The 144,179-nt window shown below is 39.5% G+C and overlaps 6 protein-coding genes across 8 annotated transcripts; 1 reads left to right on the top strand and 5 right to left on the bottom strand.

Moving 5' to 3' along the window:
• Positions 1 to 43,650: 43,650 nt before the first annotated feature.
• Positions 43,651 to 56,567, bottom strand: REEP2 (receptor accessory protein 2). 2 transcript variants are annotated; one of them, XM_053464988.1, is made up of 8 exons: positions 56,278 to 56,567; positions 55,113 to 55,185; positions 52,535 to 52,611; positions 50,032 to 50,152; positions 48,304 to 48,417; positions 47,777 to 47,924; positions 44,525 to 44,685; positions 43,651 to 44,294 (listed from the first exon to the last, which is right to left on the bottom strand). In XM_053464988.1, exons 1-8 carry the CDS (start codon positions 56,307 to 56,309, stop codon positions 44,220 to 44,222), a joined length of 801 nt encoding a protein of 266 aa, XP_053320963.1. In that variant the 5' UTR covers positions 56,310 to 56,567; the 3' UTR covers positions 43,651 to 44,219. The 2 variants fall into 2 exon arrangements, with proteins under 2 accessions (XP_053320963.1, XP_053320964.1); XM_053464989.1 differs by having other exon boundaries at positions 44,525 to 44,667; positions 56,278 to 56,557.
• Positions 56,568 to 61,875: 5,308 nt separating this feature from the next.
• KDM3B (lysine demethylase 3B) lies at positions 61,876 to 78,601 on the bottom strand. The gene is made up of 24 exons (XM_053462255.1): positions 78,266 to 78,601; positions 75,420 to 75,587; positions 74,672 to 74,785; positions 74,453 to 74,561; positions 73,367 to 73,491; positions 72,906 to 72,980; positions 71,870 to 72,415; positions 70,114 to 71,305; positions 69,365 to 69,566; positions 69,067 to 69,281; positions 68,604 to 68,756; positions 68,345 to 68,449; positions 68,135 to 68,262; positions 67,757 to 68,030; positions 66,400 to 66,650; positions 65,785 to 66,048; positions 65,493 to 65,664; positions 65,180 to 65,270; positions 64,791 to 64,921; positions 64,054 to 64,173; positions 63,815 to 63,954; positions 63,559 to 63,735; positions 63,141 to 63,275; positions 61,876 to 62,725 (listed from the first exon to the last, which is right to left on the bottom strand). The coding sequence occupies exons 1-24, from the start codon at positions 78,428 to 78,430 to the stop codon at positions 62,645 to 62,647; spliced, it is 5,133 nt and encodes a 1,710-aa protein (XP_053318230.1). The 5' UTR covers positions 78,431 to 78,601; the 3' UTR covers positions 61,876 to 62,644.
• A 9,672-nt stretch (positions 78,602 to 88,273) lies between these two features.
• LOC128491188 (C-terminal-binding protein 2) lies at positions 88,274 to 96,368 on the bottom strand. The gene is made up of 10 exons (XM_053463413.1): positions 96,290 to 96,368; positions 95,402 to 95,468; positions 94,641 to 94,795; positions 94,153 to 94,297; positions 91,986 to 92,192; positions 91,682 to 91,896; positions 90,937 to 91,067; positions 90,708 to 90,835; positions 90,500 to 90,620; positions 88,274 to 89,602 (listed from the first exon to the last, which is right to left on the bottom strand). Exons 2-10 carry the CDS (start codon positions 95,448 to 95,450, stop codon positions 89,440 to 89,442), a joined length of 1,314 nt encoding a protein of 437 aa, XP_053319388.1. The 5' UTR covers positions 95,451 to 95,468; positions 96,290 to 96,368; the 3' UTR covers positions 88,274 to 89,439.
• A 5,148-nt stretch (positions 96,369 to 101,516) lies between these two features.
• FAM53C (family with sequence similarity 53 member C) lies at positions 101,517 to 111,502 on the bottom strand. Its single transcript, XM_053463250.1, has 5 exons — positions 111,472 to 111,502; positions 110,304 to 110,506; positions 105,641 to 105,698; positions 103,904 to 104,664; positions 101,517 to 103,816 (listed from the first exon to the last, which is right to left on the bottom strand). The coding sequence occupies exons 2-5, from the start codon at positions 110,379 to 110,381 to the stop codon at positions 103,589 to 103,591; spliced, it is 1,125 nt and encodes a 374-aa protein (XP_053319225.1). The 5' UTR covers positions 110,382 to 110,506; positions 111,472 to 111,502; the 3' UTR covers positions 101,517 to 103,588.
• Positions 111,503 to 116,070: 4,568 nt separating this feature from the next.
• On the bottom strand, positions 116,071 to 122,600 carry LOC128491997 (oocyte-specific histone RNA stem-loop-binding protein 2-like). The gene is made up of 8 exons (XM_053464408.1): positions 122,502 to 122,600; positions 121,039 to 121,158; positions 119,947 to 120,030; positions 119,739 to 119,855; positions 118,739 to 118,870; positions 118,095 to 118,232; positions 116,736 to 116,835; positions 116,071 to 116,352 (listed from the first exon to the last, which is right to left on the bottom strand). The coding sequence occupies exons 1-8, from the start codon at positions 122,507 to 122,509 to the stop codon at positions 116,230 to 116,232; spliced, it is 822 nt and encodes a 273-aa protein (XP_053320383.1). The 5' UTR covers positions 122,510 to 122,600; the 3' UTR covers positions 116,071 to 116,229.
• Positions 122,601 to 122,920: 320 nt separating this feature from the next.
• Positions 122,921 to 139,381, top strand: CDC25C (cell division cycle 25C). 2 transcript variants are annotated; one of them, XM_053464405.1, is made up of 17 exons: positions 122,921 to 123,054; positions 127,112 to 127,324; positions 127,828 to 127,919; positions 128,544 to 128,589; positions 130,281 to 130,310; positions 133,018 to 133,051; positions 133,159 to 133,233; positions 133,323 to 133,412; positions 133,817 to 133,969; positions 134,839 to 134,928; positions 135,447 to 135,629; positions 135,841 to 135,942; positions 136,056 to 136,118; positions 136,209 to 136,307; positions 136,529 to 136,662; positions 137,518 to 137,629; positions 138,351 to 139,381. In XM_053464405.1, exons 2-17 carry the CDS (start codon positions 127,143 to 127,145, stop codon positions 138,489 to 138,491), a joined length of 1,626 nt encoding a protein of 541 aa, XP_053320380.1. In that variant the 5' UTR covers positions 122,921 to 123,054; positions 127,112 to 127,142; the 3' UTR covers positions 138,492 to 139,381. The 2 variants fall into 2 exon arrangements, with proteins under 2 accessions (XP_053320380.1, XP_053320379.1); XM_053464404.1 differs by lacking the exons at positions 122,921 to 123,054; positions 127,112 to 127,324; positions 127,828 to 127,919; positions 128,544 to 128,589; positions 130,281 to 130,310 and adding an exon at positions 131,938 to 132,085.
• The last annotated feature ends 4,798 nt before the right edge of the window (positions 139,382 to 144,179 follow it).

Here is a 144,179-nt window from a genome sequence, read left to right as displayed (position 1 = left end):
TTATAGTCCACAATTTGGCTGCTTTTTAGTATATTGCTCTGCATGGTACTGTAGAACATGCAAAGTTGTTTGAAATGATGGTTACTATTTTTGTCGAAACATTCTGTAAGGCGTTACATAATTAAGTACTGACAAAATTATTGACTTGCAAATAGTGAGCCTGTTGCTGAAATAGGGCACTTTGCACAGTTTTCCGTTCCTGCTATTAATAGAAGAAAGTTGATCTCAGCAGTTACAAAAACGCAGCAAACTCTAGAGTTAGGGAAACCTTTTATTAAGTTACACATTCGGCCTTTAAAATTCACCAGCGGAGTTACCACCCAACTGATTCTTTAATGGGAGTCCAGTAAAGAAAAAAAGCCAGTGGCCGATAGTAACACTATGGAAGCAATTATTTGGTATTTTGTTTCTTTTAAAGGTGAAACATGCATGCGTCACAAACATAATCAACCAAGCAAACACTATGTGCACATCATTATACCTGTGTCTAATGGGTTTTACGCCAATCTAAGGACCTGGGACTAATTGTCTGAAGGTCAGCTAGTTTATAAAGCTCCAATTTATGCAGAGACGGACTATCCTTAGATTATTCGGCATTATTCGGAGTCCCACACTGGGTTACCGGTATTAAATGGTTTGTATGGATTTGCGTTTACTTATCTAAAGAAAAAGAGATTCCCTGGGGAAAAAAGTAAAGAAGAATAAGTACAGGTTACTTGTGTTGAGGTGGATTACGGGGAATTTAATTGGAGGTGTGGTGGCATTAAAACCTGTTGGGGGGCACAAAAAATTACCTCATAAACAATAAAGGCAGCCCTACCTACAGACTCATTTGCAACCTCTCCCCCTCAAGACTCTGATGTATCTTTACACTATTTTAAATATATAGATTTTTTTTATTATTAATGCAGAATTTTCACCGCATGAAGGAAATATCCTTAAAATAGTTTGAGTACTTTATCCTTGTCTTTGCTTCTCAAAGGGGAATGTGGTATCTTTATGCTTATCCAAACAAGGCCTTGGTCTTTGGACAGGAAGATGTTATAATTAAAGAGGCAGTCTGTAGTCCCCATATTATGCATTGCAAAGGGCCAACCCCACCGAATGATGCCTGAGGAAGGCAAGGTGGCGCTACATGAACGCTGAGTTATCCCGACAACTTGGCCATTCTTATAGGGCTCATACAGACTGGTGCTTCAAATATGTATAAAGGAGTCTTTATGGTAAGCTATAACTCTCTTGGAAACTCACCTGCTAACACCCTCTTTAGTGAATAAAACCTCATTATGTAGCATATACATGTTTTATGACCTTAAGGCATCCATGATCTTGGCACGTGCCACTATAAGTGTTACTGTGAGTGTTCCACAGTACACCTTTTTTGGTTTGATATGCTGCGGTGGAGAAAATGTCTATTGTGCCCATGCAATGCACCTTGTTTTGTGACCAAGAACTTATGGCAACATGTTTACTGTATGTAGGTAAACACTATACTAATAGGTAAACATCTACACTGTCTCGTATTTCTGGCATTTTGCTTACAAAACAGCTGTTGTGATAATGTTGCACATAAAGTGATCTGTAAACTGGGAGATCATTCATATCATTGATATCACTTAGTTCCCAGTTTACAAGAAGTGTCAATCAATAAAGAATAATTGAATTGCTTGTAACTTGCAGTAACGCTGCTCAAGCGACATTAACTGGATTTTATTAACAAACAAGATGGCAGCCAAGTCATCAACTTAGAAATGATTTCTGCGTATTTAATAGTTAATAAGTATTTAATAGCAGTGTTACTAACAGTGTTGAAGTCGACGTTTTTTTAAATTAGTTAAAACAATGTTAACCACAAGCTTAATTGCTTACATGTTGTCTGTTGATTTTGTGTTACTTTTTCTATAAGAACATAAATAAAATAATAAAAAACATAATATTTAAGAAGCAATTTAAAGATACATTTTTTCATTAATTATTTTATAAAAAATAGCAGGTCCCCCAGATGATCTATCGAGTGCAGGGAATGTGATCAAGATCAGCATAAATAATGAATGAATATGAGTTTGCACAAGCATGTTTTTTGCCCCCAAACCCATGTTGTTTCTACCAACTTCAAGTGATTTTATGCTAATTTGGACAAATTACAGAGTACTTTGGATTCGGTGCTGACAGGTCAGCTCCTTTCTATTAAGGAAGGATCGGGGTTAACGAGTATGTTGCTGCCATCTCCTTATGACATTTCTGCCATCTCCTTATATACACAAAGCAGTATATCATGCAGCTTTGCACTCATCTGTGTCATTTGTCACGGGAGTTTTACACATACAGGTGACTGTTAAATCTGTTCTTCTCTGACAGCAGAGAGGCTACTATTAGTTCTGTTCATTATTGCAGGATATTGTATATCTTACAGCCAAGGACATTTGTATCAGACAGATATACAAATATACACTGGATCACTGCACCCACTGGATTTAAAAAAAAATAATTTTTATAATAAATAACATTGCATGTTCTTTCAGGTATAATTTAAGTACATTCATATTATTTTGTGTATAATTTAAGTGCAGTTCATAAATACATTTTATGAATTCATATATCTTTAAACATTTAACATTCAACATTCATTCGTTCATTCATTCTCATCCTATTATTACGATTTGTTAGTAGTTGCCGTAAGGGATGTTCATTGTTAACCTTTTTTTTTTTCTCTTGCTTTTTTTCCTAGTCCTTCTAGTTTTTATGGTGAGATCCCCTGTGTAAAACTGTGCTGGGTTTGTCTTATTTATGTTGTTAATATATGTAGCCAATGGTTCCCTAATTTTATTATAATTTAATATGTTTTTTTTTTCAAGATACAATCCAAATTCTAGATTATATTGTGCTTCTATTTGATTAATAATTTCCTGCCTAACTAATTGAACCTATTCTTTTTAAATTTTTAGCCATCAATATGCACGACCAACCCCTTCTTCAAGTCGCTTATTGATGGGAACCCAATGTAAAAAAGGAAAAGATGGACTGAGAGTATAATGTTCAAATGAAACATGTTATTGATCATCTGCACCCGCGGGATTTTAAAAATGTTCATTTGAACCAAATCAGGTCATCAATGTAAATATTAATAATAATAATACTATATAATAAAAATAATTAATAATAATAATCTCCACATACTGAAATTGGTAAACTAGCAAATGAGTTCAAGGGGAGAGTTAGACCAGTAACTTGATATAACTTGTCATAACTTTACAAATACCTGAATGTTCACTAAAACCTGAGTTGTGCTTGAGTTGCAGCAAATCAACATGCACTTGCAAGCCAAGTTCAAGTGAAAAGTATGGGGGTCACGGGAGTCCTTATTTATTATGGAGAGCCAATAGGAGCAGCTCCTTTTCCTTGTGCGGAATTAAGTAATCTGAGGTGTCCCTAATCTTTTTTCACCAACATCATGTGTATGGAGTATTAATATACCAGATTCCATGGCCTGGTGTGATGCAAAGGTTCGTCTTTCTTAAGTGAATTATGAATCTCACTTGAAATAATATAGAAATAGTTTTTTTCAACTTGAGTGCATCTGGTGCTATGTACCAATATGAATGTGAACATCCAAGTAAGGCTCAAGTTGAAGCTTCACTAAACTTTGTAGCGCATATATGTCAGATATAAAACTTGGGACGTAACTAGAATTTATGTGAATAGTCTACTTTGGCATTGCATTGAATGCCAAGGCATATAAAAAATCTTGATTAAACATACTTAATGAGAATGGGAAATGGAAAACACAATGATGTCAACAATTATTAATCTACGGAATATAATCTGGTAATTACTACAACTCTCTTAATCCCCTGACTGTCATGGGGTGGGTGTCATTGTTCTACCAACAACAATTTAGAACCCCTCGTTTAATGAAGGGAGTGTTCAGATGAGTGAAATGCATAACACTGATTATATTAAGTTATCTTAATTAAGACACAAATGGATATTAAATGAATCCCTCTGGAGTCTTAAAAATTATTTATATTCTTCATATGCCTTTGAGGGTAGGATCTCTTCACAAGTTTAGACTGAACAGATTTATATGCATGCATATAGTGTAACCAAAAACTAGTAAAATAATGGGGTTCTGTTTATGGTATATAATTCCCCAGCCTAAATGTAACTATTTTATTTGATTCTGATTATCAGGTTTACCTAGGATTCAATATTACTTGATTTTCTTATGTGCCATATGCTACATTGCTCAATACTTGTAACCATGGCAATGGACAATTCTAGATCACATTTATATCTCAAGTGAAATGTAACAGAATAACTAAAGGGCAACATATTTATATCCGCTGCATCTTAATAATAGATAGAACTAACGCGTTTACTATTTCCTTTATATATTCATTAATCAGGGTAATTTTTGTCACATGCAGAGGACTTCACTGGATGGCTACAATATGAATTAAATAAAAATAGACATAACATTAATTTTCTAGTTCAGTATTGACTAGTGTAGAAACCAACATGTCAAAGCTGTCATAATACCTCAGATGGCTGTGTCTATCCCAACAATGTACAGGTCCCAAATAAATAGTGAATAGTGTATCAGTCATTGTGTGTGGATACCATTTATAGCATTTCAATGTTAAAGTCTTCTGTCCAAGTTTTAAAGATGCTTATCTACTTGCCCAAACCCTTTCCAGAAATCACTCTTTGCCTTATTCATATTTTTTCAGGGAATATTTAATTGTCATGTGACATATTGACATAATGATTATCACAATAACTAGGATTGTGTATTAATACAAATGGTTTGAAAAGTTACACAAAAGAAAATAGGTGAAATGGTAGAAGAGATGGCAAAGGAAAGCGTAGGTATAGGTCGAAAGTAGACAGTAATCCAAGGAGGTACCAATGATGTGACACAGAGGCATCCCTGAATTTCTGCGAGGATACAACTCCTCTTTCTTTTTTTACACTGCGGTATATTCCAGGAGTTGTGTCAGTCTAATCTGATCTCTCTTCAGTTTTCATTCTCATACATTATAAATACTTGTCTAATTCTTCGCCCATGAAATGAGCTGTCAGACTATGAACAGGGATACAGTTAGAAAAGGACGTCCAAGGAAGGAATAGTTTTTATCCTCCTCTCCCGATGCTTTGGTAACACTGAAACCCTCCAAACCAAGGCCTGTTCCTTAACCCCATGATGTGCCAGTCATGTCAATTGTCGTCAAGGGGTTAAAGAGATTAGAAAAGTCTCACCAGTAGCACAGGAGGAACTATTGGATATCAACTCAATTAGCATGGGCCTGTCTAATGAAATCCCATGTTTTAAGCAAAATGGATTGCATTTCATTTTAATCTGCCCTATGTGATGGGAGTTGGTTTTATATCGCACCTTAGTAGTGATGCAGCTCGTCTTTCTCCTTGCTTTTTTGTTCTTTCTGATCTTTCTCCTTGCTCAAAACTAAGTACATGCTCTTTTGTTGTCTTTGATGCAATAAACTATTTCTGTGCTTTAAGAGTGTGTTTTGGTGCTTGTTATTTTGGCATCTGAACTGGTTTACTGACGCAAGTTATTCCTCAATCAGTTTACGTTATTACATAGCAAGATTTTATTATAATATATAACATTTACAGCAAGCGTATGAGTTAATTGTGTCATGTATACTTATGTCCCGCAGTCACAAATCCCCTGTTTGGAGATGCAGCTTAGTCTATTAAGAAAAATGACATTTCTACAGTTTATAGAAATCTAGCACCCAATTAAACATTTTTTCACAAAAAATATTATAAACAATGTTAGCTTGAAGGGAAATTGAGATTGCTGATCAGCTCTTGTACTACCCATGTGCTGTTTAGCTTCGTGCCAAATGATGTGAGCAACCAGAGGGTTTGCCATCATGCAGAAGTTAAATCAAGTTAATAAAGAGAGATAGGAAGATTATATGTTTGAATAAGGATGCTCCAATGCACCATTCAGCCTTATTAATTACCTGGTTACAAGATCATACCAGAGGACAGTAACCTGCATTCTTTTGATTAGTCCTATCAAGACTAACACTATTCTGGTTCTGGCTATATTTTCAAAAATTAGCTGTTTTTATTTGAGAAATGGCAGCGCTGGTGACATTTGTATGACTTTATTGATTTTTATGAACAAAAAATAACAGCGGCTTTGTTTTTTTTAAATGCTGGACTGTTGAAGTGTTAATTTGATATTAACGTTGAAATTACAATTTAAGATTTTATAGAGCACCAATAATAAAGAATAAGAAAAAAAAAAAAAAAAAAGAATCTGTACTTTGGTGTATATAGGAAGCCATCTAGATGTGTAAGCATGCAGACCCTGTAGCTAGCTTTAGGTAGGTTCCTTAAGGTACGGTTATAATTGGCTGGAACACACAATGAAAATAGGACACAAGATAATGAAGTCTTCACTCTCCCATTTCTAACTCCTGTTTGCATTCTGTTAAATATTCCAACATAATACCCAAGGGCCTTATAAATAAGCACCAGTTTGAAGCATTTGACACTTAGATTTGATATGTTACTTATATACTTGCCAGAGAAAATGAATTTGTAGTATATTATACAAAATATCCAATTTTAAGTGTAGACCCTTATTCAAACTAATTTCTCTGCTAACCTTGGTGGTGTATAGCTATTTTCGGAATGAAATGTATGTGGGACTTTATAGACATGTTACATATGAAATAATTAAGGTTATGGGTAGAATCTACAGACTCTCCCCTAATAATCAATACTTTAGAGCTCTGTCATGAAATAGATTGCTGTTGAGACTGTAAACCTTGGCAGCTCATAAGTGGTTAATGCAAAGTGCCCTCTACTTTTACATAAAATGAGTGTCGCCAGATTCAAAACAAATTGTCCTCAAAACAGAATATTAGTAACAGCACCCAAGCGCCCTGCATCGCAAGCATTTTGTCCGCACTCACCCATTGTTCACATTATGCCATCTCTCAAGTTCTGTATTACAGCAGTGAAGAGATTAAAAAAACATATAAATTGTGCACTCCAGCACAAAAAAAAGGAATCGCACACAAATATAAAAGTTGCACTTTGGCACTGAAGAGGTTAACTACAAACATTTTCAAGTTTTGCAAGTCACCAATGAAGAGGTTAAAAACACGCGCAGAAATTTTGCACTTCAGAGCTCACTTATTAAAGAGCTGAACTGCAAATACGGGTATATGCAAGTTTTCCACTCCAGCATTGAAGATGTTAACTACAAACATTTTGCACGATTTGCATTTCAGCCTCAATTTAATGTCCCTAACATCCCCACATAAGAAGGATGTATACGGGAGTACTTTAATATGCCTTCTTCAAAGAAACAAACAAAATGATAGTAAAACACCTTACAGCTGCCCTCCTCCTCTGTGGTTTGACGATTGATTGCCTGGTTGGCAATCAGTGGCAGGAGAGTACTCCTGTTGCCACACTATTTGATTATTATTTATTTGGTTATTTATTGCAAATATATTTCTTAAACAAATTGAAGTGAAGAAATGAATTTTTTTTTTGTCCTGACTGGGTGATAATTTATATAGCTCATATAGATCCAATAACATACATGTATCCTTTCAATAAAAGGTAATATTGAAAAAAGTCATAGCACCTGTATTTATCACCCAAATCTAATTATAGCATAAATCCTTTAACACTTTTATTTCTATTAAGCATTAAGTATAACTAAGATGTCATTGCTTAAAGCAGCTATTTTATTGTGCGTATAAGGCGTATAATGACCTTTTGGTCTAGAAAGGAGAATCCAGAACTACTCGCTCTTGTTATGCCATAAAAACTGCAGCTGCTAAAAACTCTAGATTTTGGCCTATGAAATAATTTTAGTGGAAAGTCTCTCTTTTTTGTATTTAATCTTCTGATACATTAGGGTGCTCCCCAGTGAGATCATCGCCCAGCCAAATCCTCCTCCTCTAGCTTGGGTGAGCTGTCATTGGCTTGAAGCCAAGCAGGGCCTCTTATTATTTACTATTTTAGTCTTCACGAGCATCCATACATTCTCAGTTTAAGACACAATAATGATAAAAGAGTAGTATATTATGTACTGTAGTTGATTCAGTGTTGCAATTACTTGATCTAACTTGGCCTACTTAGCTCAGGGTGCAACTTGGCTATTTGGGGGAATCAGAGCACAAGTTGGGGGAGGCCTCTCCCCCTCTCCTTTGTCCACCCTCTATGTGAAAGGCTGGGGTAATATAGTAGCTGAGTGGAGGTATTAAATTAAAATACCCGAGCTGAAATGCAGTTTCATCACTGGTGTAGTACTCAGCAGCAGCTCGGATATCTTCAAAGTCCTGAGTTGCTCTATTTTCACCTCGTTTGAGCTCAGCTTTCAACTGCCTGAGTGTTATGCTAGCTTGTAGAAGCCTTCCCTGAGTTGTCAATAAGTTGACCTTTGTGAATACCTGGATTGTGCCTTTTATGCCCAATGCTGGAGTTTGTTTGACATAAACATGAGAAAAGCAAGCACACTGCACTAAACAAACATGTGTGACGGTGATGAAGATGAGTAATCTTAACTTCTTCAGATCTGGATGGCTATTCCTCCCCATGCACCATATTGTTAAATTGTTGGTTCTCATTCATTGGTTCACTCAGCCTTTACAATGGTGGGGGAAAAGGGAAGAGAATTTCAGGAGAGGAAAAGTAATGATATTTGTGCCACATGTAACCACAGGTCTCAGCTTTAACGTCAGTTGACTTGGTGCAGATCTGCCATGTTTTCTGCATTTTTAAGGTTTTAGTCATGCATCTTTGTAGATAGCAGTGGAGGTGGTGGTTGCATCACCAAGAAGTTGGCAGTTCTTCACTGTGAATACTGGGGATGGGTTATCTCATTCCATGAATGCACAGTGCGGATTAACATAAATAACATGATTATCCTTAAATAATAAATACAATGTTTTATATATAAATCTCAACAAGAACACATATGGTGTTTATTGGAGGGGACACAAGATGCAACAGCAAATGAACAATCATGTTTATGTGATTGCTCTCATTTTGTTTATTTGCATAGATCCTCAGAATTAGGATCTCCAACTCATAAGTAAGCTTCAAAGTGATGATTCTTGGTATCCCAATGGCAAAGTACCTTTGCTCTAAGAGGTGACTCTTTACCATGATGAGCACTAAGCATGTGCCATGATGAGCAATAACCAGGTGCTGGATAGAAAACATTTCAAAAGATTATCTAAAGTCAGGCAAAATCTTAGCAAGTCTTCCAAAAGAATAGAGTCTATGGCTTTGTGAGCATCTGAGTGATACAACTCTTTCCACAACAGATGGCTACGCCTAACCAAAATGCACTGCAAAAGTTCCCCTGCATTGTCTTCAAATACCCATATGTTCTGTGATTTAAAGAACCTCCCCATCAAGCATGTAATATGTGTCTACTGGGACCTCAAACCAAGCCTTTTGGCTGAAGGTCAGCAGTGGGACAGTTCTTTAAAAATGAGTTTGTTAGACAAAAAAAGAGGAGAGTCTGTCCCTGGAGCTTAATATCTGGCTGCTTGACTCTCTCAACATTTAATTAATGACTGTTCATCCAAAAGTGGATTATTTTATCAACGGAAGTACATTTTCACAACTGTTTTGTCAAATCATCCAAGTCTCCTTGGTACTACTAATGCTGGCATGAGTGTACATGACAAGGAAAAAGGTATAGCACGTAGAACGTCCAGTGGAGAAGTCCAAGCAGACATCCATCAAGTTGGACGGAGATTCATGCAGATGCATACAAAAGCTTCCAATTGTATATAACATTCATTTTGTACCACTGTTGTCTAACTGGTGGCCATGAATCAGATGAAACCCCCAAGTGTCCACAGTACCCAATCCATTATAATAAAAGTGAAATCGAGTTGACCCCTACTTTCTAAATGCTTTGTGGCACCTGTGTGAACTGCTGTGTTTTTAGAGAAGAAAATTGACAGCTAAGTATGTATAGAAATATGTAATGTCATTCTACTGTACAACACATTCACGTAGGGGGGGTAACTTTACCTCCCACTCACTACAAGTGAAGTACAGAGCAAAATGCCAATAGTGACTCATTATTCATTCCCTTACACGCACCCAGATGTTTATAACCGCAGCTCCGAGAGCACTCGAACAAATGGGCTGGGTGTGTGGACGAGGTGTGTGTTTAGGCATGGGGATTTTGTTCTACTGTTTGTTTTATGTTTCACCTAATTTTATTCCTCCTGGCCAGCAGCTGTCACAATCCAAGCATTAAAACGGGCGGAATTTTGGGCTTTTCCACATACCTCCCTGTATTCATAGCCTTGTTCGATTGGCAAGGCACATTGGCAAGAAAGTAAGACGTAGCTATAAGTGCTATAGGGTCCCAGCCATTTTGGCAGTAGAGGCATCTCATTTCTCCTGCCATTAGCTTTTCTATTTACATTAAATATTAAACAATAATTCATTTACTTATACATTAATATTGTGACGACAATATTATTTAGTCATTACTTATATATATCACAGTAAAAGGCACCTTATATATGTATTTTGGGATCGCATTATCATTTTATTTATTATAATCTTTTATTTTATATTTTTTATTTATTTATGCAGCACTTCTTTGCCATCAGACCCAAGAGGGTTTCGGAGGAGATGTTAGAATACCTCCCAACGATGCCTCTTTAGAAGGGAATTCCTCATTCACTCTTTTCTACCGCGATGTTCCTCGATGTCTAGGAGCTCTGAATGTTGTATCACAGTGTTCTAGAGTGCTTTAAGTCATGTGTATATAAACAAAAGGGACTTTTCAGTCACCTAAAACCCAATCAATAGGTCACAAAGTCACATAAAGAGACTTGACTGAAGCCTCCATGCCTAGCCATGTCTCTAACCTCTAAAACAAAACGGTCCTAGCCGGTCGGAGTGGAGAACTAGAATGCAGCGTGGATTTGCTCTGGAACATTGCTAGCCTGGCGTCACCATCCAAGACATTTCAATGCCATGTCGACGGCCTCTTTTTTTTTTTTTTTTAAAGAATTACCCAAAAGAATATTTTTATTGGCTGGCGCTTCCTCCTCCATGCACCGTACATACGTATATACTGTATGTACAAGCATGCAATGTTATGTAAAGATTTACAATTCCAAACGGCATCATTTTAATGTTATACTTTCACGTGTTTTCGGAGTTTTTTTTCCTCCCTAAAGTGTTTAATATATGTACGTCTTTGCACACACTCACTAATTATCCTTGACTCCTCCGCAAAAAGAAACTAAAAATAGCAAAGAATGACATGGAAAGAACTGCAAATGTCAGGCACTAGTGAAAAGGTGCCATTTTCTAGCAGCTGGGAAGGAAAAATGTGTTGAATGGTAACAGTTTTAATTACTCACTGTTGATGTCATGCAGTTCTACATCTTTGAAATCCAACAGATCTAGCGCTTTCCTGTCAGTAACTTTATCTGGGGTGAAAGCTGTTGATTTTAATCTTATTGTTAGGCAATTCCCTTTTTTTATTTGCATTGAAAAGATATGTAGACGAGATACAAAGACAGTTTCTGTTGCTTTGCCACGGCGTTGCCAATTCTTGTGTGTTTGCAACCATACACACTGGATTTTCCGCCCCATTGATTCATTGCACTTACAATGGCCCCTATACAAAACTCTATGAAGCTAAAAATATCACCTTGAATAATATCAGTACCTAGAATTCTTGGCACAATATACATGCAAATTGTTTCCTCTACAAAGAAACGTCTGTATTGGGAGGACAATGAAATTTCAGATTTGAGGAATTATATGGCTTATCGAGCGGCAGCGGCATGAAAGCCTGATTACTAAAGTCTCTGGTATCCGGTAAATACGTGGAATAGCCTCTCAGCAGAAGTGGTAGAGGTTAACGCAGCGAAGGAATTTACCATGCATGCTAGAACCATAAGGGCTATCGTGAACATGAGACATTGATGAATTACTGCAGGTATAAAAATGGGATAAATACATGGGCTGAGCAGTTTTTATCAGCCGGCAAATGATGTTTAATATACGTGTGTATAAATTCCATTGTACTTTATTGACTGTTTTTATTTATTGGGTGATTTAACTGCAATTGCGGTAAACAGTGAAATAAATTTGAGGGAGCATTTCAAGAAGAGAAACTGCAGCGGTGCACGGGACGATCCATGAACTTGGAGGGTCTCACGTTCTGCGCATGCCCTAAACGAGCTTTGGAGAAGTCATGTTTTCTGGATGAGAGCACCCAGCCCTGTTATCATCATAAATTGCAAAAACGAGGAGAAAAAATAATTTATGCAGCAAAATAAAGCAGATGGGTATGTATCTGGCACATGGAGAAAATCACGCGTTTGGCCTTCTAGTGTTAATAGATTTGCTAAAAGGGGTAAAGTACCAATATGGTATATATATATATATATATATATATATATATATTGCCTTCGTATATATATTAAACGCTTGAGCCCCAGACAGTTATAATATCATATCTTGCAGCATGGAGGTTTCACACCCTATAAATATAGCACCGCAGCTTTCAGCTCTTCGGATTAAAACACGCACGTGAAAGATGATTCTATTTACAGGACTGGGCTAGGGGTATACAACCTGCGCCACACTCGCTGCTGCTCGATTGCATTAAATCCTTAGGGCTGAGGATGGTGGGAGCGGCAGTCTTTAGTATGGTGAGCAAATATACCATAGCTAATCTGTCATTTTATTATTACACCTATCAAAAAATAAATAAATATGAGGGCATTCAATATTTCAAGGAACGCTACTTCTAACGCTGGATTTATTAACAAAATTGTTAAATTCAGAGTTGGGTAAACACTGCCTGTAAGTAACAGTAAGTTACTTTCTGGTGACCAAGTAATGACAAAACTAAAGTAAAGTAACTGGATCTAAGCAACCAGTGTTCCTTTAGATGTTGGCTGAATGACTGTGACTAATTCAAGAATGAGGGGCTTAAGGGTACAGATCATGCAAGATCCTTGGAATACTTTTTCTGTACTGAGAGTTATTAATCTGGTTCTCTGAGGCTTGGATAGCTTTCGGGAATTAACCGGCCTCATAAAAGGTTAAAATAATGGGGCTTCTTAGAGATACCTGGGAAGGCTGTATGTGTTCTATAAAAACCCACCTAGATAAGCGAATCATTATTTCCCCATTAAGAAGGTGTTAAACAGTCATACATCAAAGCTCTTCTATAACTTGTGAAACTTCAACAGGTGTGATGGCAGCTCCTTTATTTGTTACACCATTTGGTTGCGCCATCTCAGCAAAATTCAGTGCTTTAACACGCAAGGAAGTCGATACCTGTATACCTCCCAAATGTAACTTATTTGGACCCAATGCCTCTGTCCCTTTTTCCTCCATTGACGTCCTTCTTTTCTGGGAACTCACAATGTTTGCTGTGCATGAGTTTATCACAGTGTTCTACAGCCCTAAAAGTCACAAGCATGTTAATAAACAGAATAATGTGGGGCTTTCTTTTGAAACCACAGAAACAAACATAATATATATGTAAAAAAATTATACTAAAATAGAAAGAAACTATTTTTTGCAATTTTACTTAGGATTTCTTCTACATAGTAGCAAACTTCCCTCCTAAGGAGGGACAGTCTCTAAATCGTCCTGTCCCTCTTTCCTCCCGTGATGTCCCTCTTTGCTATCATCTTCTATTTTTGGTGGGTATAAATGTACCCAAGTGTCCTAAATCCCTACAAGATACAAAAATGTGTATGGAAACGCAGAAAGTTATTCTTTTTCTCAATAACATAAATGGCCACACTGGAAAATCAAATAAAACCAAACACAAATAATAAGGAAAAAAAATAGAAATGGGCTGATGCCCGTCCTACATGGGCTGATGCCCTATCCATGTGGGGTATTTAATATTTATACAATCTGGAGGGACAGCTGAATACTTTTTGCTGATTTTTTGTGCGCTTGCACATGACCTCAAATGCTAACCAATGCGAAAAAAATGTTTTTAAAAAAGAAGTAAAAAAAATAATAATAATGGCCAAATTTGGCAAAGAATGGTGGCCAAATAAGCTGCATGTCAGGAGCCTAAATGCCCCCAGGTTGCCTGGGGTATTTCACTGTTGAAAAAGCAATGTATGCATTCTAATGTTTGCTACACATATATTGAAATCCTTGCATTTCCAAACTCAACTACTTTAGTGACAATTATCATACAAAACTCATATATAAATGTGGCTTTATTTTTTTATCATTACATAAATAAAAGATTTATTAAAACAATCAATGCAAAAAAATGTGTTTTCTATTTGCTAGAAGGCAAGGTGCAGGACTGAAGCAATCCGTTCAAGCCACAAATCTTTTAGCACTTCCCCACAAAGTACTTGAAACTCCCCTCTGAGGGATCAGTAACCGGAGCCCGGAGTGCTGAGGGGTATTTGTTACACTTTTCAGTGCAGAAGCGGTAAGACAGCATGATATGTCACGCTATGAGGGAGGCCATCACTGAGCACGTGGACCTTCACTGCGATTGCATAGCAGGACTGTGACATCTAATATCAATGGCAGTACTCTGAGGTTGGGTAGCTGAAAGACCGTGTATTTAATTCAGTGTTTTCATACAGTGGAACTTTAGTGTTGCTCTGTGGTGAGCAAGTTCAGCATTAAAAGGACAAAGGTTTAATAACGTGTATACCTGGGAGCTTCCTAGGTTTTACCCCGAGGCTCTCAGTTACTATTTTAGATCACCAGGCAGGTGTGCAGCATTTTTTTATTCCCACTCCCGCCTCTTCGTCCAATTTCCACCCCTTTATAGACTGACTGGGGCTAGCCGCACCGCTATACACGCTAGCCTCTGATATGGGCAGCTCCGGGAGGACAACCCTGGTTTGTTCCCATTTATGATAATGTGCCCTATAATCAGTCTCCACCGGATTGTCCAAAAGTATTTTTATAATTGTAGGGAGAAAAAAACTCCACTGGCAAATTTTAACAAACCCATCTATAAAGCCTGGACTCCAAAAGGGAGGGTATTTTCTCTCATTGTAAAATCCATCAACGACACAAAGAACTTTAGGATTCTCGTGGGTCTTGTAACGCCATTGGCTAGCCACATTCAGCAAGGGGTCCACATGCGGACTGTAAAGGAAAACACATATTACGGCATACTTATAAACTTTCAGGATACCCAAGGGCACAATGCTGACAAATCACAAAGCATTCTATCCAAAATACATTTTTTGCCTCTTTTTGCACATGCATTACTGGATTTGTTAACAACATATGATGGCCTGCTGACAGTGTCAATAGTCAGAACATGAGTCTCGCTGTTGGCATTACCTAAGTTGCACACCTTTGCACAAGGCAGTCACGATTTCGCCACTGTATCCCACTATCCCACCGAGCTCTTCCTCTGCCCTGCTTTTGTGATTTATCTATAAATATCAATATATGTTGATGTTAAAGAGAAACAGACATAGATGTATAAATATATTATTATATTTAAGGAATGTGTATGCACAGTATATATGCATAGCTGGGAACTTCTGGACTCCGGCTTCTGCGAGCCTTCCCTTGCGGGACGTGGCCAGAACTGCCCTCTGATGTCTGGGGACGTTCCCGCTGCCATCGGCATTTGAAGGGAAATGGGCGGGAAGCGGGGCGTGGCAAGACCCCGCGACCCAGAGGATTCGGGTCTTGACCTGGAGAACCGGAGAAGCAGTGCTTCACCCGGCAACCTCTGGGCAAACCCGGAGAGTTCCCAGGTATGGATATATGTTTTTAATCACATGACTGCGACTTTTACAGCTGTAGAACTTCACGACAGACTCATGTTATCAAACATCCTGATCTCCTAGAATAGAGGGATTATGGGCACAGAAAGTATTCATACTCAGACAGGAAATGTCCGTGGAACATACCACTTGTCGCAGGGGGAGGTAAATATTTTCCTCTCAGCTTTACCTATTTGTTTCAGTTCTGTTGCCTATTATCACAGGCTAACACACAGAGTTCTGCCGAGGCATTGAAAGACAGTGGGGAAAGGAGTAACCCTTACATAAAGCAATATTATTTTTCTTAATACAAAAAGTTGATTGATATAGTATTTCAGAAGAAAAAAGTTGATTGATATAGTATTTATAGGGATGGGGATAGGTGATAATCTGAAATATGACAAATTGCTTTTAAGGGAACTTTACAGCTTTAATTAGAACTAAACTAATTTACTAAAACTTTTTATATTGTGTGTTAGGAACTGAAGTTCACGTTACATATATATATATATATATATATATATATATATATATATATATATATATATGTTTGATGCATATTAGATTGCTTATTTTAATCTGTAATCACCATTACACAGGCTTATATCAATGCTATTATATATATTTTTATATTTCTATATATTTGTATTCTCAAGTTTGAAATTATATATACACAGACTTTGGTAGAGAACAAGCATTGCCTCAAACAGTGACACATAGATAAATTGGGACTTAACACTGTGTTATATGGTCAGAAAATCCGTACACAATGTTAGAGGATTTTTATCATAAGGGGTTAATAGCAAAACCCCAATGATCATTCGCTTCACCCGGCATTTTGTCCTTTCCCAATAATAACCATACGGATCTTCCCGACGCTTTAAACTTTGATTAAGATGCCCTTTAGGAGCGCTGTGAGAAAGAGGCTAGAGATGTTATGCTTCACAGAGTAGAAAATGTGATTTCTTCGTACCTCAGTGACTCCTAATGGGCTTGTGCAATGGAAAGGACATCTGTTTACATGGAAAACATAGCAATTTATTATGGGTGAGGATTTACCTGCAGGGAAGCAACCTGACCAGCAATTCCTTTATTCCATAGATGGGTAACTTCTAGACCTCGAGCTTCTCATAGACTGCAACTCCCATTAGCCTGAGGCTGGCTGAGCGTGATAACAGCTGTTTTATTTACTACAGGTGCGCCACAGGTGTAGATTTCTAATTAATCTAAAAGTACATAATTAAAAAATACTTCTGAAATATATCCTGTATCCAAATATTTCAAACAGCCATTATTGGTTACTATTAACCTGACTTCTATCCATTGCTGGACAGCCTCAGGCACCTTTATTAAGGCAATTATTTCCCAGTACTCAAACTGAACAAAAAAATATTGAAAACTGATTTGATGTCTGTACTACCCATCATATCATAAAATACTACAAATACCTCTCCTAGTTAAGGTACTGCTTTATGGAAACTTGTTAGCCTTAGATATTCAAATTTTAACTATTACTGGGCTGGTTAAAATAAAATGTTCTCATTTTCCTGCAGCGCATTGTCTTCTCGTGTTAATCTATTAGAATCATATCATCCTAAATAATTTTGTTTTAAAAAATCACATAATATGTAACTGAGGTATATAAATATGTTGAATGCAGCATTGTGCCTGGTTCCCATCATTTTATGTATATTGACTTCAATCAGGTACACAAACCAGTTCAAATGTGATTTAATTAACAAATAGCAAAGAAAAACATACCCTTAAAATAATACACCAAAATAATTTATATGTTTTTGAAAAAAAAACATGCATCATTGGAGCTTAGAGAAGTTAAAAAATTTGCTTTTTATTGTACATAATTAAGTGAAAGCTGAAAAAAAGGTTACATCAACAAAGCAGTCATATTGTTAATTAAGCATTGTGAATAGCACCACTAATGGGAACATGTTGCTTTGTATTTATTTTTATTGCACTGAAGACTACATGATCCTTTCATTTCCATAATGTGTTTGCTGTTCTCCTTACTTGTTCTCTGGTTTCTAACTAGCCTGTAGGGACACATAAGCCAGACAAACCTGATTAAAATGGGATTTCCAGTATGTGACGTCAAAGGGAATCCTAACACATCCATCACTGCAGTGTCTTCAGGAGCAGGCGCATTGAATGGCTGTTTTTCCGCATGAATAAACGAGGCAAATGCATCTGGTGAACGGTGTGATGGAGAGAGGACAGCGGGTACAGGTGAGGGGCTATGTGTACAATCAGTGACAGACACAGATTCTGAAAGGTAACCAAAGGGGCTTCGCATAGGGCATGTTCCACACTGCTGCTAACCTGACTATTCATATAACAAACAATAGAGTTTCATTGTGTCTAAAACAATAGTGCACTTTGTCATTTTCAACTCCTCTAGTTCAAGTAATGATCAGCATCTGACCATTTATTTTTATTAACCTGTTGTGTGATCTAAATCACAGTTATTATTACAATTGCAATAATAAATAGAAAAAATCTTAGCGATGCCTGTAAAATTGGTGCTCCCAGGTAGGGTGTTATACAATGTCACACATACACTATGAATGTTCATGGTGGGAGAAGGTTGGCGAGGGGGGTAGTTATTACCTGGATCTCTAAGATTTTGGACAGTTTTTAAATACTTTAGCAATTCCCTACATAGCCACTAGGGTGTATCCAGTAAATTCATATCCTAACTAGTTTTTTGAAGAGTTTTTCATTGCTTCTTACTATGCAATTGGACAGGCATGGACATTGTACATTGTGTGTGTTCTCTACCAGTCTTGCCCCTCAGGCTAGAAGTTGCCATCACTCCCCTACACAGTGTTCGTCAACCAGCCATAAGTCAGCACTGCATACAAAATTTAAACTAAGTGGCATCACTAGGGTTATTGTCACCCAGTGTGGTAGCCCATGGTGTCACTCCCATGATCTGGTCCCACCACTGTCTCTCTCTCTCACCCCTGTGAGAGCTTAAATCTCCAATTCCAGGACAGTGTCAAATACTATGAACAAACCAAGAAACCTGTGGGTTTTAACTTGACATCTTCTGACCCTTAAACTCAGTTGCAGACTAAAACAATTCACCTAGCAAGGCCTGGTGTGCCTGCCCATTCCTGCTTACATTGTGTATGAGAGAGAACTTTTCCTTCTGCTTCCTGTATCGTTTAAAACCAAGGATCTTACTGTTCCTACTGGGCAGATCTACGTCCTGACATAAAGAAAGTAGAGGTATCAGAGCTGTATTGAGCCTTACAGAGGCTAAGTATATGTTGTAGATAAGATGTTTATATAAATATTTTACATATAACTTAAACAATGATTGTATGCATTAAACTAAAAGTTGTCCTCATAAAAATTGACCTGTGAACTTAAATCTTATAAAAAGAAAAGTAGCTAGCATATCTACAGCTATACATATACAATATACAGTATGTACTATTATGTAAAACTATTTTTATCATCTTAATTGATTAACAAATACATTACAGGCTGATCTCAAACACCCACAGTTAGCTGCTTGACAACCTTTCTTTATAATTCTTATAGAGCAGTTAAAAGCATGATGCGGGAAAAAGTCCTGTTGTGCATTGTTGTGCATTACTGCTATATTTATATATTTCCAGGTACCCGAAATGGGTTGACACCAATGTGAGCAATGACAGAGATATAGAGCGCTAATGACTCCTGCCATTTTTACTAATAGAAAGAATCTTGACAACTTTGGAGCAACTGAAAAGCTCCTTATAAAAAGTACAAAATATTATAAAAACCCCAATGGTTTCTCATTGACCAAGAATTCCTTTCATTCTTTTCAACTATGTGTCTATTGAGAACTGTTTTATGGGCTTTCTAATTGCTAGATATCTGTTTTATGGGCTTTCCAATTGTTAGAGATCTAGGTATGGATATAGGGAATAATGGGTGGATCATTACATATAATGGGTGGATCATTACATATATGGTTCCACAAAATAACTTTCTATTAAGATACAAAACGTTTCATGTTGTAGGTAAAAAATTGCTCAGTAAATTAATTATTCTAAAGTGTGCTATATTTTTATTTGTAAATTATAAACCATAAAAAATGGTCGCTTCTACAGAGAAGCATAAGCACAGTATGCCAGTTATAATTATCTCTTTAACATGTAGACCATAAATTTTAAAAAAGCTGCAACGCTACTCCTACACTGAATCAGGAGTGCATTGAATCAGGAGTTGCATGGATTATTGCCATACTACATTCTGTGTATATATATACAGGGTAACAGGGCTCTGCATTTAGGTCAACCTTCAAGATCAGGTTGGATCCGGTGACAATTCAAACACATATATCCTTATGTACACACAAACACATAGCTGGTGCTTAACAAGATATCTACCTTTTCTACATTTTTTGCTGTGTCACAACATAATTCATAGTCCATCAGACAATTACATAGGTAGATGTATGCATATGCGTGCACACACACAAAACAGAGAAGAGACACAGCTACATGCATTCACGCAGAGACATCCCCGCATACATGCTTACAAATTGACTTCTATGTACAGTGATCCAAGCTTATACCTGCTCTCTGCTCCTGTGACTACAAGATGCTCGCTTCACAGAATCCGCACACAGCGGCTCTGATTCTTGCCTTTTTCTTACAAGCTGAGGGCCATGCATATTCCACTCTTACTATAACACAGGCCCAAACTGGCCATCTTCTATAATGCTAGACATCGCCCTCTATACAGGCAGCTGATCGGGTTCTGTAGTGTGTGACCACCAGCTGAACATGCCTGGCCACATGCAACATGAGCATAAAAACATAACGTCCAGCCTGTTATTAGTGCCAACGTTGCCTCGTTCTTCCCATTCTGGCCCTGCTGTAGCATGGGACTGCAAAATAAGCTACTCGCTGGCTCATCCAGATAGGAAAGCTCCCTGTCTTCACTAAGCCTACTCTAGGAGAGTATGTGTCTCTACAAATACCCCACAGGTGAGCAACACCACCAATTGGCATCCTACATCACCCAGCACAGCAAACACAGTGTTGGGTATTTGCTTTGACTAAATATCAAAATGTCTCTGTGATGAAAGTTAAGATGAAATCACAGCTTCTATGTATTTTATTTCTTAGACCAAATCAGTATACATACAGTGCGTATTGATTGCACAACAGATTGTAATAAGTGGAGCTATAGGCTCTATTATTGTTACTATTTATTGTTTTATAAAGTGCCATAATATTCCATAGCGCTGTACAGTGGGTATGTTCTTGCAAAGATAGAGGAGAAAAAATACCTTTTATACTGCTTTACATTATCATTTAGTTTATAGGTTCTACCATGTATGGGCAATATTTGACTACTTTGGGTCCTATTGGACCAGTCATGCAACATAATAGCATTCCAAAGAAGACCCTTTAACAGTTATCTCACATGATCATAAACAAATGTTCCTAGCGCTCATGTTTCCCTCAGGCGTAGTGTGAAAATAATAGAGAACAAGGAATGGATTTCTTACACACTGCAGCAACTGGGACCTCCTTGCCACCAAGTCCCATAGGGCAAATGCAGTTCTTGCACCCATACCTGAAAGTTAACTATTCTATGTTACTATTGGTTGAAAACATCTTCCAATCTAGAATAAACACGTTGATAAAAGTAGAAAAAAAGTTAGTTCAGATCATTTAATTCTTAAATAAACAGCTTGTGTCTCTTTGATTGGGTCAGAAGCCCAGAAGACAATGTGTTATTTACTTTGAGCATCTGCGGTATCTGTAGAACATGGGAAGGATTTGGTAACCATGACTATGACACAAGTATTTAATTTGCAATACGGAGTTTCATGTCTGTTCCATGTAAGAAACCTGCTGTCACTCAAAAGGCCAAACAGAGAAATAACCAGGCTGCAAAATAATTACACCTTTACTTTTGTTGTAACCAGCTGAGCCCTTAAATAAATAATATGCTTCTTTCTTGTTGATCTAATCCCTTTGTGAAATATTTATTGGCACTTTTAACACAGGGTTATAATATATTTATGTTTCAATTACAAGAACACAATTGTCTTTGTTACAGGTGAAGCCAAAGTGTTCCGTCCAAGAAACAATCAGAGAATAGAAAGCATCTTGGGGAAGGCTTCAAATAGCCTTTTTATAAATGCCTTAGACGCCACTCATGAACTAGTTATATTATTGTTTTAGCACACTATTGAAAGCTAATGCGCTACCGACTTTTGCAAAACATGGCCCAGAGCAGTCCATTCAATTTTATTTGTATTTTCCTTTAATCAGTGGAAAAAATGATGGTTAGATGTACTATTCATAATTTATCCCACCCCATCTCTTACTACTTCCACCATCATAGTTCCCACACCACCTGTACTGCTTTTCCTAACTTACATGGGAAGATTCAGGTTTGCCTACCTTGATCCTGGTAAAGATTATCCTTCTATGCATGCCCTTTGCAACAAAATATACTTTGGTGTATTACAGTAAATTACCAGAAATTAGGCCTGGTCAGTCATAGATGAAAACCATGCTACGTGGAAAAACACAAAACAGATTTTATTACACCATATATATATTAGTAAACAAGCAGTGGTAAGTAAAACCAAGTGCAAAAAAACAGCATATTGGGATACCAGCAGAGGTAACAAAAACTACCCAAAGACCAAAGGGACTTGTGGAACAACAGACCAGGCTGAACATATGCTATATCTTAATGAAATAAACTGCACCGTCTTTAAATAATATTAATGCAACTGGTCTTTGATGATCTATAATGGGGCCACTGTAATAAATAATGAAAAATAAGCAGTGTGGTTAATAAAGAACAGTTGAGCCTTCTTATGACTAGATTCCATTGTAATGGAAAATGCTCCCTTTATAGCATCTTCCGGACTTTTTCTTTCAGGCAAGTGAACCCTGAGCATAAATCACCATTAACTTGTGAAAAATCACAAGTGGCTCGAGGAAGAGTACATCTAGTCGTCTTCCAATAAAGAGATCCAATTAAATGTCTTTACTCAGAAAAAGAATACATGGCACCTGTTGTGCAGAAAGAAATCAGAATGCTTCCATAGTGATTGCTGGGGTCGTAGATAGTGAGGGTCCCAGGCCAGTTTCTCACATTAGTAAGTCCAACTTTGAAAACATTATACTGAGAACCCTGAGATAAAAAAAAATACATAGCCTTTAGTGAATACAACTCTATGTGCTATCTTGTGATATAATTTAATGTAAACTTACATCATTTACATTTTTTGATATAAAAACGAAGCATCCTGTGTGTAGTTTGCCGTATGTTTGTCCTCAGATCCTCCAATTATTTCAGCACAGGTGTGCAGTTATGTTCGTATGTATAGAAAAGCTGGCATATACCATGAGACCCATTTCTTCACATTAGAAATATTTCAATTTAATTCATTTACATTTGCTGATGTAAGAATGAAGCATCCCACGTGATGTGCCATGAGCCCCATTACGTTATATTAAAGTGTGCCATCAACTCTCTTCCCGGATAACATCTTCGTAGCATGTGCTAGAGCAATGTTGGCACGGGAGAGGTTAAATAATACAGAACAAAAATAGAGCTGAAACCTCGATTCAGCCATGTAATGGAAAATAACCATGACAACTACATACAATTCATGCGCAAAATAACCGAAATTATAACTACTATGATACCGAGCACAGGAATTACAGTAACATCCGGTGTGCAATAAATGCATTCATTTGTAAAGGCAGAGTGATCATTTTAAAGTGTTTTGGAACTAAGGGCAGAATAGAAATTATTACTTGAGATAAAACAATGTAGTTATTTTGAGCTTTGAATTCCAACAGCAGGAAGACTATTGTCCCATAAACCCCTCTGCTCCCCATTTGACACTGAGTTCTTGAGGCTCGGTAGTCATGGCAACCAACAGGAAAGTTGGAGGCTGCAGGGAGCTGTTCAACCATCATTGCTGTGATATGCTGCTGCTTCTTAATGTTTGCCGGTGCTGATTAAAAGGTCCTTTACCTGACGTTAGATGCTTAACTGCCCTTGTCAACCACAGGAAAACAGAGCTCGCTCCTTTTAACCTGCCATATTCTCAAACTGCCCCCTACGGCAGCGTACACAAAAGGTAGAACTCCTGGAGAAAATATTAACTTTCACAATAAAGAGATTATGAAATAAAGCTTTTTAATGTTGAATAGAGGTATTCATGAATAATACAGAGTAAAGTTGCGTTTTGTTTGTAATTTCAGGTTTGCGGCAAGAGGGGATTTTTTTTTTAGCAGCAAACAATATTTTGAAGCATGGCTTATTGAAAGAAGCCATAGTGATGTCATATGCAGCCGTTGTAACGCCGCAATCTCTCTCCCTGATTTCCTCTATTGTGAGGTCATTAGGAACAGGTCTGATATTGAACGTAAAAATGATTGCTTATGTTCAAATGAAGCTATATGTTAGGACAGTTATTATGACAACTTTTTGTGCTGATGCCGGGGCTGAAGTGACGTCATCACCTGGCATCAGAGAGGGCGCGCGAGAGAGCTGTGCAGGGGAAGATTGTGCAGCTCTAGGATTTATCGGCGTATAACTCATATTTTAGTTAAAAAAAGTGCGTGTGATATGACATTTCATATGGTATATACTTGTTCATGACAAAAAAAAAAGAAAATTCCTAAATGAAGAATTCCTTGTGACCTTCTGGTTTGATTTATATAACAGTAAATGGATTAATGCTTGCACCTTGCACTCACACTTAAATATGGGGGTGCAAAATAAGATACGCTATCCCCTGTAGTACACTATTTTCACTGACTAAGCCATGGAAACCCTTTACATTGCAAGATCAGTGTTATATTAAATGGTGATGCCCCATCTCTTTGCTATTGCCTCTGATTATCAGGTTATATATGATGGAAACAACTCCATAGCAACAGCACATATCCTGAACGCATGGCGGAAGCAGTGTTATAGTTGCTTGTAACATTGATTAGAAATTGAAACTATAACTATTTGAAATCATTTGCACAGGAATGTCCGGCTTTCATTAGCACAGTGTTCGGCTGTTAAATATTCAACCCCCGCTTTGATAGAAAGATTTCTGAAGAAACCTTCAATTGAACACTAATAATTACCTTTTATTAGCGCTCTATTGTACCTGAATACTATGGAGAGGGTATTTATAAAAGAAAGAACAATAGCAGTGTTTAAAAGGTCACAAAAAATATGTGGAGAAAAATGGGTACTGAGTTGATACACTAATAATGTCTTGTGCAAACTATACTGTTTTCATTCAAAGATCAAAGGACAAAATAGATTGTGTGGAACTTGTGTGGAAATCCTAAAACACAAAGTGTTTTTAGCTAATGTGTTGCCATGACAAGTAAAGACAAGATTGTGTAAATTAATTAACAGAATACATCAATTTAGATGTCCCAATTTTTGTGTATTTAAAATAGAAATTCCAACTATCACCGAAAATGTTTACCACAGGTTTTATGAAAATGTTATCACTGTTTTTTGTGCTACTGTAAAAAACACAAACCAGAACTCTCATTATTTTTTTCTGTTAGTGGTATAGTTATATAGTCAGTAGGGTACTTATTAATGTTTGATTTCTAGTAGAGGACTGCATTGGGAGGCGGGACCCACCAAAAAACTTGCGGGCGCGGGCAGCCTTGCTGGTGCTGCGGGCGGGAGCGGGTGGTCAGACATTGTACCTGTGGGTCCCGGTAATCCCGTGCAGTCCCGCAAGGCTGCCTTTGCGCTGCTCCCATACAGTGTCTCATCTCTTGCTCCGCCCATGAACAAAGCAGAATCACGTGATGTGACATCACTTCCCGTGACTCGGCTGTGTTCCTGGGCGGAGCAAGAGAAGAGACGCTGTGAGTAGCAACTCGAGGGCAGCCTTGCGGGACTGCGTAGGAAATCTGCAGTTCAGGTAAGGAGGTGGGCATGATTGGCCACATTTGTGGGGGGAGCTGGCGGGATTGGGCACACATGTTGTGGGAGCGGGCGGGAGTGGAACACCCACATTGCGGGAGAGGGCAGGATTGGACAAAAAATATGCGGGAGCGGGATTAAAAAAACAGTCCCGCACGGGGCTCTAATTTCTAGGTATGTGTTAGGTAAAGCTGGGGGCCTGAAGTTTGGAGCGGGTGCCCTTAGTTCCATGTTTCTCCCAACCAGACTTCGGACTAAAGTGGGGGACACTATCCTCAGCCAGCGTCAGACACCCAATGCGTGAAGCCACATATTGCCATAAATAAAACCATATTTTGCAGCCTTTTTTGCTGATACACAGATTCTGTATTGGACATTGGACACCATTTGCAGCATTAGTATACACACGATTAAGTTGCTGCAGTGTTCTAATGTTCTGTAGGTTTACAGGTCACAAGGTCAGAATTGGTGAGTATCTGTTAATCACGGGTAGGTGAGTATGCATGCGAAATATTAAGATAAGTTAAATAAAACAATTAAGAGAGCTTAACCTGTTCGTGCACCTTGGGATGTACTGGTACTTCCTTAAAGACTTTGCCAAGACGCCCCTTAGGTACATCCTGACGTTGTTATTGACAGTCTAGACTCACCCCTACTGGCTGAAGCCACCATTGCTGGCTTCCTGCCGAGCAATCGTGCGTAACACTAGTATACTATAATACAAGGAATGCCCGATCATGTGACCAGATTGTATGTTGGAAGGGCGGCCATGGGCAAAGAAGGCACAGACAAGTTGTTTGGGGCAATGATGGCACAGACAAGCTATAGGGCAAAGATGGCTCAGATAAGCCGTTTGGGGGCACTGATGACACAAATAGGCTGTTTGAGGGTTAGAATGGCACTAATAAGCTGCTTGGGGCAAAGGCACTCACAAGTTGTTTGGGGCCCTTGTCCTGGAGGCTGATCGCATGTGTGGTCAGCACAGACAGCTCTGAGAGCCTAGTGATGTCACTGTGACACTATATATTATAAAGATCTCAAAGGGATCTTGATCCATTCTGCACTGGGAACAGTGCTAAAAAATGTTCAGCTGTAGTAACTACAGTCTAGAAGAAATTGTATTATGTTATATGTATTAATATTATCACATATGAGATTATTGCCTTGTGAAATGAATGTATCGATTCATATAGGCTTTGTATTTTTATTGGAGATATGTTGGAGATATTAAATGTATTATGTTCAACTGAGGTGTATTTTGCCTCTGAAGAACTCCACTTGCCTGTGCCTTCTATTGCCTCTTAAATGCTGATTGATTTAACCTACCTGCCTTGTTATCAGTCTTCCTTCTCAAGCTGCCAAAACATAATCATATATCAAAGAGGTGCATCAATCACAAATGAGGTGTTGCGCATGAATTTTGTACTCCTTTGTTGTGATCCATGCACTATGCATCACTGTAGATGATATCATGGGTGTTTAAACAAGTTGAGGTTGGTCATTGTTTGTTAATTGTATTGCCCTTAATCTGGTCCACTTACCTGTCGGCACCGTTAATTGGAATGGCTTGCAAAAATATATCATTTGCAATAATTCATTAAAGAATTCTGTTGTATGAAAAAACTGCTACATCTGCCAGCCTTAGATACATAATAGATATCCACATATATCTTATTACAGTATCAGTAACTACATTTAAACATTCTACTGTTTTTTTTTCTCTTTAATTATTTTACATATTTGCAATGTTTCAATAAATACCGTATTTGCTCGATTATAAGACGACCCCGATTATAAGACGACCCCCCAAAATCTGAATATTAACTTAGGAAAAAAAGAAAAAGCCTGAATATAAGACGACCCTAAAGGAAAAAAGTTTTACCAGTAAATGTTAATTCATGTAAACTATTTTTTTTAATAAAAGCTATGATTGAGAAAAATATTTTTTTTTTTGTTTTTATTTCTTGTATTTTCCAACCTGTCCCCCAGTTACGCACATCTGCCCCCAGACTTGCCACACCAATATGGCACTGTGGCCCATGATATGCCTTTTAACCCTCTATATGCCACTGTGCCCCATGGTATGCCTTTTGACCCCCTATGTGCCACTCTGCCTCCAGAAATGCCTTATACCCCTATATCCCATTCTGGCATTTAGGGGGTTAAAATGCATATTATGGGGCAGAGTGGCATATAGGGAGGTATAAGGCATTCCAGGAGGCAGAGTGGCATTAAGGGAGTTAAAAGCCATTGTATAGAGCACTCTGCCTCCAGAAATGCCTTATACCCCTATATGCCACTCTGGCATTTAGGGGGTTAAAAGGCATATTATGGGGCAGAGTGGCATATAGGGAGGTATAAGGCATTTCAGGAGGCAGAGTGCACTATTAAATGCCCCCTTAACGCCACCTGAAATGCCTTATACCTCCCTATATGCCACTCTGCCCCATAATATGCCTTTTAACCCCCTAAGTGCCAGAGTGGCATATAGGGGTATAAGGCATTCCAGAAATGCCCTACACACACACACACACACACACACACACACACACTTACTTACCGGTGCTTCCAATTTCCTGCTGTATTGCCGGGGCAGCGGGTTGACGTCTCATTCCGCGGCAGCCGGAAGGAGGTGGAGTTGGCAGCGGGGGTGTGTATGCGTCCGTCGCAAATACCTTCCCCGGCTGTCAGAGATCAGAGTTCCCCGCACCGGTGCGGGGAACTCTGATCTCTGACAGTCGGGGAAGGTATTTGCGACGGACGCATACAAACCCCCGCTGCCAACTTCACCTCCGGAAGCACCGGTAAGTGTGTGTGTGGGGGGGGGCGTTAAATTGGGGGGGGGGGCGACGACAGGAGGATCCAGGTCCCCTGCAGCGGTGCGGGGGATCTGGATCTTAGTCTCATAATCAGACCTCTATTTGAGGTCTGATTAGAAGACGACCCCGATTATAAGACGAGGGGTATTTTTCAGAGCATTTGCTCTGAAAAAAACCTCGTCTTATAATCGAGCAAATACGGTATAAGTAAAGTACTTATGCAATATCCAACCTACCTTTTTTTGAAGAATGCATATTAAAGTACTCGTTGAGTTGATTAATAAGGATTCTTCTTTAGTGTGGGTGTCAATGACTGTAAGCTGTCCTTTTAATTTGATTAACTCCAGTATTTAGCTTATGCTAAAGTATGGGATAACTAGCTCTTCCTGCATAGACCCCTTTGTCACATGATGGTATCTTGATTATGAGATTTAGTGATCAATGCTGATACCAAAGAAAGGAAGGGCAGATAAAGGTCTGCAGCCGCCCAGGTGCTTTTTATATAGTAATGTGTCAGATATTAAGCCTTGTTACTTTATTTCATTGACAAACCCTGGAAAAAACACATTAATGCTGTAAATACTGACAAACAATTCTGTGCTATGACGGTATGTAGTTTTTGTGACACCCAGCAAATGTTTTTAACTACTGGAAAAGTGGAACGGGGGGTTCTGGACTGTCACTGCCATAAGCAACAATGGAGGAGGAGGTATGCATTTTCTTTGAACAAAATTACCAACTATTATATAGGGATTCTAACTGTACTACCATTGTAATTTGTGCATAGTAATGGCATAAAAACATATTGGAGAGAAAAGGGCACATAACATTTACAGCTACTGGTTACCTGAAGAGATTTGTTTAATCCCTTCACGACCATATGGAAGCACCTGTACCTCCTTAAAAGCTGTGCCGAAATGCCCATTGGGACGTACCAGTACGTACAGACTTTGTTGTTGTTGCAAGAACATCTCCCTACCACTACATGGGAGATCAGGCAGTCTATTGACAGCCTGGACTCCTCCCTTCAGCAGACCAATTGCCTGTAAAAGTGCTGGGCGCAAGTCCTAGTACGCCATTATACAAGGATCAGGCATTCCCTTCCATTAGGCGTCACTGCTGACACAGGACAGGGGAGATTCAACTGGGTCTGTCTAGACTTGAATCTCTCATTGCTCCCCCTGCTGGCTGATCACACACATAGTGAACAGCAATGCAAGGCTATTGATCAGTGCAGGGGAGATAAGAAGGAAGAGAGTGAGAAACAACGTTTTTCCCTCTGCCCACAAAGAAACAAATGTAAAAATATATTTTTATGAAATATAATAACATTGAAAAATAAAATAAAAAATGAACAATACAGTAAGCTCAGTGATGTCACAATGGCATAAATGGTCCTAAAGGGATGTCTATCCATTTTGCACTGATAACAATGCAATGTTGCTGAACATAAATTGGGTCATTGTTCATCAATGGTACCTACTGTGTAGATGAAGAATAGTTATTTGTTTACATACTAGCACACACAATTATTATTTTTTGCATGTTTCTATGGTTTCAAATGAAAGCTCTATTTTTTCTGGAAAAATGGATATATGAATTGCTTGAGTACCTCAAACAAAAGGGGAATGGTAAAAACATACAGTGCTAAAGGAGTACTAAAAAAACAGTAGTGAAGGGGTTAAAAATATAAGTGTAAATGCATGTTTTTTAATTAATGATAATAATACTACTAATAATAATATATCCTGTATAAAATATATTTTCAGCCTAAAGAATGATCAATACCTCTCCTCTTTCCCCATACCTTATGTTTTCCTCACCCCATTCCCCCTGGATTGTAAACTTGCAAGCAGGGCTCTCTCCACCTAATGTATCAGTTTGTCTTAGTCAATTCTAGTTTTATCGTACACCTTGAATATATGTATGGTAAGAAGTGTTACATAAATTGTTGGCGATATATAAATAAAAACTCATAAGAAAAATGAGCAATTTTGGTACAAAGTTTTAAATATAGCCTTATCACCATAGCAACCCATGAAAGAGTCCAAACAGGCAGGAATGTTCCCTTGGTTGCTGTGGTGAAACGACAATTTCCGAACTTTGCACCAGAATACCCTCAAATGTTTAATATCTTTAGAAATCATGAAATATCAACAGACATGCATTGTAACATCAGCTGTTTCTTTAAAATTAAAATACATATAACATGATTATATAATGTGTGTATATATATATATATATATATATATATATATATACACAATATATATATATATAACAATATAATTGTTCACTTGTTTAATAAAAATAATGACTGAAGCAGGAATAAATAGCCAACATTTTGTGTTGCCGGGCGAATCCCGAAGAGCGATATCTTTAATTTTGCATTACATAAGGCATTTATTGTAGTTTCCTAGTGAGATAAAGTTATCTAAAACCTAGAACAATAATTAAAAATAGTTTATTGCAAGACCCTTGTTTTGAGTCAGAATATCTAAAATTCTTTTTTTTTTATCATTGTTGTTTCCCATGATAAAGATTATCACATTACAATAAATATTGGATTTACCCTACACAATGGCTGATAATTACATTTGTCCTTTGGAACGACGTGGATTCCCGTATCAGCTTCTGGTAAAACAACCTTGATATACTGTTTTGGATTGCTTGGTGTGTTTTTTTTTCTTCTAGTTTTCTATTTTTCATTTAAATGTCTTCCTCCTTATCTTTTCTGACTCATCCTTCCTCCCACAAATCTAATTAAAATGCAGACAATCTCTAAAAATAATGTGAAATGTGCCCATATATGTACATATACGTACCAATTATGCAGTTAACCCTATCAAATCCAGTTGCTGCATGCAGCACATTTCACTTATTTTGTGTATTGGAATGTATTGTTGCTGCCCCCCTGGAGAAAGATGGGTGTGAATTGCTGTGTTCCCACGGATGCACACACGCACACACACACGCACACACACATACACACACAATGATGGGAGTCCTCCTACTACATCACCAATACTGATGGGGATCCTTGCTTTGCCTCTGCAGTGGTGATTCCGCCTCTTTCGCGAGATATTTGTGTGGGCGCAGGGATGGCACAGCTCTGACATTAATAACATCTCCTCTGGGCAGCCAGAGAGGTAGACTTCCACCTACGCAAGACATCCCAAGGGAAACCCACGCTAAAAAAGAAAGCCGGCTGCATTTCAAAGCCAAGGGATTCCAGCCCAATCGAAATTCAGAGAGGGGAAAAAAAAGAAAGATAGGATATTAGCCTGAGTAATTTCCATGTGTCTGTCAATGGCTCTGGCAAAATGAGGAAATCATTAGTTCTGGTCTCTGCACAGGGTATCCAGAGCACACTCGTTGACTCTTTCATTTCTACTGTAGAGCTTGGCTAATGGTTTGCGAGACCACACTCCGCCACTGTGGTATTTCCAAGATTTGACATCTGTTTCCTGCAGATGTGCAGACAGGGGTGTGGATGAGCTCCGGTTCCTTGTGTGTACACAGCCGAGACAGCTGTTGCAGTTCACACGTGTGTTAAGAATTAGAGATGACAATTGCCTTCAATAAGAGCAGCCTTATAGGGTTATATTATCAGTAGCCTAAGCAAATAGGTGGATGGTACTCAGATGTTATGCCGTGTAGTGGATGCCCTTCCTTCAATATATATCAGGCGTCTGGTTTTATTGCTGTAAGAGTGCAGCCAGGTCTCTATTTATAACAGAGAGTGTTTAACAGGGGCAGACATTTTGGAGAATAATACAGCGTGCACTCAGGTTTATGTATAAAGCGCAGTTGTGCAGGGATAACTGGTACAGTCAGTGGCATCATTAGGGGTTGCAGTGGGTGCAGACTCCACCGGGCGACACCTGACACCTACTTCCATTACATTCAGTGAAATACGGCATTATGATTTATGATTATGATGCGCGGGACTGTTTTTTTAATCCCGCTCCTGTACGCTGATTTTGTGACCATTACCGCCCGCTCCCGCAATGTGTGTGTTCCACTCCCATATGTGGTCAATCCCGCACTACGCAGCAGCTTTGCTCCAGGATTTTAAAGGTCCGTACGACTCTATTGGTCGCCAGCAGGGGGCTCGTCTGCCATCAACCAATAAAGCGCAGGTGAGAAACAGAATTGGTTGGCAGTCAAGAACTATTCAACTGCCCATTTGTTCAGATGTAAAGACTCAGACCATATACAGTCATTGTCTTATCTTAGATTCAGGATAGCTTTATGCCTATTCTCTCGGTCTTTAGCCTCTACCACTTCAACTGGGAGGCCCTTTCACTTATCTACCACCTTTTAGTAAAGTAAACCTTCCTTCCATTACATCTAAGATTCAGACCCTCTAGTTTTAGATTATGACCTCAAATCTTTTCTCCTCCTTCTAAACAAACCTCCACCCTGATCTTTATTAAATCCCTCTATATCATATCTCCCATCTTTTTTTGTCAAGCCATACATTTTGAGATCCTTTAGTCTTTCTTGATCATTTGTATCCTGCACACCACTGCCCATGTTAGCAGTCCTGCTCTGACCATTCCTCCATGCGTCGATATCCTTATGAGCCTGTACACATACTCTAAATGAGGTCTGATCGGAGATCTGTAAAGTGGAATAATCACCCCGTTCTTCTTGCTACTTATGCCTCTAGCACTAACCCAGCACCTTGCCTGCCTTTTCTGACATTTTATTGCATTACCTTCTTACCTTTAAGTCGTCAGAAATAATTACTCCCAAGTCCCTCTCTGTCGCTGACAGAACACTGCCCAGCTGCTGTATTTTGCTTTGGGGCTTTTATGTCCCAGGTACATTATTTTACATTTATCAGCTGCTCCTGTCAACAGTGACTGGTTAAGAATTCTGCTAGCGGATTTGCCAGAACACTCTGAAGTTCTTTTAATAACTTTGGGTGCATCCCATTGGATACACTTATGAGAAGGAAAAGTGAAATTTGCACGTTGGAATACCTGTTCCATTTTGCAATTTACAATTTTTTTTAAACAACTTGCTGCAGTCAAATTTAATGTGTGATTTCAGTTTCCCTCGGCTGGCATTCATTTGTCATTTAGTCAAACGACTGATTTGTGCACTTTCTGGTTCAATGGGACAAAAACCCTTTGCAACCAAATGTTGACGAACAGCAGAGTGGTCCTCAAGCAGATCTAATGCTTTCCTCCAAAGTTTTAATTACATTAAAACAAAACAATGGCAACTACCTATCACCTGTAGCTGATTTGTGTCACATGACAATGGAAAGTTCCTGGCAATCATTTTACAGTATGAAGAATGTTTTTTTTTATAATACTGAGCTTATTTTTAACAGATTCGCTCAATTCAGCAGAATAGGTAAACAGCATCTTCTTACATCCAAAAAGATCTGTCCAGATTAGGTCTAAGACAACAATAAAATAGTAAGAAAAAGAAAAGCCAAAGGATAAAAAAGACTGAAAATAAATATCACAACAAATTTTGTGTACAACCTGACAACAGTATCAACCAGTATGACACAAGGTGTCAAAAAATCAATATATAATCATTCTTGTGAAAAGCCGGTGAATGTTACAAAGAGGACCAAGAGCGGGGCAAGAGCATATCTGCAACCTTCCCAGGAATGGCTGCCATATTCCCCCCCGATCATGAGAATGTGGCCAAGATCCGGAGCAGGGCTGTCTGTGCATAGATCTACCTGAGTTGGCAGGCGCTGAAGCAGTTTACACCAGAGTGTACCTGAGTATAGAACAGTCTAAGAAGTACATTAATGGTATACTGATGAAACCTTCTACGTGGCGCTTTTGAGAGCTGTGATTATACCTTTGAGAAAACTAACCAAGATTAACAAAAACGACCCTTTAAAAATAAAGTAAAACAACAGAAGAATGTTTTTTATGGAAAAAATGTACAGAATTTAAAAACGTGAAATGAGGAGTCCTTCAAGGAGAAACATTAATTTGAGGAATAGACGTGGAAAATTGTGAAAGACAAATCCCTATTTTTAAAACAATATAATCTTAGAGAAAAAGCAAATAGCTTGATGATGAGGAGCTGAAAGCTTGAATGACAAACAGTGCTGTATAGCGCTCCCAGTGAGGAGACTTGTCTTCACAATACCAAAATCAGAAATATGATTGGAATTAATAGACTATTGCAGGCTTTATATAGCTTTTATACTAACTTTTAATTCTTGTATTGATATGGTGGGTGCATGAGTGTGAATCCAAAACAGCTTAGTGACAAAATGCCCATTGTTACAAGTTAACCTTTCACTGGTTATAGCAAGACTAGCCCCAAAAGATAATGCATTCTTCCCATCTGCCTTACTCCTTGCTGAGATGACCACATGATTAACAGCTTTTTAAATTAGTATCTTTCCTAAGGACCCCCAATGAGGCACAGACTCAGAACTGCCTATAATTATACTCAAGTTGCACTGAATCATCATCTTGGCTTCTTCAACATAATAGTTACTTCATAGGATGCCCTTCATGCCTTAATGTATTAAATCTACAAAATGAAGTGGAGAAAATTGCAGCCAAAACATCCATAATTTGTCTGCAACAGATTATCAAAGCAATTGCGAACACTAAAATATTACCTGTAATCTTAAATGATCTTCGTCATCTGTTGCCAAAAAGTTAATTTTGTACAGGGTCACTTTCTTATAAATTTCCCAGAAATTGTTGTTTTTTTTAAAAAACATCTAATGGGGCAACAATTTAAAATGAGGCAAACAAAAACATATCTACATAGATAGATATATCCTTGTAAGGTTGCATAGTACACACGCATAGTAAACTGTTGTATGTGATTATTATTACTTGCATTATTATTATATTCCCTTGTAAAGTTGTTTACAAGCTATGTGTATGTATATATATATATATATATATATATATATATATATATATATATATATAATGTATACATAACCTTTGCAACGTTGTTTACAAGAACACTTGTCACAAGCTCAGTGAAAAGTAATGGTAATTTAACTGCAGTAAGTGAATCAGTAATAATAAATATGTATCAACAGTTTACTATGCGTGTTACTTTTGCCATCTAGTGGACTGAACTGATATAGCACATTCATTGTACAGTTGTAAAACATCCATAGGATGTACGCTCATTGGCCATTATCTTTTTTTTATATAGCGACAACAATTTACGCAGCACTCCTTACAATACATATATTCAAGGCGTATGACAAGACGAGAATTGACAGACTAAGTCAAGACAGACCGATACATTAGGTGGAGAGAGCCCGGCTCGCAAGCTTACAATCTTGAGGGAATGGGGTGACAAACATAAGGCACGGAGAAAGGTGAGAGGTAGTTCAATAACAGGGAAGTTCTAGCAGCTAAGATGGTGTGGCTTCTCTGAAGAAGTGGGTTTTTAGATGTTTCTTGAATGTCGGGAGGGTGAATGCTGAAGGTTCGTTGGGAGTAGATTCCAGAGATATGGGACAGCCCGAGTGAAATCTTGTAGACGGGAAAAGGAAGAGGTGATAAGTGAGGAGGAGAGCCTTAGCCCATGGGAAGAACGTAAGAATTGAGAGTATTTTCTTATGAGGGCAGAAATGTATGGAGGAGCAGTGTTATGGAGGGTTGGGGTCATCTTATAGTGAGTAAAGCCTTCGCTGGATTTGGATTTTCTGAAGTAGCGTTCAGCCATGCGGCAGCATTTCTTAAGAAACCTTGTGATTTGGGTATGCCACGGTTGGCGTTTCAATTGTCGGGGGTAACATTTAGTAATTGGAGCTATGCTGTCTAGAGATGAGGCAAGTGCATTGTTATAAAAAGAGGCTGCTGCATCTGGGCAGGAAAGGGTTAAAATGGAAGGTAAGTGAGGTTAAGGGCTAGCACTGGAGAAAAGGTTAGAAGGCGGTGGTCAGACAGTGGGAAGGGAGAGATGGAGAAAATAATTCAGTTGTTGTTGGGAAGATGGAGGAGTGTATTGCAGGCTTCGAGGGCTGTAGTAGAGAGCGTTAAATACGGTTAAAGTGGACGGGGGCAGTAAGAGGGCAGATATAGGAGATAAGGGGTTAGTGGAAAAATGCTACATATCCCAGTATGGGTATTCCTAGGCTATCAAACACAGGTAGAGTAATAGGCAATTCTGGCACAGAAAACAATAAAAGATAATTATGGAGATCTCCTGGTCCACTCTGTATACCTTTTAGCAAAGGTTTGCAAGTTTGCTTGGGCTTCAGTTGTTGTTGGGAAGATGGAGGAGTGTATTGCAGGTACACCTGTTCAATTGCTTGTTAACACAAATCAGCCAATCACATGGCAGCAACTCAATGCATTTAGGCAAGTAGACGTGGTCAAGACAACTTGCTGAAGTTCAAACCAAGCATCAGAATGGGGAACAAAGGGGATTTAAGTGACTTTGAATGTGGCATGAATGTTGGTGCCAGACGGGCTGGTCTGAGAATTTCAGAAACTGTTGATCTACTGGGATTTTCACGCACAACCATCTCTAGGGTTTACAGAGAATGGTCCGAAAAAGAAAATATCCAGTGAGCGGCAATTGTGTGGACAAAAATGCTTTGTTGATGTCAGAGGTCAGAGGAGAATGAGCAGACAGGTAAGATGACAGATAGGCAACAGTAACTCATTACAACCAAAGAATACCATCTCTGAACGCACAACATGTTGAGCCTTGAAGCAGATGGGCTACAGCAGCAGAAGACCACATCGGGTGCCACTCCTGTCAGCTAAGAACAGGAAATTGAGGCTACAATTTGCAACGGCTCACCAAAATTGGACAATGGAAGACTGGAAAAACGTTGCCTGATTTGATGAGTCTCTATTCCAGCCGCGACATTAAGAGGGCAGGGTCGGACTTTGGTGTAAACAACATGAAAGCAGGATCCATCCTGCCTTGTATCAACTGTTCAGGCTGGTGGTGGTGGTGTAATGGTATCTGGGACATTTTGTTGGCACACTTTTGAGCATCATTTAAACACAACAGCCTGAGTATTGTTGCTGACCATGTCCACCCCTTTATGACCACAGTGTACCCATCTTCTGATGGTTTCTTCCAGCAGGATAATGCACAATGTTACAAAGCTCACGTGATCTCAAACTGGTTTCTTGAACATGACAGTGAGTTCACTGAACTCCAATGGCCCCCACAATTCACTCTTCTGTGCTGTATCTGTCTTGCTACATCTTGCAGTTTCTCCCAGAAATGTTGGTTTTAGGCCAAGGAGAACTCTACTGCATTGTTCCACCAATATGGCACCAAGGCAACCTTTATCATACAAATCTACGTATTTTAAGTGTGTGATATATAAACCACCAATAGTTACCAATTATGGTTTTCTTCATTATGAAAAAAATATGTGCCTGTCCATAATACCACAAAGTGACATTGCTGCTTGAGTACATATACTTTTCTAGAAAATAACTGAAAATGTTCACTGCACAACAGCAGAACATTTTAATTTATACAGGCCATGTATTTGAGTAATTATTTCTTCTTATGTTAGCTGCTAACTATTCTTTCTAAACATTATAACTCTCTGCTGGTAATTACCTCATTTCCACGTTTCTCCAGAGTAAATTTAACGTTCCTATTTCAACTGCAAGCTAACACTGCAGCTAACAAACATTTAAGAAGTCATTTAAAGAAGTTGTTGAAGTATTCTCAGATCAGGCTTGTCCCTAGAGCATTGAACTAGGCCATCTTTGAGACATTTTAACCTTTGTTTCAGCCTGCAGTTCGCAACATGTTGAAAAATATTTCCTATACCATTTCCCCACCCTGCTTCTCTAATATAATGTGCGAATACGCTGAAACATTTAATAGTATCTTCTGGCCACTATATTGTGGCCAATTGAGCAGGGTTTCACAGACAAACTTGCCTAAAGACTTGTGTGACATACTCGGCCACTATCTCATAAGACCAATTAGACTGACAGATTTGATCGAGTTCACCGCAGTCAAGCTGAACTTGACGTGTTGAGCGCATCTTCACAGTAGTCGAGTGAAGTCATTTGAGTTACCTCTGTGGTTTAACTGACAAACCTTAGTGAATTTATTGTTATTTTGTATTTATTAGGCGCCAGATTACACAGCACTGTACATATTAAATGGGGCAGTTAACACACATAACAAATATACGTTAATACATACAGACACATCAGAAGTTGAGGACCCTGCACGTAAGCTTGCCATCTAGCCTTATGGTACTTTATACAAAGTTCCTGGCAGGAATGGTGGGTTTACGAAGGCCCCACTTGTGAGTAGTAGCTCTCTTGTAGCATTAATTAGGGATAAATAGTTTCAGCATGCAAAAGAAAATGGATAAATAAAATGAACAAGCAGGCTGCTTGTGACGATGGTACAGGAAAGCTGTCTATATAGAATTTCACCAGAATTATGAATATAATGTCAATGTCAATTCACATCGGAAACTACCTATGTAGCAAAAGGCATATGCCTAATCTCCAGAGAAGTCACCATTGCAAAGAAGACTGGTGTTAGAGCTTGGGATCTTTAAGGAGATCATCGTCTCACTTACAGTGAAGGCTTGCAAGAGCAGCGCCATCAGCACCTTTAAGATTATGCCGTTTGCCAACCTCTGTATAAGCATGTGTTTGTCACTTTGTGATTCTGCTAACTTTTGTGCATAGTAATTGTAATATAGTGCTGTTGAAACTTGCCTATCAAGACAAAGATACACCCAACATTATCTGATGTATTTATGGATCTGGAAGTAAACATAGAAAAGGTTTTTATAATTAAATTATTTAATCTTTAAAAAAAGGAAAAATATATTTTAAATAAATGTGACCTTTTTTTAGCGCTGCTATAGGCAACTTCCATGCAATGTAGTGTTTGTGTGAACCAAACTGCTCTTTGTTAGAGGGAAGCTTTCTATTGGTTGTGGAAACATCAAAATAACCTTAGGAACAAATCGAGAGACGCAGGTCCCAACTGGAACACGCACATAGAACCATAAAGATACAAAGCCATGGTTCTTTTTCTAACATTCGTCTTGTAAAATGTGCATTTTGAGAAGATATCGGAAAAAGAGATCATCTTAAGAAATTAAGTGGTTTTTGTATTAAAAACTAACTACTTTAATTTAATTTTTTTGGTGGTAAATGTGAAATAATTATTCACACAGAAAGTCAATATTTCAACATTTTATTGTTTACATTCTTCATTATTCTCTTTATCATTGTTCATGTTGCATTCAGTATGTATACTTTCCTTAAGGTATCTATTGTATAGGATATATTGGAATCGCAATATAATTATCATTTTCACAGCAACATCAGTGCATTGACAGAGCTTAGACACTCCTAATAGCGCTATTCTCTGGAAATTAAATTGTGTTAGAACCATGACCAGGAAGATTTGAAAAAGCGTAATTTTTTAAAACTATTTTATCTCTCCTGAGCGTATAATGCCATATATCAATACTATATGAAATCCCATGGCAAACACTAGTGATTATCTCATTTAAAATACCTATGCAATAAACTTAATTTTATGGAAGAGAGAGCTCTGCAATGAAGCAGAAGAAAATTATTTAACTAATTAGAAAAAAGAAGACATGCACCGGCTTTGGTGAGTCGTACCAACATTATTTAATATTAAATAGTTATTTCTCGACTCAAAAAAGAACTAAATTGTAACATAACTGAAATGTTACAAAGATTGTTCAAATGCAGAGAGAGATTCTAGCCAAAATGCTTAATTCACATATGGTGAGAATTAAATCTGAATATATATATATATATATATATCTTGGTAATCTAACCCTATGATTCACAGCCCCTGTTAAATGAAAACAACATATTAATTAAAAAAAAAACTGATTCAAATAAATACATTTTTAAATAATTCAATACAATCAAAAGAAGTGCAAATGTTATTTGAAATCATCAGCGACATGTCCTGTATCCCTACTGTAATCTGTCAGGGATTTACTAAACTTGCAAATTAATTAAACCTGAATGTAAAACTTCCCTTTAATTCCAAAACACAAGTGCAGCCGATACCAGGTTCCCAAAGGAGAGAATACATTGCTGGTACGTCATTTTTAACAGGTGAATGGACTGCATCTCCCAGCATCTGCAATCAGTTCTTAGATTATGGAGTTTGCAGTCCAGCCACTTGTTGTTCACAAGCGATCTGTATGTTTGGCACAGAGAAACCTGGTGCACATCATAAAAATGCTTTCTAATTTTTTTGGAAAGCCATTGCTGCATGTCCTTTAAATAATACATAAAAATCAAATAAAACAATGATTGTGCATATTGTTTTATCTCCATGTCACTGAAGTCATTCTTTTTTTTTTTTTTACAATATCCAGTTGTGTTAACAGTACAAATTATATGACACATTATCACCAGTTTAGTGTATTATATGACACATTATCACCAGTTTAGAGATTGTTCCTTGGATTTGGTTAATTTACCCCTTTTTTAGTAGATGCAAGTATAAGCCCAGGGTTGCCTTTTTTACTGAGTTACAAGGAGCAGCTTCCTTGAGCCTGGCTACATTCTAGGGACTACATTTTTCCTTAATCTCCACCACATCAACAGTGGCTTCATTTAGTCAAGAAGCATTGCAAAACCAAATATAAAGAACAAAAAAAGAATCCTGGAGATTTACTTGCAAAGAACCTGGAAATTCATCGTTGGATGGTTGTAAACTATATGACATGAAAACCAGAAGTATTAAAGGCAGCTCTGTATACAGTATCCTCTAGGTATAATAAGTACAGTATATTAAGGCTGTTATTAAAGATGGATCCTAACATGCAGCCACACCCCATGGTAAAAACATTTATTGTCCTACAGCAAAGTCTGTAATTCAAGATATTTTCATACATATACAGACCATATCAACAATATTAATGTAACAATTTGTATAATCCTTGTTATACATTGTACCCAGAATTTGGTTTTGTTTAAAAACAAAAATTCAACCAAAGCTTCCAGGGTAGGCACAGCACATCACATCCTCTTCCCTTCATAATCTGAAACTTTCCCAAATCCTACACCTTACAGTTCAGTATACGTAATAAACTCAGGTAATAGTGTCTAAAATAGTATAACCACCAATATAAATTTATTTGAAATCCACTTTAAATTAATTTGTTAATGTGTGTTGGGCTCCATTTGTCAGTAGCATTCACATTGGAGTCAATGGAAGCAGAACACAGTGTTTGTAACAGCAGCCAATCGCATTTATGCTAGCAAAACAGTCTTTTTAGATAGTATACATTTGATTGGTTGATGCTACTCAGTTCCAATTGACGTGAATGAGAGTGCTACTGGGCCTGTTCCAGATGTGTACACACAAATGCTCCATGTTTTCAATAGAGTCAACTGGATAACGAGTTAAATGACACAGAAGTCTCATTTTCTAATTCCATTAACTAAAGAAACGCTTGCACCGACCTACATACAGTAAAATGCATAGGCGTCAATGTAAAATAAACTCAAATATGCATGAAAATAGGGATACAGTGCACTTTTAGCTTTATATCATTTAGAACAGGCATGTCATGTAATATACAATATTTGTATCGCATTTGGTGGAAACCATTTAGTTTCTGCAGAGTTTCCAAGTCATGAGAAGAACTGAGACAGGGATGAAGCCATTAATTAAGCAGTTTCTGCTCTACAAACCATTGCACTAAACTCTGCTATGTGCAGTTTAAATAAATACATTCAATAAGAGCCAGGTGACAGGTCAACTGTAACTTAAAGCGGCAGCTGTATGGGTATGTGGGTATGCTGAATTTGGTAGAGGTAACAGTGGGACTTGTATAGAAACTCATAGCCAAGAGCACTTGTAGTGTGTGGCCACATTCTGAACATCTCTTCCAATTTTCACGTACTTGTTCCAATTATCATTTCACAGGTTTGTGTTTTTTGCCAATACTAATATTCACTGATCGTATCTTATGAATACAATGAATACTAATGTGAGTGAATTACAGACAAGAAACTCACGTTTACTTTTAAGATAAATGTTTCCTTTCATTCACTTTACAAACAAGAGTTCCTGGTGCTATCCTAACGGCACGTCATTCTAATTCGGCGGGAATGCCATAACACAGAACTGTTATTGACATGTTTTTCATGGGAAGGAAAATTTCATTTATCAAGCATGACTTGCAATTTGCTTAACAAACAACTTGCCAAACAGACTACAGAAAGCAAGTGAAGAGTGAATGGTCTAGTAGACGTTTAACTTGCACAAGTAGGGAGTTCACAAAGACCTGGTAAACACAATGTCAGTTCCTTTATGCAGGCAGCTGTCTGATGCTCACACGGAAATGACACTCCTTTCAGAGATTACATGTCAAGGTTCCCATTCCCATAGTTCTGTGCAGTACTGCATACCGTGGGTGAACATGAATATGAACCTATGGATAATATGTCAATTATATATTTGTGTCACTGTCCACCAGTAGCACTTTTCAAGCAGATCAACCATAGAGAAAACCCTCATACCCTACATTTCTCAAATGTAACTTAATGCTTTAGATGTTCACTTGAAAACAGACGTATCTAGAATAATGATTCTAGACCTTAGGTTGCAAGTCTGGAGGCGGCAGCTTATTAGCCACATTACTGGGGAAAATATACTATAGGGCAATCAGTTCCCTGGAATGCCGCTGCTTAGTGGCCCAGTTGAGAAGGTCTTTGCATAGCCTCTGTAGTATCTCATACCTGGATCTGCAAGGCCTTCTGAGGCAGTGGACCTGCATACGATGTTATGTCCTGGTGTCTAGCCCAAGAGACAACATGACAAAGATGGCAGACAGATACTGAGGGGTGGTCACTGGTGCTTCTCTGGGTCAGGCCTAGGGTAACGTTCCACCTAAATACACCATGAATTCTAGAGCTTCAGATTGTTTAACAGAAAAATAGAGATTTGAAATAAATACTTCGCAAGACAGCAAGAAAAGAACATAATTACCCTATACTGGCTGACTTGCATCAAAATAACATGTTAATTGCAATATATATATATATATATATATATTGATATCAAGAACACCTGTACATACTATCTTAAAGTGCCAATATCTCTCGTAACGTATATTTTTTTTAATGTTGCTTCTTAACCGGCTTTTTTGGTTTTCACCCCAAGCATGAGGAGCGCCTGATGCCAAATTTCTCGAAGGATCCTGGTATATATTCAGGTAAGTAAAAACTGTAAAATAGAAGAATTTCTGTTGTGATTTTTTTCCTAAGTGTCCGATTTAAGATACATAACCAAACGCAGTGGGTTTCTGGCTCCTCTGCCTTTTTAAAATCATTGGTACAGTCGTATAAGGAAGCTCTGCTCCTCTGGTTCGTGAATTCTAACTATTTTAGCGCTTATAACAATTTGTGAATATTTAAGTCCATTAATAACGGTAAATTGTGTATATAACAAAGTCAGCTTCTCTGAAGTGGATTCCAGCACAGCATAATATAAGGTGTATAGCACATCTCAAATGTGGCTTTGTAAACTATTTCTAGTTTGTTAATAAACATTTTTCTTGCAGATACCGACCCATTGCATGTAGGATCCTAAGTACTTGCCGTTGCTTCTGAGGCACAAAGTCCTCAAACGGTTTAAAAGAGAAGAGTGAATATTAAATGCAGACAGACATGGTTAGCCATCTTCACGCAGACTCTCCAGACACACTGGATGCTGTGGCTTTCTTCTTAGGGCGCATTTTTAGGTTCTTGGCCTGTGGCTGGAGCAAATACAAACACATTGTGAATATTTACGCGCATAGCTAACAGTTTTAATGACCTATAATGATCTCTTGGCTGTTTCTTCGTTTATACATTCAGACTTCGAAGAGTATGTGTTCACCGCAGGAACTTGCATGATAAAATATACATAATACTAAAAAAAATAATAATTACAGAAGTGGCAGATATTTTTAAGTATGAAATACCTGCTACATAAGGTATACCTTACCTCTGCTTTTGTTACTTTTTTGACACTTTTAACACTAGCTGTGCGTTTGGGCACTTTCTCTATGGCATCTTCATCTGATTGTTCAGTCTTTGTGTCAGACAGCTCTCCGTCAGATTTCACACTCTGCCGCTGATCCTCGGGAGCTACACATATAGATGGTACTGTGGGGAAAAGGACTGAGGTGAGCAGCACAGAAGACACTGGAGATTGATGTGACACAACGCAAGACTTTTCTCGAAGAATGATTCTTCATAATGGTTAATAATGGCTGCTTTTATAATTTTAGAGATTTGGACATATCCTGTTGGACAGGGGCAGGCTGGGCCGGGGGGCAGGGGGGCAATTGCCCCCAGGCCGCCCGAAATCTAATCTAAACGGCCGCTGGGTGCTGATGCCGCCGGCCGGCACTACTTTAATACTTTTTTTTTAATTTAATATGGCAAGCCGGATCGGCTATTAAATGAAAAAAAAAAATAGTATTAAAGCAGCGCCGGCCGGCAGCATCAGCACCCAGCGGCCGTATGCGATGGCCGCCAAGTGATGGGAGCAGCGTGAGGGGTGAAAGCTCCGCCCCTTCGCACTCACCTTTCACCCCTCACGCTGATTGTTGGAAATCGAATCTAAACGGCCGCTGGGTGCTGATGCTGCCGGCCAGAGCTACTTTAATACTTTATTTATTTATTTTTAATATGGTAAGCCGATCCGGCATATTAAATAAATAAAAAAAAAGGATTAAAGTAGCTCCGGCCGGTGGCATCAGCACCCAGTGGGCGTTTAGATTTTCCAGCAGTCTGATGGCCGCATAGTGATGGGAGCAGCGTGAGGGGTGAAAGGTGAACGTGAGGGGGCGGAGCCACTTCACTTGACTTGCCCCCCAGGCCTTAGGCTGCCAGCCCTCCCTTGCTGTTGGAAATCAAACTAACTAACATAGCAAGTAAGTGCAGCATTAGAAACATCATTCCTCATACTGTTGAACACCAAACCCTAAAATAAGTCCTTCCTCAAGTAAAATAATTTCATAATTTCTGCTGGGAGCGCTTAATTGCCATGTGACACAAATGCAAGCACTGATAGGTTGTTGACATAGAACCTGAAAAGCCTCTTCTTTTCTGAGATGTGTTTGCATGATTACACTTTCAGATGAAACGATTAAATGACAGCAGTTATTTGATGTAGAAAAAGGCTCCAGGCACTCAAGGGTTCCACTCAGGCAGGTTTATTGAAGAAGAACAACAACGTTTCGACCTCACAATGAGGTCAAAACGTTGTTGTCCTTCTCCTTCAATAAACCTGCATGAGTGGAACCCTTGAGTGCCTGGAGCGTTTTTCTATTTTGATTTACTGGGGAGCTGGCCCTTCCTGGCACAGCTAAGCACCTGAGTTCCTGTGGTGTGTGTGCAGATTCCTGATTCTGCTGAGCAGTTATTTGCTGAACATACTAGAGAGTTCAATTAATGTTTTGTCTAAATGGAACCGCAACTTAATTAAATAATAATATTAAAAAGCAAACCATTATTTTATATGGTATAGACGACTAGCCACGACAACCTTATGTTAAAGAAATACATATCTGACCGGCACTCAAAAAGCTTAAGTTATATGAATTCACTTTTTTCACAAACATGTTTTTTTGTCTATAAAATCTTAATCATGACTACTAATTATGGGAAAGCACTTCTTCCCCAGGTCCCTGTGTCTGTTTGGCCACGCCCACTCACACCTACTACCCTCCCACTTCACTTCCACTCCCCACCCACTAAAGGCTCTCTGGGGCTAGACCAACCCCTTTGAGAAGTCACTCACTCAGAAGAGGGAGAGCTTCAGGTAACCTCCCTTCAGGTGTGATTCTTAGGTATGATCAATCTATCCCTGGTACTAATTCTAATCTGGGGCAGATGTACAGGATGCGCTTGGAAAATCTCACTACATTTATTTATCTGCTCAGAAACCCAATCATTTCCTATAATATAGTCATTCTCTGAAATGTGTAACAATGAATAGTGGCAAGTCAGGTCATTTTGGTGAACTTACACGGGATCCACCAAATGCAGCAAAGGGAATAAAGAAACAGTTTTATGTTATTTGTGCACATATGTACATCATACATTACAGAGAGCAGTTAACAATTCTTAGTGGAATTTTCCCAAGGAGTCAAAGATGTAGATTTATCCCTTTAGCCCAGAGTCAATGGAGTCCCAACCCCCACAAGTATACCACTTCCACACTGTGCCATTGTCTGAACCACCCAACCTCTTCATGGTGGGCTAGTGGTGGAAGCAGTCATCTTTGGCTGTCTGGGAAAGTGCTAGACTTTGTCCCTCGTGTTGATGTACAGTGCAGGTTAATAGGGCATTCCAGCGTCACAGACATGAATCTCACCAAGCAATGCATATTAAAGTACTTTTCAAGTATTTACTAAAGTAAAAAAATAAGTACATAAATTAGCATATGCAAAAGCTGCACCTCTACCCCTCCTGTGTGGTCGGATGTTTTGCTCCATTGATCAGCTGCTTGAAGAAAGCACTCCCACTGATATAAATAGGAGGACGTTGTCTCATTAGACCCGGCCAGAACGTTTGCCAAGCCAGAGCTGACTGGCAGTGAGTAAGTATATCATATCACATGTCAGGAGATGTCTTAAAGTGTCCCTTTACGACAGCATAGCCACATGAAGAAGCAAACAATGCTTTTTGTGTCAGGGGGCAGGTGGCCTACTGCTCCTCCCTGTGTTACAAGGCCTACATATGCATACAGCTGACTATAGGCCTATATACTCAATTATGCCTATAGCTCAAGGGCTCCTTTCTGCATTTCTGTCTCTGGTTATGTGCCTGTTCTGTGGTAGTTAAAATTGCCAGGCTGCCTACTGTTCGTCAGATGTACTAAGACAGATAACCTGTACATAGAGAATGGTTAGAGCTGTTCTTACCACAATCCTGCAGCAGTCACATCTCATTCACTATTAAATCTGGTCAATTTTTATAATTATCGGTTCCGTTACAAAAAAACATTTTCCATTTTTAACAGTGTCTATTTGAAATTTCCAAATCAATAACCTAGCCACTTGGTGTGTTTTCAATAAGAGCTTTCCATCGATGATCTAGTCCATTCTCATTGACCTTTGCCCCAATTTCCAGTACTTCAGGTCTTTCCAGTAATCTCACTACATTTTTTTTCACCTAAGCTTAACGTACTGTATGCCCAAGCAAGTCTACAATCTTTGTACTTGGGTCAGCCGTAGGAATAATGTACCTGAATCCACAACGGTTTCCACATGCCCACTGGAAGCACTGCGTATCCGTGGCTCTGGACTCTGTAAGTGGACAGCATCATCATCTTGAATCAAGGTCAAGTCCTGCATGCTGAAGCTACGCAACTTTTCTGATAACACACCTTGTCCCTTAAGAAAAGAAAATTATATTTAAAAAAATGAATGTTAGAAAACTAAAGTGTTCAATAAAAAAGAAGTCACTTAGGCTTTCAGGGCCTCCAAGGTCTCCTTTTCAGATGTAATCTCTTAAGAAAAGACCTCTGATATCCCAAAAGCTTATAAGACTTTGTAGACATCAATTAATGGCGATAATGCATGAACCTCTTCTATGTACTCAACGCCAATAAAAAAACATTTAAACAAAAACCTTGACGATGAGGGCAGTTGAACAAAGCATCTTAGAGGACATCACCGAGGGCATTAACTTTTTACAGTAATGATTACTTTGCTTTCTTTGTGAAATAGATCTGTATATGTGGGAGAATAAATGGTGTTAAATATACAGTACCTTAGTAGCAGCTGTTACGGCAGCATTTGCAGCAAGGTTCAAACCTCTTTTACCAACACGCATCATTGTCTCATAGCTCTTGTCCCGCGCCTGAGCTATATACTCATCAATTTCCTGAAAGACCAGTTACAAAGACACAATATTTGTGCAAAAAACATATGTTCAGTAAGCAGGAAAGCAATAATGCTATTGTTAGATCTACCTTTTCCACAAAGTAAATCAAGTCAAAAAGGCCCTAAATGATTAAAAGAATCATCGCATAAATAAATGACATTGTACTTCTGCGACAATGTAGGGCACTGAAATATAGCCCCATATTATAAAATAGATCAACGTTTCGGAAATCTAGATAGGTCACCAATCATTAGAACTCCTTCTGATGATGGTTAACTAGAGGGACAGCAGAATGGTCAGGGCTTGGATAAAACTGGGCTGGAGGTGCAGGCGTGCAATCAGAAGCTTGGTATCTTCCCAAGACACCAACATTCCTGGGTTTTGCCAGGCCTCTTTTTCGTGAACAATCACCAGCAGCAATGTGTTTACCTTCTGCCCTAGACCTGACCCAGAACAGCGCCCCCTAGCTGCTGCCTTTGTCCTCACTGCGGAACGCCAGGACATTATATCCCAGTTCTCTGTGTATTACCTTTTACTATATGTTATGGAGACTATGCCTGCTCTGTACTGTTCTGCCAGTGTGCAAATGGGCTGGCTGGAGAGATCAGAATTCTCCTTTCTAACCAGACCATTTGCCCTCCTATTTTGCAGCAGATGGACTGCCGCTCCAGGTCAGAACAGGTTGCTGTTCACCAGAACATACTAGAGCAGGGGTGTCCAACCTGCGGCCCTACAGCTGCTGCAGGACTACATCTCCCATAATGCTCTTTCAGCTAATGAGCTGGCTGAGGGTTATGGGAGATGTAGTCTTGCAGCAGCTGGAGGGTCACAGGTTGGACACCCCTGTACTAGAGTCTAAAACACAGTAAAACAGTATGCTGTATATATGTCAAATTTAAACATGACAGGTTTTTATAGGGTAGGGTGGCCTTGATCTAAAATGACATGCAAGACCTAAACCATGCTATTTAATTCCTGCTATCTGTCACTTTTCAATACAAGAAAAAAAGAAAAAGATCAATGGATGCTAATTATATAATCACTTATGGGACCTGCAGAATACGAAGGCTTACCCACAAGCGCCTTACTGCCTCTTGGCTGGTCCCATGATACATGAAGTGTTAGTGATTATATGCTTAGCAACAATAAACAAAACTACACCATACTAATTATTATACAGTAACACAGTGTTGCTGCAGATAATTTTATATATTACCCAACTGACTTGTATCATAACACTAATTGACACGTTAACCGTGTGGTGCTGATAAAAGCAATCTTAGCTTGTTGATAAGCAACTTCATTTTAGCTGAATTTCTTATAAGCATACTGAGCTCCTAGAAAAGAAAGACATCAGGGAAGGAAATAGGGTCACGTGTATTTGGGATCCAATAGGACAACCTGCCACCAGAAAAGTGATCAAGAAGCTCCCACCACAACAGGCAATCTCCCTGGGAAGAACACACCATTATATGGTACCCACTAATTCAGGCACCCCGGGGATAGGGGATAGTCATACTTTAGCATTGCTAGCCCTCAACAGAATTTAAAGGGGCTGGGTGTGAGACCCTTAAAAGACATAGATTTTGTATACAGTGTACCAAAAACACACACCTTTTCCTTACTGGAGAGCGTTGGGTGGACAAATTTTCTGTAGAGTACACTAGACCCTTTAGTGTACGGAGACAGCAGCCAAATCACAAAAGCAATTTTTAACTCAAAATAAAAAGGAAACCTAATAGGAAAATTACAAAAAAAAAAAACGAGTGAAGGGCACAGACAATGTTTGTTTGCAATAATGTTACAGCACAACAATAAAATCAGTTTCCAGAAATAAATCCAAAGCAGCAGTAAAAGCTTGTTACATAAAGCTAATAGCATTTCTTTATCCCGAGAGAATGTACTATTTTACACTCATCGATATAAGAGGTTACAGCAATCATGGTGCTGTGCAAGTAAAATTGAATGGGTTTTATAGGAAAAATAAAAACTCTACTCCTTACTATTAATGCACATTTGATTTAAAGGGCCTTTGTATCCATATCAGCCTATTTACCTGTAGTTTACCATAGGAGCATTAAGACCTGGGCTCTTTGCTACTAATGACATCTCTGATGACTCCATTAAAGCATGGAGCTGTATTTGATGTCATAACACATTGATTGATACACAGATCTCCCTGCCACCTATTACCTACTAATAACAAGCATGGGGCCCCTTCAAACATTTAAAAAATGGGGCCCAGCTACTATCGATTAATTAACCTAGATACCAAAACTAACAATTAGTTCAGCACAGAAAACAGAATCACCCCCAACCTCATACATTGACATAATGATTTGGCAAATTCTAGCTATGGAAAAGCTGGCTGCTTAAAAACACAAAACTACGCAAACTTAACTAGCCATTTGGCAACCATGGATTTTCGCTCATGCCCCCCCCACCCAACTTCTCCTAATGACACTGTGAGATATCTGATTCCACAGATCGCTTACGAATGGGGCTGGGGAGCAGCTGGACGAGATCCGCTTCTTGTCTAGAGGGATGTAAATGACTTTTAGGTTTCTCTCTTCTTCTTTTCTTACTCTCCTTTTGGGCTTCCTTCCTTCTTTCTGTATCCCCCTCCAGAAACTTGAACAAAAGCTACCCATGATTACTCCATTATTTTGCGTGTTATTAAATGCTCACCTGTGTTTCAGACGCCAGTAAAAGATTTATTCTTAGAGACCCTAAAACCCTAGAGCTGCACTAGCCTCTCCTAAAATAAGTTGCCCTAATCTCCATGACTGCCATTACAGCACTATGTTTTTTCTGTGCTCTTTGAAACCTACCTTTGCATTGCTGATAAAGATACATACAGAAAAATAGTGTGCAATTTGAACATTTTACATCAAAATGAATAAAACAATTAGTGTAACTTTTAATCTTTCACAGTAGTGGCATGGAGAGAAGACTGGCATTTATACAGTTAAAACCATATATATATAGATATATATTATTAACAGTTATTAGCAAGAGCTGCACCTGAACGCCTGTGTTTTATTTACAGTAACATCTATCACAGGCGTAGGAAGGCTGTTATCACCTTTTGTCCCGAAATGTGAGTTCACGCTTGCCTAGAGATTAATGCTGAAGAAACAGCTATATTTGGATTGTCAGAGAAAAAGTGACCTTGTTTCTCAACAAAATGTGTTCTAGCAGAGCTGCAGTCTGCAGTCAGGCCGTGTTTAACACGTAGACATACATTCTGAGAGCCGGTATGTTTCAACTTTCATTTCTAGATTCTAGACCTAGATTTATGTATTCCAGTGTCAGATTCCTGGGTCGCACATGTAGATTATGAATGCTATGCAGATAAGATTTATGTGTCTTTTCTCTTTCCACATTCAGTACACAGCTCTCTTATTTCAACTTGCACAAGGCTTTCGGGCATAAAGTTTTACAAGCAATTTTACCACCATAGCAACCAAAAGAATATTTCCATTGATAGGACCATTCCATTGGTTGCTATGGTGATAAGAACACTTTGCATCAGAATTGTTCTTTATAAATAGCCACCAACGTCTTGGCCAATTCAGGGCAGGGCTGACAAACCACATGGCCCAGCAATAAAGTGTTCCATGCATAGGAACAGACAAATAATCCCAGATCTTTAATCCTGAGTAGTCCAGGGGTAAACTGCAGCCCTACAGCCCCCAACCCCCTTGCCAGCCTTTTTCTTCCCATCATTGAAATCCTAAAAGTCATGTTATCTGTAATAATGCCCAGACATTCAACAATTCTCTTCTTTCTGGACATGATATGGCTCTGAAATGACTGTGCTCAGCCCCACACCATTTCCTCCATACTTTCCTCTGTATATAAGAAAGATTGGAATTTGGGTCCCGAATTGAGACTGACCCTCCAGATGAAGGACACTTGGCTGTTTTAGGGAATATTGTTACTTTTATTTGCAAATCAGGTATAAGTCACCTTGCCCATCTAACAAGTTAACTGAACTACCAAGATAACTTTAATTGACAGCCAAGCATTAATATAACCAGAATATTCAACTCATAAACAAAGTGGCAATCCATAAAAATTGATAACTTATCCGTGCAAACACTATGCTACTTACCAAGAGAGGATAATATCTGTGAGCGTTTCAGCAGTAGTGAAAAAGGCAAAGACAATCCAATACATCATCCATTTTACCTAAAAGAAATCTGAAATGAATCCAGCTTCCAGTTGCAACATAATTAATAATATGTTACTAAGAACGTTATAAGAATAATTAAGAACATTTAACAATATTATTCAATCGTTTCATGGTGTTAGGCGTGTCCTACAGAATACTGATGCTCCCAACAAGGTGAGAGGCTCCAATAAGAATATATTGAAATATTCAGCGAGGAAGGGTCAGTTTCCTATTGGCTGTTGTGAGGTCAGGAACACACTGCAGCCAATCGGAACTAAGAAGTTACCGACCGCTGGAAACCATGAGAACTAGAATCCCTGTATCGCTACCTATCCAATGGAACAAACGGCACCCTGTACAAAAAGACAAGAGAACTGACATTTCATTATTTCATTCTCAATCTTCTTCAGTTAATTCATGAAGATCCCCAAAAATGCAAAGCAACATAAAGTATGTGCATCTCCAAGCAAAGAGGTTAATACCATGCATTCCATGGCTAATGAGCCAGACAAAGGTTGGGATAATGTGTCAGGATTTGCTGAAAGTAAACTTGGTACTTGAATGCAATCACTTCAGTTTCAAGTTCCATGAAACTGTTATATGACAATAGATTCATCTTTGCTATAGAATATTAAACTTTATTCATCATGAGCCAGTCACAGAGAAACTTTTGAGCGTGATAATATATATAAATATAAAACCAGGAGATTTATTTACTGTAATTATATTACAGGCTGAATTATTTTCTTACTCTAAGATGCGGAATTCAATGGAATTTAAAGCAGTTTTGGCTGTTTCTGTTGCTAGCATAAAAGAAAAAAATAAGCATTTTTTCCAGCAGTAGCTGCCTTGAGCAAACGTTACCGAGAGAAACAAATCCAAAAATAGTTTACATGATATTTGCACTTAAATAAGTAATATTTTCCTATATCAAAAATGAACACCTGGTATTTAAAAACACATGATCTCCTTTAGTTTGTGTTTGTAGTATTGACAAAAAAGCATATATGTAAAAAAGTGAAATCATAACATTTTTTTTTTAGAACAAAAAAAAACAAATATGTTTAGGAACAGTTTTAAGAAACTCCACTGCACAGTGGATATCACCATAGCAACAGTTGTCAAGACAGCTACTTACCAGGTGATTGCTTCTGGAATTGTAACATCAACCAAAAAATATAAATTTAAAAAAGTGAAACCATTACATGTTTTTCTTTAACAAAAAATAATATATTTAGGAACAGGTTTAGGAAACTCAATTGCACAGTGGATATTGCCATAGCAACAGTTGTCAAGACAGCTACTTTCCAGGAGACTGTTTTTGTCCCTAATCTTTTTGCTTTACATATTATTTACAAGAGCCAAGTTTCAGACACTCCGTTGCTTGTCACAGCACTGCACAAAAGAATCTATGATGCAGCATTGTATACAATGTATATACAGGCATGATAATTGTATATTTTTAGAATACTTCAGAAAATTTGCAATGCTTTCTCACTGCTTAATATGTCTTAAAAGAACAGATCAGGGGAAAGCAGGAAGGAAATGTAGAAGGGTAGAACTTGACTGACTCTTTTTTGTAACCTTACTATGTTACTATCTGCAAGATGCCCCTTTACTGATTGTGTTTCAAAAACAGATTGCCTTTTATAATCTGGGTGATGACTGTGTGTGAGAGCATGAATACCTGGGGAGGTGATGTAAAACTGATTAGATTCCACCTCTGCTGGTCTCAAATGGTTGGTTCCACCGGCACTTCCTGGCTCGAGTAAGCACTAGATAGGTGGCCTACTTTATGGGATGTCCTTTTGTTTGTACCCATGGAGGCAGGTCAACGAGGGCAATTAACTCACCCTGTTATGAATGAGCTCAATATGTTTCCAAGTTGATATTGCTTATAGGTTCACAGCAAAGGGAAATATTTAATTGTATTGATCTGTAAATAACATATCCGCATCTATCTACCTATCATGTTTCTTTGGTACGGCCACCATCCTAGATGGCCACACAGGCCAAATGTCCATGTAGTCTCTTTCCATGAGAATATATGTTTACATGAATGTATTTGTGGCCACAGGAAAGAAAATGCTCTGAGAATCACTGATCTGCTGAAAATTGATTTCCCCTACTAATAAAATGAGAATATAGCCTGTCGACGTTAAAATACAAGTATATAATTGTCAGTAATTTAACAAGAAACGTAGCAGCATTAAATGCAACCTATGATACATTTGTAAATACTGAATTGGTTCTTATGTTTCTACAGTTATAGAAACTGAGATAAACCGCATCACAGATTCAGGGCCATGTTATTCAAGGAAAAACTGGAACAATTCCACAGCTAAGTGCATCAATATGGAGCAATAATTAAAGAAATTGAATGTTTCTACAAATTAGTATTAGGACTTCTGCTTAGATTTGCTCCTTGATAATTTTGTGTTTATAGTAACAAAACTGTATATGCAAGACAAAATATAACTTAAACTTTAACCCCATGTCCATATATTTGAAAACTTACATATTCTTTGACATTTTTAGTCTTTACTGCTTTGTATGATGAGTACGCTGGATACAACGTGCCAAATACCAACCTGCAGGGCAGCAAAAAAAAGGAATATCAATAAAATAAAAAAATATATTTTTATTAATTGCAATGCCTAAAAAATAATTAATATAATTAAAGTAAAATGTAAAAATAACAGGAAAAAAATTGACCAGCTAAATTGCAATATATATTTCTACAAATGTATATTGGCTGTTAATTCGTGATCACAAATATATAAAGAATGTGAATGCAGGAGAAGGAGATGTTTGCATTAATCTTTCTACTGTTGTTCTAATAATACACAGATTAGCTTTACTGATCTAGCAGAGGATTGTGCTAACTAGACTAAAACTGGCTACGGGGAAAACAAGCAAGTCAGAGCAGTCAGTTTAGCCTTCTATGATATACAAACACTGAATGTGTGTCCCACAGCTAAAGCCACCGCATTTACAAAAAGTTTAACAAACTTGACATCATTAAAAATGATTGCACAGATTTTCCAGCACTTAAGGGGTTAGTAGAACTGCCAATCAACCTATTTATTCGGCCCAGTCTTATATTTTATAAATACTGTCATTCTGGTGAAGAATCTTTATATTTTTTCCCCACTTCTATGGAGAAGGGTAATGACCAAACAAACAGCATATTAGCTAGCACATTAACAATACAAAATAAGTACAGCCTAGCATCTCATCATCATTAAACTGATAAAAGAATGTCTGTTTACAGAGTCTGTGTGCACCAAGCTGCTAAATTGCCAGATATCAAGATCTAAAGCCCTGAGCCCTTGCAGGTACATGTGATGATGGCCCAGGGCTTTCTGGTGCATGTTGGATCCAAATGCAAGATATCACTGACTGCTCACATTACATGAAAAAAAATGGTTACCACCATTGGAGTCAGAGCAGCAAACACTAGTCCACATCATCAGTAAGAGCATGGTGTGCACAGACCTGGCCCATATGTACATATACCTGCCTACAGCCTGCAGCACTGCATGCACCCATCCAATAATGACAGATATAAGGAGTGCATGTTCCATAAGCATCATTCCATGGACTGTCCTAATCATCATGTGAAAATCATGCAATATCTGCCCCACCAGGCGCAGCTACATACTTTTCTAAGCCATACTTACACCACCAGCCGGGAGATGATCCAGGACACCATCCTGACTGTCCAAGATGCCCCACCTGTATTGCCCTAAGGCTTGGGGAGATTGACAGCTCCGGTAAGCCGATGCAATGCAGAACGTGAGCGCCTTGCGACGGCCGGTGAATCAGAACCAGATGCCCTTTAACGAGAAGAAAGACGGTGCTGTTAAAATCCCGGACCCGGTCCTTAAAGGCAACGTCTCTGCAGCAATCCGGGAGGCGTGGCTGCGATTTAAAGCCTACCCTGCAATGAGCTACTTTTTATCGGAGGGCAAAAAAAGCGAGGATGCTGCCAACATCCAGCAGCAGGTTCAGGGCGAGGGACTGGGGTATCAGTGCAGCGCAAAGCATTGTGGGGGATGATGAGCTCACATGCACCTCTGTGTCTGACATTGGATTGGAGCAGTGCTGCAGTACAGTGGGATCAAGTGAATTGTACAATATGCTTCATATAATATGTCATAAAACATATCAGATAATCCCTCGCAGTAAAGCCATCTGCTGCTGTGGAAATATTATGTGAAACTTGTTCCAGTGATCATTCTCCAAATGTTAGAGGATGAAGGGTGTTATCCATAGAAGCTTGACACTAATTCTTTATAAAGTTATATCTACATGTATTTTTCTTAAAATATTTATGGCCACAAGTTTTGGGTTCCACAGTTTTTGTATAACTATATTTTTTATAGAGATGTCCCTGCATATAATAAATCTCAACTGTATTAAGGCAGGACCTTTGATCCTTGGTGGTCTTCTGGCAGCACTGTGATCTGTTCAGTATCCTAGAGTGTTGACAACTTGTAAGTGCATTTGGTGGGACCACTAATGTCTCTCAATCTGCCTTATTTATATATTTAATATTTAAGAGTGCTGTGGTGTGATTTTTTGTTCGGACAGAATTAGGGGGGTTTTTTTCCATTCAGAAACAAAATTTGCTGTCTCTCACTCTCTCAATGTCTCCCAACCTTCTCCCTCAACCGCTTCCATGTCCCTGTCAACTTCTTGTTCTTCTATCTTCTTTTTTTTGCCCGGGTTTCCCCACCATCCGTTGCAATATCCAGTCATCTCAGAGTGGTTCTGCAACAGGGCAAAGGTTTCGCATATACCCTCTCTTCCAATTGGAGGTATAGGGGAGAGGCTCCGCTCTTTTGTATAAGTACTACAAGTGGCCAAAATAACGCAAACACATCTGTGGAGAAAGAGAAGCGTTTCTGCACCTCTCTTTCTCTGTAAATCTGTCTGCATTATTCTGACCTCTTGGGGTACCTCCACAAAAGGGCAGAGTCTTGGCGCACAACAAGTGGACCACCTTTTCCTCGTTCCTCCAATCAGGGGTGATGTTGTCCCCGTGGTGTGCGCCAAGGGTCCACCCTGTTGTGAAAGTGCTCCAGGAGGCCAGGTTAATGGAGTGGGTATGTGGGAAGGAGCAGACCAAGAAAGAAGACCAAGAAGAGGCAAGACAAGAATCTTTACATTGTGTTACATGGCCAAGCTGCCACTTACGCCAGTGATTATGGAACAGCCCTGAACGGGTAATTGTCCCACTTCCCCCTGGGGTAGCGCACCACTGACATCACATGATTATAGTGACACAAATGCCCCAGAAAACAGTAGGTTCAGGGTGGTAAATGTCAGAAATAGACAGATGAATAAAATTATAATTTATTATAAAAACGACTGATTAAGGTCTAAGCCTTTATATCAGGAAAATTTGGCAGAATGGTTCTTATCCTTCTTATCCAATCCTATGTTTCGGTGTAGGTTTGCTATACTTAAATTTAGGTGACAGTCTTGTAAATAGTGTCAATACATAAAAAAGGGCTACCTTTCAGCATAATGGGTCCCAGGCCAAGATCCCTCAACCCAGCAGACCTCTTCACGAATTCTTCATCTAATTCAATTCAAGCTACAGAGAATTAAAAAATAGACGCGTGCAAAGAATTCAGTGTGATGGCTTAATTTTTGGTTTTCACTGAAAATTAGAAATGTGCAAATTAGTAGCATGGTATTTTGTGTACAGTTATTTATGGATACAAACACATTGCAAATGACTACAGAATGAAACAATACAGCATGGGATTAATCCCATTCAATAGACAGAAGTTACAACCCTGCATTAACAGGAATGGGAACACTGACTCATAACATCTGTAGCGACTCATATGTCAACGTCGCTAGACGCAAATGCAATAGGATGTTCTAACGGCACCACGGGGCAGTTATGAATTCTAGATTGTAGATAATTTGTTTTTCTTGATCAAATGTGTTGAAAAAAAGGATTTTTTTGGGTGGAAATAAATGCTGCCAAAAGATGGAGAATTTTCTAATTTTTTCCCTTAACGCTAGGTAAAGGTATGCAAGTTCTTCCACCTTGCAAATAAGATCCAGTGAAGCATTTTCTCTCTCTTCCTAAGATGTTGCCGCTAGTATAATGGGCTCTCAATCTTTAAAGGGATATCTTGCCATTGCCTGTTAGACCTCTTCATTAGTCTGGATCACTCCAGTGAGCAACAGTAGGCCTTGACACCTTTTCCCTTTTAAAGTCACCAGTCTATCATCCATAGTGCTGTGAACTGAGGATAAAGCAGGAGACATCTTCTAACATCCAATGTACGAAGGTTCTTTTCATTCTCCAACACTGAGATTGGACAAAATGTAGTAAGGTGTGATGCTTTGGGCAATGTTCTGCTGGAAAACCTTGGGTCCTGTCATTCATGTGGATGTTTATTTGACATGTCCCACCTACCTAAGCATTGCTGCAAACCATGTACACCTTTTCATGGCCTCGGTATTCCCTGATGCCATTGGCCTCTTTAAGCAGGAAAATGACATGACATATTACACCGTGTCATGATTTATTAAAAAAATAAATAAAGCCAAAATGGAGAATCCATGTGTGAAAAACTAAGCACATCTTATTATGCAATAGCTTGTAGAATCATCTTTAGCAGCAATAACTTAAATTAATCATTTTCTGTATGACTAACCGTTTCTCACATCGTTGTGGAGGAGCTGTGGTCCACCTTTCTTTACAACGTTGCTTCAGTTCATTGAGGTTTGTGGACATTTGTTGATGAACAGCTCTCTTAAGGACCTGCCACAGCATTTCAACCAGGTTGAGGTCTGGACTTTGCAACACCTTGATTCTTGTCTTTTTCAGCCATTGTGTTGTGGAGTTGCTGGTATTCTTGGGATCATTGTCCTGTTGCATTACCTAATTTTGGCCAAGCTTTAGCTGTCGTACAGAAGGCATCACATTTGACTCTAGAATACTTTGGTATACAGAGTTCATGGTCGATTCAATGACTGCAAGGCTTCCAAGTCCTGTGGCTGCAAAACAAGCCCAGATCACGACCCCTCCACCAACGTGCTCGACAGTTAGTATGAGGTGCTTGTACCGATATGCTGTGTTTGGTTTTTGCAGAAAGCGGAGCTGGGCATTATGGCTATACATCTCCACTTTGGTCTCGTCTGTCCAAAGGACATTATTTCAGACATCTTGCTGTTTGTTCAGATAGAGCTTTGCAAACCTTTGCAACTGTGCTGTCTCAAACATTTTAGAGAGAAGAGGTTTTCTCCTGGCAACCCTCATGTACCGTCATGAACATTAACATTTAACATGCTAAGTGAGGACTGTAGAGTCTGAGATGTGACTCTTGGTTTTTTTTTGCAATTTATCTGAGCGTTGGGGTGAATTTGCTGGGATGTCCACTCCCGGGAATGTTTTCCATCTTTGAATAATCTTTTTCATTGTAGAATAACCGACTTTAATTTATTAGGAAATAGATTTATAATACCCCCCGAGATTGATGGGCAGCAACAATTCTCTAAGAATATTGCTGATGTCTTTCCACCTTGGCATTGTTTTGACACACACCTGAATGCTCCAGACCAGCAAACTGCTCAAAGCTTTTATTGAGGTGGTCAAACTTGCTGATGATCAATTGATTAGCAGCAGTTGTCTTCTACTTAGCATTCCTATGGAAGCAGTAAGGTTGTAGTTTGTTTTTCACACACTGCTTCTTCATTTTGTCTTTATTTTTGTTGAATAAATCATGGCACTGTGTAATATGCCGTGATGTTTGTCTGAGGTTGTATTTACCTAATTTTTAGACCTGCTAAGGAACAGATGATTTCTATTAAGTCCTGATATATAAAACCATAGAATTCAAGAAGTTTTTTTCCCACGACTGTATAAGGATCCTGCGAAATGATGCAGAAATCTTTTTTTCTTGCAATAAACCTATACTTTACACCTTAAAGACTAAGCAATTAAGCTGAATGTTGCACATTTATCACTCGTCCTATTTTCAGGATAAGCACATGTTGGAGTACCTTACTGCATGCAAAATGGGGTATGCTTCTTTAGTTATTGGAGTTAGGATATTTGGCTTTTCATTTCACTCCCCCCCCAGACCCCCTACTAAAGGCAATAAGCATTCTAGTCATAAGCAGAGCTAAAATAGCATCAAATCCCATGCATGTTTTTTTTTTTATAACACACATAATTTGTAAGCATATATTTCATTTTGCTGCTGCTTCGTTAACTACAATGTGATTGTCACAAAAATGTATACATACGAATGCTACCTTGTTTTAGCAGGGGCTGCAGGTGGAGGAGATAAATGAGAAAGTAGTCCTATTTTGTCCAATAAATATATACAATATATGCTTCAACTTCAATGTGGTAAAAAGCATTGGACTCCATGAAAAACTGGTTCCAACATGCATTAAAAACGTTTGGGGACTATGGGATATTGAATCCCATCAGAGATCACAATGATCAGATTATATTTGATTTTCAGAGTGACAGTCGAGTGTTGGAAGTATAATTCAAAACTTACCATCAATATACAATGCAGGCAATATCCTGCTTTAAGAACATATGCAAGTAAGGACACAGGAGAATGGTTTTGCTATAACAGTTTACATACTCTTGCTTCGCTAGTAAGTACGGATAACAGTTTGTCTCTCAAGCATCTTTCGGAGAGTTTTGTTTGATTGTGGAAGTGACCTGACAATTTCAGTGTGGTACATTCATAAATTAGTGAAAAAGGCAGCTCTTCCAATTTAAGTGCACTTTCGTTTTACATACACGCTTTGGGCTCCATTGTGTACATTGATGTGGGGTATGGGGGGAAAAAAAAGCCTCCAGAATAAATTGAAAACACAGATTTATTGAACTGTAATAAGAACATGGAAACCATAGTCAGCCCTTCACAAAATTAAAGTACAGGAAGTAAATTAAACATATTCTACAGTAAATGACTTATAAAACTTGAGTAACTGAACATATAAACAGACCTGCAAGTGGCACAGTAGTACAGACAGGGGAATGGCAACTCTCCATATTACATTCTGGAAAGCATTCAACATTTTAAAATATGATAAGGGACTCAATTGGCTTTAGATAACATTAATCTAATGGATTTTTAACTTAGTTAAAATATCCCCCTTTCGGTTAAACCATAAAAAAAATATGGAAAACTTGTGCCAGACATACATTTTCCCAAGGTGATGCTGAAGCAACTGTGTATGTACAATTTAATATGTGTTCCAAATAAGATGCCAAATAATGGCTGTCAGCAAACAGTTGTTCTGTTTTGGGACTTAACTCATACTTGTTTTAGGGCTGAATCTAGTGATATTTGATTTGGAAGGAAGACTAAATGCACTGTGCCTTTCTTATAATGCAGGAAAAAAACAGCTGTGATATTCCAAAAGTACTAAAAATGTCTAATTCCATGAAAGAGTAACTGTTTTACTACAAACCTATTTTTTTTTAATAAATACACAATTTCATACACTATCTGCACCCCAAAGGAAAAAATCAATGTCCCTTGCCACTTCTTGCAACCTCCATGCCATTTAAAAGGAGCATATTGAACTATGCTGTTGTCATTACAGTTTTGGAAACTTAAACTGATCTGTGTTGCAAATAATCTTTCCCTGTATATTAGATGTTTGGGTGCACTACAACCTTTTCCACCCCTAACACATTATGTTAGTCCATCTCCAACTCATTTCTCAGAAGTCTTCGGAAAACTAAGTACAGAAAAAGCAAAACAGACATGGTCTTCTACATTTCTAGTCCTGATTCATACATGAAGTACACTTGCCCAGTGCTTGCGCGGTCAGATGTCAAAAAGGCCACGGGGGGGAAAAAGTGCCTTTTGTTCAAATGCATAAGTGGAAAATCTTCATAGTACTTCTGGTATGAAGCTGTATAGAAAACCGTGGCTTGAAGGGTCTCACGTGGTCACTCAGGAGGTTTGCTTCTAGTACAAGTCCAATTCATGAAAAAGGCTTGTGTGTTAACCCTTTGTTTGCAGCAAATAAAGCCCATGATTACTAGGACCTTGCCAATTTAGATTCATGAGCTTTCAGGGTTCCAACAGCATCTTTAACTGCATGGTAAATAATATTCTTCACCTACAAAAATTATTTGAAACATGAAAACAAGTCTTTTAGTTCAGTGGTGATAATATAACTTTTGTAAAATGGACATAAAGGCTAATAAACATCTTGTGCCCTTTTTGCATAGACCTGTTGGGCTAAATTCCACCCAACATATGTAGAGTGTGCTGCCTTGTCCATGTTCCTTGCACAATGGTTTTGTTATAGTTATTTATACACATTATATTAGACAATTTTGAAAGCAGTAAAAACATTTTATATACTTAGTTAACATTTTTAAACCATGTTTGGTGTAGTGAGGGACTACAGCACATGATTTTTGGAAACTGAGATAAACTTGATAGCGCTCATGCAACAAAGCTACATTTCCAATATAATAATCCAGCTTATTGGGTCCTAAGCAACTTGTAGAGCAAGCGGAAATGTTTACCTGTAGTTTGTCCTCATGGTTTGTGTGCGTGTTTGAGAGATGCCTGAACTCCTGTGTTAAGCGGAAGCAGTGTTTCACGTGTTCTGGTGACACAAAATCCTCGGCTACTTTTATACAACTGTGCAAATTGTGAACCTACAACAAAATGCATCACACATTAGGTAGTTGGCTAATAGCTCAAACATCGACATGAACACCGTACAAGGTTAGGTTTCAGGACAGGTATAGATCTCACATTGAACCTGTGCACTCGGCGTTACAAATTCAAAGAACATAATGCTCTGATTGCAGGGACATTAAATATACATTACAGAAAATTTTGAAAACAAAATTATTCTGCAGTATCTTCAAATTTTCTTTTCAACATTTAAATGGCGGCTTTTGAAACGTGCATGCAATTTTACCGGTATTTACATACCTGATGGGGAGCTCCAGCTGGAATAAATACTGCATCGCCTAGAAACTGTACAATTGCCCACCCTTGAACCCCATATTCATCATATAGACGTTTTCGCAGCGTTTGGTCTAAATACCAACTCTGATCATGAATTGGATCATGATCTGGTGGATTTTCCTGGCCTTGTTCATCTCCGACCTATTGAACATAAAACAATGTTAGACCAGATTTAATAGACACCATTCAGTCATTAATACATTCTAAAACGCAATAAAACCTTTCGGAGCAGCTCACGGATCTTCTCTGCATCCTTTGCAGCATATATATGCCACAAGGCACCGGGCTTTTCTTTTCCCTCATGAATACGTTTTTTGGTTACTTCATCTGCATCTCCCTCCTCAATTGTCTTTAAGACCTCTAAGGAAAAAAAGAAAAAACAAAAGACAAAAATCATACTGAAATCCGTAAGCAGAAAGCGAAATACAGCAATACAAAAATAATCTGTTAATCACTTGCCTTCATCATATGCATTTTCTCCCACTGGAATCCCTACATACACCATAACGTTAACAGCATCAGACACATCTAGATGGAGGTTTGTGGTGCCAACTCGTCTATCTTCGGCAGTTATTAAACCTAAAAGTTGGAGAAAAGAAATAAACGTATTAGGTACGTTGTGGTAGACTAATAACCGGGTAGTATATAGGTTGAGTATCACTTATCCGAAATGCCTAGGATGAGAAGTATTTTGGGTAAAGCATAATTTCAGATAATGGTTCTGTTTTTCTCTCCTGTGTCTGCTCCTTTGTTAAGCCTTCTTCCTGCGGACCCTGAGCTTCCTGTCCGTTGTTCAGGCTTCCCCAGAGCACTTCAGGTAAGGAAGAGGGAGGGAAAGTACTCTGAACAACGGACCAGAAAGCACTCTGGGACGGCGGGGAGAAGCCTAAACAACAGACCAGAAAGCATTCTGGGACGAGGGGAGAAGCCTGAACAACGGACCAGAAAGCACTCTGGGACTGAGGGGAGAAGCCTAAACAACAGACCAGAAGCGCTCTGGAACGGCAAGGGGGATGCCTAAACAATGGAGTGAACAGCAAGGAGAATCCGAAAAGGAGGTGGGGAAAGGATCTACTGATAACAGGAGAGGTCAGACACCTCTTTCCTGCCCCCTACCCTCAGTCGTGATGTATCTTGGATAAGTGATTTTTTAATAAGGGGTACTCAACCTGCACTATACATTTGGTGCAACATACCATAAGCATTATACATTTTGGGCCCAAGATCTGGCCGCACAAAATAGCTAGGCAATCTAGAAGCCAAATTGAGCCTTCCATCTCTCTTTGTATACTCTGGGAGGGGGAGATTCTCCATCAAGTCCTCAAACCTAAAAACAAAATAGAACGTTTTTACTTTTTCCACAGACTCACATCTGACAATTCTTAGGAGAACAAAAAAAAAACCTGAAGTATTAAATTCTTTTTCTCCATCTAGCTAATAATTTGTCTAACTCACTTCAATACATTAAACATTACAGATGGCTCACAAAACTGAAGCTTCAAAAAACATTACTAATACAAAGACAATATATCAGTACAAGAATAAATGTACAGAAGAGACTTGGTAGCAATGGTAGCAGTTTTACCGTGTAGGCATCATGTCCCTAAAATCTTCCCCTGGAGGCCAATCCTTTAATTTAAGTACCATTGGAGAACCATCTTCTGCGCTCAATCGCTCTGTGGGAGGAAAAGATTTTTTTTTAGCAGACAGCATAGAAAATACATTGCTTTATATTTACACACACATTTCAAAAGATAACGTCATATTACTTAATAACTATACTAAACACACAAGGGATAAAATGATTCAATCGTGGCTCGAGTGAAGTATATATTAGTAATTGCATTATGACACCTATGATCATGCTGAACATGAGCACATACAAACAGTTTGCTTACTTTCAATTACTTCAAATCCATCCCAGAAATCACGAACTTTCACATCTGAAATGATTGCGCAGTTCCGACAATTAACCAGATCCACATCCTGGTCTCCAAACTCTAAGCTAAACGCTTCAGGTTTCCACAGCTCAGCCTTTAACTTTTTTTGCACTCCGGAAACCAGCACCGGCTAAGGAAAAACATAAAAGAAAAAAAAAAATGATAGCTGGGGTGTCCCTTTAAACATTTACATTAACACAGGAAACTAATCAAAGGTTCACACTTGGAAAGCGCAAACACCACATCTTACCTGGCCTTGCTTCCAACACTCTCTAAATATCTTCCAGTTATTTTTGTTGCTAGGATCATGGAGACAAAGCAATCTTCCATCACAGAGCCAGGAATGTGAGGTGTGTTGGTCGAGGACATTTAAACCCATTACCATTTCCTTCCCCTCTCTCAGGGCTTCTGATGAAGTGCTAGCTCTTTTAGCAGCATCTGAAGTCTTTTTATTTTCCACAACAGAAGCAATAATGTGGTCCAGGAAATGCGGCAAACTGGATTTTCCCTTCGCCTGGAGACATTAGAAGAAACCAATCATTAACTTTTAGAAAGTTCATTCAAAAATGAAAACATTGGAATAAGGTTGTTAAGTTACCAAATACATGTCCTCAACATGACCTCACAAATCATATGTGCATACAGGACAAAGTACAATAAAATAACTAAGACAGAACAAATCCCTTTCTGCCGGGGGTGGGGGGCATATACATGGATGCAGTTTTGTGCACAAAGAAACAAAGCTGTTTCTTTGTTCTTGAAAGAAACACACTTTTAACATAAAATTAGCCATATAATTCTCCAAAAGACAATCACTATTTCCCCCAAGTAATGGAGATGTACGTATAAGAAATATTTTACTTACTGTAGAGTTGGTGAAGACCGGAGGAAATGGGATCCCTGCTTCCATGTTTCCCTGGGGAAGTTTTCCTGGGCCAGAGTGAAGGAGATCTCGGAGACTAGAACCCTCTGTCTTGGTGCTTGAAGCTGCTGGGCCCAGCAGAAGGCTATTGAAAAGTTTGGGTGACTGTGCTGCCTTTGTGCTCGAATTAAACGAGTCAATGCCAATAGAAGAATTTGATTCTTTGTTAAGAGCCGACCTCAGAGAGCCACCATCTAAAATACAAACCATATTGAAAAATGAAAATGCAAACTTTGGCCAGTTATAATCCTATATATGAGCCAGTAGTTTTGTTTTCCCTGCTAAAAATTAGTCACTATGCCTTACTTCACACATTGAGATGTTATACAAACTCTGCTCCAGTTCCAAATGCATCCACAAGGGGGTATTTAAGTTCCACTAACCTACTTTCATATGAATTGACTATACACAGATCATCCATAACATTATGAGCACCTGCCTAATATTGTGTAGGTCCCCGTTTTGCTGCCTAAACAGCCCTGACCCGTTGAGGCATGGACTCCACTAGACCTCTGAAGGTGGGCTGTGGTATCTGGCAAAAAGGCGTTAGCCGCAGATACTTTAAGTCCTGTAAGTTGTGAGGAGTGGTGCCATGTGTTCTCCAGGTAAGCCACCCATCCACGTGATGTAAAAATGTGATTCATCAGACCCAGCCACCTTCTTCCATTGCTCCATGGTCCAGTTTTTATGCTCACGTGCCCATTATAGGCGCTTTTGGCAGTGGAAAGGGGTCAGCATGGGCACTCTGACTGCTCTGTGGCTACGCAGCCCCATAAGCAACAAACTGTGATGCACTTTTTCTTGTAACACATTTCTATCAAAACCAGCATTAACTTCTTCAGCAATTGGAGCTACAGTAGCGTGTATGGTGGATTTAACCTCACACCCTCCACGTGCATCAATGAGCCTTGGCAGCCTATGATGCCGTTGCCGGTTCACCGTTTTGTCTAGCCATCACATTTTGTCAAAGTCGCTCAAATCCGTACACTATCTATTTTTGCCTGCTTCTAACATCAACTTTGAGGACAAAATGCTCACTTGCTGCCTAAAACAGGTGCCATGATAAGATTATCAGCGTTTTTCACTTCAACTATCAGTGGTCCTAATGTTATGGCTGATCTGTGTGATACCACATGCATAGAAACCCATGCTGCTATAAGAAAATGTTATGGGCTAGACAGCTCCAATCCTCCAGAGCCACCAACAGATAAAAATTCAGTTTACCTTGAATTTTGAATACACAATGTAAATTAGAAGCACAAACATTCAGTGTCAGGAAGCAGCAGACAGACGTGGTTACCTTTTGTTTCTTCTTTTGCCTTTTGAGCAGCCAAGTCTGCCAGCCAGTGTAGGGCAGACGAAGGAGAGGATTCTGGGCACTGCTGTTTAGCGCTTTTACTGTCTGTGCTGCTAGAGAGCAGGGTATTTGCTTCGTGTTTTCTAGACTCGTCTGCTAAATTTTCCACAATCTCTGCTTTTATAGTCTCTTCGGGTTTAGACTCCATTTCATTGACTTCGCCAGAAAGCGGAATATTCTGTTCAGCAGTAGACGCAGGGGTATTTACACTTGGGAGCTAAGGAGAAATGTAAGTCACGCTAATGAACGATTCAAAAACAATCACAGGACAGTTACTTGTGTATAATTTTTTTCTTGGTGCAGGATTATATATGTTCATACCTGGGAAATTCCATTAGTAACTGCTGGCCGCAAAACAGCTTTGTTGTGTCTGCTGATACACGGACAGTTTGCCTTGATTCCCCATTTTCCCCTTGCTGCATGCACCATGTCACCAATATTGTAAAGAGCTGTAAAAGACATTTGAATCGCATAAACATAATGTAGTTGATACACCAACACTAATTTGCGCTGTTAAATCAAAGAGTTTACCAGTGCCAGGGATAATCTGCGTTGGCATAAGATTCTCCGGTTCATGAGGCTGCCCTTTTGCACATTTTAGCCACGCAAAAACTTCATCATCACAAGAATCATCCTCTGAAAAATAAACCAGAGCAATCAATTTATCCGATTACGTATTTATTTGTAAGTTTATTTGGGGTCAGTTTAATATAAAGCTATTTCTGTAGCTACAGTTCCTTTAAAGGAAAAAAAATAATCAGTAAGATCAGCAAACTTCCGACGTTCTTACCTCTCCGAGGGCGGCTCTTTCGCAGTCGATAACAATCAAGACAGACACCAAACCCACACTTGCGGCAAACCCAGTGAATGTTAAAGAGTGTCGTTTCACACACGTCGCACATCTCCCTAACGCCTCTAACTGCTCTCTTCCAAGCAACCTTTTCTGTAAAACAAAATGAAAACTATTAGACGCCTAAACATACCCTCAAACAATCCAGATTATAAACACACATCCCGTCATATCCCATACAAGCAATTACCATGTCTTTCTATATCCCTTTATCCCCCTCTTATCATTTAGTGTACCTGTATAAATTAGATTTTTTGGGACAAGTAGGGCCTTAAAAATGGACACTCGTCAACTTGCCCTGCTTTATTAGCTACCACACATTCTTATGGTTTTTATTTAAAATGTATCAATTCCCCACCACACGAACTATGCAATGTAAAAATAAACTTGAAGAGAAGCTTACGTTGTGGCTCTACCATCATCATGGCTTCCTTCTCAGACATAACCAACTGACAAAACTGATCTCCAACGTTAGCGAGAATGTACTTTGAAGTCTCCAAGTCAATGCCTTCAGCAGGGACAGAGGATGGAACCCAGAGACGCATGGCTTCCGGATCACTTTGCTGGGGACTCAGGAAGCCTTCAACGCGCAGAACACCTTTTCTGGTGAACACCAGCCTACAAAAGACAAAGTAGGGTTAAAAAGAACAATACTGACAGAATAGGAAATAATAGCAAGGCGTGAAAAACTGCTTAAGTACCTGCGGAAGTGAAAGAAGCGACACGCCACAGTGGAATCATCCTGTTCTTGCTCTTTGAATTTGCGGTATCGTTCCAGCCGGCACTCTCGACATTTGTGTAAATGTGGGGCAACGTTGATACACGATCCATCTTGAAGGAATGGTTCGCCTGACTGCTTCAGCTTTCTTACTTTACTCATGTCCTTAAGGATAGACTGCCCAACTGGATGAGAGAAAAAGGATAAGTGAAAGAGTACCTCTGAGAACTCTGGGTTAGCTTATATTATAGCAGCCGAGACATGAAAAAATATACATATATAATTTATTTTTAAAACCCTTAGGCGCACTATTAAATAGAATTACTAAATCTTTAGAGCTCAGCAGCAGGTAATGAAACAGAAGAACTAAGGGGGAGCAACTCACTGGCAATAGTCAGGCCAATTCTATAAACAAGACATTAACAGCTCTACCACATACACACGATGGGTTTCTGGACCATATATTGCTCATTTTAAGCACCATTAATACAAAAAGGATGTAAAATATGGCATATACGTTTTAAAGCAAAGGACTTACTTGAAAACTGACAACACAAGATGAAAGAATTAAATCACACACCCAAAGCATGTTTTAGAGGGCAAGTTCATTTTCTTTCAGCCATTCCACAGCTCAAATATATAGTATAAGGCATTAATGATCATACAACTATATATATGGAGCTTTCTAAAACATAAGCGGTTGTGTTAAATAAGAAAAAGCCTGTGGCTTACCTTTTAACGGGGCTGTCCGCGGTCTGCCTTTTGTCGCCTGCTTTCCTCTCCCTTTCCCCAACAACAAGTCTACACCACGTTCTCCATTATGCCCCAGTCTTCCCACTAGATGTTCTGGGATTCCTCGGTAGCCAGTTTTAGAGTTCAGCTGCTCCTCAGAATCACTCAGATCACTTAAATCACTGTTCGTACTGGAATCAGAATCCTGCTTAGACGTTCTACTTCGCTCATCCAGAGTAAAGCGATTGACAGACTCAAAAGCGGCTTTATTGTCATTGGTGTATTCTGAGGAGCTGGGGACTCCAGGCTGTAGTCTACTTGACAGGGCAGTAAAGGTTCTTAACAAGGGATTGTCTGATTGGTTAGATCCAATGGCTGGTTTATCCTCTGTTGGACTTGATGATAATGTTGGCATTTCGATAGGCTGATTTAGGTTACTTGCAGGCGAACTAGAGCGTCCATTTCCCAAAAAGGCAGAAGTCTGAATAGCATCACCGATGGATGTACCGGAACTGATTGGTAGCCTTTTTGGAGATTCCACCGGAATAAACAAAGGCTTGTTTTTAGCCAAAGAACCAGTACCCTCAGCTTTATTGTGTTCTTGCCAAGAGGATAATGGGAGAGTACTGGTTAAGGAACTTTGAACCGAATGGGATGAAAAACCAAACAGTGAACTGTCTTTCTTGTCTGAAAAAGCCAAGAAAGGATTTGAAGGTTCCTCGCGGGAAAGCTTTGGGGGCTGCAAAAACAGATTTTCGTGAGTTTCAGGGGGCCTGGCAGTTAAAACCTTTCCAGGGAACGCAGGTGTAAGTTTCGGCATTGACTCAGAGAAAGATAGCTTTGTATTTGCCTTATCTGCAGGAAGCATTGCATTAGGTTTACATAGGCTGGAAGAAGGAGCCTCCTTGCTTTGCATCAACACGTCTCTGTTCGATGACCCTTCTGTAATGCTCTCTGAAATAGCACTGAAGTAGTTACTAGGGGGAACGTTCTGTGACATACATTGGAAAAACAGGTTTTTGGAAACATCTGTCTCTTTTGGTTTCTCCTGGATGCTGCTTGCACCAAATGGAAACCCAACTGATTTGTTTTCTGGAAGTAAGCCATTGGACTGGCTGCGATCTTCTCCAAAAGTTGATTGTGAAAGAGACATGCCAAACCCACTCTGGGACAGAAGAGGTTTTCTTGGACTCTGAAACAGATTTAAATACACGTTAACAAGACTGATATTACAAACACTTAAGCAAAGAATATAACCCCTACGTAACAATCGTCAGAAAATGCACTATTATTTTAGGTTTCATTCAAAGGGAAACTAAAAAAAAACTAACAAAGAATAGCAATATTTAAACACAAATAAATGCCAAATGCTAATTTAAAATGAATCATGTAAATAAAAATGTCTTGTAAATCTGAACTGAGAGCCCATTTCCTAATTAAACTATACAAGAGGCAGCTAACAATGATGCTTTTATAGTTGCTTCTTCAATAAATAATGTCTCTCAGCACATGATATTTCAATAAGTCTTAAAAACTCCCTAAATGTTGCACTAATGCTTTCAAATAATTGGTTATTCTTTTTGTAAAATACACTGTTAAGCAACTGCCTCTGCAACAAAAGGGGTTTATTCACTTAATAATTAACTAACCGACAGCAGTATACAAATATGTGTCACTAACTGTAACCGACAGCAGTATACAAAATACATTTCTGATATTGAAGTTACATGGGAAACTCAATAAGTGCACTTCGCACCTCTCCAACAGACCAAGCGAACTTCTGCTCTCCTGCTGCAGCGGATAGGCTTGTGTCAGAGATTCTCACCATTGCCGCAGCGGCTCCGCTCGACATCTTGTTCTCAACAGGGTTTTCACCCAACGCAACATTTTTGCTTCCCGGTTCAGCATCTTCAGGAACCGCGGTGGGCTTGCTGGCCATTGCAGAGAAAGACGGAAAAGCTAGAGATGCTCCATCACTGACAGGCTGGTCTTGGACAACCAATGTGCGCCCGTTTTCTTTGGTGTAGGTCGCAAAGCGTATATTGCGATTAATCTGAGGGACGAAGTGTAGCACCTGTTTGGCCCGAGCATCCACGGCATGTTCTCCAGTGCCACTTGATTTCCGATTCACTTCGCTGCCATCATTTCCGTTACTGTCAACGTCCTTCTTTTCTGCTTTTTGCTTTTTTGCGGCCGAGTCACACTCCGCATCTGCAGTGATTTTTCTCCTGCGACTATCCCTTCCATCTGTATTTTCTTTTTTCTTCTTTTTTGTTGTCTTACTGACCTTCACTATAGTTTCCTGAAAAGTTTCAGTAAAGGTTTGTGAACTGTCACACCTTAAAAGCGATACTGGATAAACAGTCCAACTATAGTTGTAAATTAATGTCTGTGTACCTACACAATGTGCTAGAACAATTATCAGTGAAAAACATACTACAGAACAAGGTTCTCATCTATCTCTTTCATATATCTATATATTTATCTATCCAGCTATCTAAATAGAAGCTTGTGATTGGGAATTGCTGCTCATGGCGGTCAGGGCCGAACGACAGACGATTGATGGGGGGGATCCTCATGGGTGGGACATCCTCATGGGTGGGACAGAGCACTTAATAAATAGCTTAAGCTAAGGGGATGAAGAAATGTTATTCTTGGGCATGTGCACAGATGATCTCCCCGAAGCAGCCACAATATGAGGGGTTTTCGGTATTTAATGTTGTTTACAAAATATAGTTACAAAGACTAACAAAAAAACAAACCTACATCAATAACATAGAAGAAATTATTACCTCGGGCTGTAAAGCAGCATCATCAGTCAGCACCACATGTACCAATCTAGGATCAATCGCCTTTGGCTCACTGCCCTAAAATAACAGTAGAAATAAACTTATGACCCTTGAATGTATTTTACATTCACAATCAACCACACAACAAACAATTCCTATTTGTATCAAGTTGTGGTAAAGTCCAGGAGCCCAAGTTTGGGAATGGAACCAACAGATGGAAAGCTTTAGTTAGTAAATAACCAACAATAACTTACCCGGTGGTGTATATTGGAGAAAAACACAAATCTCTAGAAAACAATCGATTACAGGAAGGTACATAAATAGTTGCTGTCTGAGTTTCAATGTATGTGTATAACATCAGACATATTTAGGAAATGACCTGACCTTACATCATACACAACGATTATGAGAAATTTGTGCCACTGAGTAATAATACACGTGGCTGCTCTCTCAAAGACACATACCTCACTTGTAGTCACATTAATAATACGACTGATGGGATCTTGATGGGTCACAACGCCACAAAACCAGGATTCTTCTGATTCTGGTGTGAAAACCTTAACCTCTTGACCTTGAATGCTACAAATCCCTACAAGAATGATTACAACAATCACACAATGTAGTTAGATAGTTCTATGCTGCAAAATCTACGAATAAAACTTAACTTAGCATATTTGTATCTCTCGTCCTAAAGAGAAAGCACTTCCATAAGATATTTGGCAAACACTAAAATCATCACATAGAATAATTATACATTTTTTTAATATTTCAACAGAGCTCATGTAGTTAGTGTTTGGGTACTATAGGGCGTCCAAACATTTTCATCTTCGTTACTGCGTTACAAACCATAAAAGAGAAATAGAGAAAAAATATTTTGGACCAGGTTTCTAAAAATCAAAACACGAACAAATTCCAAGTGATTGACCTCTACACAACGCATAAGCAGCCTGCTTGTAAAGACTCGCAATTCTCCCCTGGCATTTTAGTATATTTCAAATAATTTCACCAATTAACATTTACTCCGCAAAGAGAGGCGGGATGACTACAAACAAAGGACTCGAATATACTGAGCCACACACATTATACATAAATGCTTTTAATGCATATGTATAGTAAAAAAAATAAATAAATGACCCTGGTGTGATGTTTTTTACATTGTCTTATAGCCACCAATGGAATACCCCTGCTGCTTTCACTAATGTATTAGCTGCTATGGTGCTATCTTTGATCCAGAATCACTTCTTACACACCCAATGCCTGCTGACAGCATAAAAAGTGTAAACTTTATCTATTTTAGTAGAAACGGCAAACATTGGTAGTAACTATATAAGACGTATATAAAGTTAGATGCCCTATATGGTTTTAATACCTGACAATGTATCGTTTCAATCTATTTATTCCTAAAATTGCTACACTCCAAAACTAAATTTTGTCCCTATTGGGTACAGTTTGCCTCCAGATGCGATTTTGGTACATGCCCAGGAAAGTAACCATCATATGGAATCTGAATCTTGGTAAACAGGCTTGATTTAGTTACACTGCAGATGTACCTCTCAGGATGATGTCCTGGATTTTTCTTGAGTTGATGACAGTAGTCACCGCATCCTTCAATAACGGCTGTTCCTTCAAAACCAGTTTATGACTATCTACTCCCATTTGCTGAAAGGGAAAACAACATGAATTATATTGCTAAGTAGGCAAGGGACTAAAGCTAGAATCGCAACAAAACTACCATCGTGTTCTCCTGCCAATTCATACAGCTTCCAAACCTGATAAAGACGCAAGCTGCTGGCATCTGGCAGGAAATGCATCGCTCCTTCCAAAAGAAACTCTATGGGAACCAGGGATCCTAAGCCTAGTTTATCCACCAGAGGTGTGAAGGTCTGTAAAGAGACAGGTTATCAGGATATCTCAATCACATCACAGATTCAAATGTTGTGTATGGTTACCAATGTTTAAACCTCAAACATATATATTGTGACACGGTGAAAGATGGCTTCTATGTAAGCAGGAGATTGCAATGAGCATTTTATCCCAGTGACTAAGGGGTTAACTGCTGGTCCTATGAACAGGTGCCCAGGTTTATCTCTGCACTGGCAAAAGTACATTTATATCCTAATGTTATCTACTACCGAATAGCTATAAAATACTCAACTGATAAAAAAGTTCTGTTTAAAGGGTTCAGCAGTTTTTATAACATTTAATAAGTTTCATAGTCTATAGTAACTGAGGATAATAGTGGCATACATGTGACACATTGAAAAACATTCACAGTATTTACTTAAGGAGAAGGAAGATGTACGAAGAATACTGGTACCTATTAAGACAGACTGCTTTCATGGTACAGTAAAATGCTATACAGAACATTGCAATAAAAATAAAAACTACTTTAGATAACACATGTCTGTCTTGTATGTCATTTCATTAATACTTTTATGTAAATTGAGTTCACAAAGTTGTTTTTAGCTCCATGATTCATGTTAACTAAACAAACTTGGTATTCTGAAAGCTACTTACTAAAGCCGGCCAGTGGGTGGGGCAAACAGCACCCCCCTGGATTAGGATTGGATCTTTTCTCGGTGACCAAACTAATGGCCCTTCCAGTAGGATCACCAAGACATCTTCTCCATGAACCTGCACCCATGAGTGCGGTCTATAGCTTTTTTCATCAAACTCCACATACACCTGAATGAACGGAATAAAGCATTTCAGAATTTCTGCGAAAACCATTGCCAAGGAGATTCACACGTGTGGAAGCGACAAGGAAAGCCAGTACTTTAGGTAGGAGTAAGCGGGGTTACACTAAAGTGAGAGCTGCGGTTTTACCGCCCTCATTTCACTATTGATTATGAAGGGCCAAGTTTCTCCAGTGTGAGGGGCTGAGCAGGCCCTGTATAAGGCATGATACAATGCGTAAGGAGACTAACTATATTATTATACAGCCAAGCTCTTCCTGAAGCAAAAGGTCACTCAAGTTGGCTCTTCATAACAATGTGAGATGAGAGTTGGTCAGCCGTCTCCGCTATTAAGTAATGCAGGTCAGCTCAGCCCTTCTAACTCGAGAAAGCTGCCTGTGTTCTTAAAGAATAGTGACGTTAAGGAGCTGAAACTCCCACAAATACCGCTATCAAACCACCTGTCAGCAAATTAACCCGGTTGAAGTTTTTCTATTTCTCAAAGATTATAAATTGGATATTTTTTTACATCTTATGAAAGTGTTAAACAGCCGCTACAGCGTGTACGCAGCTCCATTTCATCACCCCACTAGATGGACAGCAACTGCCATAGCAATGAATTATACCTGACTGAGCTCTATGTAGGACATTCAAAACTAGAAAAGATTGCATGGTTTCGCGAGGACTTGGAGGTGAATACAGAGTTTATTACGAGACCAATAGAGAATATGCTTTATCCATTATTTGCCCCTTACCAGCAACCATGGCATGCCCCCTAGAATACGTCTAAAGCCTGCTTTGTCACCTAGTTGCTGCCATCCATAAACTGTTCCATTGCAATCACTATTTCCACCTGCTTTATGATCTCCTCAGGTAATGTTAAGAACCCTGGTTAATGCATCAGATAATTCATTAACTCTTTAAATAAAATCACATAAAAGTGTGACAAAGGAGTTTTGCATCACTATTATAGTTATGGCAGACAAGTAGCCCGCCCCCTAGGAGCAAATATCTGGCAAAGTCACGTTGCTCCAGCGTAACCTTAAATAATCTGCCCGTGGAGCTTTTTTTATGGCAATGCATTAATGAAATACTAACAAAAAGCCACTCATAGTTCAAGCAGACAACATAAAATGGTCCTAATATATACCAAGGGACAGCAATAAGTAACATTTCGTTTGTACCATAAATGTAATTATCAGCCCCTTAAATATACATCCGTTGCGGATGTTATACCGGCACTTCAGTTGCTTGTTTTGTATAAATATCAGTCAGGTTTTTGTCAAAAAAAAAGGAACTGACTAACAGGATTGTGCACTTTTCACTTACATAGGTATTTATCATATACAACACAAAAAGTCCCCGGAAAGTGGTTAAAAGTAAAAGTTAAACTCAAAGGATACAGCCCAGCCATCATATGCATGTATGTAATGTATTTCCAGTGCATATGCATGGAGGCATCAGACTCCTGCTCCACCAACGAATAAAATTAATTGTCAATTTTAATGTTATGGGTTATTTTGTATTCTCTCTATTGTGATAGAACGCTACAATCTCAGGTATAATATAGATTTTTAATTTAAAACCTGAAAACTTCGCATACAGACAATGAGCTTTTATACTTGCATAAAACCTGCACCATCTAACTTAGACAAGAAACAAAATAAAAACAAAAAAAAAAGGTAAAACGTGAGAGATTTGACAAGACGGTCACTATACTGACATACGAGATTAGTTAACGTTATACATTTGAGATGCAAAAAAAAAAAAAACACGAACCCAGCACTCGCTGTTTTGAAATAAATGCTAAAAATGGCTGCAGAGGAAAAAAATCCACATAACTACTTTAATTCTCAATGCTAAATGATCAGTTATATTTCAGAATAAACATAGAATTAGATATCCCACAATCAGGAATATTTATATATATATATATATATATATATATATATATAATATATAATATATTTTTTAATCGAGCTTCGATCATTTAGGAACGGAGAGGGTATCACTGACAATAACAAAAAGTTTACGGGAAATACCGGATCCCGGCTTCCACCGATCGGCAGAGAAGAGAACCCGAAGCCTCCACGCGATCCCGGCGAAGTGCTGTATGTTTATTTACACAGAAGACGATCACTCCTATAGCGAGCGAGCTCACGTGTCTAAGTGTCTCCCTGACAGCCAGAAACACAGCCCATGCAGCAGCTGCAAGCGCAATAATACGCTCCGATCTCGCTGGCGATTAACGGAAAACATGCATATATATATATATAGGCGTGTGTGTGTGTGTGAATAAAGCGCCAGGCCCGGACTGCTGCAAGCGCACAGCTCCATTTTGTTTCCTAAAATGTAGCGGTAAAGCAGTGCCTGTTGTGAGCAGAGACGCGAAGCGTACCAAGCGGAGGGCAGCACGGTTTGTTACTCATCGGGCTGCAGTATAATACGTGTTTACATTGACGAGTTAGTGCACGGTGAGAGGGGGTGTGCAGCGCCGCCGCTGCTGTAAATGGGGAGTCTCCCTCACGCAGGTAAACAAGGCCCAGGGGCGCATGAGGGTATAAACACACACCCGCTAGGCCCGGCTGGGGCAGCTCGGCCGGGCTCGAGTATAAAGGAAGTCGGCTCTACGACGGTGGGACAGAACGCTGGATGCCTCGGCCCTCCGTTTCATATCCAGTAACTTACCGCCAGTTCCTCGGGCACGGCTCCCTTTAGGCCCCGCACGGTTCCGCCCTGCCAGGCCCGCTTCCCCAGCGGTGTTGATGGGTCGGTAGATTCCTCCCGCCCGGAGGCCGTCTCATCAAAAAGGAGACGCAGCCGCTTCCCCACCGGAGACACGGTGGCCGCCATGTAAAAAGTGCTGCGGGATGCCCGGAACTCCGAGCCGACTGTGAGGGCGCGTAATGGGCGGCCGTACAGAGAGCGACAGGGAAACCTCTGCAGCACCCGCGGGGACAACGCGTTACACAACGCCGCCGTGCGGCCGGGAGCTCAGCGCGAAGAGCCGACAGCGCCCCGTTCGGTCAGGAGGAGAATGACAGGACAGTGGATCCACAGTGCCCCGCGCGTTGTGGAGTGAATCGCACATTCCGTTGGTTTCGAGGCCCCCTTTCCGGTTGGAGGGACTAGAGGCTATGTGCTACAGCGCCCCGCGCGGTGCGAAGTAGAGCAACTTTCATCTGTTACAGCGCCCCTAGCGGTGTGGAGTACGCGGCACAGGGGGTGGGACTATAATAAGACAATGAGCACTAGTCCAATGGGGTGCATTGTCTCTGGTTTCTAGAGGAAGAGGTGGGATTGTTTCAAATTGTCTGGTGAAGTTGGTGGGATCTTGTTTACCAATATATCATTAATCATTAATGGTTTGGAGCTTCTGAAACTGCTGGTTGGGGGACAAAAAATGGCCAAAAATAATTATATTAATACATTCAAGGAACTGGGTCTAGTACTGATACCTGCACTAAAAGGTTCATGAAGTGTCTTTTACTTCAACTAGTAGGACCAATTTTGATTTCCATAAATACTATAAAAAGTCAATTTTAATACCCAACTCTACTGATCCACTCATTCTAACAATTCCCTGTCTAGATCTCACAAATGAGTCCCATACATGTAATGTTGTTATTCATATTAGGAATATGCAGACATATGACACTGGTGGGATCAGTCCGGACATTAGTTCTGCTGTAGGTACGTGTTAGGCAGGTGCACTTCCGGAAAAAGAAGTCAAATCTATGATATCCATAAAAAGGTTTGTAGTCGGTATTGTCCTCTCCATTTAATGAAACATCCAGATTACTTTTTGTCCGCTTGAACCGTTTCTACGACAGTCCTCCTCTGACACTTCTACCATAGTTTGTCATTTAGATCCTGGTTTTGTGATCCAGGGAATTCTGGAGTTATGAAGAGAGACTAAAAAAAAGTTGCATCTATAATGTATGCGCTAGACGAATGGCATCTTACAGAGATACTACAACATTGTATAAATATGTTCAGGGCCATTAGAAAGACGTCTCCAGTGACGTGTTCATTAACAAAAACGTACAAAGAACCAGAGGTCATCCTCAGACTGGAAGAATAAGTATTTCATAGCTGACAAAGGATGGATTATTTACAGTAAGTGCAATAAAGGTATGGAATTCACTGCCAAGAGAAGTGGTGCTATCAAATATAATGGGTGCCTTCAAAAAGTGCCTGGATATTTTCTTAGAAAAGCAGAGCATACCACTATAAATTATTCAATAAACATTAACCCCTTAAGGACAATGGGCGGTCCCTAAACCCATTGAAAACAATGCATTTTGTAAGGAGAAATCTGGTTGCCTTTTGGAGTCAAGAAAGAGGTTTTTTACCCCTAAGTGGCAAAACCTGAAAAATATTCTAATTAGGTATTTTGGCCTACTTTTAGAGCAAAAGCAGGGAGGATAGGTAGAAAAGTTGAACTTGATGTAATTAGGTCTTTTCAGCCTTATTTACTATGTTACTACGTAATCACACAAGGAAGTGTCATCTTTCTATATAGACGTTCCTTTCCATTATTCCTTCCGGGCACATTTTCCCTTTCTTGTTGGGAAATTTATATGAAAAAGTTACATACCTGCAACTAGACCCAATAACGGACCTTCATAATGTATAGTAAAGGTGAAACTACAACTCTTCTGTGCATAAACCACCATGCCTCACAGATTTCCAACAGAGGATTCATACACTTGGAATAAGGGCCCCAATGTCACAGTTTTCCATTCTAGATATTGTTCTTGGAGACAATATACTTTGTGAAAACTGGGTTCCCGTTAGCAGGCTAGGTGATAAAACATGTTTTTCTACATCTTGTACAGATCTGCCATTTTTCCAGGACACACTGATATTTAACAAGTTCCTTACTAACTCATGTAAGATGCTCAGGGGCGGACTTGGAATAAAAACCAGCCCTTTAAATAATTACCAGCCCCATATTTCGTGGTGCCGTTATTGGGCACCCAGCACAATATTTTTTGTTCATTTCTAAACTAGAATTGGAGAACACATTAGTCATAAATGATACATATGAAAATAAATAGTTCATATTATCACTGGGGCACATGACATCATGCTATGGGCAGGGGCCATCCGGGAGAGCACTGTTACAGTTCTAATAATGAGAAAAAATACAAATGTAAACATTTTGTCAAAAAATTACTTTAAAAAAAAGAGTTCTTTTAAATACAGAGATTTCTTTTACAGCAGCTAATAAACAATGCAAATAAACCTGTACCGCTCCTAAAAAAAGGAGGGGGAAGTATGTGAGCTGCATGGATAAGTGAGGTTGTGTGTATGGACATGTAACTGTATGGTGTTAGAGTGGGGTTGTGTGTGTGTATGTATGGGTAAGAGTGGGTGCGTGTGTATGTATTAATACATGTATAAGTATCATCATCATACCCACCCACATCATACTTCATTCCTATCCTTAATCACCATTGTCATTTCACCCCTTATCACAACATATCGCACCACATGTTGACCACATGGTGCAATAGTATGTGCAAACAACTCATGATACACACACATTCACTTGATGTTACATACATTGTCTTTGAGCAGTCATATTTTCACTGTGAGGTCACGTAACATTGCTGCATTCCCAGCTCTGCGAGTTGGCTGTGCTAACCTACCCCTGAATGAATGGGGCTCAAGACCGGCCCTGAACATGCTGCCCTGCAATATGTGCAATTTATAACGTATTACCCTGTTCCCTTTTGTGAGTGTATTCATCCCCCAAATGCAAGGCAGTACTTGTGGTCTGGAGAAAAGAAAAGAATTAGCAATTTGCTAATTGCTTTAGATTAACTCAGGCGGCCGTTGTATTGGTGGCATGGAGGACGTTAGGACGGGAAATTAGATTATGCGTTAGTTTGGCTACTTTACACTAACTCCAAAACAAGAAATACTTTTAGCACACATTTCTCTATGTCGAGATCTCTGATGGTGAAAGTTCTCATGTATATCTGTTTAACATCATGTTCACAGGATTTCCAGATTATTCGTTGTTTTTTCTCTTTTAAACCCCCACCTCTCTGGGGGAATCTGGTTGGGAGGACCCTTTGAAGGTGTGGGGAAGAGACAGGACTACTGGAAATGGTAGATTTGCCACAAGCTAGTTAGTTTTAACAAATGTAATTATGTGAAAGATATTGTGATGTTGACTGTTCCTCTAAGATTTGTTGACAAACCTTTAATTGGGACACTTGGTTGGAAAGGAGTAGAAAGACAAATAATGACGCATACCAAACACCAACATTTAACAGAAATTATTATATGCTACACATGACAATTTGGGGTTTATCTTACAACCCCATGGAAATTCCTTCTTTAGAATGAACCAATATAGGCTGAAATAGCTATGTTTCTTTATGAGTCAAACAATATTGCTGTTGGTTGTGTTTCCAAAGTTAATATGTTGAACTTTGGGAGAATCAAAGGCATGGTTTTGCCTCACTTTTACTTTACGAAGAAGTGGAAATAGTTCTTGTCTCATACTTTACATAAGGTGTAACTATTCTATGGTATCTTACATCATAATTATATGAGATTATGAAATGCAAGGCTCCAGGACTTTTCTTTACACCACTCTAGACGCATGCTTCCTGGAACATCGAGCCCTTTGTTATTTAATAGCCAATGAAAATTCTTGGCTACACCACACCTACCAATCATATTCTCTTACACACCCTACAAGACTATTTTAAATATTGACATTAACGAATGATTTAAACCTTGAATCGTTTAGTAAGAGGGTTTAGCTGGACAAAGTGCCTTATTTATCAAAACGAAGCTTTACAAATCCTAATGGCCAAGTAATTCTGGTGTCAAGAATTACACAGGCATTCACATCCAAGGTATCACACATCCACCATAATCTGACAATGCTAACTGCATTGGCCAGATCAAATGTACTCGTATTGTACTAAATACCGTATTTGCTCGATTATAAGACGACCCCCCAAATCTTAATATTAATTTAGGAAAAAAAGAAAAAGCCAGAATATAAGACAACCCTATAGGAAAAAAGTTTTACCAGTAAATGTTAATTCATTTAAACTATTTTTTTAATAAAAGCTATGATTGAGAAAAATATTTTGGTTTTATTTCCTTCTATTTTCCAACCTGCCCCAGAAATGCCTTATACCCCCTATATGCCACTGTGCCCCATGATATGCCTTTTAACCCTATATGCCACTCTGGCACTTAGAGGGTTAAAAGGCATTTCACAGAGCACCCTGCCTCCAGAAATGCCTTATGTCCCCCATTTAACACTCCCCCCGCCCCAGTTACCGGTACTTGAGTCTCCTGTCATGTAGCTGGGGCAGCGTGTAGATGTCTACGCGATTCGCGTAGACAACTTCCGCTGCAGCCCGAAGGAGGCGTGGCTAGCAGCGGGGGTTGTCTGTGTGCATCGCGCAGACATTCCCCGGCTGTCAGAGATCAGAGTTCCCGGCCCCAGCGCCGCAGCGAACTCTGACAGCCGGGGAAGGTCTGCGCGATGCACGCAGACAACCCCGCTGCTAGCCACACCTCCTTCCGGCTGCAGCGGAAGTTGTCTACGCGAATCGTGTAGACATCTACACGCTGCCCCAGCTGCACACCGGGGACTCTGAAGTACCGGTAAGTGGGGCGGAGGGGTTGAGACGAATGCAATGCTTAATTCCACTACCTTTAAGACTGCCTGAGGGTTTTTTTGTGCCGGTCAATATAGCCGACAGGCCCTATGAGCTCGATATGAAAAGATCAGCATCCTTTAGGTCAGTGCTCTTCAAGCTTTATTTTTTTTTTTTTTTGCGGTGACCAAGTTTTATAACATCACACTCCTAGCCCCTTTCAGGTTTACAGTGGAGGGCATGTAGCGTTTGGTCCAAACGGCCCAGCGATATAGCGGCATATAAAAATCCTTTGGAAGCCAGTTATCAGAGAAGTGTTATTTCCTTAACTCAAATTCTTTAACCCCTTAATGACAAAGCCCGTACATGTACGGGCTCAAAATGCATTTTTTTCAATGGGTTTAGCAACCGCCCATTGTCCTTAAGGGGTTAAAAAGCGCTTACAGTGTTACATACTATTGTGTAGTGCTCAAAACAGTGAGGACAAATTGTTAACCCTGGCACAGCTTGACAGACACTCTGCGACTCTGTGCTAGATCTCTACCCTACGTTTTAAGTATTACCAGCCCAACAAAGAGGCTTCTTAAAATATTATAAGAAGTTATCTGCCTGCATTTAACTCGTTATATTTACTTTGTGAAGTGGATGAAATATTACTTGGCTCCATCTTTTTCAACCTAATTGAAGATTAGTGTGTCTAGCAGGCTAGTGTTCAATTAGCATGGCTGGTTAACAGCCGATGACCATGCTGCCAGGTGACACCTACCACAAGACTAGTTAACAGCTGTTAAAAGGTTAACAAGCACAGAGAACCTGCTCATTTACCTAAAGATGGGTACCGAGGATGCAAACGCTTTCGCCGACAGGGGAGAAACCATCCCTTTAATGAGGACAGACAAAATGCAGAACATTGGTTGTAGGACTTTATTAAAATATTAGAGAAATGATTAGGAGACAAAACTATCCTCTAACAAAATCATTTTCTAAGTACTACAAGTGAAAAAAAATTAAAGTTTTTGCAGTTAGACAAAAAGGAAAAAAAAAAAAAAAAAACTAAAAACAGAACACTTGTTAACAGACAGCTTTTCAATGTTTCACAGTTTTAGCTATCCAGCTGAAAAAGGCATATTGTTCATTGTCTACAAAAATATATTTCTGACACTCCCGAGTAATTTATAAAAAGCTGGTCAGCTGTGCATATAACCTGTAACAAACCAACACAAGATCGACCACACAACACTGCACCTTTAAGACACAGGGTCAGCTCAGTCCATGCAGGGTTAATACAAGATCACCCGTTGCAGATGTGGGGTCACTGTACAGGGAAATATACTCTCTACTACCCTCTCCATGCACATTGGGGACACGGCCGATGACGGTAAAAAAAAAAATACACCAGATACGACCCCAGCCACTGGGAGACGCCTGCTTTAGGAATATTGAAAACACCCCAGATATCCAGTGCAACGCGGAAGAGGTGCAGAATGGAAATAACGCAGAGATTCTACAGGCAACGGAATCCCGCATGAACTGGGAGCCTTCTGACTTCCCCAGACATTTGTTACAGACCATATTAATAAATCACGAGTCTCCCCCACCACTGCTGAAATTAATTTGCAATCAACAGAATTCCCAAATGCCAGTCACCTGCTGAAATGGTTTCTGAAATAATAAACCAACAAAACAAAACAAAAACAAAGAAAACCCGCTATGCGTGCATCATCTCGAGGTGCGGAGAAGTCTCGCGTTGAAGCTTATTTATGAAGCATTTTTTTTTATTCAATTTTAAACAGTATAAAATAAGGCTCCTTTTAAAGGAGAGCAGATAAAATGTCATTTCACCAGATGTGGAGATTTTGTTCTGTGTGCTGGGTTGCTGTTTATTCAAAAACCATTAAGACTTTTGGTGTTTTGCCTCCCAAGACATCCCAGTAAGAGGTCACTACATGCCAAGCTACGCTAACCTGTTGGCTTTCATAGGACCCCGAACCCTCCGCGGCGCTAGAATAGCTTAGAAACTGCCCGATAAACCTCCAGAAATGAGAAAATATCCGCAATCTTGAACATTTTATTTTGGACACATTTCAAAAAAAAATTAAAAACCCAAATGATTGGCCCATAATTACACTCTTCCTTAATAAAAAAAAATTAGTAAATAAAAAATGAAGGAAAAACACACCCCAAATCTGCCAATTTGGCAAACAGTTTTATGTGTCATACGCTACATAAAAAAGTAAACCACTTGCCCAACTGCTTGCACTATAGTTACATGGACTACAGTTTCCAAGGAGGGGTGCTGGGTCATGCGTCACTGGCCAAAGAAAGACCACTCGCAATCAAACAGAGCCGCCTAGTTTAGTTTCTCATTGTTTAACCCCTCAACATCCATAGAGACATTCTCCGCCATCATGATTTTTGCCGTACATTCATTCCATCACGACAGAACGGAACGTCATGCATTTAAACGAGCGGCTTGCTTCAGTGCACATTGATACCGAGTGGCTCCCGGTACATGTTCGCTCTCCCTCCCAATCTGACATATATATTTGGGGAGGTTGTAAGGGACATGGGGGGGTAATGTTTTATGTCATGTTTTACCCCTTAGGATAATCCAACCTCTTAGGAAAGAGATCAGTGCGGTTTATCAGTAAAAAAAAAAAAAAAGCAAATTAAAGTGAACATGGGTTTCATACTATACAAATAACTGGGGCTGCCTGAGGATTATGGGAGCTGCTGCTCTGCAATAACAAAATGGAAAAGCTGGCTAGCCCTAACTTTAAGGCAAAGGAGTCCTGGAAATATGCAAAATAAACATACAGCACCTAAAGAGTTAAAAAATGCAAGCCATATACGATCTGTACACTGGTTACGCAGAACACATAAAAATGGAGGACTCATAGTAGAAGCTAAATCAGAGTTCTAAATATACCACAGAAAACTGGACAAGGAATAACCGTCAAGTGGAATCCAAGACAAAAATATTTCTTTATAATCATCCACAGTCAAGAAAAATCTCTTAAATGACAGCACCCGGAATCACAGTCATTTTGCAATCATTTAATTGTAGAAAAATCACTAGGTGCTAAAAAGGATACATTTGAATTATATAAATTAATACTCTTTAAGCGGATTCTAAGATTACAAAATTGGAAAGAATAAAAAAAAGAATGGATGCTAAACAAGAAATAAACAATGAAGCACTAGGAACAGAATGAATCACTGCATAACATTGCTTTCACAGTCCAGGGTCAGCCACAAAAATGAAGTCCATTTTCTTTAACAAAAATATGAATTCCTGTTTTTAGTATTTTATATGCATCTTTTTGCATCACACCGACCGAACAAACATAAATGGGCATCAGTAACCAATCAGTAATAAGTTGCATTGTTCCAGGCAGCAACGTGGATTGCTGGAATGAAGATATGCAAGAGTGGCCATAATTGAAGACGCTACTTCCCTTAAAAAGGTAACAATATTTACTTCTATAACTGCCCACGTTATGTGCACATACCATTTAGGATAGTTCTCGCTACAGTACTTTAGAAAACCTATCCAGTGCTGCCTTTTCTTGCATCCAGTAGAGCCAGAGGTCCTGCTTTCCAACACAGAAATGAACTGGCTGGGTCAGCGAAGAGACCTCTTATCTTTTGTCAAGAACTTGGCCAGCCCGTTGGGACTAGAAAGACTCCAGCTCTTCACGGTATAAGAACGAGCAGCACATTTTCTAACTTGTAGCAGCAAGAAATGTCAGGAAAAACAGTAGGTACACACAACGTTGCCCTTTATACCAAAAAAGTTAATGTATACAGTTTGTTTCACAAATTCATCTAGAAATCATAGCTTTAGTTGGAATTGCCAGTCATATTCATATGCTGTATTTGAACTACAGATTTTTTTTTGGGAAGTGCACATCAAAAGAGTAACATAATATAAGCCAGGGGTGGCAAGGAGCGCTCTCTAATGGGGCTACCAAGGTAGATACAGCATAAACACACATATGCATTGTATAGCACATACATAAAATGATGATTAATGACACAGGAGGGGCTGATGAAACAACCCTAATACCCATTTTACCCATTAAGTTGCTTGCAACTCTCTTGCGCAATGCATATATGTTTTTGTGCCCCCCCTTTATAAACATATTTTTGTTAATGATACGCACCACATAAATATTCCTGACTAAATATCAGTTATCCAGAATACGTTCCAATGCAGGGTTCGCCGTAGCTATTTAGCGGCTGTACTCAACCACCCATGACAGCTGGCCAAGTATGTTAACATGTACATCAAGGTACACTTGGTTGCTGGTCATGTTGGTCACACAGATGGGCTGCTTTCAAGTAGTACAATGTCAACTAAGTCTGCACTTGTCACGGAGCAAAAGTTGTCAAGATAAACACACGTTATATTATTTTAGCAGTAAGCCAGATACCGCAGGCAAATATTACATGTCACAGATTTAAGTTTTCCATTTCAAACCAATGCTGAGATAAATAGATGGGCACCGTTTTTTTAATTCAGTATGATGACAGCCTAGATGAAGGCACAAACTAGTTAACGCCTTTCATTTTATTACATATTCCATGATTTATCTTGTCTGACTGGCGGCCTTTCCCTATCAATTCATTTATTTAAAATCCAAAGCTTCTTCGATTAATATACTATTTGCAATGGTTCGGAAAACATCAGAAGTGGATAGAGGGCGATAGCCTAGATCACGGGGCGTTGTAAACCTTTCGGTTGATATATATATATATATATATATATATATATATATATATATATATATATATATAGCCTTTTACGTGATCCCCAATTGTAAATTTTGCAAAGGGGTGCTAGGAATGCTGGCATAATACAAGAGCGCTTCCATTTTTTTATTATTATTATTAATGAGTTGCTACCCACCCCAAAGCATTTAGCCCGGAGTGTTAGGGAAACCACATTACTAAAACTACCAAAATAAGACTGAGGTTTACTTTAGAATCTTATTAGATTGACTGTTTTATTGAAAGGTATGTTGCTCATCTAATATTTTTTCATTTTAGAGTATTTCTTTTTTTACCAAGACTGTGCCGTGTCAAGCTCTAATTCTCTGTTGAATTATAGGATAAAAGGAAAATGCACGACCTTTGATCAACCTACATGCATATTAATACACTAAAAAAGGTAGAGCTTGGTGAATGAGGCCCATATAATAATAAATCCAGCTGATTGGTGAGCCTTTAACACTACTTTAATACAGCATTGATACTCCTGTATTATGCCCATGAAATTAGTTTGGGAGACATCATGGAATCCCATTCCATAAAAAGTTAAAAACGGCAGTGTAAACATAACACATTTAGAAAAAGAAATGCCTGGAGGGATTAGCGTGAGGAAAAATATACACAGCCATGAACTCTGATAAATCAATAGGCTATCAATGCCCAACTAAGCATTTATTGCCTTGGACAACAGCCTTAAGTACATCCAGGGTACAAAAGCGTACTCCCTAAAACAGAACACAGATTCTTATTGTAGCAAAACCCGAGGAAGGAAATCTGCTTTGGACTGCTTGATCTCATGTCCAAACTCTATTCAGAAAACAAGGATTTAGTTTGGTTCTCTTTTTAACCAATAAAACGATCCCAAAGACAATTTCGACTCACTCGCTTTATTCGCTTTCTAGACCACCTATAACTTTTTATATAGTGGACTTCAAAATAATCTATTGTTTTTGTTTCGCTCCTCTACCAGGAAGGCCAGGGGTTAAAGTACACAATCCATCAGACGCTACTGCTAAGGTTTGGTGATGCCTCCGCTCCCTGAGACAACTGGGCACGTGACGCGCTAGCGAAAACAGGAGAGATGAGCCTGCCCAGCACACAGAAGGATAACCCACCCGTATTGTATTACACGTAAAACTAAAAATTGATTAAAAAATATATCTGCTGAAAGGCAATATTTAAATGTTTCCAGACAATAATATGATCATCCTTTCTGTTGTGAGGAGAGATGATACACCTCAGGGTTTGCAGCCTCGTATCATTCTTCACGTGGGTTTAGCTGCTGAAAGACCTGGAGATTCCTGCTTCTCTCCCCCCCCCCACAACCAACGTGAAGAGGGGGGAGATAAATAACAAATATTGTGGTGGTTAAAATAAAAAGGAAATCAAAACGAAACAAAAAATATATATATATATATATATAGGAAGGCAAAATAGGACACCATGTTGCTACTGGTCAGTAGGAATCTCTCTGTCTGGGTCTGGTTTACTGGTCTGTCCAGGGGATGGCGTGTGAGACACGGTGGGGATTAAGGGATGCGACGAGGCCACCAGCCCTTCCACTGCAGATGGATGTCCTGGGGCAGCTACTCCAACAACTCCAGGGGGAAACCTGAAACACAGTGGATATCAAGTACATGCAACGGTTAAGATTAAATGACACCTATTATTGGCATTGTGTTGCAGGGTGCAAATAACACCATTGGGACGGCGTAGCTTATACCACAGGAAGCTGACACACACTTTGAAGATGTCACCTCTGAGGACATCACGGTGAAAGCAGTGAAAGGCAGAATTTAGTACACTATAGTTTTATATAACTTCAGATGCTACAACTGGAAAAAACTAACCAATGCTGTCCATTGTAGTTGTTCGCTAAAGAATCAGTTACACATGCCTCACTGGACCAAAGAAAAAACATTTGGTATTTGGATCATGTGCGAGCCTGGTACCTGGGCAATATGGGGCAAGGATTTAGTGAAAAGTTGTAAGGGCCATTACAGAATTCATATAGAAAGTTCAGTTCCTGTGTACCATCACATTTTGGTGGGCAGACCAATTATATATTATTTTTTTAACTCTAAACATTCACATTTGTGGATAACAAACTTTAACCCCTTTATCTCACTAAGTAGGGATCAATGTCATCATGATGGCTTGGCACAGCACATCTTTAAATGGTTAATGTTTTAAAGTGCATAGGGACTTGCAACCTGCAATGCTCCCCCTGAACATTATTGCTGTTATTCAACCACCCACTGATCAAAAAATAGCTGGGGAAACAGGTGGCATGGAAAGCAATACAATGACATTTGTAAAATAGCCGGAGTTGTCTGCGTTTTAGAAATGTATACTATTTGCCTGTTTTGAACAGTTTAAGCTAATAAACCTATAGTGCCTTCCGGTATTTGCCTTCATGTTTGGATTTTTTTAGTGTCAAAACTCTTGGATTAATGCCCGTTTCTTTGGTTTGTCAGGGGGAAAAAAGAAAGATAAAATATTTAACTACCTATATCCTGGTGCCCCATTGAGTTCTGGATGGACAGCAGCTGGCTCAATTCCTGACCACTGTGCAGCTGCTAACAAATATTCCTTATTTACACAGTTCCGCAACGCATCAGGGATTGGGCCTGTGGAGACAGAAAAATAATTCTGTGATGTGGGACTGTCCTAAATTTTTGATTCCATACACACACCATTAGTACTCATTATTTTACCTGCAATGGCTCTACGAATTTCTTTAGCTGCCTCTTCTCTTGCCTCAATTGAAGCATGTTCACTGTACCAAGCAGTGTGTGGGGTGCAGATCAGGTTGGGAGCATCTTTTAAAGGTCCCTGAGAAAAACTGATAGGGACGAGAAACAAACATATCAACAAAATACAAACATGGTATGTTAAGCAAAATCCCATATTGTGGGCTAATTGATATACGGGGAGACTGAATACCTAAAAGGTTCGGATTCATGAACATCTAAAGCAGCACCGCGAATTCTGCCATCTTTTAAAGCCTGAGCCAGTGCCTTCTCATCCACAAGGCCTCCGCGAGCAGTGTTTACCAAGAAGCATCCCTGACGCATCTGGAATTGAAGCATATAATCAGAAAATTGACTGAACAAGCTGAAAACCAAAAACATTTAACCAGAGCTGGAAAGGCTATGGCCCATCAAAAGTTAGCAGGGCTTCATCACACCAAATAACCTAAACACACCAAAAGGCAAAAGTTGCACAGACCTGACTTAGGCAACATTTGGTCAAAACACATAAACATTGTCCCATTGTGTTTGAGGGACTATTTTTGGGCCAACCTGGCCGTTAGTGTAGAGACCCCATAATGCTTAATTTATTAAGAGTGGGACTATTTTGTTTTCTAGTAGCCAGACAAGCAGTGCTCAAGAAAAACACTATCCTGTGGCTAATGAAAACTATATTTTAGTTCTTATAATTACCACCAATTTTGATCCATTTAATAAAGGAGGTAAACAGCAGACAATATTATGTTATTGAATATATAAGTCTAATACTTGTGACTGTCTCTAAGCCTTTAAAAAAAAATTCTAAACAAGGAAAACACCAAACAAGGAATTGCATTTGTGAATGCTTTCATTATGCAGCATTAAATGGTCTAAAATTATTACCAAGACATCCTTTTACTGTTATGGCTTGTAGCAACTAACGTGTGGGTGATGCTCACCTGTTTTATAGTGAAGTCATTGATGAGATGATGGTTGTGCTCGTTTAGACTGCAGTGCAACGTGATACAATCGCTGTGCATCAGAAGCTCCTGAAGAGTTCCAATCCTCTGCAAACCCAGTGAGCGTTCAACCCCATCCGGTAAGTAAGGGTCATAAAAGATGACCGTGAAGCCAAAAGTCTTCGCACGCAGAGCAACTGCCTGGCCTACCCGACCTGAAAACAAGGGAGGCAAAGACAGACCTTTCATTGCAGTTGTTAAAGGGGATACGCTAGAATGGCAACATAATCAGAAGCCGCTTTACCAAGTCCGATGATGCCCAGTGTCTCCCCTCTGATCCTGGCAGCGCCCCCTGCAACTTCTCGGATTTGCTCCACGCTGGATGCTCTGTTCCCCTCTCGCATAGCTTGATGCAGCCATGTAACACGCCGGTACAGGTTCAAGATGTGGCAGAGCGTTGAATCGGCCGTTTCCTCCACTGAAGATGAGGGAACGTTGCACACAGCAATCCCTGGCAAATAAAGTTACATGTATTCTTCAGAGGCATAAAGTACAGAAAGTACATCAGTCTGCCACATTTTGGTGTCGATGTATCTTCAGTTACATTATTACAGGACAGACAGTGATATATACAAGGCAGAACTGCGCAAGCTTAAAAAAGTCCGTAAATTTCACAATGGATGTGAAGGGACAATATTTACTAAACCTCCATGTAAAAACTTAAGCAGGAGTCAAAGAAAATCTACCTTCTGTCTAGGCATATATATATATATATGGCTAAAGTCCCTGGTAAGCGGTACACTACAAGGACATTCTCTATAATTAGATAAAGGGAAGAGTAAACCGACACACCGCAAACTGGACAAGAGGTTAGCCAATCCTGCTCACTTTCTCCAATTCACATTTTAAAAGTTATGGATTAAACCTTGGGAAAAATGATGCATTTTGATGAAGTCAGTTCCCTAATTACATACACGCAACATAAAAACTAATGTTATGAAGAACACCAGTGTTGATGATATAACCTGCACATTGGTCTAGTAAATACATTAAAGGTCTAATAAGAGAAACAGTGTCTGAAATCAGCAAGGTTTTAAAGGAGAAGCACTGTAAGAGAGCAATGTTTTATGGAAGCTGGTACGGTGGGAGATAATTGTATGAAGATACATTTGCTCCTTGTCTCGTGTTCTGCATTGTTGCCTATTTTTCAAATTGATTTGTTTGAATATTTTGTGGCTTGTAGTACTACACAGAGGTAGTATTAGAGTAGTATGGGTATTGTGCCCCTGTGAACGCAAGGTATTGTGTTTGAAGACCTTGGTAAACAAACGGGCTTCAATTGGAACCAAAAGAAGCATGAATGGGAACAACGTCCTATGGAAAGAAAAGTTGACCTTTGTCCCATGTGCTATGTTATGCCAGGGGAAATGCTAATATGCAATCCACATTAAGAACCTTGCACCAATGGTCAAGCATGGTGGTGGTGGCAGGTCATGGTTTGGGGAACCACAAATGCATCTTTATATCAGACTTTTACAGAACAGGGTCATACATAACGACCCGAAGCAAAAAAGCAAGGCTGTGCCAGAATAGGTAGGAAACAAGAAACTGTGCATTTTGGAACAGCCTAATCTAAGTGCAAACCTGTTCATATACAGTGGCGGTACGTGAAAAACAATGCTTGAAAACACATAGATTTCAGTATTAAGCAGAGAGAAATTGTCCAAAATTCCAACATAGTGCTGTGAAAATCTGATTAACAACGGGAAGTGTTTGATTGCTGCTAAAAGTTGGCACAGATCTTAACTTTAAGGGTGTGATTACTTATCCATTACATGAAGAACGGTCTCGGGTTTTCTTTTATCTAAAATCTGGCTTTTGCTGAAGACTGAATAATTTACAGCGCCAAAATCATGCAACAAATTTACCCAATTACTTTTCAACAGTTTACGTTGAGAACGGCAGAGCCTGTTAAGTAGAAATGTAGAAACTCAGCAATCCGCTGACTACCTAGATAAGCCAAAGAGGAATTTGGCACTGGGCCACCCGTATCATGCCTGAGAGAAAACCCCATGGCGGCTTCTTACCAACTGGAAAAACAAAGCCATGTGAATGTGTGGTTAAGTTCCCAGTGCATTTAGTCGTATTCTGGTGTTGACAAATATAACTTAGAAGGCAACCCAACATTTAAACCAGTAGATGAGACTTGGTAACCCCTGTGAATGAAAGCGGGATTTTCACAGAAACATTAAACAGAAGCCCAACAACAAGGGAGTTATGTTTTGCAAACAATTTGCACTTGCAATTTAGAGATAAAGTAGTGTTCCTATGGCTCTTGAAGAATATTTAAGTAAAAAAAAAATCTCTCTGGATTAATAATAACCAAAGGAAAATGTTGGTCATGACAGAACGTGCCACTTCCTCCCAACACACAGAATGTAAAAATAGCTCTAATAATAAAAAAATCTTACCTAGTTCAGCTGCAGACTTAATGTCAATATTATCGTATCCACTGCCAATCCTTATAATAATACGAAGAGCTTTGAACTTTTCCAGGTCTTCCCGGGACAGGGAGATAGTGTGATACATTAGGGCTCCCACTGCTTCACTTAACACCTATAGCGAGAGAGGACACAGTGAGATGCAAAGGCTTTTTATTACTCCGCTCTTAAGTTTTGAAAGCACGATTAGTACGAACATTCTGAAGCTACATAAAGATGAAAGTTTTCATGATTGAGCGCTATCATTAATCTTTATAGCCCTTAAAGGCTACATGATCTCGGATATATATTATATATAGACACATACACGCAAACACAAATTACACATGTACACAAGTCTGTTCGGTCACAGCAAGCATTCTGAACGTCAGCCAACTACCCTTTTGACGGCATTTTGTAGAAAATCCCTTTAGTCTATAACAAACAGGAACGGATGTAATTCAGAAAACGGTCCTCACCTTCTCATGAATTTCCTGGGTGGATTGAGCATCACAGAATGCTACCGTAGCAACATCTTTCAAGATGGGCATCTCAACTGTGCAATCCCTGCCGTCTAAGAGAGCTACCAAAGGACGAACAGGCATTGGGCCATTCAAGATAGGGGGTCTGATTCCTACAGAAACCACAACAATAATAATAGAGGGAAAAAAGTTAACTTGACAGCTGTAAGTCAAAGTGTTTTGTTATAACCAGCACGAGCAGATCTTTTATAAGATGAAATATTGTTAGGTTGCGTCTCAAAGCCATGACGCAGTATTTTTGTGCGTATGCATGAAACACACGAGGACTTTTGGTTTTTACGCTTACGTTTTACCTATGAAGCAACGCCATGTTCAACAATAAAGCACTTCCCATAGAGTTTACCTATAGCAAGTTTCAGCATCAAAGACAAGAGGCAAAGGAATCAGGAGAACTTTAAAAAACACTCAAGTCAAAAGTAAAAACAGGAAAGGAAAGAAAGGGGAAACATAGCTCGGAACTATGAGCGGATCATGGGGGAAAAGGAGTGTTGGAACACGATGGAAGACAGATATATACAGCTATCTCATATGATAACACAAAAGCAAGCTAATATATAATGGGACAGGCATATTTAGCGCAGTGCCCCTTGCATTTGGTTCTAGTATTACTAAACTTGTCATGTCGCCATCTACTGTAATGGATCTACCCAAAGAACATGCCGGGGCTTTATTACTATAATCTTAGGAATCCAGCTCACCTTCACAGATCCTGTCCAAACGCTGCCGCTTCACTTTGTGTTTATCCATGCTTCTGAACTCTGTAGCCTACCGGGGAATAAACACTCATTACATTTCGCAACATATCCGTTTTTGGACTAAGAAAGACAGACAGAAACAATGCTAATAAACTATAAACATACATAATGCGTGTAAATCCTGGGTTTGTTCATTGAATATATGTTCTGGATCCCCGTTTTATTGCTACCCAAATAAAACATGCATTCCAGGCACATGAGGGCTATTCTCTATCACCGCATCACAACATGGGACACTACAGCACACCTTTAACTTGTATGTACTAACAACTAAGTTCACTCAACAAATGGAACATCCATCAAAAAACTATTTTGGAAACCTTGGATACGTATGAATCCCGGGAAAGGTTCTAGTTATTCGGGGGATCTGGAATTGTTCCATGTCTGCCTAAAATTTACACACAAAGGGTCCTTGTGGGAGCCTACAGGATCTCAAGCCTTAAAGGCATTCAATCGTCAGTACGTATAAATCATGGTAACGACTTCTCTGGCTTTGTATAGTAGCACAGCATAGCATAGCATAGGACAAAAGCAAACACATACATACAATAAACATACACACGTTACACATAATAGCACATGAGTTTATAACCACAGAACACACACAATCTGTCCTATAGAACGAGAACTCCATGTGAACAGGACAGAAATATCTGCCCCACGCTTAATAGATCCGGAGAGGCTAATTACGAGTATAATGCATGGATTGGCGAACAGGAACTCTCCTTCCTCTTTCCATACTGTAGCCGCGTTATGTGCTCTCGATTCCCCCAATTGATTAGCTCTACATTCGCCGTACTCTCTTCTATTTTGCTTTTCACGTACTCTCACCTTCTCCTCCCCTCCGGTCCCGTCGCGCTCTCAGCCGAAGCTCGTACAGGAAACAGGAAGTGATGGCCGAGAGCGTCAGCGAGACTGTAAGCGGCGGGAAAGAATCCTCGGCTTTTTTCCCTCTCACTAGAACGCCCCCTGCAGTCGGTCCGCCGAACGTGAGGAGCGCGCTACAGGATTAAAGCGTGAAAGCATCGCGCGTTTCTTTCTCATGGTGCCACCTAGCGGCCAATCAGCTAATAACCTTTTGTCCACGGCGTCTCCCAGACCACCGTGATATCAGGCAACAGGATAGCGCTCGCGTTTAATATCACCGGAAGCAGAAGAGCAAGATACGCCCACAACAAGTAAGACTTCCCGTGTCAGCACAGCCCTTTTACCCGAAGGCATACGGGCGATAGCTGTAATGCATATTCATTAATATGTGTGTAAACCATAGTTTACAAAATGAAATAAGGAACATGTGCATCAGTACAAAAATAAAATAATAAAACATATATATATTATATATATATATATAAAGCACTGATTAGAGTCAGCCATGTTTTCCAAAACATACATTTCTTATGTTGTTGACCACTCTATAGGATAAGAACCTGTTAAACAATATTATCACATGTAACATAATAGACTATAAGCTCACAAGCCCAGGGTCCTCTTCTCCTTCTGCAGCAGTGTATTTTAGCCCCTTAGTGACAGTGGCTGTATTAACAGTTCTGTGGCGTTTAGCTGTAATTTTCTAATTTAATGTACCAACGCCTTATGTTTTTTTTTTTAAAGGTTTTTTCAGGAAAAGGGCCTTCTTTATATAACATTATTTTGGTAATACAATAATGCATTATATTAAAAGTAGGGGTGGGGCACATTGGGCACTTCATTTTTTATTTTTTACATTTTCTTGGAACTGGGTGGTTCCCTTATGTCATGGTGACACCACATGTTTTTTACTTTTTTTAAAATATTTAATATTTTTTTTACTCTGTTTTCGGCCAATCAAAGGGTGCTGCCGTCTTGTGAGAGGCACAATGCCTTTCATCACGGCTCCTGTGATCGCTCTGGAGTGTCATCAAACGGCGGCCTTTTTTTTGGTGTTGCTGAAAGCTTTGATAATGAACGCCATGCATGTACGTCAGTTGTTGTTAAGGGGTTAACCATGAACCAAGTGCTATCCCTACACATATAGTGTGATCCAAACTCCTGTTTGTGTGAAATATTTTGGTGTGGCCCAGGGCTAACTTGGCACGCTGTGTAAAAGGAGTGCATGTACTCTAACACATATAGCACTTACTTGCTTCATGGCAGCAATGCAGTTAATCAGTTGTCGAAAAGAGCTCCAGTTGAAATCAATCGGAGTCATTTCTGCATGCAAGCGTGGGGGTCTCACAGACCAACACAAAAAAAGAACCTATCCAAAAAACATAGAACGGTTTCCTAAGACTTCAAGAAAATATTTTGGGGAAGGTGGCCTTTTTTAACCCCTTAAGGACAAGGCATTGTGAGCCCATACTTGTATGGGCTTTGTTGTGAAGGGGTGGAAATTGTTTTCTATATAATATATATCTATATTCTAATATATCTATATTCTATATGTGTAATTCTTTTAAGAATGAAGTGCAGAGATGACAGCATTTCTCAGACAGGTAAATCTACTTTCTGTATGATATCTACTCAATTTAAGATTTCAGTGTAATCTCAGTTGAGCACGGGTCGGACAACACGCAGGAAATGCTTTGGTCCTCTCCGTAGCCAAATGGATCTTCTATTGTTAATGAAACTCTGGATTCTCTATGCCATTTATAGATCAGCAAATTTACCTGCAACTATGAGATGACCCTGAATAACACAGTTCAATCAGTGAAAGACTCTTAAAAACACACATGTAAATATGCATTAGGCAGGGTCATCCAACAGTTGGCCCTTCATAATGTAAATAGAAGCCAGCGAGAAGAAGCTGTTCTACAAACTCTCCAGAAGCATGGATACTTGTAAGAACCAGCGCAAAAATATTTAGCTCCATTTAGTAAACATTGACAAATTTGCTATATACAGTTATAAAATATGCGTTATCACTAAACAATAAAGTAATAGAATAACAGCAGATAGTTAATCTGCCCCGACAGAATACCTTAGTCTCTCCCTAAGAGGAGACTAAGGAGTACAACTGTGTGCTATGCTTACTATACTGTATGTTTTTATGCTTTATATTATGGAACATAAAAGAAATGGCCTGTTTCTGAACCTTTGAATTCTGAATAAAACTTATTAAAAAAATAAAATAAATAATAGTTTGCAAAGACTAACTTTTTTTCTTAGTCAACCCCTCCAATCCATTTGTGTAGCAAATGTCAAAAGCCAGGGATTCTTTTGTATACTTTTGGTTAAGCGTTGCAAATATTTGGGGAACAAACAAACAAAACAAAAGAAAAACAAAAACGAATACTTTTAGTGGCAGAAAAGATACTCACAAATTTATTTCCATACAACTGTCGGAAGAAGCAAGTTGCCCTATTTTTACAATGAACTTTGAGAATGCAACAAGACTTTACATTTTTTATTTGAATTCATCTTCGTCTTGGTTTTATTCTATTATCTTATCTAGGCCAGTGTTATCCTTTTCACTAACCAGAAGGGAAACAACGTTGTAGTGTGCTGATGGGAAGCAAATGAACAAAAATAAACCCTCGAACAATACATTTGAAATATAAAAATAAGAATTTACAACAACATTTACAACACTGTCATGGTAACACAGTAACTGTAAAATTTAGGGATTTCATCCATGTTTTCCCATTTTAAAACTTTTTATATATGTCCCAGTGAATGAACCAATGGGCTGCTTCACTTATATGTGTAAGGGTTTTCCAGTGGTATAGTAACGCCGCTCCAAGCAGTTAGTATTGGCAGGGAATAGTGATCTCACACCGTTTGATAACATTAGAGACATTCTGCAACACAGTTATAGAATAAAACAGTACGTTCCAAAGCACAGATTATGTGTTTTGATAATACATCGTAAATCACTATTGTCTCAATACTGTGGGGGGCATTGATTAAGATTTAAATAACTTATTATGGGGGGGTGAAAAAGATCCAGAATTCATTTATTTGAACAGAAAAAAGCACCTAGGATGGACCCTAGCATCACAGTACTAAAAACTTCTCTCACATCCTTGCCCATGTATAGAGACAGAAAAAAGGCAAATGAATAAAGGCATAACATGTAGCCCAAATTGCATCTTTAGTCAAAGCCTTTAGAACCTCAGAGGTTCCTTGTTCTGAAGAAAGCTTGTAGGAGCAGAATAATATATAATAAAAACTTTGACTAAACACCAAGAAAGGAAAGACTACATTTCTGTGGCATTTTAGATCACCTTGTTCTATGATTGGTACAACTTGCAGTGGGAGAAAAATCAACTGCCCCACCCCAAACAAATAAAATTAATCTTCACTCTTCAGCTAGAATTCATTACTCACAAAAGAGTGGATTTATGTTTCTATTTAAAAAAAAAAAAAACGGGAAAAAAAAAAATGGTGTGGAGCGTTCAGTCTGACTACTATCGTCATTTACAAGACTGAATGAATCCTCATCACACAAGAAAGAATTTAAAGGCTACTAACGACATCCCAAGTGAAACACCGTCACATGGACTGCTGTAACAAATGGCTAACTTAAGAGGTTCTTTAAGCATGGTCACTTTCGGTTTCCCCACTGAACATTTTGCACCATATTAAAAAGAATTGTGAAAAATGACTAAAATTTGCTTAAAACACAGTGAATAAAGTACACCGAATAAACCTGGCAGTCAGGAGATGATGCCTCATCTTTAGGACGTGCCAACCATGCAAACTGGAGTCTATTTCCCATTTACTTCAAGCAGATCCGCGCAGCCATTCTTTAATTAATACAGGGTCCCCCTCATTCCTCTCTTCTGCAGACTGCCTCTAGAGAAACCTGGAAGCGGAAGTATACTTTTTGCACGCACTCTGTAGCACTCCTACCGGAATCAATAAGTAGCCAATCACGTGTATACTACTTACACAGTGTTCAGACAGCATTCTTTCTATTGGTAAACACTATGTGAATTTGCTTCCTGGTTTCGGTAGAGGCAGCAGGGGGAGGAGTTTAATGTCACATTTAATAATAAAAAAAGAAAATAAATAATGCACCGATATTCACGCAGTAAAACACATACAAGCCAATGCAAAACGGACTCCAGCATGCAGTTAAAATAAAAACCGGGCTTCAGGGGGACTTTTCATTATAAGTTATTTGTTGATATAGGCACCACCAGCTTCAGAGAAACACTCAAACGCATTTGCACATACACCTTTCCAACAGGACATACATCCAGAAAGGAACAAACAAACAAACAAGTCTCGTTATTACATATAGAATACCCAAATCTCAGAGAAAGCATGGGATGAGATATTGGCATCTTTGTGATATGACTAAAAAGAAAAGGAGAATTATAGGGAGCAGAAATGAATATGGGTGACTAAATTAAGACCATGGTGTCAGGTTGGTTTTTTTTAACCTTTCAGAAAAGAAAAAAAAGTGTAAAGAGTAATTCAAAAGCCAAAAGAATCATTACAATGTTGATACTCGTATAGAATGGGCCCCTGTATCTGGCATAAGGAGTAGAGTGTCCACGATCTGCGGAGGGACAGCAAAAGTCAATTATCTCCATTACACTTGTCAGCCATGAGAAGGATCATATCTTTACGTAATTATCTAAAAACATAAAGACAAAGATTTATATACGTTTTGGCTCAGCTCAAAACACCATATGCAGGAGAACCCACAGCCACCATGCCTTAATATGTGTGCAGTGCCACAGAAGCCTCTACCCACCTCTTGGACTACCCATTTTGTTACAATTTAGCTTGGAGAAATAATACAGATCATTTGTTATGTGCAAAGTCATGTTTTTAAGGTGTTGCGAAGCTTGGGAACGGATATTTTGAACGGAGTGTATATATTTAGATGCATAAGTAACAACGCGCTAGTCTCTTCCAAGAAAAAGCAGATTCCTGGAGCTGAAATGCTGTCGCAGTCAGAAATATTATATTCAGAATATATTATATTCAGAAAATAAAGTGTGGCAAAATAATACAAAAATACATACAATAGACCGATTTCAACTACCGGGGTTAGCTTTCCGATATAAAAAGGTGCTCAAACGCAGATTTAAAAGGAATTAAAGGGTCTATCATGAAACTTCCCTCTAAGTTCATACGTGTATCAGACATCCGTGCTGCTTCCTCTAGTACTCAAGAGAATATGAATTTTTCACTCATTTAAACTTTAGCCTCAAAAAGTTTATGGCAGATTTAGTCATTCATAATTTTGCCAAAATGGCTTGGCAATCTTCTGATTTAATATGCATTACACAACACAGTAGCATGTAGTTTGTTATTCATGTTTATCGTGTGACTGAATACAACAATGGCCGACGTGTTCAATGGATCCAGCGACAGTTATAACTTTAGTTGAGGAGGGGCAATATGGAGGCCATGGTATAATCACCAACCAGCATATGAACACAAGCGGTTACAGCAACAATGATTCCCTCAAAAACGGTTTCCATCCAGACACCATTAGTCTAAAACCCAGAAGCATGTTGAATTTTTACACGGTGGGGGACACCGTTGTCTGGTGAAACACACGGAACAAGGATCAATGGCCAGTCATAGAAGTGGTCTCCTCGTTTTTAATTTCAAAACCTGAGTACTAGGAGCGAGCAATGCGATTTGCATTCCCAGTGAACACAAAGCCGATTAAATGCCAACAATTAGTACTGGCAGGTTTCTCATGAACAACTATCCCCATTTTGGAGGGAAAACAATCCTTCAAGTTGCAGAGGTGTGTGAAATGCATTGCCTGATCTCAGGCACTCAAAAGGGATTTACGAATAACTAGGGAATTTCGTTATTTACCATAGGACTGCCATTTCCAAATAAATGGCATAACAACATTATCTAGGATTAATACAAATTTGGATTCAATTTATAATAAAAAAAAAAAAAAAAATTATCTACGGATTTATCTGGTCTTGTTCGTTGGGCTAAGACACCCGCTTTTTCCAGGATCAACAGACAACTTCTCATTCATAATAAAAACAAAATATGCAAGTGGTCTAGTTTAAGAATAATACAAAAAAAGAGAAAACGTAAAAAAGGTGTAATGGATACATGTCGGACATTTCATCTAACTAGAGATTCAACAGGGCTCATCAGCATCATATCATGAAAGAAGATGTTGTGAACCGCTTACTGTACACTAAACACTTCCAAAACTTCTATACAAGTAGAACATTCAGAGGCTCATGTTAAATAAAATATTCCATCTTTTATGATTCTGCAACGCCTTTTGTAGCACCACAGCCTCTATTTACTAAACGTAAAACCGCGGACTCCTTTTAGAGGAAGCATGGGACTGAAAAGAAAAAAACAAAAAAGATTTTGGTATATGAAGGACTAAAGAATAAATAGCATTGAGGAGGTCACTTTATGCAAGATTCCAGTGGCAGTGCAAACAAACTTTAAGGACAAACCTTTTTAACTGGCCAGTTATTTGGAACAATGGAACAGCTGCCTCCAGAATATTTGCCACAGGCAGATATTCATTTTAGGAGAGAAAAATAAAGAAGGTGAACCTAAAACGCACCTACTACTAAATCAGCCTTTCGCAGAGTGAATCAGAAGACGGAAATCATGGTTGCTACAGGACACATGGGTACAGGTTCCTTTCCGTGTGTAACTCTGAACTTGTGTCACGGGGCATTCGCTTTAAAAGAAGGCTTCAGCCTTTGTGCACAACTAGATTAGCCACCTAGTTGGTTTACATCAATAATCACATTACCTGTAGTAAGAATTTATCATCTGCAAATATTTGCATGTGTTTTCCACCCAACCACCCACCCTCCCCAGGGCAGCTCAGAACATCCTTCCAAACGCCATCAATACAAAAATAAAGCGATCCCACAGCACCCTTTGTGTAAAGTTTTACAATTCAGTAAGGGGAGATCCCAACTCCAGCTGCAATGCTCAGAAAGGAGAAGTGTAGTCAGGGTCCAGATAACCCGGCCTCCGTTTCCCCTTAAGAAAAAAATAATGTAACATTTGGCTTGTTCCCTTTCCCCTCCTCCCCACACAATTTCTATCTGTCATGAAGGTCAGAAGGTTAGTGGAATGCTCTTGGTGCAGGTCTCAGGGTGGTGGCCTGCAGCAGGCACCCAGACACTATCAGATGTCCCCTTACTAACATAGTCCATTTTGAAGAGTGATGTTTCCTGAGTGCTAATTCTCTTCAATTAGATTTAAATCCAGGTCTGCGAAGTCTCGCTGGAAGAGCATAGCCTGGGGGCAGGAAGCATGATCTCTCCTGCCTATGTCTTCTTCCCTAAGTGCCAGTGTGCAGATGGTGACAGGACTTCCAGTGGTGCAAGGAGACTCTCTATGACAAGCCATAAAAGGAGAGGAGCTGCCTTCGTCAGAGTTGTCCAAGAAACACATAGCACCAGCATTCTGCAAGAAACAAACATTTTAGCAAAAAACAAAACCCCAACATACTTACATATGCCAGTACTACCTTCTTAACTCTGTTAACTTCACCTGGTTCATTTTGTAGAAGTCCAAAGACGGACGATGCCACCTTGTGTCCTCCTCTTGATGCCTCCGCTTGATTCCACACTTCCGGGTATCCAAATCACAGGGCTGTGATTGGCTGCGAGTCAGACATTGTTGCCGCCGGAGCAGTTCTGGTGTGGAAGGTGGGGAGCCGCTGGATGAAGGGAGGAACCGTCCAGCATCCTTTATGAGCACAGGCGACAGTGAAAAACGGCGCTGCAATGGAAAGCAGCTTTGCCCTTCTGTGTTGTCCCAAAATACACTGGTTGGGGAAAGGGTATATGGGCCTGGTGACTCCCGGCACAAGGCCAGACTGAAGAAGGGAGGGCTGTTGGCTTGGATGCAGCGTATAGAGGCACCGGGGTCATTTTGAAACCTGAGACTGGAGACCCCCTGGGATGGACTTTGAGTCTGCACTCCCAGCACTGCCCCAACCCCACCACTGTTACACCTCCTCTTAACCGGAGTCCACACTTTTGAGCCACTAGGCCGCCAAACAGGCCGCCAGCGTGATAAGTCCTCTGGTACTGAAAGGGAGCGGCAGTGCCTCTTGGTAGGGGGTGCTGGAGGAGCAGCAGAATTCCCTGCCTCAGGTGCGTTGGAAGGGCTCCTACGGTGGGGTGAGTTCTCCCTGCTGAAAACAGGAAAGTGAAGGCTCAGGCTGGAGTGGTGATGGCAACCAAGTCGGATCCCATCTTCAAGTTCAATCCTTGGACAATGACTAAGGAGTCCCCAAGAGCGGTCTTCTGTAAAGCAAGAATTTATCAATGTAAACAACGAGCAAATGTTCTGTAATACAAAAAAGCATCCATTTTAGTGTTTCACAGAGGAATACACAGAACCAGCGTACTTTTTAATGATGGGCCTAGAGGTAGCACAGTTTTGTATCAGCCATGTTGAAAATAAACAGAAGGCATCACAATATAAATAACATTTCCTCACCTTTTCAAGCTGCAGCCAACAACACCTTCAATTACACATTTACCAACATGCACAGCAAGAACGTACAACAAGATTATCCAGAAAGCTGCAGGACGGGGCAGAGAGGGATGTTTTTTTGGGATGCGCAATGCTGAATTAGAGCAAAGATGTTTTATTTTTTAAACGCACAACGATAAGGTTGGGATGAACCCCCTGAAATATCTAAATCGCAGGATCACCTGTTTCAAAAGGAAAAGCACCTTGACACCATGAAAAATATATTTTCAAAACACACCAAACTTTCATCATGTTCTGAAGCACATTATTTTATATAATATATATTGAGTAGACACATTCATATTTACTAATGAATGCAGTGAACAAAATGTCTGCACTTTCTTTAAAATAAAAGCTGAATTCATGTTCCACGCAACCAGCAATGTTTTTTTGTGAAATGTCTGAGTTGCATTCAAATGAACGATCATTTTCCAATATGCTTTATGAAGGGCCTGCTTGGTCCTTTTTTTGCAACAGAAACAAACCAAGGCCGTCCCTTCACTATAAATATTTAAATGTGCAAACTCTCTGCTTTGTGAATACATCCCTAGGTTTGTATCAAATAAGAGCATCAAGCATTTAGCTCAACATTTTCAAGGTGAAAATGTGAAATTAAAAAAAAAAAAAAAAAAAAGCGCACAAACACATTCCAAAAAGGAATTGGAGGTGTGCGCCATATCTCAATCATTTAAAGTTTGTTATAAAGGGTGGCAGAATTGTAAATTTAACATTTATACAACCTACCTGTCACAAAATGGTAAGGGCTGCTGCATCCCTCGGCATCTGGATGATCGGGCAATGGCTGGGAAAGAAAATAAGTTAAGAAAAAGGGGGGGGGAAAGAAATAGTTAAAATTTCTACCATAAAACCGTATTTTCTGCCAAAATAGATGGTGCCTAAAAATGCAAGTGGTGCCTATATGACTTCTTCTATACATTGCTGTTTCTCCCTAGTGAGATGGGGAGACCAATTTTTCTGTGCACACCACTTCCTGTCATACTTAGTTTATTGCTGTTGAACTCCTGGCAGGTGGCACCACCAGGTCTTCGGTCAAGCCTGAACCCTGGTGGAACCCATTCAGCACCATCATCTGCTAAAGTGACCAATATGCCTTGAAAGGGGAGATCCCATGGGGAAAAAACAGTTCTCATTTTGTTCCCATAAAATGTCCTTTATCTGCCGACCTGGAGGCTGCCATTCTTGTCAGCCATGTGATATATTGGGATTCTTCCCTTCTCAATCACCAAACTGAGCCGACTCTATGTATGAAGATGTACTTCATTACCATAGAGTCTGGATGGGCGATTAAGACTAAAGCGTCCTACTGTTTAACACAAGACAGTACAGTAAGGAGTCAGGTTTGAAGGAGTAGAAATGTCCAATATGGAGCTGCCCAAAAACATACTATGCAAAAAGTAGAACTATTTAAAAACACACAAAAAAAATGTTCAATATAGTTCAAAACTTATAAATTATAATAAAAGCGCAAGTTCCCAAGGAAGAGGAAGAAGAAAAGGCAGGGTTGATAGGCCAATAAACATTACTTGGAGATAATGTGGTTTGACTGGTTTTTCAAAGCATTATAGTAATTTTTTATTGTGGGATACACATAGTGAACTTACCACACTCTCTAACTCCACATCCCAAACCTTTAGAAAGAAAATGCTTAAAAGAAAAATGAAAGCCTTTGAAGATAACTTTGGTTTTATTTTATTTAATCTGGGAACCACAGGAAAGTGTCCCAATCAAATAAGTCTCTCAATCATAGTCTTCTCAGAGCCAGGGGTGGTGGTACCTTCCAGGGGTGGACGGAATTGTCCATCGGTGGAGGAGCAGGTTCGGTTGGGGAGATCACCGATCTCCTTCTAACCGTCCCAAAGCAAAAGGGAGAGCAAGTCTGTTTCTGTGCGCTAGCAATTGATGTGCAGTAACATGATATGCTGTCACGGTAGGAGAAAGAGAAGACAAAGCAGGGGGAATGGGGAGAGAGCGTGAGAATGTGTGTGTTTGTGTGAAGGAAAGGTTGTAAGTATGCGTATCTTGGAAGTTTTTCCATCACTATTTCTGTTTTGGGCCTTTGCAAATAACATAGCACATTTTAACCTAGGGGAACCATTTAGCACACTTCATTTATTTTTAAAGTGTCCTTTACCGAGTCCAATAAAGTTAAAAATGTCTGCCATGAACCAGGTCCATGCCTATCCCTGCTCAGAACAAAGCATTTTATTTTAAGGGGATATCAATTGATTTACGTTGGGCAAACTTCTTTAATCCCACGCGAAAGAGGCATGTGCTAGAGTGAGACATTTTGCACTATTTAACATTCACTCATGTGGATCTATCCGGAATTCCAAAGCCTCACAATTTGCCCTGCAATAATCATGATCTATTTAGCTAATGCATGGCGTTCACATTTGGTTTTCCCAGGTGATCAGAAACATGGTGTTTCTTTCAATCTTTTAACTATAAGTTTTAAGCAGCTTTTAGGATAATATAGGCAAAGGCACCTGTAACCTCTGTTGAGGATCATTTGCTAGAGAACGACTGTTAACTTCAACAAAAAATATTCAAACAGATTAGGAACCCCACAGAGTGTCAAACTCTTGGCTAAAGGGCAGAACATGAAATAGTGAAAGCATTGTGGAGTCTATCTTTATAGGTGCAATATACTTCCTCCCTCCAGGTCATGCGATAGATAGGGAGTGGAAGTGAGGATACCAAATCAACTATTAAATCATTAACTGCTGAAACTTGCCAAATTCTGTTGGTCCATTGTGAGCCACACCAAGCACACTTAGAGGGAATTTACCACCACAGTTAGCTTGCTACAGAACTACACAAGTAAATGAACAAACATTTGATATCATTGCAAGTAATAGACTTGCTTAGTTTTGCCATCAAGACATTCCAAGGAAATACTCAGGACGTTCTTTCTAGATGATCAGTCTAAAAAGAGTGGACATACCCACCTTTCCAGCAATACTATTTGAATAACATTCTGGGAGGTTTTATAAGGGTGGAGAAGTACCTCTGTAAATGATCATATTTGGTAGCCTAGCAAAGATCTGAAACATGTTTATGTGAAACTGAAATGCACTGCTCCAGCTCTTTAAGGAACATTAGTCTGTTCAGCAGGCTAATGCCATTGGCATAGATAGGTGCCATCAAGATCCTATCCTGAACCATGCTACTAGAGAATGCACAAGGTATACACACACACACTTTCAGTTCATGTAAAGAAGACCTGGTGGTGCTACCTGCACAAGGCCTGCAAATCTATTCTACTATATTATATGCAAGAGAATTGCGAGAATCAGAACTCAGGTATGGATATGGCCAACATATCCCATGAGTGTGCAGAGGCGTCAACTCGTTCTAACTGCGGAAGATGTTAAGTAGCTGCCGGTACATTAAGGGAGTTTCTAAGAGAAACTCCACTTTTTGGCTGAAGAGAAGGCATCAGGTAACCAAACATGGAGTTACTAACATCAGGGGAAAAAGGAATTGGTGCTCCCTTAAAGGGAATTTCTTGTAACTGAATGTTGAAGACATCCCAAATTCTATGGGAAACCATCGTTTAGAGTGCTTGCACACAGATGTAGCATTAGACTGTATTTAATGCGGAATGTTTTAGAAATAGTGCTAACAGAGGGATAATGAGCAGGAAGATCTGGTGGATCCATGGTGACTCTACTACCTGTAGAACTCTGCTGTAGAATTCCTTCTTAAAATGTTAATATGTCTGCATGTTATAGACATACAAAAAGTACTGAAAAGCAGATTTACCAATACATGCAACAGCATTCCACTGCCAATAACTACAACTTTCCAAGGTTGTGCCACGAAAGGTTCCATTTGCAGGACACACGACTGTTCAATGGAAAAAACCTTTCATTTAATCCGTCGCAATGACATTCTTAGTATTTTAACGTAGTCTACAATAAACATGGATTGTCCTCCTCAACAAAGATCTCTACGGTCAACAATTACATCTAGCTTTTGGAATATGGGACTCCATTTGTAGGAGTTTGCAGCCCTTATTTCTTCAGACCCTCCAGCAGAGGCAAAGACATAACATTTCTGTTATAACCATATTTACAGCCCATTAATACATTTACATCTGACTTGCCCAGTATATACCATAACTGGATCCCTTTTATTGCATGGCATGGATCCGGCTGCAGGTTTTGCTTGATTATTGAGCTAATTGTTAGAATGAATTAAGTGTATGCATCTTGTTATGCAATTCCTTAGAACTTCATACACGTCATTAAGTTGTTTGATCAACAACATTATAACGAGAATGGTTTATTCATTCTTTGGTTTTATAAACGTCATTTAAGCCTTTTAGGTTTGCAGATAGCCATGGATCCTAAATGTGTTATTGTACATTGATCTTCATAAATGTATATGCCTGGCTCAAAAAATAAAATCTCACAAACCTTGAAATGGACGGTTATGACGCTTTTTGCTAACAACCAGTAAAGCAAGAGTTTTTTTGATTTGAAAAACTCACACATGCTCATTTTTTTTGCCAGGTGGCAGCCAAAAAGCTAAGGCTGGGTCTTCTGCACACATGTGCGCAACAACACATTTTCCCCAAATGCTTGGCTTTACAATAAAATTGGACTGCTCCATATAGAACGGATTTGCAAGATTTCACAAAGTTTGTGAGTACATTATGAAAGGCCCATCCAGTGAGCTTCTCCTATACAATAAAAGCCAAGCTTGCCCTGTACAATGCAAAGTTAATACGGGGAGGATTTCCTCCAAAGTAATCTCACCGATTTCATTATTCAACTTCTACAAGATATCTGAAACCTATTGGAATAGAGCTTGACAGATTCCAGTAGTAAAGTGATCGGTTACTTTTCAGAACAGCGGAGAAAAAACCCACATAACGTTTTGTACAGATGTTAAAAAAATCAGCTATATATTAGAAACACATTTTATGTGCATATCCCTTAGAGTTGAAAACCTGCACCATTATTCCCCCTCTGTTGTTAAAGTGCTCAACGGATTAGACAGTCTTTGCAAAGATGGGAGAAGGGAAGAGAATTTAAAGAAAAGAAACCCTGATCTAATGCTAGTTCTGACACTTTTTGACACAGATCTCAACCAAATATCTCCAAAAGGACTCAAACACAAAGAGGAACCGTTGAGCAGCTTAAAATGAATTCAGTTGTGTGGCACTTAAATTTCGGACAATAGCAGTTCCCATTGAAGCGACAAAATACCCTGAAAAATCTAAGCACAACACCAGGTCACTGTTATGCAAAAACATTTGGCGTACTGCTCTCGGGGGTATTTAGACACAGACTCATCTTGCAATTTATACTGGCTCTAGCAGTTAGCTTTTGTATAATAACACACCGATGGGGCAAACAATATATACATCTTGCCTTACCAGGCTTATACTGAATGATTTGCATTTTAGATCCTCCAGACTTTGTTTTTGCAATTGTTCTGTAATCATGGAGATCATGATGGTCAGGTCTGGCTTCTCGTTTGTCTTCTCAGGAACAAGTATAGGACATGATGGCCCCTTCCGTGCCAGCCTGTACTGGGCCTAACCCAGGTGGAAGCTCAGTTGGACCCCATCATTCCATTCTGTATTAATCAAACGTACAAGGTGTCAGAGAGCACTAAAGTAAATAGCAAAATCCTGTTAAGATGATGAATGCATATGGACCTCCAGCAACCAGAACCTGATACAAAATACACAACCAGCAACAACTTAGTCTTTGCATCCCAAAGCCTGCACAAGGAAAGACAGGGGGGCAAGGCTGTCAAGCCAGTTTGACCCAAGAAACCAATTCAGCCACCCATCAAGATGGCACTGAGTTGGAAGGTTAATGCCCCATTCATCCCACCACTAGCCTTACGTTCTTACTGCTGACACATTCACTACTGACATCTTTTTCACTGTGCATAATGCACTTTACCAAAACACATGCAACAGGACACCCAGCCAAACCCTACACCCCCCCCCCATTGCAGGCAAACTGCTACCCACTGACCTTATACATGAATCTTAGACTGACAAGCCTTAGGCCCCTAACCAGCCCAACTCAGCAATGGCTGAATGAAAATCTCAGCCTAGCTTATTAATTATGCTCTGTAAACATCACCGGCACATCACCGGTCATCGTGCACCTTGTAAACGTTTCATTCATCGCCACTGCAGACAGGAGAGCCAGAGATTGATGCTCTAGCATCCTGACATGGGGATATTGTGTTTAGAAGGGCCAGGGGATTGAGCATCCTCCATCCCCTCTAAACCAATGCAGAGCGGGCCTCCCTACCCGGTGACATCTTCCCCTGTGCAAGAATAGGATGCTATGCTGAGGACAGCATAAGCAGGCCCCCCCGGTGACTGCAGACCTTGCTGTGGATGATGAAGAGTTAAAGACTTGTTTATCTCCCTCCTCAAGAGATGGCCTGACCGGCGCCATCTCCCCCCCCCTCCCCTGCCGTATTATAAGCCATTCTGTTTACCGTAACCTCTTACATCAACCCACTCGGCCCCCTCCCCTTACCATTCCATCCGCCGCCCCCACCTGCTTTGCCGTTACCTGCCCCAACAACGACCCTCCCAGCGACCCAGAGCAGCTCTGAGCCACCAGCGGCCCTGCAGAGCCCTTAAATATCGCCAGGACCGAGCCACACGCGCAGGGTCGTCTTCTGTTACGCGGAATACCGAGGCAGGTCGCGCGAATATCGAAGATACCTCTCTCAGCTTTAGAACAACGAGTACGAACAGATGTCCTTGCTGGCTGCAGGTAGGAAAGCGATTAGGTTAACCTAATGGTGTCAAGTCAAGCCTTGACTGAGCGATTTCCCCCGTTAGCTCATTGGACTGTGCTGGTCCCTATTGAGGAACAAACCATGTTGCACCATAGACGGGGCAGTCGGCTGGGCTCGGCTCGTCTGCTTGACGATCCGAAAGCGCAGTGCATGCATCAATGACTTCAAGGTACACTAGAAACGGGTTTTTATGTGGATACTTCCCAGCCTCTGGCAGCTGAAGAAGCTGAACACAGCCGATCACAGCATAGGCCACATTCATTCCCCCATTGCCCATGTTGGTCCTGGGTACCGCAACGGTTAGTGGGAAATGTAGTTTGCAAGGGTGATGCTACTGTATCTTTAGTTTAGTAAGTTGCGGGTGTGCTTTCTGTCCGGGTGATGATGATATAGGCCTTAACCCCAAAACAATTGACCAACTTGGCCATGATGCAGTAATAAAAATGAGCGAGCAGTAGCCCCCTGCTTCTTGTTATCGGGCTAAGGCAGGGAACACCGCATGGATACTTTCTTAAAACGCTATAGCAGTTGCAGCCAGCAAATTCACTTCAGAGCCCCATGGGGGCAAATAAATGCTGGATAGGCTGCAGAATGCAGATCTGGGGGCATTTCTGGGGGTGGGGGTTGTATTTCCTGATAAATGTGATTTCTGGAGCAGAAGCCAGCAAATCATTGTGAACTCAGCTTTGCTCCAAGAGCAGGGTAGGGCCTCACACTAACAGAACTTGCTCTCCCATCAGAGAAGTCAACAATAGGTATTCCAACACCACTATTAACCTATTAGGTGCTAGATCTCTTTCGTGTTTGTTTCTTTGTAAACAACTAACATAATAAACAAACACTCCTTGCGTTCTGCCTAGTGTGGAAGGTGAAACAAAGCATGGATATCTTTATGAATTGAGCGTTAATGCATTTACATAGCAGTTTATAGTATTATAAAGGGCAGAGGCATTATAATCATAAAAAAACCTTGTACGGTAGGTATGGATACATTAGGAAAGCAGGTTCTTGCCCATGGAGCTTACGGTCCATTCAGTGTTAATACACTTTGATGTGCTCGATGGAGAAGGACCCATCCTATACTTATTACAACAGAGTTTAACTGATTTCAACACTTCTTTCTGAGTCCATGGTTTTGCAAAGAGGGGATCTGAACTATTTAAAAGCATTTTAGAAGAGTAGAAGTTTTATTGAGTACCTATTCATACAACTCTCAAGCTGAAAAGTACAGTTTAGTAAAGGTGGAACGGCAGGTGGAGAGACAAAACCATATTGTTTCTAAGGAATTTGTTATGTTACGGGGTGTGGAGAGTTGGACACATTCCCAGAGACGCTTGTCAGTACCAGGCTACACACCATGTAGAAGAACAGGGGGCACCTACTTTAAGAACTTCCATTAGTTCTCATATACCAGAGGCGATGTGAGAAGAGGGCAGGTATCGTGTTAATCGCACAAATAAAAAATAAGTTTAGTATTATTGTAGAATGCCAAGACACAAAAGATCCATAAGAGTTTAACAACTTTTTATTATAATTTTGGTGACTGTATACCCAACAGTTTATAGGGGCAGTGACTTCGTCTATGCCACAACCAGGCAGCCAAGTGTTAAGGCACAGGCCTCAGACTATCAATAGTTAAAAAAAGAAATGTTTAAACATTTCCCCCATAATGAGCATTATTTGATAACAAGTATACATACACGTTTCATATATAAATATATTTAAAGAGAAAAAAAAAATCACTTTGTATCTTTAATTTACAGCAGGATTTTCTTTTTTATTTAACCTATGAAGAAGAATTATGGCTGTGAAGACATGTGACAGCAACACACACAGAAAAGACTTATGTCTGAGGGTGCAGTTCAGTTTAGGCCTTTGTAAATAGCCTGGGAATATGTGAAGATGAAAGGGTTATTAACCCCTTGAAAGGCAATAACACAGCTTTGTCGGGGCGGTAAAGTGTATGTGTTATACATACACTCACACACACACGCTGTACCCTTAACAACCGATTGCCATGGCCAATGGGACTTGGGGAAGCTTTATTGCATAATTTTATGAGAGCAGCGGAGTATTTCAGGTCAAACAAGTCATCTCCTCTCCTAGATCGTTTCAAGGCCTGTGCGGCTAGTTGCCCTTTAGGCAGAGTACAGAATCAATCTGTAGGCACTTGCCTTTACCTCTAAACGTAGCTCAGAACGTTCTGTATAACATTTTGCAGCCAGGCCTGGGTGCAATCAATTCCATTATGATGGAACCTTTAATCGCAATATGTAAAAGTAATCATGTTTGTTCTTTTGTTAGACAACAGTACTTAAAATCAATTAAGCAGAAAACCTAGTATACGGCTGGCCACCATGTGCATTCTGCTGGTACGCTCATGTACTGCCCATTTTGCCAATGCCAGCCAGCGAGCCTAGCCACTAGGGGAGAAGAGGAGAAGCCATTGAGACCTGCCAGGAGTGACAGAGTCAAGCAGGTGGCACTGGCCAGGTAAAAGAACGAAAAACTAAACAGAAGCACTGCTCAGTGTTGCTATACAGAGTGAGAAGTAAAAACACACTCAGCATTTAAATCATCGTGACTAAAGTTGCTAAACCCAATGAGGGAGGGTGTATTTTAAAAGTAACCACTAAATTAGGATATCACCTGGACCTCATTCTCTTTTGTAGGTTTCAACAGCGAATAAATGATATCTGCCAATATTCTATCCAGTCTGTACACTTAGCGCCCTATCAAGACAGACCAGAGCCAAAACAGGCCCTGGTCCTAAAAAGTTGCTGTAGCCATGTCAAAGTCCAGTAACCAGGACAAGACTAGCTATTGGGGAAATGGCTGGATGGTCAGTGTCCAATGGTGGCTCCAGCATACCCTTTGATCCTGTCATTTACCAAAAGGTGTACATACAGAAGCACACTGGCCATCTGGTACACTGGGCTACTGCCCTATGGGCTTCTGGCTTACAGCGCTCCATACTCAATCAGCCACTCAAGCAGATAGCTCGCACTGTGTGGCCTAGTCTATACAGTCAGTATGGACAAGGTCTGGCATGAAGCTGCTTCCCGTTCTTGAAGGTGGCAGTTAACCAGGTACTTTGTAATAAAAAGGCCACAGGCCTGAGGCTAGACTTACAGAGCCACACACACAATCTAATAAAGGCTGTGAAGAAGAATCACAGCGTCCTCTCTAAATAAAGGAAAGCTGATCAAATTCTTCAATAGATCGAAAGGACCCCCCTCATCTTGCTGGCCTAATCAATTAACTGAAAAGGATTCTATACCTCAGGTAGTATAAAATGTTACCGTTTACCAAACGGTTCCATAAACTTGGTCTTACATATTTAGGATAGTAAGCAGGTGTTCAGGGGAGAAGAAAGAAGGCGCCCTGCTGGCTTCTTGGGAGAAGAGGGCCAAGTACACATATTTTGTAAGCTATATTTACACTAGAGTGAGTGCATTTTCCAGGACACGGTTTTCACACATTGCAGCCCTGCAGTATGTGCAATCTATAAAACATGAAAGGGAACACTACTTTTATAAATCCCGCATACTGCAGGGCAGCACTTTGCCCCTGGTGGGCAAACATTACAAGCGTCCTGTAATGCAGATATTTGCATGTGAGCTCAACACATTCTTCAGAGGTTTTCATGCACCGTTCCCTTTGCAGCTTCTACTGTATGGCACCATAAATGCAGTATTTTCCAGCCTTTCTACTGCAGACCACGACTCAAAGAGTTACGCAAACCGGCATCTTTACTAAAACTAGACCAAGCAGTATATTTACCCAGTTACTAGGATTTATCACAGGCTTTTGTTGGAGTATTACATTTTTAATAGTACTAAATCTTCATAGGTGCCCTGTTTAGAGGGCCAGGTTCCTAAAGGAATACATGTTAAGTTACTTTGTAAATACAGTCATTTGCACTCATTGATAGCTTCACGATGTGACCGCTGGACCATTGAGGAAGCTGCAGCATAGTGCGTCCTCCATGGTCCAACTGTCACATCAGGAAGCCATCGGTGCATGGGAACATTATATTAAAGTGCATATGATGGCTGGAGTGTCCCTTTAATAGTCTGAATTCCCCACTCGCTCTGCAAAGTGCTCACCCCTTCCAAAAACCACATGGATGGATTCTGTGGAACCCCCCCCCCACCATCATCAACAACTACTTGGCTCGCAGGAGATTTGCGCAAGTGAACGTATCACCTTCTGTCTGCACCCTTGCCATATATTAAACAGCGCCAGCTCTTTCTGGCAGCTGAAAGTAACACAAGATAAAGTCCTTGTGGAGGCACTAGAGTGATGTGTAATACAATGAGATGTAATGCGAGATTAGTGTAAAAGGCACAAAAAATTACTGCGTATAAAGTGGAGACCTTCATTTCATTAATTTTGAAAACAAGTGAAACACAGAAGTTTAGACAAAGAGGCAGTTACACACACAAAAAAAAAAGAATTTGCAAGTCTTTAAGACTGGCCATTTTTAAACATAAATAAGATTGAGTAAAAGTCTTGACGAGACATTATTGTATCCCTAACCAGTGTGAATAACCCCAATCACCTGCATAGGCTGGAAAAGGCATGCAAGCGAAAGGCATGGCTCCCATGTTTTGGGAGGTATAACTCAGATCAGGAAGGCATGAGAACTGTAGGGAATACGAAGAAGAAAAGAAAAAAAAATCAATTTAGTATTTCTGGTCAGTTCAGCATTTTTTGCCTTTATAAAGCACCATAAACAAGAGCTAGAGGACGAAGGTTTTCAAAGAAAAGCTCACTTTCACAGCAACTAAGCTTTTGGCAAAACGTTTAGTCTTTTTCCACAGAGCCGTTTGATGCAAACATTGCCCTCTGGCCCAGTTACGTCCCATTCCTGCCAATATTTCCATTTCTTAGAAAACCAGAAATGTTCTTCCAGCAATTTTAACAGTTTACAAACGCCTGCATCATTCATTAAGGAGAATAATGCCCGTTATAAATACAGCCACTATCAGCACCCAGAGTGGATTATTTACAGTGACCACTTTAATACCTGTTGGTTAATTACTTCGGACTCCAGTGTTTCCAGAGGTTCTTCAATTCCAAACCAGGATTCAAGCAGGCTTTGTGATGGATTACATGTCCAGTCTTTCCTGTTGAATAGACAGCCAATTGAGGTCTCCAAAAGTTTCTCTTTCGGGTTGTCACTGAAGCCTGAGAGTTTCAACTCATGCACTTTATTATGAAGTACCAACCCTGTCAAATTCCTGATGCACAAAGGGCCAAGGTTGTCCTGCATAATATTTTGTTTAATTGGCGAGTTAACTTTGAAGAAATGTCTCAAAGAATGCATTATACAGGGCTAAACAAATGTTGTAGAAGCGCGCTGGGGGTTTGCCTTGCATAATGCATGGTGGTCATGAAATTGAAACTGCAACTTTGACATCAACTGCTGACATCTTCTTTAGTGACCAAATCCCTTCCCAATAACATTTAGGACGGTCAGAGAGCACGTAGGAAGGTGAAGGTGCTCCAAGAAAGGAGGATTCCACCTGCATCAGCAGAGACCACACAGATACTGGGTAGTTTTGTGTTCACATGGTTGGCCAAAACTATACACAGTGGGGTTTATTCACCACGGAGGACTGTGCCGTGCCAAGACAAACTCCATAATATGCAGTATTTTGTGCCATGCACCTTTAAGAGACTTGGGTTAAGTCATATCCCGGCACTAAGCAGCCAAGGATTGTGATTGAAAAGGGGACAGTGCCCTTGGTCAAGGCCTAAGGGAAAGTCAATTTTGATCAGATGAACATTTACAGTTACGGTTTCTAGCACTAGGTAATAAGTTATTGTGACTAGGAGAATATGTAAACTCATTGCATTAACTAGGCAATAAGGGCCACCACTGGCCTAGCTACAAGTTTACTCCATTAAGAAACGCATAAAGGCTCTTGATCATCAATGATGCTTGCCAAGATTTGCATCAGGTCCCACTGAGGCATTTTAGCAAGTTTCACACCAAAATAAAGCCAATGTGATCCTTCATATATTGAATACTTAAGGCAGCAAGATTATTTTTTTCCATCTAGCCCCACCTGTACTAAATGCAGCACATATACGTAAGTCAAAATATATTTTGCTCAACTCTCTCAATGTAAAGGCAGTAAGGACATCTGACATCACCGTTATCCTCTCTGCTGAGTGCGGATACATCACGTTATGAGGAATAGGAGCCATATCGTAAATGGGCCAGTTTCCATTCTCCCCACCCAGCCTACAGAAGATAGTCTGGAACATCGCTTTAACATATATAACTGTTCATGCTTTTTAACTGGCAGCAGCACCATTCATTAAAGCATTAACTACAAACAGGAATCATATTTAGGTAAATCTACTTTTGCATACTTACGGATACAAGAACTCCACAGGGGGATCCCAAGCATGGAGAGCACGTCTCCAAAGCTTGATCTGCATGTCCCAGGAGCGGCGGCTATATTTCTTGCGCTTATTGGGGCTGCGAGGGTGAATTCCTGGTTCCCGCTGATGCCTGCGTGGTTATCAATGCATGCACGTTTTCTGTATACAACCCTCACATTTCCACAGCAGTCACATAATTCTGAGTAAATGGCATCTTGCATCTGATCACAGAAGAAATGCCTTAAAAACATTAGTCCAATAACCCCTTTAACAGGTTTGTAAAATTTGGAATAAAAGGCACTGGAGTACAAGATTTGCCAATGTCCGATCTTCCTTTCCAGTTCCAAATTTGGTGGATTAAAAAAATGAAATTACACGGGGATTAAAGTTTCTGCTGCTGTGCACAGACGGTGAAAGCATACAGCGGTTGCGTTTGGTGTGAGCGTCGTTTCAGTTTGCAAAGTAGCCATATACATGACCTTGAATTGGAAACTAGGGCTACAGTAGTATTGTAAATATACTGTGCCAGAGAAAAGATTAGCTTAATAAAACATCTGCCGTAAACTAAGCCACAAACAGTGGATGTGCAGCCCTCCCGTCCTCCCCCTCTGGAAATAAGTATTGTGCAATACTTACTTTGGGACTTGCTGTGTGTAACGTTGATAGCCAAGCGTGTTTTTGCCATAGTCTATTTGCTTCTGCCGCCTCTGTAGAATGGCCTCATCCGTCTCATACCTTACAGAGTTTCGTTGCCGAGAGGAATTGAAGCTGCATTGAAAATGGGTAAAACACAGAGGTATTACAGAGATCTATGCCCACAGAAACATGGCATGGCACAGAAATACCCTGCTTATCTTTGATGATATCACACATACAGCGCAAGGGTTAGATTGGGAAACCAACAGCCCCTGAGTGCCAACAATGGAACTTAAATCCTGAACACTGGCCTTGCACAAGATACCAGACAGGAGGATCCAGGTCCCCTGGAGCGCTGCAGGGGATCTGGATCTTAGTCTTGTAGTCAGACATCTATTTGAGGTCCAATTATAAGATGAGGGGTATTTTTCAGACCATTTGCTCTGAAGAAAAAAAAAAACCTCGTCTTATAATCGAGCAAATACGATATGTAAGCAAAGTGTACTACTCTAACCATGTAACGCGCAGGGAGGCATTATGCGATGTCATTGAAAGTTAATAATTATCTGGTAAATGACAGCACGCACTGCCACCATGTTTGAATGCTTAAGGCTGTAGTCTGAGACAAGTAACATTTTGTTTAATTTAAGTTTTGTTCCCATTTCTATTGTACATTTTGCTGGATGCATGTCTACAGCGTCCCCCTGGCTCTGACCAGTCTGTACATCTCATCAGTCAACAGGAGGCATACTGCCCCGCCAAATCAATCCATTTAATAAAAACTCCTAACTTCCTAATCTCAAAGGAATAGACACAAATATTTACATTTTCTATGAGGCTAAGAGGAGTGTGGATGGTAAGTGCATTTATTGGGGAGACAAACGCCACTGTCAGGTTAATTATAAAAACCACATCTTGCTATACCTAGCTGTGGGTACGTCATATTATATAAAGGATTACAGGTGCTACAGATAATTAGACATGCTGAATTGTTACAAACCTGGTATCCGATTTGTCCAATTCCAAAAGATCCAATTCAGTATCAACACCTACACTTGCTGTGTCCATGCTACAGTCATGTTCTGCGCAGGAATACAATGATTCAGGAAAGGTGGACCTGTAAAGACCAAAACGTATACATATAGTACCAAACACAGCTTTCACGTGGCACCTTCCATAAGTCAGCGGAGCCCTACCAGCTGACATACCATTCTGGTAACATCAACTCTGGATAACAGTCTTCCTCAGCCAGTAACCCAGGTTCACTAAAAAAGCGAGATCTTGGAGATACACTGGAGAGGACAAAATATATATATGTTTTGAGACAATATATAAAACTATTTGCGTACCCATGTGCCTCCCCCTCAGTCAGCAGCTACTTTGAAACCGTGACCCAGTACCAGTTAGTAGCTCTAGACAAGCCTATGCAAGATGTCCCCATGTGTGACCTACAAGGCTGCGACAATTCAGTTTTAAGTTAGGTGTGCCAATAACCATTTTAGAAACACTGTAGTCGCCCTCGTGTAAATTGCACGGGAGTCTATTTTCCCTTCAGGCGTTTTATGTTTCTCAAATAATAAAATCAGACTAATGCTGAAGCCGGCAGCTAAAGTATGTTTTCAGTGGCCCACACTAGAGCACCATATTCAAGTAGCCCACCTGATTCAGAAGAATCTTTACGTCCTCTTTATATTGGAGTTGGGAAAAATTGATTTCAATACATTGATTAGTAGGCAAGTGAGCTATTTTTTTGGGGGGGTAGTCCCCCCCCCTTTCGGGGTGCATGGGTTTGTCATGTTCAGAACAGACTTATGCGTATTCCACATCCATGCTTGTAATAATTGGGTCCAGCACAATAAATGGTTTATCAGGGTTGGCCATCATTTTTTTTCTTTTTACCATACACCAAATACATTACCTATCCATACGTTATCCTTTTTTGTGTGTGTGTGTGTGTGTGTGTGTGATGTATATAGTTTTACACTGAAACTGCCACAGTGGAGCCTGGTCCCAGCAGCTCTGCTCTTTGGTGAGAGACGTATGTTGTGCCTTCTGGCTGCCACCCTTCCATAAAGAACGTCAGCGCGTCTCTCTTTGCCAGGGGCCCTAGAAATTCCGGCACTTAGTTGGCTTTGACCAGGAAGGGGGGAAAGGGGCAATAGATCTCCTGTGGAGAGTGCCGGACAGAAGAGGAAGCACAAGTACCTCGAGCTTCAACAGGTGGTTGCAGACAGGTTTACAGGTGTATGGGTGATGCTTTTAAAGTTTGCACGTTCTTGTATTAACGCAACTGTAGTTACCCAATTAAATCCTCCATGGCAGCACTGGAGTCTATTAGCATCCAAGGCTCTGGAGGTCCATAGAACTGTGCTTGAGGATTGGTAATGGGCGACATACAACATTCCAGCTGAGAAGGTAGGCTACAGAAGAAGAAAATAAAAAAATTAAAAAGTTAGCTCACTATCAATATGAGCTGAAAATCAATTTTGTAACATAATAGAAAGCCAATCAAAAGTGTCATGAGATTTCATAGATATTGGCTGAACTATACAGTTTTCATATTGCTGACTTAGGTTATTTATACATCTAGTATTTCAAACGTTCGCGTTAATCTGTTAAGAGATAACTACTGTTGTACTAGAAGTGGTTAAAAGTGTCACTTTTCACGCAAGGGCCTTTAGGGAGAGATAGTTCTACGCATGCAAGTGCACCAAAAGGTTAATTACACAATGGAACCACAAACACTGCCAGTAGCAGCAATCAGATTATGTGAAAGTACACATTTAAACTAAAGCCACACAGAAAGAATTGTGACGATAGAGAATACAACACATACATCAATTACATGCTTAAACCATGCCAGGGGCGTGTTTGGACTAAGTCTATTTCAGGGTTACATCCAAGAATAAGCAGTTACCCCGAATCACATGTAAAGACACCATCGGACCACTTTCCTATGATTAAGTAATGCTGCATTCACACATTTATCTGTAATGTTTTACACTGACCCCCAAACCTTGGGTAAAGCAGCAAACCTATGCTTTAAAGGAAATGATTAGTGCAACACATTCCTAACAGGTTGGTTACACCAGAATGAAGGTTAAGAGGCTAGTTCTATAAGAGAACAGGCAATAAAGAACTAGAATGCATGATGGGAAATATCCTTCTAGCAGAATAAGAAGCTAATATACTGCTCCAACAGCAATATTGTGTATATATATATATATATAAGCTTAATTGATTTACATGGAGTGGACTATATATAAACTATATAACTTGCTATGTGGAATATACTTGTAGCACACACACATATATATATATATATATATATATATATATATATATATATATATATATGCACAGGCACGTGTATATAATATATATTTGTTTCTCCATGTATAATTTCATATCACCAATTATTATACTTACACCTATGATATATAATCCACCCCATGTAAATCCAACTAAGATATATATATATATATATATAGATATATATTTATAGCAATATTGCCAGTAAGATCGTAGGAGCAGTATATTAGTTTCTGATTCTGCCGTATATCACAAATGTAAATGCGCAAGAAAATTGAGCGTTCAACGGAAACGTTACTATTACCAAGCCTTAGCAACGTTAACGGAAACCGTAACAAGGCATAACGCTGAGACGCTATTTTATCCAAGGAATCCGTCTACCAAACCCTTCAATAACCCCCGGGTATCACCGCCATACGAGCCCCCGAGGCCATTTAACCCATCCTATTACCGCTGCATGCTTGTACTGACAGCTGAGCAGAGACATGTTTTTAAACTCTCGCCCTTTAAATTGGCCGCCAGAGCACGCTGGGCGTGGCCTAAATTTATAATCAGTGAAACAACGTGCGAGGGATACATTTCTAGCCGTACGCGTTTTAACGTAACTTGCTCGTAGGCAACGCCGTGCATCCAAGAGCCTATCATTGGTGCTGCCTTTGATTAATAGTAAGGAAACAGCCAATCATTAAGATTGTCGTTTTTAAAACGGCAACGCTATAGCCTATCGCGAGCGGCCGCTTCCTCGGGCTTTCGTTTTATTGGTGCTTTTTCGTTTCTGACCCGGATACTGTTTTATGATTGGCTTTGGACAAGGGCGGAAGATTTCAATGCCCGTGAGTCCTCCTCCGCTTGTTCTATTTTCATTCAATTTTAAGGAAGCTTCCGAACTGAGCGAGAGAGGACGGAAGTGGCGCCAATATATGTTGATCGAAGCCTGCCCAAGTCCTACCCCCTACGGGAAAGAAGTGTTAGGTCCGGGGGCGAGAAGAGGACAGAGCTCACATGTGAGAAATGATTACATTTTACATTTACTAATTACAGCTGGTCCAAAGTGAATGACTGAACATATTAAATGACTCTAAAATACTGCATTTATCTTCATTCCTACTCAGCTGCTAGTTGGATCACATTGACAAGAATAGGGAAATTCTTGGGAATGCTGTAAAACATTACATTTATTTACATAGCCTCAGCAGATATAATAGTAATTTAAAATCACACGCAATAACAAACCGGTACAAAAGGAGAAGAGGGATCTTACAATCGGTTGTAATAAACTATTATGTTTATACAGCAGTATTATCGTAGCCTGATTCCAGGAGTTAATGGGTTAATGTTTATCATCGTCACACACTGAATAGTTTTTACAATATGCATAGTCTTTAGGATCTGGATTTTTATTTGCAAACAGATTCTATATATATGTGTGTATATATATATGTATATATATATATATATATATATATATATTAACGCTAGCAGAGCCGCTCACCCAACTCTTCCAGAACAGGCTAGTTTTGTCATTTCTCTATCGTGACAGTAATGAAGAATTATTTTGGTAGATGTTTGTGAAATCCGACATGTGGATACCTTTCTTTTTTTGGTATGTAGGGTTGCATATAAACAGAAGTGTATGTTCAGTTATTTTCTTCCCATGCAACACAGCTTGGTAAATATTAATGTACACGCTATACATATTCAGAGGCACACGTTGTAAGATCATAATGTAAAATCAGGATACAATATGCAGAAATTGAGACAAAGGTGATTCAAAAGTGTATTGTATTCTTATTGTCCCCTAACCTTTTCTTCCTATAGGAAAACTCCAGCCATCAGTTAATGCATTTGATACCTGGGTGGTCCATTTAGTTTTTGGTGGTGGTCCTCCCAGTTATTTTCCATGCACGTGATATACTTACCCCCCCCATGCTGCATGCGGCAGTCCCACTGCTTTCAATGGGAACACCTTTTCTGCCACTGATTGGCTGCTTCAAGCACGCATATATTTAATACATTTACTAAAAGGGGTTTCGAGTTCTATTTTGTTGGAATTATTTTGATTATTTGGCATGTACTGAGAAAACCAGTTAGAGGATTCTTTTTTCTTTTGTGCGGTTATATTATGTGATAGATGAATATATATATATACTAGTTTAACCTATACTGAAAAAATATATAGTATTTTTTAAATATAGAAAATCTAAGTAATGTTTAAGGTTGTTACCTATAGATTTCAAAACTAAAATAATTGGACCTGCCTCCCATATAGACGAATCCATTAACTAATAACACTAAAGCAATGAAGGTGACACTTCACAATAAACATGAGGTGGTGATAATGAACAATAACACTTGCAGCTCATTAATAGCCTTAGGTAGTAAGTCCTGGTTTAGACGGATGAACATCACATGTTGCGGTGTAGGCTTGACACATGTCCTAACATGTCCATTCATCGTGGGGACAGAGGTACGCGCATTGAATATCCACCTGTCTCCGTTTTTTTTTCTTAATAGAACACACAATTTCTGCACAACTAGTTTTTTTTTTTTTTTTCTCCATCCATGAATGAATCCTATCATTATGCAATAAGAAATACTACTAGAAATGCTACCCATCTCTTCTAACAATACAAATGAGAACCGGGTATGGTTCTTTTCGCTTGTTCTGGAATGCACATGGATATTCGATGGGGCCCATATGTTGGATCAGATGCAACACTTGGGGCCCCCTGTAGTGTCGCTATCCGTGTGATGGCTCAAATAGTTGATGCCACGTTTTGATGGGAAGTCATAATTGTATTAGACTTGGTGGCAAGTATTATGCTTTGTACTTCTTCACCTTTAAGTTAACTTGATATTTTCAGAGTAGAACTTTGGTTTAGTCCATATAAGAATAAAGCCCCCCTTTCTTTAAATACACCTACAAAGAAAACACTAAGAAATGTGTGAATCAAGGGGGATATAATGAACTTATCAACGTAGACCTTCTTGATGAACACATCTTCAGCAGCAATATGGTGTATCTCCATGCTAGAAAAAGATGAGATGATTGGACAAAGGTCATGAAGCATCAATGAAAGAAGGATTATATCTTTGAACATTAGGGTCTGGTTAAGAAAGAGAGGGATAATATTTAAGAAAATGCTAGGAAGGTCTCCAGTTGTATTACAAGACGTAAGGCTCCTATTACAATACTTTAAAGCTTGGCGGATATAAAAACTGGGTGCCTTTAGCTTACAGCTAACTAGTGATTCAGCTGATTTCTCTCTTTTAAATTTCTTGGTTGTGTTAGTACACATTTATTCCCTGCTGTATTTGTTAAAAGGGAAGGAAGGAAGGGGCAAACATCCTCTATAATCTATAGGTAGCTCCAGTAGCCATGGTTGTGTTGTCCAAAATCATGTTATTAGGACTACATTTGCCATCTGAGATCTCGTTTGAAGAAGAATGCCAGGAAAGGGATGCATATTTTATTCTTTGGACCGATCCTGTAAAAAATACACCCAAAGCTAGAGAGCTTCTGAGTCTGGTCTCCAACTTTAAAAGCTTGGAGTTTTTATATGCAGCGATCTGTCAGATATCTAAAATAACAAGAGGTTTATGTATGGCACCGTTAAGATTATGCCTGTCTATAAAGGGACACTCCAGCTACATGGTCCCTTTTAAATTTTAGTTTTGCCCCTTTTCCAAATGATATACCTGCCTTCCGTCAGCTACAGCGCACACCCTGTCAGCTTACAAGAGTTCTTTAATATGCATTCTCCTATAGTGGAGGATCAGATACATTCGACGGTCTATGTAACAGTATTTGTGGAGACTGGATTGCACTTCAGACTAGAGTAGTTCAATTCCCTTATCTTGCACTCCAGCCTGAACAACATAAAAATGACTCTATCACAAGCGTCTAAACTACTTTCTATTAAACGCAGAATTAGTTAGACTTTTTTCTTCTTCAAATGATTGTCCGCTTTGAGAGTTCCTGCATTGGATGAAAGTCTTGAGATCTCACTAGATTAATATTGTTTAGGGAAATAATAACTGTAGAAGATGATCTTGAATTGGTGGACCTTTCTCAGCCTGCGTGTGTGTTTAAGTGTCTGAGCGTGCCGAGTATGTGTTGGCGTCAGCATGTGTGTTAACGTGTCTGGTTGTGTTAGCATGAGTGTCTGGGTATGTTAGTGTGTGTGCCTGTGCGTATGTCTGTGTATACAATTGTATGTGTGCATGTGACTTAATGACAAGTTTTATTAATCATGATGTGATGGATTTGGGGTGGAGTGGAGGCAGCATTTCATCCTTGGGCCGGCCCTGATTGTCCCTTTTAAAATAGCCATCTTTAATTGTGTAAAAGTGTTTAATAATGATGTGCACAAACTGTCCCACATTATAGGCATGGAAGACATCATAGCATTCGATAGTCTGATGCATCATCAATGCCTGAAAACACTTGTCTTTTGTGGTTCCTGGAGAAGAAACTATTTCATCTATATTTGCAGTAGGATTAAAAAAGCTTATTGTTAACGTTGTGATGGACTAACCTAACTTAAGCTAAAGTCCCTAATTAAGGAAAAACAAAGATTCCCGGAGTGTCCTTTAAATGAAAGCAAACACTTGCTTCCAGTACGAGTGAGGCTTGAAGAGACCGGCTCTTCCATTAAACAAATTTAGGAAAGAAAGCAGACTTCTGTGACGGAAAAACTGCTCTGACCTCTGAGAACCAGGGGCCATTAAATAAACAGTTTATTGCATAGTTCCCCGTAAGAAATACCATAATCCGCCTAAATATTTTCTTTGGATGTGTTATACACAAGCTTTACGTGCTGTCGGTCTGTGCTGGAAGGGGCTTCTGTTTGGCATTACTGGGTATTGTAAAGCCGCTATGGTCAAACTCCATTGTGGTTTCCTTCTCGGGGTAATGAATACATTACCATGGTAAGATAATAATGTGTAATTTTACCTTTTTTGCGGCATGTTATCTTTTTTCCTTGCCCTATATTATTTTGTGTAACTTTTCACTGATTCAGCGGTAGGGTGAGTTCATTTTGATGATCTGTTTTCTAGGTTATGCTGACGCTTCCAAGAGGTTGAAGCCATGGCAGAGTCACACTCCTTATCGGATGGGACCTCTACGAGTCTTAATTTACGCACAAACTGTCGCATGATACTAAACTTGCTAAGAGAAAAGGACTCGTCTGTTATTTTCTCTCCAGAGCAGCCGTTGACACCGATTACTGACCTTGCCACTGGCTTCAGTAACCTGACCACGTTTACTGGGTAACTATCACATATGAATGAAAATTGAGGACACCGATTGTCAATAATTAGTGATATAAGTGATATCGGCTATTAGTTTAGTGTCAATACAGTACAAAACATTGTATAGATCAAGAGGAATTATGTTTTGGAATTTGTTGACTCAAAACCTGTTTCTACAATGCAGTCCCAAATAGAGCGGATTGGGCAGCAATTTAACCAAGTCTTGTACAAATATTTACAATTATTAAATTATGCACAGTGCCTTAATGGGCAGACTGGATGAGCTAAATGTTTGTCTGCCGACAAATTCTATGTTTCTAAGAAGAAATTAGTGTAAGAGTGTGTTGTTTCGCTGAATTTCGCCAAGCTTTAAACAGTCCTTAGTGAATCACTCCGCGCTGTTTGGCGTAATAGGTATTAATAAATTAAGGGCAATTCCTTAATAATCCGGACACCAGGCTATGTATAGGGTTTTTGATTGTGTTTTCTCGCTCTTCCTTTGTCCCGATATTTCTTTGCAGTGAAACCCCCAAACGCTGTCTGGACCTGTCTAATCTGAGCTGTGATGACCTCGGCCTTCAGGCTTTGGATTCTCCTGATAGGCTGGCAACAGGCAAGATAGACCTCTGAGCTTTTAATTGTCCCAAATTCACTATGGGCCTTGTTTTTCTTTAATTAACTTATTCTTTTGGGTATTTCATTATTAGTTTTGAAGTATTTTGTATCTAAACCCTTAGTCGGTATGGAATTACCCAACCAGTCATGTGCACGTTTCTATGCTGGTTGTTGAATAAGTCAATTACAAGGCTAATAATAAACAATAAAACATGTTCCTGGTATCTACTACGGTTAAAGTCTAAAGACAATCTACTTCGTATTGAAAGTGTTAACGGCCCTAAAATGTAGGAGGTGGAAGCCAGTTTATTCAAATAATTTGGCCAGGTGAGGCTGTTTCATGCCCTCATAGCCCTTCCGCTAATACTCTGATAAGAGGAATATGTCAACAAAAATATTCTACTATATTGGGAACTTTTCTACCTTTTCATACAAAACTTGTTTACTAAAAAGTGCATAACTGCTGATGTAGAGAAGGCTACTCTTCGGAGAGTTACCTTAGTACAATACAAACAGAAGAGGCTATATTTTCTTTAGAACTATTTTATAATTTTGTGGGCTTTTTGTTTTTTTAATCAGTGAGCAATATTTAATATTAATCTTGGGTTTTCTTTGTCTACAGAAAAGGTGGATTCTCCAAGGTCCCGCTGTATCCCCATTGATAACTTGTAAGTAGTTAGACCACTTTATTACGCTGTGATATTTTGGGGAGATAAGGTTGGAAGAGGAATTAAAGGGACATTCTGCAGAATCCACCCCATAAGCATTTGCCAAATTTTGTTCTGGAGATGTGTTCAGTTGAACAGATCTCGGTGCACGTGATATACTCTGCTCCAGAGCTGGCTTGGAACTCTGCGGGGGTCTGTTCAGATCCCCTGCGCATGTGTTGAAAATTCTCCCATTGATTTCAGATGGAGCACTATTCTGCCACTGATTGCAAGTCAAACACTGGAACGAATAGTCCGACCATGGGGGAGGGCAGCACCCTCCACCCGAGTAGGGACCTCAAGGACATTAAATATAACTCATACTGGCAATTCCCTGGCCCTGTAAGAGTTAACCCCCCAAGACTATATGGACATACTGGTACATCCTATAAAAGCTGTACCTAGACAGTACATACTGACTTTGTTGCAGCAGCAAGGACACCTCCCTGCCACTACACAGGAGATTGGGACTGGACTTCCCCCGCCAATCGGCCATTCCCTTCAGGGAGCATCATTCCTGACACCCACCAGAAGGTCACTGGAGGACAACAGAGACACAGCAGGGTCTGTCTACACACTGCTGGGATCTGTGACTGCTCCCCTTGCTGGCCAATCGCAAGCATGTCTATGAAGCCTTGCTTGTTGATCACGGTGTGATGGGTTTAGGGGACATTGGAGAGAACAGAGGGAAAAACTGGCATGCAAAAGATGCCTAAAACCTCTCTATCCACTGACAACAGTGGAAAAAATAAAAACTAAATACATATTCAAAAAGCCCTGACATTTCCTAGCACTACATGTAAAAAACATAACTCCCCCGACCCTCACTACCCCCAAACTCCTTAATTCAGAAGTACTACCCTAAATGTGGCTCTCTAGAACAAAAAAAATGTATGTGGGGTATGTCTGTAATCAGGGGATGTTTTTTTTTTTTTGCAAAAAAACTTCTAGGTATTTACATACAAACACTTATTCATTTTTGCATGTTTTCGTGGTTTCGAATGAAAGCCATGTTTTGTTCCTGAAGAAAAGGATGTATAATGTGTGTGGATACAGAAAACATGGAAAAGGGGGACCTTGATTAATCCAACATATGGTAAAAATGTCAAAAACATACACTATGTAGGGTACTAAAAAAATCCTGTAGTGAAGGGATTAATTATGAATAGATAGTGTTGGTTATTAATGATTATTTAAGCTACAAAAAAATACATTAACGCCTAAGCCAAGAATGCTGATGTACCACTACAAATGCAACTCTGCTGTTCCTATCCTCTATCTCACCTTTTGTGATCTGCTCCTGATAAAGTGGCCACCAACTAGTGCAACGTATACATCGGTTTATAGAATTACAGGTAATTTTATAACAGGAGAACATAATACTTGGGGAGGTGGGGACTTATGTATACATTATCCCAAGGCATTCTTCACGTGTGACTTCACTGTCTCCATCAGAGAGACAGCTGGGGAACTATAAGTTGCCAAAGTCTGTAAGATTAGCAGTCCACTTCGCAAACATTTAGGGATATTGGACTATTGGGAGTTTAAGAGGCTTTTCCATGTTTAAGAAGTGTATGTGGTTCCCGAGGTTCATTAAGAATTTTCAAATGTAGCCATGATCTTGCTTGTTTAACATGTCTTCTGTTTGACAGGTTTACTCCAGAACCTGTAAAGAAACCCAAGTAAGTCAAATGTAACCATTTCCTTGATCAAAAAACCTAAATATGACAGTTTGTGTTCTCTTACAATGAATTTCCAATTCTTGTGTTAAAAAGTTTTTAAGCATTATTCCCTAGTGTGTAGTGTTCATTTTTTCTTTTTCTTTTTTTTTTTTTTTAATCTGACAGTGGGAAAGAAATCCCATCATGCTTAGCCAGGTGGTGTGTATCAGTGATCCAGACCAGTGATAAAACCACGCTTCTTTAGAAAATAATTTAAATCTCTTGAAGGGACCAGACTCTCTCCCTGTTTTAGCCTTTATCACTGGTGGCATCTCATTTTAATTTTTGCAGTCAATGGGGAAACATTGGTATTCTTCTGCCAGACGTCTTTTCTGGTCGAGGAATCTCCCACGTGAATTCAGACCGCAAATAAGCTTTTCCTATTAACTATACTCTGTACAGCCCTCCGTTATATTCAGATAGGAATATTTTTATGAATGACATGCAGTCTGCCAGACAGGATTATGTAAAAGGTGGCGGATGTTAACGTGAAGAAACCTTTAAACCCATGTTACTGGATTTTCTACTTTGTAGTGACAGAAATCAATAGCCTCAATGCATCTTTGGCAGTATTTACTGTGTCTGACCTTTTGATGTTTGTTATCCCCAAGAGCTGCACCGTATGTCTAAATGTGAATTATAAAACAGCAGCTATAACAATAAAACTATCTGTAGCTTAAATTATACCTTCACAAATTATGGAATAAAAGCATGTGCTTTTAATTATTGATAAAAAAAAACAAGATAAGTGAATACCTGAGAACAAAAACACACACACACACACATACACACTTCCAGCGATCTCCTATGGTCCCCTCGGTATACTCCAGACTTCCAGTAACCAAGTAGTTACACTCCACGATGAAGTGTCCCTTGTCCCCAAATCAGACACAGACACAGTCTTAGGCTTGAACAAGTAAGAATCTGCTTTATTGTACACCAAACACCAACTTTATACATGAGACCAGGGTGAACAATACATAAATACATTAGCTTAAACACTTCAATTGGCACCAATCAGGAGAGGGCTAGAACAGGGAGCAACCAATCACAGTGCAGGGGGTGTGGTCAGGGCAGCCCACGTCCCTTTAACTTAGGGACCAATCAAAAGGGGAGCTACCCTCCCTACCATATATGGATATCCATGGGTGTGGCTGTAGTGACCAATAGGGAAGGTGCCTACCTAGCAGATGCTCCTGTGCCAAGTGACTTTGAACATGTCAGTGTCATAGGATGACCCCTTTGCCACAAGTAATTTCGTGACAATTTCTGCCCTGGAAGATCTGCCACCGCCCACCGTGCTATTATTGTGAAGTGGAACAGCTCAGCCACAAAGTGGTAAACCACGCACACTTACAGAGCAGGGCTGCCGAGTGCTTAAGTGTGTAGTGCGTAATAATGATCTGTCCTCTGTAGCACCTCTCACTACAGAGTTCCAAACTGTCTCTGGAAGTAACATCAGCACAAGTACTGTGTGTGTCAGGAGCTTCATGAAATGGGTTTCCATGGCTGAGCTGCTCCACACAATCCGAAGATCACTATACATAATACCAAGCGTCGTCTGAAGTGGTGTTAAGCACACCACCGCTGGACTCAGGAGCAGTGAAAATGAGTACCTTGGAGTGATCAATCAAGCTTCACCATCTGGAAGTCCGATGGACAAATCTGGGTTTGGTGGATTCCAGGAGAACGCTACCTAATGGAATGCACTGTGCCTACTGCAAACTTTGGTGGAGGTATGGGGCTGTTTTTCAGGGTTTGGGCTAGGCCCCTTACTTCCAGGGAAGGGAAATCTTAATGCTTCAGCATACCAAGACATTTTGGACAATGCTATGCTTCCAACTTTGTGGGAACAGTTTAGGGAAGGCCTTTTTTCTATTTCAGCAGGACTGTTCTCCAGTGCCTAATGCAAGGTCCATAAAGACATGGTTGGATGAGTTTAGTGTGGAAGAACTTGAGTGGCCCTCACAGAGCTCTGACCTCAACCCCATCAAACACCTTTGGGATGGGGATGAACTGGAACGGAGAGTGCGAACCTCCTCATCCAGCGTCCGTGCCTGACCTGACGAACACACTACTGGATGACTGGATAAAAATTCCCACGGAAACCCTCCAAGGTCTTCTGGAAAGCCTTCCCAGAAGAGTGGAAGCTGTTACAGCTGCAATAGGGGGAACCAACTATTTATTAACATCTATGTATTCGGAATGCAATGTCATAAAAGTCCAATGGTCAAGTGTCCCAATAGTTTTGCCCTTGGAGTAGGATAATTATGTATCATTTGACCATGGATATCACAAATATTCTCAGGATCTCATTCAGTACTTTATTTTACCTTGTTTTTCTAGGATTTTTTTGTAAACTATAATGGCATTATAATTTAGTAATCTTTGTGGTATTTGTTGTATTTATTGAAGAAAATCCACAATGGCTTCTTATAGATGGTTTCTGGTATATGTGTGTTCCCTACTGTGCTTCTACTTATTCCAGATCTACCCCATCCCACGCAGCTCCGAGGCAGAGGATGCTATTCTTGGTATAGAACATTTTAATTGGCTAGAGGCACATCGCTTACTCACCCATCGCACCGTTTCTGTGCCAGGAGTAGCTACATTTGTTAATTAATTGATTCTAAGTTGTTGTTAAACAGTTTATTTTCTTGTTTTGCAGAAAGTATCCTAGAGGAAACCTAAACATTGCACTGGTAAGAGAATGCCTTGCCAGACTGTTCTTTTTTTTGCATGCATTTCATACACAATGGTTCTATATTTGTTTACCTGCTAAACAATTCCGGCCTTCCATTTTTTTCAGCCCCGACTACTTTGCAGCACCCCAAGTTTCAAGAAGAGTTCTGGTGGACACAGAGATGGTTGTAATAAGGAAAATGTGAGTTAAGGAAATCACCCTGGGAACAGGTTGTCCATCATCCGTGATACCTGAATAATCATTTCTCTTTTGTCTTATGATGTCTATAGGAGTGTGAACCGTTTAAAAATCCAGGTAGTGCCAGGTCCATTGAGAGGAAACCCCCCAATACACAGCTATCCCCAACATTTGGGGCGAAGGTGGGTACAGCCTTACTTAGTGAGGCCTGATGAAGATCAGTTCTCATTTGTATTCTATATATATTTGAGGATACCTGTGGCTTTAATCTTCTGTTGATTTCACTGTTCTTTTGACATCAACTGCATAAATCACACATATGACCATCTATTCTTACCAGTCTGATCACATGTAGTTGTGATCTTCTTGCTTCTTATCAGTGTTTTTGTAGTGGATCTGACCTTTTCCAAACCCAGCGATAATAAATGTATATTTCTTACTTTAATGCTTAGACAATCGAGTAATATTTAATAATACATATCTGTTACTGAACGAAAACTACGTTGAATATCCTAAACGGTTAGTTCTGTTATATTATATTTAACAATGGGTATCGGAAGCAGATCTGACTCGTGTATCTCTGCAGAGTGACGTATCTTTAGAGGAGGACTGTGAGATAGACGTGCTCGGTTCTCCTATAAGCGCTGTTCCAACATGTGTGGGTGAGGTACCAGAAAACAAAGCCCAAAACCTTGATGGCTTCTCTGAATTTTTCTGTGTGGATGAAGATGAGATGGAGGTGAGGAGGTTTCAATTGTGCCAAACCTAACTCGTTTGCTCTGTGTTAGTGATGTGCCAACCCTGGCATGCTAACTGCTTTGCCCATAAAGGTTTCCTAATGTTTAAAACTTTGTAAAGTTTGGAGAAAAAAAATTACATATTTGTGTCTTTCCTTATTCCTAATAAAAAAAAACAAACAAACAAACAAAAAAAAAACAACAACAAAGAAGGACAAATTGTCGGTGCTCAAATCTAAGCCTACAAATGCAGGTTTTAGTTCTGTGTTTTGGCCAAAGCAGATACCCCATGAGAGGTGTCATACTATAAAGTGTCAAATACCCCTAGTAAGGAAGAGGGCAGGTTTTAGATACCCATTTAACCCTTAATATGGAGCACAGAGGAAAAGAAGAGGCGGTGCGTTTTCTCCTCCAGCCTCCGAGTCTTCATAAAAAGTACACAATGTCTACTCTCAGTTGCTATTTTCAGGCAGCAGCAACATGAAAAGTAGCCAACGTTGACACCAATGACAAGTGCCTTGACATGACAGAGATGTACTTGCTTTGGCCAAATTATAGTACTAAAGCCTTGTGATCATCAAAAGCATGAATTGCAGGTTTGGGTCTGAGTGCTTGTAATTTTATCCATCTTATTCTTTTTTTATATGCTGCCACTATTTCTCCTGCGAGGGATGTTTAGTAAATATTAAATACTAGCAGATATGCTTGTCATTAAAAATCATTGGATCTGCCCCAGTGTGGCAACGATTGTCTCGGTCCCAAGTAATTATAAATAGTGTGTGTGTGTGTGTGTATATATAATTTGAACTGGAAGACCATGGCTTTCCTTGTACAGTTCTACTAATGTTGGCTTTTTTTTTTTTTGCTACAGAATCCCTCGACGGCAGCTGGCAACTTATCCTCCAGCATGGCTGCCCTCCTGTCTGGACCTTTCTTGAATCAGGATGTGGAAATCAGTAATGTAAGGGAATTTAGTGATCTTCAGTGTTTGACGTGTTGGGCATGCACATAATCATTTCTTACACTTATACATCATCGTAAAATAACAGCTAGCCCAAGCTAGCTAATCACATTAACTGTTAACTACAGCCTTGTGTAGTGTAATATTTTGATTGATAATGGGTCCAGCGTACGAACAGATTCAAGATTATGACCGGGACAAGGTTCTCCATGTAGAAGAGTTCCGATCTTAGAACCCTGTTTAAAAGTTTTTAGTTTCTAAAAATATATGAAAGAACCCAAAACTGTGAACATCATTGTGTTCTGTGATATGAAGTGAATGCAAAAATAGCCATAGTTGATTTTTTACATTTTGTAATTGAATTATTAAATGTGTGCAAGTGATTAAAACATAAAATCTTACCTTTACCTGAGTTTCACATGAAATTAGTTATTTTTAAATGTTACTTTTCATTTTGTATCAATTTGTTGCAGAGCGGTCATTTATCTTAACACCAACTTTTCCTTTTTTTTTTTTAGGTTTCTATGAACAGAAGCCGGCTTTACCGCTCACCGTCTATGCCGGAGAAACTAGACCGGCCCATGCTAAAGCGGACAGTGAGACCGCTGGATAACGAAACCCCTGTTAGGATAAAAAGAAGACGTAGCGCAAACGGCACGGTACAGGAAGAGGAAGAAGAGGACAGCCGATCGAGGAGACGGGTGAGAAGAGATCATCGAGCATAGTTCTTCAGCCCAGGATTCATTGAGAATAATGAAAGTTATAGATCAAACATTGATTTGTGTTGCACACGTATCACAAAAGTTCATGTTTAGTGACCGTTTAATAATGATTAAAAAGCTATATTTGGGGGGGGGGCATTTGTCTTTGCTACTTGATTAATCTATGCTAATTAACTGTCCTCTTTTGCAGGGTCCATCTCTGAAGAAAACGCTTTCTCTCTGTGATGTGGATATTAGTAAAGTTTTAGATGAGGATTATAGCCACAGGCAATTGATAGGAGATTTTTCAAAGGTGATTTTTTTTGTTATTATTAAATAAGCTGCCAGTACTGGGCAGGTTCCCGTGTTTGTTTTGGGTGGTTTTGCTTGATTGAAAGAATGAAACACTTGTGCTGTGATCCGCAGGTATACGCTTTGCCTACAGTAACTGGAAGGCACCAGGACCTCAGATACATCACGGCGGAGACTGTGAGTAGCACCTTTATTACAAAAGTGTATGTCTGACCAAGTCGATGCTTAACATCTAACACAGTCTAACATCTTTCGTTTCATGTCTAGTTGGTGGCTTTAATTCATGGAGAGTTCAGCAGTCTTGTGGAGAAGTTTTTTATCATTGACTGTCGTTATCCTTATGAATATGAAGGCGGACACATCACGGTGAGGATATATATATATATATATATATATATATATATATATATATATATATATATATATATATATATATATATATATATATATATATATATATTATTATTATTATTATTATTATTTTATACCCTATACCTCCTAACCTTATAGCTTGTAGACACTTCATTTTGCGTATAATCCTATTAAGTTGCCTGTAGCTCTTCAACCTTTTCCACTTTGTTTTATAGGGTGCCTTAAACCTGCACCGACAGGAGGAAATGGTGGATTTCTTCCTAAAGCAGCCTCTGGTGCCAACCATTGTGCAGAAACGCATTATAATAGTGTTTCACTGTGAATTCTCTTCTGAAAGGGGTCCAAAAATGTAAGTATGAACAAGCAGGCTTATGGAAAAAAATGCCTCGTGGAAAGTACCATGTAATCTAATGCCAGACTTTGTTTGGCATACAGTATACTCATTGTGCTTAAGAGCGTGTATAAATATTACATGCTTGCTAACAACCACTTTGTAACCCATAGCTGCCACCTGATGTCAAGCATGTCAGGTATCTGCATGCATCGGCTGTGACGGCATGTACGCATGGGCTGGGTTCAGTGATTAATGAGCAGCCCCGTTGCCTGTGACAGAGAAACCAATGGGGAGCATGGGTACAGTCCAGTAATGAAGGGCTGTGAGCAGGCCAACGCTTTTAGATATCCAAGTCTGAGGCATCTCAATAATTCCCTAAATGACTTGTTTTCACAATTCCTGGCCTGTTTGCTGCCATCGAGGAGTTTAGTTGTTCACCCCTGGTCTATAGTGTACATAGGTATAGGGAATGGCTGCATTCTTAGTGGAGGTGTTCATGCTGATCAAAGTAGTTTTTTATCGTGCACATGTACACAATGTATACTTTCTATGTGTTGCTGTGGCTTTTATTTAATATTAACTGGTGTAATATGGCAGGGTCTGACTGCTTGCCCACAGCTTAGCATATTTGAGCTGACCTAAAATCTGTCATGGATGTCCAATGATCTCTAATAAGCCTAAGCGTGCATCAACACGGTCTTTCCTTTAACGCAAGGCAAGGGTATTCGATGTGGGGCGATAACTTTTTGAGGCAAAGGTTTTTATTTTTCAGTTCTCTTCTAGAAGCCATATGTTAGGCCCTTCTAATTGTTTTATGCATTCTCTAGGGGGGAATCTGGCTTCATTATATTACTTTAACTCTTATAATAGGTGTCGATTATTAAGAGAAGAAGATCGAGCTAGGAACGAGTACCCGTGTCTCCATTACCCAGAGCTTTACCTACTCAAAGGAGGATACAAAGACTTTTTTCCGGAGTACACGGTATTTTCACTTTACAAAATTGAACCTAATGTTTAAATAAAACCAAAACTATGGAAATAAAGGGATACTGTTGCTACAGTCTTACATATTAAAGGTCAAAGCACTCCAGAATGGCACCTAGAAGCTATGTTCCACATTTCTGTGATGCACCTTGATACAAGAAGTGCTTATGGACCAAACAACTGCTCACCACTGATCCATCAATATTTGTAATCAATGACATCATAAGTTAGTTTGGATATGCTTCAAATGCTAGTAGCATTTGTGTGTTTTCCTTTCTCCCATATTCAACTCGCCCTTCCTTGTTGCATGTATGTGCTTGCTGTACATGTGTGCATGCGTATATACAGAAGATGAACCATGCCGTACAATCAAGAAACTTATGGCAAGAGTGTATCAGAATTTTAGTTTGGACTGGTTACAAGGAAGACCTCTGATCTCTGAAAAAGCTGGGCATTACCCAACTTCAATATATCACTGACATAATGCCACCCTGAACGTAAGGCTTTCAGTTTTTACAACACATACAAAATTGAGACTACATACAGACTAGTTGAGAGGAGCGTGCTTATATCTACATTGAAAGGAATTGCTTAAGCAAAGAATTGATTACAGTGCAGTGAATAATAAAAATTGTGAAAAATCCTATCCTAGATTGTGCCAATATTTGCATGTTTTTTGTTGTGATGGGCATTACTCAGTCTGTTTGACTCATCTACAGGAGCTGTGTGAGCCGCAGAGTTACTGCCCAATGCATCATGAGGATTATCGCGAGGAGCTGCTAAAGTTTCGCACAAAGAGCAAGTCGTGGGCTGGAGATCGCAGGAGGAAGGACCAGATTGCACGTTTGATGAAGCTTTAGTGCGAGTGTTTCTCACTTTCTGAGATAAAGCAATGTACATGTGCAATGGGAAAGATGGATGTTACCCATGTAAACATATTAAAAGTGTCTTAAGAAAATATTGGGCATTTCTATATATCTATACATAATAGTGGATTTTTTTTACGTCACCTGTGCCATTGTAACTGTGAATTTTAGTAATTGTACTACAATCTAAAAAGTGTGAAAGGATGTGCATCAATGTATCCTTTTTTATATAGGACTATTAAGGTAATCTTCCGATAAACACTGCCTGCTGTGTTTAAACAATGTAGTCTTCTCGGTTTTAACCTGTGTTAAATCAGCCAGAGCAAATTCTCAGCGCCCTTAGATGGTAACTCGGATGGCTTTCCCATCAAAGCAAGGACAAGCTGGACTTTAAAAGGTTTTTGGAGAATAATCCAGTTCTCTGTAATTGTCACATTTGGCTAATCTTAGGCCAACTTGGCCTTTAGGGGATAAATGCCCCTTAAGAGCTCTATGTACCTGGAAGAAAACACACTAATATGGACGACTCTCAAGACGACCACAGAAGTGCTTTTAAAATCAAATTGAAAATAGTCACAATTCAATTAAACTGGGCATTCAGAACATTTTCCGAGTGACTTTTTAGATTTGTTTGGCTTGTATAAATTAATGTACAAATGTATCCACTAGGTGGTGCTATCTTTGTGGTATAATATCAAATGTATGCGCAGTCCTTTTATATATGTAAGTAAACATTTTGACTGGCAGTCCTATTTGTTTAGTTTTCTTTTTCCTTCCTTATGCCAAACATGAAGGAGCTTAACAAAAAAATAGTGTGTCCTCTTGGTTTCAGAGCTATCAAACTGGCATCAATAACTGAATTAAATGAATTACGTTTTGAAGTATTCTGCCTACTGTCATTTACTGTGAGATACAGAGACTGTTGTTGTGTTGCATGCAGTATGGATCATAGACCTTACTATAAAGACTACTATATATGTACATATATATATATATATATATATATATATATATATATATATATATATATATATATATATATATATATATATTATCATATTAATACAGAAGTATATAATAAGATAGATAGCATTCCAAGAAGAAGCCAGGTTGATATTTTGGCTTTCTCCAACCTGTTCTCTTTATAAGAGCTAAAGTAACTAACTAAGGTAATGTTGGAGATACATTGAACACATGTAGTGTTCTCCAGTGTATTGGCATTTAACCTCAAAGGAAGCAGACATAGGGTATTTACATGACTTTTTCATAGTATTTTTCTAGCCTTGTGTCTTGGTAAATGAACAATGGCCTAAATTAAACAATGTGAACATTAGGATTTATCTGAATATAATAAAAAGACCAGCTTAAACTGTCTGTGCTTGGAGCATTATAATATAGCCATTTAAATGATCAGTAGGCCCATCAACCACTAGGTGGCAGTGTTGTCATACAAACCTGAATTAATTCCCCAGGCCGCCGAGTGAACTACACCGTTATTATTTATGCAACACCGCCATGGTCCACAGCACTGTGCAAAACTCTAATAGCAAATAACAGGTAATACGTTACATGGCCATGTAGAACTAATAGAAACAAAAGGCAAGGAGAGGCCAGTCCAAACAAGCAGTTAAAGCGGATATATAATATATCAGACTTGTGCATTCGGATTCATACAAGTTGCAAATTAACCACATTTTGATAAATGTGGTGATCCGTGCAAAGCCCTCAAACGAGGCCAGTCCCTCTACAAATTGGACGAAAACCGCAAAAAGCTAAGAATGTTTGACCGAGATTCATGGGTCCACATTCACTCTTTTTAACACTGTCATTCTTGTTCATTCTCTCTGTTCTCAGTTTCCCTAACTTCTCTGCTGACTGCTTCCGCATGTTGGATTAGAAGATCAGGGAGAGGACGCCACTGCAATCGCTGCCATAGTGCCCTCACTTGATGCTTTTGGTGATGTCCTCTTCCCTGATCTTTGGTGGAGGTTTGCTTAAAGCTGCCAATCAGCGGCAAGAATCATTGGACCACAGAGGAGAAGGGCAGCAGTGGGTTCTACCACAGGTTAGACCCTTTTTTGTTGTTGAAGAATGTACATTAATGAGCTCAGCTTATTTTAACATGCGTTTTTCTTTAGTGAGGGTAATTACCTATTTAACAGTCATGGTCCATATTTCTAACATCCACATTAAACATGGTGTTTTAAGCTGTATCTTAGCTGGGTTGTGTTGGGTATATCTGACCTCTTTGGCTAGGAAATCATTAACTTGCACCTAAGTGCTGAACTGCTGTGTAACCCCCTAACACTTAAGGTATACAAACTGCAAGTCAAAAGGGACTGGGAGTTTACTTCAAACTTGACCAATCCATCATCTTTCATCCAGTAACTGATTAACAATGGCCTAGGTTGGGCTATTACATAGGATTGATGAATGTGTTTCATGTAATTTATATACGTGTAAAAGTTTTGTTTAGGTGACCGCAATCAATCAACAGAAATAATTGGCGCATAGTCATTATTTCTGTTTGATTCGTCAATCACCTTATTATGATGTCACATTTTGGCACCCTGCTAAAATCATATGGGAAACACGAGTAATGGGACACTCCAAAATGTTGGTCTAGTGAAAGGGGCAGTATAGTTGCTCCCTTAGGCTTGAGCTAAATAAATACATCACTGTGTATTCTGTAGGAACAACCTTGGATCTGCATGATTATTCCTCCCCATAAAATCTTCCTCTCTCTTCCTCCAAAACAAATGCACAGATTGACAAACAAAAATGGTAAGCTATATGTAGTTTTAATAAATTAGTTATGCTACAAGATGTGACAGTTTCACATTAAGCACATATATTATATTTTTCTTTTCCTCCTTACAAGCCTCAAGAACAATTTTCTGGCTGTTTGGACGGCTACCAGCCAAATATATTCTGTTTTAGCTGTGTCTCAAGGGACACAACATCAATCCAAAACAGATTTGCTAAACAAAAAAAGCATCTAATTTATCGCACTGCTTCGTGATTACTATCATATTTTATTCATAAGTGCTACTATCGCAATCAGAATAGCGCGTCACTCTTAAAAGTAACGCAACGGTGATAAAAACTAGTATATATATATATGATTATATATATATATATATATATGATTATATATATATATATATATATGATTTTATATATATATATATATGATTTTATATATATATATATATATATATATATACTGTATAAACATACATATATACACACATACAAATACATTCATTGGCTGCATTAGAATCACTAATGCCCTGCTTGATTCATTTTTCATGCACGATTCACTTTTCATTCAAGCATCGCTTGTTAAAGGAGCCATCTGGTTACACTACATTATTTTAAGGCCCAAAACACCATCATGTACTCAGTACCGCTCTGCCTATACTAATTAGGAGCACTGATTTCCCAGCAGGAGAGTCTACAGAGTGCTATGTGTAAAAACAGTGGCAGGTGGGGAAGGTGCCTGTATATACAGAGCGCTGTCTATAGATACAGCTGATCTATATGCTGCTGATAAGGCCGGTGAAATATGAGGCTGTGTGCAGACCACACCATGTGCTATCTCCAATCACTGTTTGCCTCTGTCTCGTTCTTATTTACCTAATTAAATTGGGAAGAAATTGAAAGGTTGCCCTTGTTAATTAAGTTAGCTGTAATCCTCTGGGCACAGGTGCTTGTAATGTGAAGTTCGTTTTCTACATGGAAAGATAAGCATGGACATATTCACAGGTGGCTCCACAGTATGACACTGTGTTCTCTGTTGTGTAGGATGATAAACTCTATTCTCTGTAACATTTTACCGTGGAATACTATGGCATGGTTGGCTGGTTTGTTAAAAAGTGTCATCACTAGTTAGGGAACAGTACTGTATTTATTGGGACTATTGTCCTAGAGGCACAACAGAAGAGGACTTCATAATGTGGCACATGGGCTGCCACTATACCTCCAGGTTTGACATGAAGTGTTTGGGTGAAGCCCAGCTTCATCTGGTCTCTGGTCACCCTGTTGAATTACTTCTTCCTCCAAGCAGGGGAACGACCTTTGATCATGTCTTCTCCCCACCAACTCATCCCTGGCTACCTGTGGCTAGCCAAGCTCCTACACGCAGATATCCCCAACCCTGCACCAAACCCATACTGCTAACCCTACTCCTTCACAAAATTATTTCCCCAGAAGAGGGAGAGCTCTGGGTAGTCTACCCTGAGAAGTTCCTAGGTATGCCTGCCACCCCTCTAGACTTTCAGCTGTAGGCCAGAATATATTGCTGAGTTAATTGCTGGACGATTGGGACAGTACTTTTAGCCGTAGTGTTAGTTTCTCCCTCTATCTTCTATGTTTAACCTATCCTACCCACTATCCTCTTCTAACTCTGCCTTTTTTAGGTACATGCTCACCTCTTTTCTGCAAGTAATAAGGATATGCATGAAAAGATTATAAAAGGACAATGTAAAATGGGATGGAATGTTCTAAAAGAAAAAAAAACTTTCTGTAGGTTATGTAAACTAAATCTTGTTGCCAGTTTGGTTCACCGAGCTAGTATTTTATTTGGGGCTAAGTATGTTGTTAATAATTATGGAAGTTCCAGGTCATGCTCTGCAGCTTACCGCTTGGTCACATAAAACATATTTACATTAAGCAACAGAGCATAAAAACCCTGTCTATTTTATTTGGGTTTTTTTTTACTGGGTGAGACAGTTTTAGGTTATTTTAATAACATGTCTGCATTTTTGTTACATTTTTAAGTCTTTTAGGACAGGCTAGTATAAGCAGGTTCACGGTATCCAATTCAGGATTTATTTTATAAAACTTAAAACACATTTGATAAATTGGCATTTTTTTGATAGCTTGAGGCATGAGTGCAATTTGAACCCCATGAACAAAAAGTAATGGAAGCATTCATTTTGTTAAAGTAAATACTCAGTAACCTGAAACTAATCCTCTATTCCAAGGAATACCTATTTTTTTCCATTTGGCTTTGTACAAAAAAATAAGCTGCTAAGTAGAGGGATCCAAAAAATCAATATTTTAATTTGTGAAAAAGGCAGAGAAATCTTGTTTTCTGCAATGTGGTTCCAATCTTATTACTAAGTGCAATGTACCACAACAAACCTTTTAGCAGCTGCTGTTCCTGCAGGCGTCAGACTATCTGTGAGCTCCATCAAAACATGCTCTTCTACCCCACAGCAAGTGGAAAGGGGAGGACTAACGGGAAAGGCTGCTGGTCAGAAACCCAGCAGGCAACCTATCCAGAAGAGAAAGCATAGGGGCCAGTGATGTAACAGCTTTACATCCTACCCAATGTAGAGGGTTCATACTCAGAACCACCACAAAGATTACAAGGGCCATATAAAACCGACACCTATACCTCACAGGCCTTTCTTATGTGTAGCCCGGTAATATGTTGGATCCATTCACCTCCATATCTCCCTAGTGTTTTTCAGGCACTGTCCTGCCTTTGTGGGCAGTGGGATCATGAGCTGTTGGGTAGCCCCACTCCTCCCTGCGTTTTGTCCAGGGCCCTCCCGGGCTCCTGGCACATCACCTAACAAAGGAGTATGATTTAGACACTTGAAACGTTGTGGGTATGCATAATATAAATGAGGTATAAGACATACAGCACCCCCAAACCCTCGCCAGGAAAGG

Source organism: Spea bombifrons, chromosome 4 (genome assembly GCF_027358695.1).
Source record: "Spea bombifrons isolate aSpeBom1 chromosome 4, aSpeBom1.2.pri, whole genome shotgun sequence".
Lineage (NCBI taxonomy): Eukaryota > Metazoa > Chordata > Amphibia > Anura > Pelobatidae > Spea > Spea bombifrons.
This window is presented reverse-complemented; position numbering and strand designations above follow the sequence as displayed.

Bases quoted from the DNA above. Each gene is read 5' to 3' on its own strand.
- FAM53C (XM_053463250.1), bottom strand. From the start codon at position 110,381: ATGATCTCCATGATTACAGAACAATTGCAAAAACAAAGTCTGGAGGAT. The intron at 105,699-110,303 runs GTAAGGCAAGAT...TTTCTTTCCCAG, and splicing joins AATCATTCAGTATAAGCCTG to CCATTGCCCGATCATCCAGA. The intron at 103,817-103,903 runs GTGAAGTTAACA...TGTTTCTTGCAG, and splicing joins ACTTCTACAAAATGAACCAG to AATGCTGGTGCTATGTGTTT.
- CDC25C (XM_053464405.1), top strand. From the start codon at position 127,143: ATGGCAGAGTCACACTCCTTATCGGATGGGACCTCTACGAGTCTTAAT. The intron at 134,929-135,446 runs GTAAGGGAATTT...TTTTTTTTTTAG, and splicing joins AGGATGTGGAAATCAGTAAT to GTTTCTATGAACAGAAGCCG. The intron at 136,308-136,528 runs GTGAGGATATAT...TTTGTTTTATAG, and splicing joins ATGAAGGCGGACACATCACG to GGTGCCTTAAACCTGCACCG.
- LOC128491997 (XM_053464408.1), bottom strand. The intron at 120,031-121,038 runs GTAACTACAGTT...TGTCCTCTCCAG, and splicing joins GCCATGGAGGATTTAATTGG to TGTATCTCCAAGATCTCGCT. The intron at 116,353-116,735 runs GTATTAAAGTGG...TATTCCCTACAG, and splicing joins CCGAAGTAATTAACCAACAG to TTCTCATGCCTTCCTGATCT.
- REEP2 (XM_053464988.1), bottom strand. From the start codon at position 56,309: ATGGTGTCCTGGATCATCTCCCGGCTGGTGGT. The intron at 48,418-50,031 runs GTGTGTGTTTTT...CTGGTCTTTCAG, and splicing joins CGCTCTCCAGTAAGGAAAAG to GAAATTGATGAGTATATAGC. The intron at 44,295-44,524 runs GTAAGGTATACC...TATTTGCTCCAG, and splicing joins AAAAAGTAACAAAAGCAGAG to CCACAGGCCAAGAACCTAAA.
- KDM3B (XM_053462255.1), bottom strand. From the start codon at position 78,430: ATGGCGGCCACCGTGTCTCCGGTGGGGAAGCGGCTGCGTCTCCTTTTT. The intron at 66,049-66,399 runs GTAAGTAAAATA...TAATGTCTCCAG, and splicing joins CGGTCTTCACCAACTCTACA to GCGAAGGGAAAATCCAGTTT. The intron at 64,174-64,790 runs GTATGTTGCACC...TCCAACTTTTAG, and splicing joins CAAAATGTATAATGCTTATG to GTTTAATAACTGCCGAAGAT.
- LOC128491188 (XM_053463413.1), bottom strand. From the start codon at position 95,450: ATGGATAAACACAAAGTGAAGCGGCAGCGTTTGGACAGGATCTGTGAA. The intron at 94,298-94,640 runs GTGAGGACCGTT...CTCTCGCTATAG, and splicing joins CCCAGGAAATTCATGAGAAG to GTGTTAAGTGAAGCAGTGGG. The intron at 90,836-90,936 runs GTATTCAGTCTC...CGTCCCTATCAG, and splicing joins CATGAATCCGAACCTTTTAG to TTTTTCTCAGGGACCTTTAA.